General features: G+C 44.8%; 2 protein-coding genes across 3 annotated transcripts; both read right to left on the reverse strand.

The window, feature by feature from the left end:
- Nucleotides 1-5,308: 5,308 nt before the first annotated feature.
- Nucleotides 5,309-19,655, reverse strand: LOC144503648 (uridine phosphorylase 2-like). Its single transcript, XM_078228330.1, has 8 exons — nucleotides 19,529-19,655; nucleotides 19,303-19,394; nucleotides 18,980-19,097; nucleotides 14,645-14,803; nucleotides 12,448-12,562; nucleotides 11,520-11,729; nucleotides 11,105-11,251; nucleotides 5,309-6,922 (listed from the first exon to the last, which is right to left on the reverse strand). Exons 2-8 carry the CDS (start codon nucleotides 19,362-19,364, stop codon nucleotides 6,774-6,776), a joined length of 960 nt encoding a protein of 319 aa, XP_078084456.1. The 5' UTR covers nucleotides 19,365-19,394; nucleotides 19,529-19,655; the 3' UTR covers nucleotides 5,309-6,773.
- A 25,418-nt stretch (nucleotides 19,656-45,073) lies between these two features.
- Nucleotides 45,074-115,806, reverse strand: c14h7orf57 (chromosome 14 C7orf57 homolog). Of its 2 annotated transcripts, XM_078228332.1 has the most exons (9): nucleotides 115,567-115,806; nucleotides 96,056-96,121; nucleotides 87,063-87,245; nucleotides 76,539-76,638; nucleotides 72,650-72,806; nucleotides 70,067-70,203; nucleotides 61,653-61,768; nucleotides 54,051-54,201; nucleotides 45,074-45,207 (listed from the first exon to the last, which is right to left on the reverse strand). In XM_078228332.1, exons 2-9 carry the CDS (start codon nucleotides 96,084-96,086, stop codon nucleotides 45,147-45,149), a joined length of 936 nt encoding a protein of 311 aa, XP_078084458.1. In that variant the 5' UTR covers nucleotides 96,087-96,121; nucleotides 115,567-115,806; the 3' UTR covers nucleotides 45,074-45,146. The 2 variants fall into 2 exon arrangements, with proteins under 2 accessions (XP_078084458.1, XP_078084459.1); XM_078228333.1 differs by lacking the exons at nucleotides 96,056-96,121; nucleotides 115,567-115,806 and adding an exon at nucleotides 87,344-87,588.
- Between the last annotated feature and the right edge of the window lie 8,979 nt (nucleotides 115,807-124,785).

Here is a 124,785-nt window from a genome sequence, read left to right on the forward strand (position 1 = left end):
CCTCCTGCCCCCATTGATCCCTAGGCAGAGTGGCAGTGGGACTCACCCCCGCTGATCACCCCCTAGGCCCAGGCCCTGTGCCCTACATCCCGCCCCCAGTAGGCCTGGCCCCTTGGAAGTGCCAAGGTACCCCTGTGCAAGGGCACCTTGCCCCTTGGGCAGTGCCAGGGGCACAGACTGGCACCGCCAGGGTGCCCATGTCCAGGGTCACCCCCTCGTCACCTGACCCCCTGGGGGGGGCCCTGATTGCCCCCCTTCACTCCAGCGGAGTTGGGCTGCTAGCTCCCGAAAGTAGGTAGTTTGTGTAATCCTCGCTAGAGTGAAACTCTGGCAGGTGGGAAAGGCTAGCGGGCCCAGAGAATTCAGTGCCAGGCCCGCTAATAGCATTTAAATGACATGTAAAATATCATTTAAATGCTAATCCTACCTCCCTGCCGATTTCTGGCACAGAGAAGACCACGCCGGAAATCCGGCACTGGGAGATGCTAGCGGGGCACGAACTCTCACGGGAATCCCGCAAATCGCACCCCGCCCTCCCCCCCCGCGCGATTCCCCCAGCCTGCTGCGCTAAAATATTAGTGCAGCGGGATGGGAGAATCGCCCCCGATGTGTGGGAGTTTAAGACATATCCACACAGAGGAGACCGTATGTGGCATGATGAGTGCAAACAGAAATGGTTCCTCCAACAAAAAGAATGAAGTCTGAAGCTTTTACTCCAGAAGTTGTAACTTGTCAAGTAACTGTGCTACAAATGAGGGAATTTTGTGTCTGTGAAAAAGTGGTGTGAGAATTGAAGAAGATGCCCAAGACCAAATGTGCCATCAGAAGAGGGACAAGTCACTGGCCTGATCTTGAGACAACGGATGAATGAACACCGCTCGACAATCACCAGGCAAGAGTGTTCTCTTCCTGTTGGGGAACACTTCAGCGGTCACGGGCATTCGGCCTCTGATCTTTGGGTAAGCGTTCTCCAAGGCGGCCTTCACGACACATGACAGCGCAGAGTCGCTGAGCAGAAACTGATAGCCAGGTTCCGCACACATGAGGACGGCCTCAACCGGGATCTTGGGTTCATGTCACACTATCTGTAACCCCCACGACTTGCCTGGACTTGCACAATCTCACTAACTGTCCTATCAGGAGACAATACACATCTCTTTAACCTGTGCTTAACGCTCTCTCCACTCACATTGTCTGTACCTTTAAGACTTGATTACCTGTAAAGACTCGCATTCCAATCATTATTTTGTAAATTGAGTTTGTGTCTTTATATGCCCTGTTTATGAACAGAACTCCCACTCACCTGACGAAGGGGCAGCACGTCGAAAGCTAGTGGATTTTGCTACCAAATAAACCTGTTGGACTTTAACCTGGTGTTGTGAGACTTCTTACTGTGTTTACCCCAGTCCAACGCCGGCATCTCCACATCCTGATCTTGAGAATCATGGATTGGAATGGGTCCTTGAAAATTGTCGGAATGATTATATTGTCATCAGAAATGCAATGCCTATATCTGCGCTAAGTGGGCCAAATCAAACCCCGAGTCCAGCAAAGATTTCAGATCAAAGGCTAGTTAGTGTTACAGCTTTATGAACCAAAACAGCTGATATTGTGACATAAGATTGCTTGGAGACTACCAAGAGACCTTGGTACCAAAATAGCCAGTTTCCAGCGATTCATCATCAGACAATGACAAAAACACAAGTAATTGTTAAGTCACACTGACAACATAGATGAAGTAACCATGAATTTCCATTTACCCAACAGCCAAAACTGTGGATTGGAAAGGTTTGAAAACAGTTCTAGTGAAAAAGGCAGGACATGAGAAAACAAAATTCACAGTGGTACTAGTCCGCATGGCTGGCCGAACAAAATTAGAGCTTATGGTAATTTTCAAATGTAAAGCCATGCCGAAATTCATGTTTTCGGCAGCAGTTCTTGTGAATGTCCTTGACAATGTTTGGGTAGATGAGGATGGAGTGAAGGTACGGATCAATAACTAGCTGGAAGCAGCGAATAGCAATTAGGAGTCTTTCTCAGGTTGGAGTGTAGTAGCCAGTGGAGTGCCACAGGGATCGGTGCTGGGCACTTCACAATATGTATTAATGATTTGGAGGAAGGAACTGTGGCCAAACGTGGGAGGGAAGGCAGATTGTAAGGAGGATATAAATAGTTTACAGAGAGATATTGACAGGTTGAGTGGGCAAAAAATTGGCAAATGGAATTCAATGTGGGAAAATGTGAGATTGTTCATTTTGGAAGAAAGAATGAGAAGGCTGATTATTATTTAAATGGAAAGATACTGCAGAAAGCTATAGCATGAAGGGACTTGGGAGCTCAAACCCAGAAAGCTAGCATACCTGTGCAGAAGGTAATAGGCAAGGCAAATTAAGAGCGTTCAAATGGTTATTAGATAAACATATGGATGATATTAGAATAGTGTAGATTAGAGGGGCTTTAGATTGGTTTCATGCAACATCAAGGGCCGAAGGGCCTGTACTGCGCTGTAATGTTCTATGTTCTAAATGGAATACTGGCTTTTATTTCAACAGGGCTGGATTATAAAAGTAAAGAGGTGTTGCTGCAACTGTACAAGGTACTAGTGAGGCCATATTTAGAATACTGTGTACAGCTTTTGTCCCATTATCAAAGAAAAGGTATATTATAATTGGAGGCAGTACAAAGGGGGTATACTAGGATGATCCCAGGTATGGAGGGACTGCCACTTAAAGAAAGATAGGACAAGTTGGGTCTGTACTCCTTGGAGTTCAGAAGAATGAGAGGTGATATGATTAAAACATATAAGATTCTTAGGTGGTTAGACAGGGTAAATGTTGGGAGGATGTTTCCACTTTTGGGAGAGTGTCAGACCAGAGATCATAGTCGCAGAATAAGATGCTAATTTAAGGTGCGTTTGAGAAAGAATTTCTTCTCTCAAAGAGTGGTGAATCTTTGGAATTCTTTACCCCCTGGAGACTGAGTCCTTGAACGTTTTCAAGGCTGAGATCTCTAGGTTTTTAATCAGTAGGGGAATTAGGGGTTATGGAGAGAAGGCAGGAAAGTGGACTTAGTTCACTAAATCTTACCAAAAAATGCAGTGTTGTTTCCAGTGAGACAAATTGGCGTGTTTCCCTCAAGAGAAATGGGGCAGATTTCTCCCCAGATCTTATGACACTCTGCCAAAAATAAATCAAGGGGACATGTTTCACACCGTCATATGGGGGGTGTGGGGCCTAAAAATGCCAGCAAAATCCGCTCCCATCTTTACAGGCCTGTATAAACCTCCCTCCAGCCCATCACGGTGGTCTCAGAGGCTGCCCTCCCCAACCCCAATTGGAGTTGGTCCCTTCTCCTCCTGACCATCGGCCCCTTCTCCCCCCCAATGCCTGCTCCTCCGTCCACTCGTGGCCCCACCTGAGGCTCCTGCTGGGACCCACACCTGGTATAGGTTGGCACTGCCAAGTTGGCAGTACCAGAGTGGCATGGGCATGGTGCCAACCTCTGCCAAGGAACAATGCCAGGCCATTGTCTAGCCATGTCCCTCCTCCTATACTTACTTTCGCACCCCTGAGGGGACCTCCATGACAGGTTTGCAACTGTTGTAAACCATGCCGACATGCTGGCGAGGGGGTGAGTTAATAATATTTAAATACATTCAAATCAATGTAGGGCAGGTTTACACCCATTATGGGCATAAACCTGATGAAGTTGCCAGTGAGGGGTGGGGAAGATCTGAAATCGTGTACTCGATGGTGAGAACTGCAAATTCCGTATCTTGAACCCCCAACTGGCATTTGCACGGACAGTGAATATGAGCTCAGGATCACCCCCAATGAGTGTTAGATCTACCATGATCTTAGTAAATGCTGGAGCAGGCTCAAAGGGCTGAAAGGCCTACTCCTGTTCCTATGTCTTATCATCCTCTTATGATGAGTGGAATCGGTATAAAGGATGCAACTTTTTAGAGTGGAGAATATTCAGATCCCATACAACTGATGAAATCAAGAGGCTTGCGAAGAAATAACATATTGCAATTATACCTGGGGTCTAACATTCATGGATCAACCTTTGGATGCATGGCCGAACAAGTCATTTAAGAATCATATTTGCACTGAATGAAATAAGTAGATGGTTGACATGAAAAATCTTTACAAAGAGTTGAAATATGTACATTGCCCCATTTGTGTGCTTTATGATCCTAGCTGATGTTGCTACTGAAAGGTTAGATCCCAGGGTGGAAAATGGCCTGATTCTAACTTTTGGTTTTTGTTTAGAAACATGGAGGGCAGCTACTAAACAGAGTCACAGGAGTCAGCTGATGAACTGCTAACAAAAAAAATGAAGCATTTATTAAACAAGATTAGCTATTTTACATGTCACCTTCAGTCCAACTCCCTTTATAGATATATACAGATACATAAAGATAACAGAAGTTACAAAATCTATCTTATACTCTAATGTTCACAGTAAGTACACAGTCCATTTAAACCCATGGCTGACCTGTGGTGAGACACACCAAACTCTCTCATCAATTCCCCCCAGATGCTTGCACGCTGTGAGCCAACCAGTCTCACTGAACCCCATCGTTTTCCTGGAGGTTTCCAATCTCAACACACAAAGAACTCACCTTAGAATCTTCTCCCAAATTACACTTTTTCTCTTGATTGCCTTTAAAAAGGATCCCCTCCAGGGTTTTGATCTCTCTTTCCAATATTCCTCTCCCCTAACTCACCACATGCATTCAAGTTCCAATTTTCATGCACTCACTCTCAGATACTCAGTCATGCTATGAGAACACTACAGCTTCACAGGCCTGTGATAAAGATTTACAGACCTGTGGCTGTCTCCTTGGATCGCTAACTTCTCGCAGCCTATTTTGCTTTATGACAGATTTCTGCAGTTTTCTCTCTCTAATTTGGAGCCTTCTCCTCTGCTCCTTACTTTAACTTCTCTGAACAGCACCTGTTTTTGGATCCCTGTTCTTTTTCTTTGACTGGAAGGTCCCTTTCTTCTGTTCCTTTGAGAAATCTGCTTTCTACAATTTTCTCTCCTGGCACCTGGTTCCAACTGAACTAAAACTACGTTCCTGATCTCCATGTGTGTGTGGCTGCCCTATTGCTAGACAACAGCCCAGTCTTTTCTACTTTAACAGTCACGAAACTTCATTAAAAATGCCGGATTGCAAACAAAGCTTCGGACTTACAGGAAACTTTTCAAAAATGAAACCAAAATTCAAGTTCCCCCTTTTTTAACACAAAAATACAGAAATATAAATTAAATTTAAAACTAAAGCTTAAAACTGTCTCTCGTTCCTACCAAGTTTCATTATGAAATCGTGAAATACTATTAGTGCACAAAGTGTCATCAGATTGTTCAGAAAATGTGAAATATCCAATTCTGTGGATGGAGAGGAAGATGATTTGTTGTGGAGGGATGATTCCAAAAGTATAAGTGCCAAATCTACTTTAGAGAGGGTTTATTTCACCAATACCATAGCCAAAGTGACTCAGAATAAATTAGGTGAACTCTTTTCATTGGATGCTGAAGGCAATGGATGGAATTTTTCTGTCCCGCCCGCCACGGGAATCGTAGTGGGCGGGACAGGACCATGCAACGGTCCGTTGACCTCGGGCAGGATTTTCCGATCTTGGGGCGAGCACGGCCGGAAAATCCCACCCAGTGAATTTGATGATTTTAAAATGCTTAATTGTGTTTTAAGGTATATTTGTGCAATTAATTCATTCAATAAACTGTGCCACATTAATATGAATGACTGCTTTTTTCACATTTCTAAATGGTGACTACCCACACCGACTGTTCACATATTAGACTCGGTGTTTAAATTAATCCCTCTTTTTGGAAAGATTTTTGGAGGCTTCAGAAGTCAACTTAATATACCTCAATCGATGGTATGTTTGTGAAATTATGGTCAGGAATATACGCCCAAAGTTTGGGTGCTTGCACGACCCAGAAGTGTGTGTGTGACATCGGACGCACATCCTGTGGCTGTCTCCTTGGATCTCTAACTTCTTGCAGCCTATTTCAATTGGCAGCTGTGCACAAGAGTCCGAATTGTTCCCACCGACAATCAAAAAGGCAATTTTAATGAATTAAACACCAGTTGGCTGGAATTTTACATTACCTATCTGCCTTTATGGTCGGTGGGTAGGCCAATTGGCAAGGTGGCCTTTACGTTTAAGCTGCAACCTTGATCCAGGAATGAAAGGTCAGGGCTCAAATAAAATTAACCAATGTGCCTGGGAACTGAGGTCTGTGCATGATTGTGCTATTTCGACACTTGTGGCATAGTTTTTACGTTGGTATTTATCTTTCACGAGACAGCAGCTCCCTGAGGCAGTGCCACAGCTGGTGTCCACCTGAGGGAGCACATTGGAAGTCCAAGTCCGCACCTCCTTTTTCTCGGTATCTGCCCTCTTCTTGCCCTCCCGTGCAGCCTTTCACAGCACAAGTTTCAATCTGGCTGCTGGTATATTGACCAGACAGTGTGAAATTAGGCTCTGGGGCCAACGGTGGCCGGGAGTGTGTTTCATGCCTGCCTCCAGACCTGAGTATGCACGCACAAAGGGCGAAAAATTCAGGCCCATGTGTGCTGTCCTTGGAATCATATTTCAGATTCTGAAAGAAACATTATAAATTAATGTCAAGTTATCTCCTCAATTGAGTTTATATATTTGGCCAGATTCTTTTGAACCATGAATTTTTTTCTTTCTATGATTACAGTCTGAGACACTCTTGTTTGCACTGATATCATTTCAATTATACTTTAACAACCCAAGCTGTTTTTTTATGAACGTCGACACCAGTTTCTGTGGACGCTTTTGGTACTCGAGCAAAACTTCATGAGGAATTGTGATTTGGTCACCATCAAATCGATTTAATAAAGCCACACAGACAACAGCAGCTGAAAGGGAAAAAAATACATTTAGTAATTGTTTCACATTTAAAAACTTCTCATTTTATGTAATTTACCAAATAATTAGAATTTGAATAACTTAATACCAAAGGGGTGATCGGAGAGGGCTGAGGGACATCAAAGGAGGCCGTTTCGCAGGCTTCCCACTGGGCTTCCCGCCGGCCTCTGCGCATCTCCCAGCCGAAGATTTTCAGAGTAATCAGCTCCGCGCCTGAAAACGGCATGGAGCTGATTTCAATATGGTAAACCGGATTTACATTTCATTAGGGAGCCTGGGACTCAAGTCTCTGGGCCCGCTAGTGTCTCCCTCCGCCATGTTCCCCCCCCCCCCCCCCACTCCTCACCCTGCCAGGAGAGGTTCACTCAGCAGGGGTTTAAAACTGCTCCCCACTAACAGGGAACAGTCAGCCCGACCCTGTTGGAGTGAGGAGAGGCCATTGAGGCCCGCCCAGGAGATCATGAGTAAAAGTGCCAGCCTGGCACTCTGGCACTGCCCAAGGGGCGAACTGGCATTGCCCAAGGTGCACCTTGGCTCTGCCTACCAGGCATTGGACAGCGCCAAGTGGGGGCGGGACCAGAGGGGGTGGAGCCAATTGGGGGCAGGATCTATAAGGATGGTGATTGGTGGGGGTGGAGTGTCCAGCTGCCACTTTGCATTCAGGATTGTGGGCAGAGGGAGGGAGGACTGCGATTGCAGCTGGCTCTCGAGGTTGGGGGGGGGGGGGGAGGGTCAGGGTTGCCGGAGGGTCGGAGCTGCCCGGGGGGGGGAGGTCAGAGCTGGTGGGGGGTGGTTGTTGGGACTGTCGGGGAGAGGTCGGGGTTGCCGGGGGAGGGTGGAATCAGGAGATCGGGGCCTGCCAGGTGGGGGGGGGGGGGGGGGGGGGGGGGGGGCGCAGGGGTTGGGCTGGCCAGCAATGGTGGGTTGTAGGGCTGGCCAGCAATTGGGAGGCCGGCAATGCGGGGCCATTGCACATGCACTGATCTCGGTGCTGACAGATGGGCGCATGTGTAATGGCCCACTCAGCGCTATGCTGCCAGGAATAGGTCCCGCCCCCTGATTTTTAGAGTGAATCCCGCTAGGGCACTATGTGATTTACAGGTGTCAAATTCGTCTGGAAATCACGCAAAAAAAAATCGGTGGGAGCTACTCCTATTTTCACACGAATTGGGGACTTAGAATTTTTTTAGAAGAATCCCGGCCTAATTGTTTTGTATTGCAGATAAATATCCAAATGCTTACAAATGTTTGCTCGTTTGTAGTGGGTGTTATTGAACTATCTGAATTCAAGGTACAGTGAAATTTGAGCACAGCTGCCAACAGCCTTTTGCGTGGCCTGTTTGGCACCGCATGGGCAGGGCCCAGGAGCAGTACAGAGACCATGGCCGCGATTCTCCCATCGCGACCTGCAACTTTTCTGGCAGGTGGAGGTGGGAGATCCGCGTCGCCGGCCTTGTTCCGGGATTTGCAAATGCGACGGGAACGCATCTCCCAGAGACGGCGAACAGTCGCTGGTCAGACCACGCTGGAAACCGGCGGGAAGATAGATAAGTAATTTGAATCTTTTTTTAATATGTTTTAAATGTTGTTTAAATCTAATTATTGGGAACTCTCCAGTCCCGATTGAATCTCCCACCTCGCCAGGAGTACTTCATTCCGGCGAAGTTTACACTAGCTCCCCACGTTCGGGGAACTAGTGAGAGGACCCAACGGAATGAAGGTGGCGCAATTGGGGCCCCCCAGGGGGTCGAGTGGCGGGGAAGATGCTCCCGGGCATGGGCACACCCTGGCAGTGCCAGTCCGTGCTCTCTGGCACTGCCCAAGGGACAAAGTGCCCATGCCCAGGGGGCACCTTGGCACTGCCCAGTGGGCATTGGGCAGTGCCAAGGGGTGGGGCCTACTGTGGGTAGGGCCTAGGGGTGATCGGTGGGGGTGTGGGTCCCACTGCCACTCTGCAGACAGGATCGGTCTGGGATGGAGGGAGGGCAGTGATTGGGGTGGAGTGGTCTGCTGTGGGGGGGGGGGGGGGGGCCTGCCTCCTGTGAGGGGTCTGACCCCGGGGGGGGGGGAGGGGGTCTGATCCTGGAGGGGGTCAGCGGGGAGGAAGGGGGTCTCCTGGGGTGAGGCGGGTAGGGGGATCACCACTGCTGAGGGGGTGGGCTGGACATCGAGGCGCTCCAGGGTGGGGGTGGGTCAGGGCTGGCCTGGGAATTGTTGTGGGGGCCGCAATCGGGCCGTGGGGGGGGGGGGGGGAAGTGTGGGGGGGGGGGGCGTTGTGGGGGGGGGGGGGGGGGGGGGGAGGTTGGAGCTGCATCACTACGGGAAGCTCGGGCTGGCCAGTGATCAAACTGGCTAGCAAACGGGGAGACTGACAGATTGGGACTACTGCGCATTTCAGAACTATCAGACTCTGGCGCAAATAGGGCCCGCCTCTCTGGGTTTTTAATGATATTCACGACTGGGACCTCTGCAGTGATGATGTGGAGATGCCGGCGTTGGACTGGGGTAAACACAGTAAGAGTTTTAACAACACCAGGTTAAAGTCCAACAGGTTTATTTGGTAGCAAATGCCATTAGCTTTCGGAGCGCTGCCCCTTTGTCAGGTGGAGTGGTATCCACTCAAATAGTCTTTGAACGTTCACTCTATCTATCCCCTTCATCATTTTATAAACCTCTATTAAGTCTCCCCTCAGCCTCCTCCGCTCCAGAGAGAACAGCCCTAGCTCCCTCAACCTTTCCTCATAAGACCTACCCTCCAAACCAGGCAGCATCCTGGTAAATCTCCTCTGCACTCTTTCCAGCGCTTCCACATCCTTCTTATAGTGAGGTGACCAGAACTGCACACAATATTCCAAATGTGGTCTCACCAAGGTCCTGTACAGTTGCAGCATAACCCCACGGCTCTTAAACTCCAACCCCCTGTTAATAAAAGCTAACACACTATAGGCCTTCTTCACAGCTCTATCCACTTGAGTGGCAACCTTTAGAGATCTGTGGATATGGATCCCAAGATCTCTCTGTTCCTCCACAGTCTTCAGAACCCTACCTTTGACCCTGTAATCCACATTTAAATTAGTCCTACCAAAATGAATCACCTCACATTTATCAGGGTTAAACTCCATTTGCCATTTTTCAGCCCAGCTTTGCATCCTATCTATGTCTCTTTGCAGCCTACAACAGCCCTCCACCTCATCCACTACTCCACCAATCTTGGTGTCATCAGCAAATTTACTGATCCACCCTTCAGCCCCCTCCTCTAAGTCATTAATAAAAATCACAAAGAGCAGAGGACCAAGCACTGATCCCTGCGGCACTCCAGCTACAAAATTTTAAACATTGCAGACAAAACCACATACAAAGTCCCCACTTTGTCTGTGGGTCATATCTTACTCCGACTTCAAAGGGACACAGAAGAAAAAGGGAGAAAATCCCATGTGAGTGCTAGATTTGATCATTTTTATAATTTTGCATGAAACCTGGTGCCTTAGAGGGCATGAAATAGGTACAAGCTCTCTGAAACAAAATGCAACAGACCATAGAACTGGAGTTCAGTAGGAAACAAATGCAAAGCCAGAACACACAGTCCTCTGATCCCCCTACACCTGCAGTGCCAAAGCTCTCCTTGAGCACAACTTAAAATCTACTTCTTAATATCTACCCTTAGAGGGATAGATGTGATTCTCAAATAAAAGGTTTAGTGACAGTTTATGAAAAGGCGTAACTTAATTTGTCTTTAGCAAAAGACAAGTTGCTTGAAACGTAGGTGTATAACTAAGCTTTCTTTCTGCCTCTTATCCAAGGAATCTGTTCATTTTTTAGTTGCAAGTGTTTGGAACCACACTTCCACTTTGATTAATGGCCGCAATAATAATTTGCACAGGCAAGTTTGTGTCTGACCAATGTGAGAAATTCGATAAGAACAAAAGAATCACATTTTGTCCTTAAATCAGTCAACTTAACACCTTGATTTAATAGCATTTTTGGGAGAATTAATTGATATCCATTGGAGAAGAAAAGAAGAGCCAAAATGTCCAAAAATAATTCAATTTATCAAGGGCTTATAGGGCTTCAGGAATTTAAGTAACCAGGAACTGATTCTTCCAATTTCTCAAGGTAATGAATTAGAATTTGTCAGCTAATCCTGTGCTTGTAAATTTTAAAGCATTGCTTGCCTTTTAGATCACAACTGTGGCACATAGCAGCAAAGACAGTGGACTCCATTTCAATGTTTCTGACTCCAGCTTTATATGCCTTTTTCAAATACTCCAGTTTCTCTTCATTTGAAAATGAGCATAAAGCACCATCCAGACGTCCTTGCCCTGGATCAAAGACAAATATGATTTTGTTAAGTGTTAGGAATTAATTATTGAACATTGAGTGAGCAATGAATTCTTTAAAAATTCAATTAAAGTAATTGTGTTGACCATGGGATCAAGGCTGGATTATAAACTTCCGTGCTGTGCTACGCAATAATGTACTACACTGTTCATGGAGGCTTTAAGAGTTATGCTATACTTTTTAGGAAAAAAACGTTTGCTTGTTTAGTTTAGGTTTGCAGAGTATGTCTTATGATTTTTTTAAAAATACCTTCATAGAAATCGTCAGTGCACATTGTGTTTCCAATGATAGTAGGATAATCAGCAATCTCATTGCCGCAGTTCAATAATGCTTGCGCTAGATCCTTGTCCAGTTCGGTGCTTCGGGTAATTATTTTTCCAAGAACCACTTGTTCAAATTGAGGTTGGAAAAATGAATCTACTGCTGTACCTGTAATCACCACAGTCCCAGGAGCCAAACCTGCAGAACAAGCATCAGTTCAATAATAAAATGCCAATTAAGACATTTGATACAGTGTTTTAACAGAGTAATTTAAAATGTCACACTTTATCACTTTTTCAGGTTAAATTTGCCAGATGAGGCTTGCAGCATGGAACCTCTCTAAATAAGGACACAGCTTTGAGATAGGTTCTGTGGCCCACACTCCAGTCTAGTGAGTCGTCATGCCTAGAGCTTTGTCCTGCAAAATGTACCCATTTCTGTTTTGTAAGGTAACATTCAAAGCTACGTTTGTCTTTTTAAAAGTCTTACATATGTGTGCACTTCGTCTACAGTTTCCACTCAGTGGTCACCATTTTTACGTTGCACTTTTAGTCAATTTTTAATACTGAACTATATGTAAACATTTATATCAAAATTTTACATCCATAGTTGCCTATCATTGTTGATGAACAAGTTGAATAATTCAAAATACTGATTATGGTCCCTAGTCTCTCAATCTGTAGGCACTATGCTTGGATTCATATAGAAATCATCCCAGGTGTCAGAAAGCATTGCTTCCACATCCTTAATAACACCCATCTCGACACTTATCTCACAGTTCCTCCCAGACTAGACCATTCTAATGCTCTGCTTGTGACACCCCATCCTCCTTGCTCAGTAAACTTGAATTTTGCACCTGATTGTAGAGTTAAAAGGAAGGGGAGAGGGCTTGACCAATAAATTCTTTATCACATACCTACACCACCTGATGTCCCCAGGCGTATGATAGTGACATCACAACACTTGGCGTGGTGAAGTAACTTGATGAGTTCATGAAGCATGATTGATATCGATGGCACACCCATTCCATGCTGCAATCAGAAATGAGATTTGAATCAGCATTCTGTTCATTTTGGCCTCACCATCAGTCTGAAGAAGACAGAGGAGCAAAGAAATATGGAGCAAACCACATTTCCTGTCATGATCTTTGGTAATATTACTTTGCCAGCATTTATCATTGAGGTTGCCAGTGTGAACATTTTGTACTGAAATCTCTCCATGTAGGCAATTGTTTGTCACAGTACTGAACCAATCACCTGCTCACAATGTTTTTTGATGAACATTTTACTTTCCAGTTGTCTGTGGCCACTGTAGTTAGCCAGTCCTCTATCCATATGAAAATATCACCCCTACACGACAAGCGTTCAAGTGTTCTTGTAGCGGAGATATGCAGTGGGATTTACTGAGCAACTTGTTGCATGTTTCGTAGTGGCAGGAGACGGCCTGCCATTGGGTGACAGTGGGATCTTCTGGTCCCGTCGTTGCCAGCGGGGTTTCCTGTTGAATGCACCCTTCAATGCCGGGAAACCCACATCATGGGCACACCAGTGGTGGGATGAAAGATCCCACTGATGTTAACAACCAGAAGATTTGAGCCATGATGTCCAGGAGGTCATGACCCCATAGAGTGGCATGGTGGCACAGTGGTTAGCACTGCTGCCTCACGGTTCCAGGGACCCTGATTCAATTCTGGCCTTGGGTGACTGTGCGGAGTTTGCAGGTTTTTCCCATGTCTATGTGGTTTTCCTCCAGATGCTCTGGTTTCCTCCCATAGTCCAAAGATGTGCAGGTTAGGTGGATTGGCCATGTTAAATTGCCTCTTAGTGCCCCAAGATGTGTAGGTTAGATGGATTAGCCATGGGAAAAGTGTGGGGTTATGGGGAAATGGCAAGGGAGAGGGGTTGGACAAGCTATTCTTTCAGAGAGTCGGTGCAGAGTCGATGGGCCAAATGGCCTCTTCTGCACTGTAGGGATTCTATGATGACCCACATGGCCAAGCCAAAGCAGACAGCGTTGGCTTAGTAATGAGTGTATGCTGATAGAATTAGCACACTCCAGGACCTCTGAATTGTTGACCTGTCCTGCCAAGAGATGTGAAGAACTTGTCTGAGACAGCGAAAGTGGAAATTTTTCTCCTGCCTAGCCAATGTGGTCTAGGTCTCACCACTGTAGAGGAATGTGCTGAGTATGCAGTCTTAATAGACATACTGTTTGGTGACATTGCATGGTAAAACAACCCCAATCTTATATTAAAAAATCTTTTGACTTCACCACGAGTAAAGTCATGGGCTTTACAATGACCTATTTTACAAGGGGATTGCTGTACTGGAATAAAGAAGTCATACTACAATTGAATGGGGCTTTTCTGAGACCCTGTATGAAATTTTATATGCAGCTTTGCTATCCATATTTAAGGAAGGATATACTTGCAATGGTAGCAATACAGTGAAGGTGACCAAATTGGTCCCTGGAATCAGGGGTTTGTGCTATGGTGAAAGTAAACTGGCCCTATATTCTCTGGAATTTAGAGGAAAGAGAGGTGATCACATTAAAACATTCAAGGTTCTGAAGGGGCTTGACAGGGTAGGGGGTCAAGGAATCTAAAACATGGGGGCCTGAATTTTCCATGTCCAATTGGGGCAGGCATGTTTGGTTGCACAGCTGGAAAATAAAGCCAGAAGGCCCAAGGCGCATTTCCCAATGGTGTAAATTCAGGACTGGAATTCTATATGCCTGTCATTGCCTCATGGGGTTGAACTCCTCAAGCTTGTCTTCAACAGGTGACCATGACAACAGAGTTGCACCTCACTGGGCTGTGCCTAACTTACCCTGGGCCCAGCTCGAGAAAATGTGGATTTGCTCCATCTCTGGCTTTTATTTTGACACATTCAAATAAGGCCAGCAGTAACTTGGTGAACAGATTGTGGGAATATCCAGCACATGAGGAAACTCGGGAGAAGTTGTTTAAACTTGTAAGTTGGGCAGAGGAGGCTACTACCTGAATTTCCTCACAAACAATGGAAGTGACTAATACTGTTCCAGTAGGGCATGTGCACCCAAATGACAAGGAAATTCAACCACACAATCTCCTCTGTAATACCTTGTATACTTACACTTATGGACAACACAGGACCAGTTTTGTACATGTTGTATCTGTCAGTTCCTGCACAAATATCCAATACGTCACTGCCGCTTCCATTCAGACCAAGTTCCATATGCATGAACTGTGCAAAAGCTTTCATCCGGTTTGCACTGCCTCCCACGCAAACAAACTGAAAAACACAGCGCTAAATTTTAGATTTTAAATTAAGACAGGTATGCAATATTATGTTTTTTAACTCCATTTAAAATTTCCTTAGCAGTTGACATTTAGACTATGCATTATCCAAATATTTTCTCTTTAGATGTGACCAGCTTCCACACGCTTCATGCATCCATTGTTATTCCAACTATACACCTGTCAGATTTACCACGACTGGTTGGCAAGGGTAAAAATTGCAGAATGAGGAAAATCTCCCCTAGTGAATTATGCCTAGCTTCTCACAACGTTCTATATGCATTCATATTCCATTTAAGACCTTAATGAGTTCCTGCAGTAACATCTTGCCCTGTATTTCAGAACTTTTTTAAATGATGCCACGCATTTAGGTGAGGTGCCAGAGGGCTGTCACTGATGTGGAATTGCATGTCAGTATGAATCACATCTTTAAACAGAGGAGTCGAGGGAAAAATTGATTGATTTCCTAATTTCTGTCATGCCTAAGATTTCAGTCTCCCTAATGACAACAAGATGTCTTGGATTGATCCCTGTTCAATGTGATGGCATCTAACTGACTATGGGCTGCATTCTCCAACCTCACCAGCAGCTGGAATTCTCCGGTCCTGCTGCAGTTCGTAGAGAATTGACTGAACACCAAATTCTCCGTTCTCGCTGGCAGTGGCAGCGAGGCGTGAACAGCTGGAGAATTCTGGTCTATGTCATCACAAAGCAGAGGACCAGGCAGGATGTGCAAGCAACAAAAGCTATTTGCAGCATTGACTGCTGGACTGAACACCATCTTATCATTTCAAAACTAAACATTGAGATCTATCCCCCAGATGCCCCCAGGGCATTAAGGTCCAGAAGCATCTCAATGTCTCGAGGCTCCAACAGATAGTCATGAAATCTCTCTCAGAAAATCTCAAGGCTTACCTGTGTAGAATGAAAATAGACATTCACTGAATTGAGGATGTCTTGGTGACTTTCAGGATACAGTGTATGCCACTGTTCTAGAAGCCCTTGGCTCTATCTCTTGTGAACATCAAGATTAATTCAACAAAAGCAGTGAGGTGATCTGAAAAGTACTAGAGGACAAACATTGCCTCCACATGATTTGCCACAATGACATGTTGTCACTATTGTGGTGAAACATGTGGTGATATTTCATTTTAAATAGGCATTTGGAGCTCAGGACCTTAGATGCATGTGCTTACCAGGAAGTGGCTGCACATGTGTAGTTAACGGTTTTTCTTGCCTTCAGGTTGGGAGCCAGCCCTGCTCACATGCAGCAGCAAAGGAAGGAAAAAGATGATAGGGCGTGAAAAGTAGGTTAGATGACCAGAAACTAGTGTCATTGCAGAGAAGGTATCCCAGGGAGAATTTTCATGCTCATTTGGCACTTAGAACTTTTGGTAAGATTGCCCCAAAGGCCACAATTCTCCCAAATTGTGATAAACTGCCTACGTCATTGGGAAACCTGGAGGGTTTCCCATGGTGTTAGCAGCACCTATCAGATATGATTCTCCCACTTTGTGATTTACATTTGGCTGATGACTCTGCATTAGCTGCTGGTTCAGAGCTGGACATGCATCGACTTATACTCCAATCCATGCGGCAGCTTTGGTCCTACTATCAGCATGAAGAAAGCTAAAGTACCAGCCACCTCTAGGAAAGCCCTATCTCAGGCCCAATGTTTCAGTCCAGTCCAAAACCTATCAGCAGCAGTGACTGCCGGTTCCATGGGGTGCCCTGGGTCCTGTCCACGTGCAGTAGCACATCATTGTCTCTGTTGCTGGTTCAGTCCTGATCTGTGGAAACACCATCTCAACATGCTCCATGATTCTGTTGAATCATGCACTGAAAGAGTGAGAACACCACAGTGAGCGCTGAGGGCTCGTAACAGAGCCCTGACCCTCATTGCTCCTTGCACCTGTGACTTCCACCCCAGTGCTTCCCATTACTGTGAATTTCTGCTCCCCCTCACACCACCCCCTCTGACACTACAGTCACATCCCCAACTAGCTTCCTCTATACCCCAGCAGGATGAAGAGTGTTGAGCCTCCATTGTCTCATGGCATCTGACCCATACATTTTCCACCCCATCCCCAGCAAAAAGAAATGTAAGTTTTGATCTTGTGTAGTGCCGAAGTGCAAGAGAGAATGCACTGACGGGGTACCTCAAAAGATGGTGTCAGTCATGGCATTGAATGAGGTGAGTGATGCCAGCTATTAGCAGCATACCTTGCCTGGGGTTCCTCCACAGTGTGAGCTGTGTACTGCTGAGGCTTGACTTGAAATATGCTTCTACATTCTTGGGGCTTTTTGTTCCAAAGGGTTAACTCTTGTCTCCAGACTGTCCAACAAGATCTAATTCTGGCTATTAAACTGGCATGCTTGACTCCTCAAGGAATGGTCAGTTAGTCTGCTCTGGCAGCAACAGTCACCTTGACGTGACACAGCTGAATCCTAAGAGGTATGCAATTAGCTTTTCAACCAATTCCCTAGAGGACAGCCTCCTTCTGCCAGGTCTTTAATGCTGTTCAGTTAAATAGCTTTGCATGAGGGCATATATGCCATTTTTCTGCCCTACCTGACAGTTGGAGTTCTTAGAGAAGTGGATTTAAATTTCCTTTCCAGTAATCCCTCTGGCCTCACAGCATTGAAGCTGTGAGGTTTCACTACATTCACTCTCCCCCAAGTGAGAGAGTCTTTATGCCTCATGAGGTAGGGTAGCTCCCCATCATTGATATCCCCATATTGCCCTTGCAGCCTGGGCTCTCCCAAAGCAGGACTCCAGGACCTCAGTCACCCCCAGTACTGCCCCTCTGTTGTAGCCTCCCCTCACCCAATTTGCAGCTCCCAACTAGGAAGGGCACCCACTCAGCTACTGTTTGAACACTAACCCAGCATGGAGGACTAGGGAAACTATGCCTGATTGCTAGCCAGCAAATTCCCTTGCTTCGATAAGAAGGGAAGGTAAGACCTGTGAGCGACCACCCACACCCTGCAACTGCACCCCCAACCCCCCCACAAACCCCCTTGGGATGGTGACAGTGACCATCACCACCGGCCCCAAGCTGCACTTGTGTGGTCCCCAGCATTGTCCCTTGTGCCCCTTGAGTCTTGGACTGCCCAAGAAATAATGGCTGCCTGAGCGCTCACCTCCGATATTACCCTTGGAGATGAGGTCGTCAGGTTCAAGCTTATGTAGAGCTGTTGTAAATGGCGCTGGCATGACATCACGTCAGCGTCTGCTGAATATTTGATGCGGCCTCAATATCTAGAGTGAGTTCTGGTTGATGAGATGCTAATGCATTCTAATTAGGTTCCCACCCTTCCCCGACATATTCACAACACTCCACCAGCGAGGTTGACCCGAAATTAGAAAACATGATTTCGCTAACAAGGTTTGCATTTGTTCAAACTTTTCACACTTTGAACCTGCACCATCTTTCCCATGCACAGAGTCTAGGCTCAAGATTCCACCCATACATTAACATAAAGTAATCAATGAACCTATTTTGAGCAACCTAAATTGTTATTAATTTAACTAAATAATACCTGAAGGAAGTGAAGTTCTAATATTTCATAATTATGTGTACTTTTTCAGTTCTATTTCAAACATGGAGGAATGCAATAAAGCCTGGTTAAGATGCAGGAGTAATACAGTCATGGAAATCACTGCACTGTTATAGATTCTTGCCAATTGGATATTGGCTATCAATTATCATCTGCTGCTTGTCAGATACACTCAAATAAATTAATTGAACCCTACTTTTATTGTTCAAATTAGACATTCTCTCTTCCACCTTCTTCTGTCGGGAAAAAGATACAAAAGTCTGAGGTCACGTACCAACCAACTGAAGAACAGCTTCTTCCCTGCTGCCATCAGACTTTTGAATGGACCTACCTTGCATTAAGTTGATCTTTCTCTACACCCTAGCTATGACTGTAACACTACATTTTACACTCTCGCATTTCCTTCTCTATGTATGATATGCTTTGTCTGTATAGCGCGCAAGAAACAATATTTTTCACTGTACACTAATATATGTGACAATAATAAGTCAAATCAAATCAAATCAAAATCATTTCCTTCTCCAGCAGAAAAAAGAATGTTAAGGTAAAGATGGCATTTTACGGCTTTCTGCTGTCATTCTATTCTGTTCAACTCCAAATAACTGCCTACCTTTACATCTCCAAACATTTCTTGAAGATTGTGCGTTTTTGTTCCCAGATCAAAATGATACAGAAAGTCTTCAGACATCGAGGCCAAGTGAGGGTTCTTTACTTGTACAATGCCATTTCTGGAATAATTGAAAAGGCTTTTCATTTTAGTTTCCTCAGCAAACAGTTCTCACTGATCAATTCTAGTGTTTCACATTGCACAACCATCACTTCGCTTGTTAGAAAAACACATTTATAATCCCTTTTAGTTCAGCATAAACATCCAATAAAAAGGTTTCCCCTCTGACTATGATGAGTTCTAAGCAAATAACAGGAAGTACTCACTCTTGATAATCTCCCTGTTGGTTTACAATCGCATCTGCATTATTGGTTAAAATTGGCGCCATGCTGATGGCTTTCTATATGTGTTAAATAATCTGCAGAAATTCAAACAAAAGTTTATAAAAGCAGTAGGTTAAAGTAAATCATTTCTAAATAGAAAAAAATTAAATTCAATGTTTATAATCATGCCTAGTTATCAGATAGGAAGATGCGATAGTTGTTTACTTACAGTTAAAAATAAAATGGCAAAGTATCCTGGAAAGTACAAAAAAACTGCTGGAATTTGGATATGATGGTGATTCTTCTTTAGTTCCCAGGTTCAGTTTTCCTACTGTACTCCCTTATAAAGAACATAATGTTCACTATTCCGTTTTATTTGCATTGAACTTTGCTGTGATAAACATTGCGTATTGCAGTATTGTTTTTCGTCCCATTGGTCACTTACAGTACTTGATCTACCCTGGTACATGGCGCCACATCAATGTTAAGGAATTCAAAATAAACACAGCTTTACGGGTCATTGACACAAAAGTTCCTGATGTAACTACAACCAGCTGACGGCGGTTTATTATTTCACAATACCATTAAAATAGGACTGATAGGACTTTGATCCTTCAGTATTTCAGATGCATTAATGGAAAGGGTGATTTTAGGTGGAACCAGATTGTCACACAGAGACATAACTGGGGTAATAAAAACAGAAAATGCTCAAAGAACTCAGCAAGTCTGGCAGCATCTATGGAGAGAAACACAGAGTTAGCGTTTTGCGTCCCTATGACTTCTTCAGACATGAATGGGAGGCTGTCTCAGAGATTACTGCTAAACATTACACTACACTACATTACACTACACATATGAGACTTAAAAGGGAGATAAATAACAAATCTCTGCAAGTTTCAAATAACATCAAACTGGTCAGACCTGCAAAAGGAGGAACAAACTGGTGAAATACAGAAAAGCCTGAATAGTCTGAAAGACGTGCTAGTTAGGTGCATTGACCAGAATAAGTGCTGTAATGTGGCGACTAGGGGAATTTCACAGTAACCTCATTGCACTGTTAACGTAAGCCATACATGTGACTAATAAATAATTTTTTTTTTTAAATTGGGAAACTTGACTGAGAAGTACGTGGCTGGGACCTTTAGTTTGGACAAAGGCATAAGACATGTGATTGGGAGAGAATAATAAACAATGTTAATATAAATTAAGCAGCATTAATCTGCAGGATATGACACAGGAGAAATTGAGTCAGGTTGATAGATTATTCACGTCATCGACGCATTGCACAGCACCAGAAAATAAAGAAAATAGTTGCCCAAATCTTCCAATCAGAATCAGAACTGTCTGACTCAGGTCAGACAGAAAATTACACAATTATCTGAATAAGTTTAAAAGGCTCCGACCAAGTAAACTCCCTCAGTGCAGCGGTCCGCAGACAGCAGCAGAGAAAATCAAAGCAGAAGACACACCCCCTTTGAATGGTACTAGTTCCCAGAAGGCAAGTTTAAATGTCCAATGTTAATGGTAGTGACAGGGTGATGGACAAATGTTCGTGAATAGGTAGGGTTGTAGGATTGGTTGGTTAAATGGGTAGAATGGGTTGGTTAATTGGATAGGTGGATAGGGTGGTAGGTGAGTAAGGTGGTTGAGTGATGTGGGTAAGTGGTAGATGGGAAGGGTGGTATGTGGCGAGGGGGATGAGTGGGTGGGTTGTTAGGTCAGAGGCTAGTCAGGGCGGATTGCTGAGTAGTTGAGTAGTGGGGGGCTAGTCAGGTTGGGTTAGGGGAATAATTGAGTCAGGTCCAGTGGGGGATGAGGACGGAGGTTGGTGTCAGCTGTATGGTTATCCAGGAGTCAGAGTAGGATTTTTCTGTCTAACGTCTCCTGGGTAATTATCCATGAAGCAAGTTGGAAGTGTTCAAAGTCTCTGACCCTATCTCAGAGTCAGACACTATTTCAGAGGGTCCCAGGGAGCAAGGGAATTGCCCATCAAAGCTCAAAATTCCTGGGCATTTTCCACAGAGTTAAAGCATTGGGAATTCTGTGGAGACCTGAGGCACATCTGAACTATACCTCTCATCTCCACAATCCGGAGACTGAAGGACCTGGGCCAGGATCCTGAACTGTAGAGCCAGGAGAATTTTTCTGTTCAGAACATATAAAGTAACGGAAGTTTTGTGGCGCAGTGAGTAGCGTCCCTACCTCTGAGCCAGAAGCTCCTTACCAACAAAGAAGAATGGAGGTAATGTGAGGACAGCATGTTATTGTGGGGGGGGGGGGGGGGGGGCTCATGTGCCACAACTAGGAAGACATCTTTTACTACAGGAATTGCATGATGCACATCCAGGGCAAAGCAGGATGAAAGCACTTGCCTGAAATTATGTTTCGTGGCCAGACATTGATAAAGAAATTGAAAGAATGGTCAGCCACTGTCCTCGTTGTGAAACCCAATAGGCACTCACCAGTGAATGTGCATCCTTGGGAGTAGCTAAGTAGGACAAGACTACATATCGACTTTGCAGGGCTAGTCATAGAACATAGAACATTACAGCGCAGAACAGGCCCTTCGGCCCACGATGTTGCACCGACCAGTTAAAAAAAAAACTGTGACCCTCCAACCTAAACCAATTTCTTTTCGTCCATGAACCTATCTACGGATCTCTTAAACGCCCCCAAACTAGGCGCATTTACAACTGATGCTGGCAGGGCATTCCAATCCCTCACCACCCTCTGGGTAAAGAACCTACCCCTGACATCGGTTCTATAACTACCCCCCCTCAATTTAAAGCCATGCCCCCTCGTGCTGGATTTCTCCATCAGAGGAAAAAGGCTATCACTATCCACCCTATCTAAACCTCTAATCATCTTATATGTTTCAATAAGATCCCCTCTTAGCCGCCGCCTTTCCAGCGAAAACAATCCCAAATCCCTCAGCCTCTCCTCATAGGATCTCCCCTCCATACCAGGCAACATCCTGGTAAACCTCCTCTGCACCCTCTCCAAAGCCTCCACATCCTTCCTGTAATGTGGGGACCAGAACTGCACACAGTACTCCAAGTGCGGCCGCACCAGAGTTGTGTACAGTTGCAACATAACGCTACGACTCCTAAATTCAATCCCCCTACCAATAAACGCCAAGACACCATATGCCTTCTTAACAACCTTATCTACTTGATTCCCAACTTTCAGGGATCTATGCACACATCCACCTAGATCCCTCTGCTCCTCCACACTATTCAAAGTCCTCCCGTTAGCCCTATACTCAACACATCTGTTATTCCTACCAAAGTGAATTACCTCACACTTCTCCGCATTAAACTCCATCCGCCACCTCTCGGCCCAACTTTGCAACCTGTCTAAGTCTTCCTGCAAACTACGACACCCTTCCTCACTGTCTACCACACCACCGACTTTGGTGTCATCAGCAAATTTGCTAATCCACCCAACTATACCCTCATCCAGATCATTAATAAATATTACAAACAGCAGTGGCCCCAAAACAGATCCTTGAGGTACACCACTTGTAACCGCACTCCATGATGAATATTTACTATCAACCACCACCCTCTGTTTCCTATCCGCTAGCCAATTCCTGATCCAATTTCCTAGATCACCCCCAATCCCATACATCTGCATTTTCTGCAGAAGCCTACCATGGTGAACCTTATCAAACGCCTTACTAAAATCCATATATACCACGTCCACTGCCTTGCCCCCATCCACCTCCTTGGTCACTTTCTCAAAAAACTCAATAAGGTTAGTAAGGCACGACCTACCTGCCACAAAACCATGCTGACTATCACCTATCAATTCATTACTCTCCAAATAACTATAAATCCTATCCCTTATAATTTTTTCCAACATCTTGCCGACAACAGAAGTGAGACTCACCGGTCTATAATTCCCGGGGAAGTCTCTGTTCCCCTTCTTAAACAATGGGACAACATTCGCTAACCTCCAATCTTCTGGTACTATACCAGAGGCCAACGACGACCTGAAGATCAGAGCCAGAGGCTCTGCAATCACTTCTCTTGCCTCCCAGAGAATCCTTGGATAAATCCCATCCGGACCAGGGGATTTATCTATTTTCAGACCCTCCAGAATATCCTGCACATCCTCCTTATCAACTGTAATACTGTCTATTCTACTCCCTTGCAACCCAGTGTCCTCCTCAGCTATATTCATGTCCCCTTGCGTGAACACCGAAGAGAAATATTGGTTCAATGCTTCACCAATCTCCTCCGGTTCCACACATAACTTCCCTCTGCCATCTATAACTGGCCCTAAACTTGCCCTAACCAACCTTCTGTTCTTGACATACCTATAGAACGCCTTAGGATTCTCTTTAACCCTATCCGCCAAAGTCTTCTCATGTCCCCTTTTAGCCCTTCTAAGCTCGCTCTTCAACTCCCTCTTAGCCAATCTAAAGCTTTCTAGTGCACTACCCGAGTGCTCACGTCTCATCCGAACATAAGCCTCCTTTTTCTTTTTAACCAACAAAGAAACTTTTTTGGTGCACCACGGTTCCCTAGCCCTACCAATTCCTCCTTGCCTGACAGGGACATACCTATCACAGACTCGCAGTAGCTGCTCCTTGAAAAAACTCCACATGTCGGACGTTCCCAGTCCCTGTAATCTCCTAGTCCAACCTATGTTTCCTAATTCTCTCCTAATAGCCTCATAATTACCCTTCCCCCAGCTAAAACCACTGGCCCGAGGTTCATGCCTATCCCTTTCCATCACTAAGGTGAACGTAACCGAATTGTGGTCACTATCACCAAAATGCACACCAACTTCCAAGTCTAGCACCTGGTCTGGCTCATTTCCCAGCACCAGATCCAATATAGCCTCACCTCTAGTTGGCCTGTCTACATACTGAGTCAAAAAACCTTCCTGCACGCTTTGAACAAAAACTGACCCCTCTAACGAGCTAGAGCTATAACAATTCCAGTCAATATTAGTCAAGTTAAAATCCCCCATAACAATTGCCCTATTACTTTCACTCCTAAGCAGGATTGACTCCGCAATCCTTTCCTCAACCTCTCTAGAACTTTTAGGAGGTCTATAAAAGACTCCCAACAGGGTGACCTCTCCTCTCCTATTTCTAATCTCCGCCCATACTACCTCAACAGATAAGTCCTCATCAAACCTCCTCTCTGACACTGTGATACAATCTCTGACCAATAATCCTCCTCAACTGTAGCCTCCAGCACCGAAAACCTATTATGGAGGGGAACCGCCCCAGGGGATTGTCTTCCCGATTGCTTCTTACCCCTCCTCCTGGCATTGACCCAAGCCTCATTTCTAGGAGTCATGGGACATATGTTTCTCATCTTAGTTGATGTGCATTCTAAATTGTTGGATGTCCAATTGATGACGTCTACAACGGACACAGCCACCATTGACAAATTGTGGCAGATTTTTGCCATCCCCGGCGTTCTAGAGGCCTTAGTGTCAGACAGTGGCACATCATTTACAGCAGAGAAGTTTCAAAATTTTTTCAAATCAAATGGTATTTGCGATGTCAGGGTCAGCACCTTACCAGCCAGCCTCCAGTGGTTTAGTGGAACGAGCTGTACAAACATTAGAATCATCAGTGAAAAACAAGTTGCATTAATCTTTATGTATGGCTAGTTTCTTGTTGTCATTCAATACCAAGTCAAATATGACCACAGGGGTCACGCCAGTTGAGTTATGATTGGAACTGCTTATGGACACGGTTGGATTTGATATTCCCAGATTTGATGGGGAGAGTGGAGGCTTGACATTTCTCCCAGAAAGTAAATCATGACTCGAGAAAAAAAGACAGTTTTCCAAGCTGATGATTTAGTTCTGGCCAGAAACTTTGCAGCAGGACTGACATGGGTGGCTGGAAAAATTGTGGAAAGAACAAGACCAAAGAACAAAGAACAAAGAAAATTACAGCACAGGAACAGGCCCTTCGGCCCTCTAAGCCTGCACCGGCCATGCTGCCCGACTTAACTAAAACCCCCCCACCCTTCCGGGGACCATATCCCTCTATTCCCATCCTATTCATTTATATGTCAAGACGCCCCTAAAAAGTCACTATCGTATCTGCTTCCACTACCTCCCCCAGCAACGAGTTCCAGGCACCCACCACCCTCTGTATAAAAAATCTGCCTCGTACATCTCCTTTGTTGTAGATGCAAGATTGTCATGTCAAAAAGCATGTACACCATTTGAGGAAGCGAGCTGGGACTGATAGAGGGGTTCAACAGATGACCCCTGCAGTAAATTTGGGTTCATCAGTGGTTGAAACAGGAATCCCTGTTTTAAATGTGGAACTGGAGCAACAAGCTGTTTCTGCAGACGAGGAGACAGCAGCTACAGAGGAGAATATCAACCCCGGATTGATCATTTTCCCTTTTGCGCTCAGATTCATCACTTAGAGTATAACACAGATTTGAGATGTTAAGAACATAAGAACATAAGAACTAGGAGCAAGAGTAGACCATCTGGCCTCTCAAGCCTGCTCCGCCATTCAATAAGATCATGGCTGGTCTTTTCATGGACTCAGCTCCACTTACCCGCCCGCTCACCATAACCCTTAATTCCTTTACTGTTCAGAAATCTATCTATCTTTGCCTTAAAAACATTCAATTAGGTAGCCTCAACTGCTTCACTGGCAGATTCTCAACCTTTGGGTGGAGAAGTTCCTCCTCAACTCAGTCCTAAATCTGCTACCTCTTATTTTGAGGTTATGCCCCTTAGTTCTAGTTTCATCCGCCAGTGGAAAAAACCTCCTTGCTTCTATCTTGTCTATTCTCTTCATAATTTTATATGTTTCTATAAGATCTCCCCTCATTCTTTTGAATTCCAATGAATATAGCCCGTCTACTCAGTCTCTCCTCATAAGCCAACCCTCTCAACTCCAGAACCAACCTAGTGAATCTCCTCTGCACCCCCTCCAGCACCAGTAAATCTTTTCTCACGTAAGGAGATCAAAACTGTACACGATACTCCAGGTGTGGCCTCACCAGCACTTTATACAGATGCAGAATAATCTCCCCGTTTTTAAACTCCACACATCTAACAATGAAGACAAAATTCCATTTGCCTTCTTAATTACCTGCTGCATCTGCAAACCAACATTTTGTGATTCATGCACAAGGACACCCAGATCCCTCTGGACAGCAGCATGCTGCAATTTTGCTGTTATTCCTGCCAAAATGGATGACCTCACATTCTAGCAGGGTCTAGAAGTCTCCTGACTGGCTAAACGTCTGATGCATTTTTTCTTGGTTATTAGTGATATCTTGTTGTAAAATTAATGTTTAATGGTGTTCCTTTTGTTTCATTCATAGGTGAACTGAGGAATTTTGGTGGGGGGAGGGGGGGGAGGTGGGAGTGTGGTAGCATGGCCGCTTTAAGGGAGCGAGCCCTAAGGGCCATGTGACTGGGCCAGACCCTATGGAGAGGCAACGCTGGAAGACAAGCCAATCAGATGCAAGGGCTCGCGTCCTGGGTCAGGAAGAAACCTCAGTTGGAACCAGGGAGGGGTGGAAAGTAGACGTGTATCCAGTTCTGTCAGACCCTTTGTGTAAATATGTATCAAATACCGTTGGTAATAAACCCTTTATGACTTGAAGTCAGAACAAGTTGTGAAGTTATTACAGAAATCTAACCCCGATCTTCTCTTCTTCTGGAAGCACTTACAGCAATCACAAGCAGAAAGCCTGATTAGTTTTCTTATTCGTAGTGCAAGGATGATTAAGCTATTTTGTGTCTTTATTACTGACACAGCTGAGACAGATTAACTCAGAGCAGATGAAGAACTGAACCTGAACTCTTCTGTGTGGATATCTTCGAAAGAAACAAAAAGATTAGCAATAATATAACTAACTATTCATTGTCAACAGATGACATTGCTATATTCCTCTAATACTATAATGTGTACTTTGCCAGATGCATGTGAAGCTGAATAAACTCAGAAATATGCCTGAACAATGCATCTGTGACTTTTGCAATGATGCACTAATGTTTAATTTATACAGTTAATGTCACTAGGGGAAAATTGAAGCATCTAAGTTCTGTTGTTATCTTTGCTGCCTCTTACTACCAGAGGTACTTCTTTTAAGTCAGATTCCAGCATCTTTGCCATGGTTTGAGGGAGAAAGCACAACCTTCTTCAGCATTGTCCACAGAAAAAATCCAGGTAGGTCCACTGTGGTCTGTTGATCTTGTGGTACCTGAGGTTAGGTGTTTGTCAACATATTCCTACCACCCTCACGTAGAGTCCTTTCTTCTTCAATGCCATTTTCACCTTTTCAAAGCAAAGTTACTATGGAAACTCCAGAGGAAAATCTATGATTTGACTGGGCAGGGCTCCATTTAATCTCCCAAAATGCTTAGTTACATAATTTCCAAAGAGATGCAGAATTACACATCTGTGTGCCTATCACTTCCTGCCCTCTTGTGCATTGTAGCAAATGAAGAATATTAAAGTTCACAAATTCGAAAGGATCCTTACAAGCTCTGGGTGGAGAAATGGCAGGCGCAATTTAACATAGGGAAATAAAAGGTTGAGAGATTTGGCAGAGGCTGAGTTTAAATTACTTACCTCTCTTTCCGCCGGTTTCCAGTGTGGATCTGATGGCGCCGGAAATCCGGCGCTGGGCGATGCGTCTGTGGCCGGAATGCATGCGTGAATCCCACGCATGTCCGGCCATGAGATTCTACCACCCCACTGCATCAGAAAATGAATGTGGCGAAGTAGGAGAATCCCCCCCAAGATTAGGATCTCACATTCTTCTTTGTAAAACAGCTTAATTGGTGACTTGCATCAACCCATTTTATCTGGGGAAATTTTGCAGTCCAACATTTCCTTTCGTGCAATCCTCAACATTTTCATTGTGGCACTCTTTGTTGAATGAACATTTTACCAAAGAAAATGATTATCCACATAGCATTCAATGGACAAACTAATGTTCCTTTAGAATGATACATAGAAACAATCCCGTATCTATTGTATCCATTAGCACCAGAGTTTCTGCAGCTAGGGCACTTTTAGCCACTTTTTATTTTCCTTGCCACCCAAATCACAAGACAACATTTTCCATTTCACCAAGAAAATGATAACTGAGTTGTGGTCAAATACCCAGATACCCACTCAGAAGATTAGCATGGGAAGCATCACTAAAAGAAGACCAACTTTATGCCATGGATTTTTAATCAGCAGGGAATGTATCCCTGCCGACTTGGACAGCCTGCTGTCATTTTACGCTCTAGTGAGCTTGATTTGCTTAAAGCAGGACTTCTGTCCCTCACTTGGGAGGTAGTCCCATCTTTGGAGAGCAGCCAGCCAATCAGATTGCAATCCCGGTCTGAGGTGAAGTCCAATGTACGCGGGTCAAAGCCCCCCTTTTACATTGTGGCACAAACCACCTTATGTGAGAATTGTATAAACGCATGCTAGGAAAACAATATACAAAGATAACAGTAGCAGATCAGCTTGACCTGTGATTACAGTGATACTATCATATGGTGCAAAACACAGCTGCATCCCATCCAGAGGTTCCCACTGCATGGGTATTGCTAAGTTGGCTGGCGAATATATTAACTCTTTACTTTCTATACACATGTAATTGGTACGATGAGTCTTTATGAGGAGGAAATGGTGAGAATGATGTGATAATGGGCTGGTTTAATTTTGAAATGAAGTATGTCTTAGTGGGAGGGTATGATGGTGCACAAAGATTCCAGTGGAATTCTCAAATGGCTTCACGTACACAGATCAGCTAAAATGTTCCCAGCTGGCCTGTCATGGGCTTTTCAGACAGCCAGATGCATGGCTTGTATGGACCATGGCTACATTTAGTTCCTAATCCTCTTCCTCTTTCTCCTCCGCCTTCTTTTCCATCTTCTCAGATGCTGGGAATTCTGCACCATCCTCTTGCAGATTCAGTCCCCTCTGCAGTGCAATGTTATGAAAGGCCCAGCAGAGCACAGCAATCATCAAAATCCTGATGGATTATATTGTATGGCACCTCCAGACCTGTACACACACTTGAGCCACATCTTGAGCAGCCAGTTAGGTGTTCTATTATTGACCTTGTGATGATATGGCTCCTGTTGGATCTCTCCTCTGGTTCACTGATAAGGATTCCTTACTGGAGTCAGAAGACAGATCTTCAGAATGTTAATTGTGTCTCAGCAGCCAGCCCCCTGTGTTTGACTGGTCTCACCCACGGCAAAGTTCACACAATTGGCAGGCTTGGCAATCAAAACCAGTGGAGGGCACATAGAATCATCAGGCATCAGTAACCTGGGAGGTGCACTTATGGGCAACAGATTGAAATACCCTCGACATGCTCCCAGCAGTTCCCTGGAAGGAGCCAAAGGTGAAGAATCTTGTTGGCCACTGGCAACATGTCCACCTGGTTGACTTGGAAGGAAATCTTTTTCCAGGAGGCTGCAGATATCAGCAACGACCTGCTGAGAAAGACTGAGCCTCTGACATGGTGTTACTCTGTCGCGTTGAAGAGATTGCCAGTAGAGCCTGTGCTGGGGGTGTAACCTCCATTGCGCTGTAGCCCTCTGTCTATCCCCCCTGTCTTGTGGAACGGATGTGAATGTGGAGAAGAAAGCTGCTCTTGGGTTTTCTTGCTGCTGCTCCTGTTGATGTGGCTGCTCTCCTGCTGCTCCCCATCAGACATCTAGAAGTTGTGCCCATGCCGCAGTGAAGACTTGCAGTGAGGAATTTGAGATGAAGGTGAGGTATGCTTTGTTGAAACTGGAAAGTTGCAGAAAGCTTGGGAAACCTGTGAGTTGTCTGTTAAAATCATAAAGCCAGGTTAAATTCACAATCAATGTTTTCTTTATTTATTTTAATTACTTAACTGACAACTCCATGGGGGTTTCTCACTTGCCTGCAAACCAGATTAAACCAGAAGTGGGCAAGGCCATGTCAATCTCCCAACTCAATGCCACCTTTTGGGAACTTAATCCCACCCTATTTGTATCTGAGCTGACCTCCATTCTGCCCTATGTCTCTGTTTATAAAGCACAGATTTATAAGAAAAATTCCATGGAGTATTTTATGTTTACCTAAATGGGCAAATTGGACCTTATTTAACATTCCCTCCGAAAGAGAGTCTCTCCAATCATAGCCCTACCTCAAAATAGAGAGTAAGAAGTCTCACAACACCAGGTTAAAGTCCAACAGGTTGGACTTCTTACTTTGCTTACCCCAGTCCAACGTCGGCATCTCCACATCAAAATAGAGAGGTCAGTTTAGATTATGTGCTCAAAGTACTGCCGTGGGCCTTTGCTGACTTATATGGAAAGGAAAATTAGCCATCATGGCTAGCTGATTTGCAGCTAGCAGTTTTCTGGCCAAATCTGAATTGAAAATTTCCGTACAATCTCTGATTCAAAAGTCGCCATGCCACCTATAGCACAAAGCTGAGATTTTCTTATGTGTGATCTGACTTCTGCTGTAAAGCATCTTTGTAAAAGGTTAACTGTTAACCCTGTAACATACTGCTCCCATTGAAAGCATGCTTTAGTTATAAAAGCCTTATGTAAGTTGATGTCAAACTTTGTTTGACAACTTTCCTGTTAAGTGTCTTGAGAAATTTCATGACATTAAAGGCACTTTGTAAATGCAAATTATTGTTGTAAGTTATAGATTATAAAGGATCTGGTAAATATATATATATATAATTGCAAAACGTGGTGAGCATGAACAAACAGAATTGGGGTAAAGTTTGAACTGTAACAAGCTGTTCATCAGACAATGCAACAACAGCAATTAGGGCCACTATTGGATGGGTCGATCCAATTAATTGGAGTCCCACTGTAGTTTCTGAATATTTAAATGTTCCATACCCATGTTGACTACGTGTTGAGTTCAGAGCTGTCATTAATGGTCTGAATTATTCAGTAAACGCAGCAAGGGGATTGCTGTGTGGTAATTATCCTGTCATGGTTGCCATTAACCTTTCGCAGGAGGGTTAGGTGGTAAAGAAAATTCTGATTGGCATCGGGTTATTCTATTAATAAATGATCCATGTTAAAAATACCAACATTCTTTTTTCTATTGAAGGCGATCTGATTGTGATTAAAAAATATATTGATATAATTGTTCATCTGAAGCATCCCCTAGTTTATGTGCAGTCGCACGTTGCTTGAAAATTGAGTAGAATATTTAAATACATTTAATGCACATTAGCAGTGAAAAATCTAATTAACCTTGAAATACATTTTAATAGCAGTGGAAGCAGCACTTTGTGCCACCTGAAGAATTATGTTGAAGCTAAAGTTAAAAAAAAATTCAGTTTGTCGAGACATATGTCTTTTTGTTTGGTGTTGTTGCCAGATTTGCAAAGGTTTAAATGGTAAGAGGTATGACAAATCATTTGCTAAAATTCCCAATTCTGAAAAGACTGAAGTATATCAACAACCTAACCAAAAGAAAATATATTTTGTTTAACATGTCAAAGGTCCACAGCCAGAATCATAAAATAATTTCTGACATGTAAGCATTTGAACATACATAAATATTATGTATGTGTAGTTGTTCCAATTTGCTACTGATCTCTGAATTTGCTTTATATTGTAAATAGATGAATTAAGGACAGAAACAGTTGCATTATACACCGAAAAAAATGACTTCTATTCCACTGGAATTCTATATTCATTCTATAGCTTTCCAAGGTGCACAACAAGCAATTGACAAGCTCTTGGCTACAGACACCCCATCACCTTTGGCCAATTCCACCTTAAGTGAAGATACTTGGGTAACATACTGGCACGGATAGAAGATTGGCTGGCTGGTACAAAGCAGAGTATGCATAAATCGGTCTTTATTCTGATTGGCATGATGTGACAGGTGGAGTGCTGCCGGGGTCTGTGCTGGGATTTCAAATTACTTAGATGAGAGGAGTGAAGGCATGGTAGCTAAGTTTGCAGATGACACAATGATAGATAGCAAAGTATGTTTTAAATAAGATATTAGGAGTTGCAGACAGATATAGATAGGTTGAGTGAGTGGGGAAAAATCTGGCAGATGGAGCATAATGTGGGAAAATGTGAATTTGTTTCGTTTGGGAAGAAACATCAAAAAGTAGTTGAGTTCACAGCTAGAGGGCAATGTTTTAAAATTAGGAGTCGCCCTGATAGGACAGAGTTGAGCAGATTTTTTTTTCTCTGAGAGCTGTGTGACTTTGGAACTCTCTGCCTCAGAAGACAAAGTGGTGGGGTTATTGAAGATTTTTAAGGCGGAAGAAGATATGTTCTTGCTAGGCAAGGTAATAAAAGGTTATTGGGGGTAGATGGGAATTTGAAACACAACAGATCAGCTATGATGTTATTGAATGGTAGAGCAAGTTCATGAGGGCCGAATGGCCTTCTTCTGCTCCTGCTTTGTATATTTTTCTATTCAAATGCACGAGGGGTGGGATTTTCTGCTCCCGAGACAAAGAGTGGCGGCAGGTGGGAAAAAATGACACATTTCCTGTCGGCAGAATGGGGAGTTTCTGCACCAGATTGTCTGCTTTTCATCTCAGTAAAATACATGATCAGGAATCATGTTGGATTTCATGATGGGCCAGGTCTGCCCTGCCGTGTCCTCATCAGATCATCTTTCTGGGCACCATGTTTAAACTGCACCAGTAAACATCCTTCACTGTCTACAGCCCAGGACTGTTCGAAGAGAGTGATGGCTGCAAAGGAAAGAGGCCTAATGTCCCCAAGTTCAGTGACAATGCACTGGTGCAACATCTGGATGCAGAGGAAGCACACCTTTACTCCAGTGTAGGGAAAATTAGGTCCACCAACCGCACCATTTTGAATTTTGTGTGGCACTGTGTCTTGCAATTGACACAGCATCTTATCAAGCAGGTGAAATAGAAGCAATACTAGCTACTGGCTAAGGCTTGAATCAACAGATCCTCAACCCTGAATCTGTAGCTGTGAACACCATGAATAATATTCTCTTCTGCTAATATATCCAGAATAGGTTTGGCAGTGGGTTTATTGGCTTTTTTAATTAAAGTGAGGTGACAGCTGCTAAACAAGGTGGCTGTGATATGGAGAGAGGATAAGCCTGATACAATGAATTGATTTAATTTTAAAAATCCGACCCAGGGTACATTGTTCAGCTATTGATTGCACTGCTGCTGAGAATGATCATATGGATCTACCTACAAGAATGTGTGTGTGTGTGTGTATAAGAGAGAGAGAGGTCTAATGCGAGTTTGCCAAACCCCCATGATTAAGTTTCATGGTCATATTGTATAAGCCATTGGAATCACAGTCGATCTGCACAAATGAAATTGATCAGAGAATTTCAGCAACCCAGGAACATAACTGAGCTTCAGGGATTCCTAGGGATGATGAACCCAAGTGGACAAGTACCTACTGAATTTAGCAGAGGTCAATGAACTCTTGAGATGGCTTTTAAGACAGGGCCAGCAGTGGTGCTGAAATGTGGACCAGCAAAATGCTTTCAAAAGGATGAAACAACTTGTAATCTCTTCTGAAACTTTGGCACATTAGAACCCAAGCGTACCAACCATAGTAACAACAAAAGTGTCATCTACAGGTCTAGGGGCAGTACTATTTCAAGTCCAAAAAGATGGTAAGCGTGGACAAGTCTACTACGTCTCCAGCACACTAACAGAAACAGAACAATGAGACACCGTGATAAAAAAGGAAGCTTTGGGAGCAATGTGAGTGTGTGAAAAATATTTAGACTATGCCATGGGATTATGTTCAAAATCAAAACAGGACATAAATCATTAGTCACCCTTCTGAACATGAAAGAAATTGTGAAAATGCTGCTCAGAATCCAGTGATTCAGGTTAAGATTGATGAGATACAGCTCCATCACAGAAAATGTGTAAGGAAAATGTCAAACAACAACTTTCATGAATATCATCAGAAGGAACTGAGCAAGAGGATTTACACTTCATTGAGGAGGTAGAAGCATATACGTCCTTAATCACTGAGCACTTACCAGCTACTGCAAGAAAGTTGCAGGAAATAAAGAATCCTAGAAACTGGATGAAGAATGTCTTCAAATCCGAGAATATTATCTGGAAAGATGGCCAGATAATGCTGCCAGTAATCCGACACTACAGCAATATTTTGAACAGCACAAGTACCCTACCGTCATTGATGACATATTGGTCTTCAATGAGAGGTTGGTTACTTTGTGGGCCCTTTAAGAGTTTAATATTCTTCAAAGACTTCACCAAAGACATTGAGGAGTTACAAAATGTCATGTGAGAGCACAGCAATCTGTCTGGTAGTCGGGCATTACTCACTCTATAGTAGAAATGCTTTCTAACAATGGGGAGGCAATGGCCCTGTGGTATTATTGCTAGACTATTAATCCAGAAACTCAGCTAATGTTCTGGGGACCCAGGTTTGAATGCCACCATGGCAGATGGTGGAATTTGAATTCAATAAAAAAGAATCTGGAATTAAGAATCCACTGATGACCATGAAACCATTGTCGATTGTCGAAAAACCCATCTGGTTCACTAATGTCCTTTAGGGAAGGAAATCTGCCATCCTTACCTGGCATGGCCTACAAATGACTCCAGAGTCACAATGTGGTTGACTCTCAACTGCCCTCGGGCAACTAGGGATGGGTAATAAATACTGTAAGAAATTTAACAACACCAGGTTAAAGTCCAACAGGTTTATTTGGTAGCAAAAGCCACAAGCTTTCGGAGCCTTAAGCTCCTTCTTCAGGTGAGTGGGAATTCTGTTCACAAACAGGGCATGTAAAGACACAAACTCAATTTACAGAATAATGGTTGGAATGCGAATACTTACAGCTAATCAAATCTTAAAGGTACAAACAATGTGAGTGGAGAGAGCATTCAGACAGGTTAAAGAGATGTGAATTGTCTTCAGACAGGACAGTCTGTTGGACTTTAACCTGGTGTTGTTAAACTTCTTACTGTGTTTACCCCAGTCCAACGCCGGCATCTCCACATCATAATAAATACTGGCCAGCCAGCGATGCCCATGTCCCACGAATGAATTAAAATTACCTGTGCCATTACCGTCCAGGAACAGAAGGAACCACTGTTATATTGCCTTGTTCTTTTCCACCAAGAGTGTGTGAGCACCTAGGAATGGTTTTATTTGAATTTAAGGGGAAGCCCTTCCTTATTGTTATTACGACTCACAAATGATTGACCTAAAAAGATTGCATAATATCAGGATAGAAACAGACATTCAATCCCCCAAAAACATTTATTCAACAAATGACATTCTGGACATTGCAGTGTTAAGAATTGAGGAAAATCAAGATTAAAAAATAAAGAAATGGGATAAAAGGCGGAACTGATAAGTACAGCTGTCTGAAGGGGTGTTTTGATATGTGAATTAATGTTTACCTAAGTGACTAGGGGAAAACAATGATGTATAAAAGAGGTCACTTCAGTGGTGAGATATGGGAGTAATTTGTTGCTATGTGCTAAAGCCTGGTCCATGGAGTGAGTAACATCCAAGGGAAAAAAATTATATATCCATAGCAAGATAACTGGAAAAGCCAGTAGGGAAACATCTACCATCATAGCCACACCAGCTAGGGAAAACAGGCTCTCCTGAAAAACAAGTTGTCACTTAAAGAATGCTGTTCAAAATCAAAATTCAAACAGTGAAGAATTTCTATGCTGAAACTGAAGATAGCTTGCTCAAACCTGTGGGGTGATAGCTAAATGTTGGATTTAGTTCATATAACATTGGATGTTGTTTGGAAAAAGGGGCATTTCTCAGAATTCAGAAAACATAGGTAGTGGGAAAGGAGGTGAGGTACTGGGTGGGATTTATGGGCTAGGTCGTCCCAAAACTGTAAAATCCCACCTGAGGTCAACGGACCTTTCCATAGATAAGCTGCAGAGCTGGGCTGAGAGGTGGCAAATGGAGTTTAAAGCGGAAAAGTGCAAAGTGATTCACTTTGGAAGGAGTAACAGGAATACAGAGTACTGGGCTAATGGTAAGATACTTGGTAGTGTGGATGAACAGAGAGATCTGGGTGTCCATGTGCATAGATCCCTGAAAGTTGGCACCCAGGTTGATAGGGTGGTTAAGAAGGCGTACGGTGTGTTAGCTTTTATTGGTAGAGGGATTGAGTTTCGGAGCCAGGAGGTCATGTTGCAACTGTACAAAACTCTGGTGCGGCCGCACTTGGAGTATTGCGTACAGTTCTGGTCGCCGCATTATAGGAAGGATGTGGAAGTGTTGGAAAGGGTGCAGAGGAGATTTACCAGGATGTTGCCTGGTATGGTGGGAAAATCGTATGAGGAAAGGCTGAGGGGCTTGAGATTGTTTTCATTAGAGAGAAGGTTAAGAGGTGACTTAATAGAGGCATACAAGATGATCAGAGGATTAGATAGGGTGGATAGTGAGAGCCTTTTTCCTCGGATGGTGATGGCTAACACTAAGGGACATAGCTTTAAATTGAGGGGTGATAGATATAGGACAGATGTTAGAGGTAGGTTCGTTATTCAGAGAGTAGTAAGGGCGTGGAAGGCCCTGCCTGCAGAAGTAGTAGACTCGTCAACATTAAGAGCATTCAAATGGTTATTGGATAAACATATGGATGATATTGGAATAGTGTAGGTTAGATGGGCTTTAGATTGGTTTCACTGGTCGGCGCAACATCGAGGGCCGAAGGGCCTGTACTGCGCTGTAATGTTCTATGTTCTATGTTCTATTGTCCATCCCTCGCTCGTTCCGATTCCTGTGGTGGTGGGGCTGTAGAATTCAGACGACTGTGTATGTATAGTCATTAGTGTAGTTAAGTGTATTGTTGTAATGTATTATGGTCTTCCTTGTCATGTGTTTTTTTAAAGTTAATAAATATTACTCATTATTTGATCACAACAAGACTAGAATTTTCCTTCCTGGTTTGCACATTTTTTCTCACAGTAGACAAATTTAAAATATTTACCATGTGTTCTAAGTTACCCTTCAGGGTTTTTGGATACCCTTGCAGTTAACATCAGCAGGGTGCCCGCAATGGACTGCACCTTGCAAATGAACAAATCTAGAATTTTGCAAACGAATATGTCTTTATTTATGTTACCAATTCACTTCACTGTCCTCAAGCAAATGGAGAGGCCAAAAGAGGGGTTTAGAATAATTTAGGAGTTATTAAAGAAAAACAAGGATCTTAACCTAGCTCTTATGAGTTTTTGGACGTCACCACTATAGAATGGTTTCTCAACATCAGGGTTATTAATGGGTTGGAGATTGAGAACACTGCTTTTATCTGACACAAAATACAATGATGAGCCTCTATACAGTCCTGTGGGTTGGAGAACTCCAAAGATTCATCACTCTCTCAGTGAAGAATTTCCACCTCATCTGTGTTAAATGGTCTACTCTTATTCTGCGACTGCCTCTGTTTCTGAATCCCCAGCCAAGAGATATATCTTTCCTGCAATTGCAGCAATCCTCTTGCAATAAAGGTCAATGTAATATTTACCTTTCTAATTCTTAACAGCACCTGCATTGATCTTTCAGCGACTCATGAATGAGGTCACCGACATCAACATTTCCTAATAACTCACCATTTAAGAAATATACTGCATTCCTGTGACCGCACCCCCCATTCATCCAGCAGTAAGGATACTTCAGTTGCAAGCAATAAAAGAACTAACTTCGCAAAGTAAATCAAAGAAAAAGGTTTAATAAAGAAACTTCATTACACAACACTCAGGCCACACCTGGGCCACACAGCTCCGCACAATCTCCATCTGCTTTCTATTTATACTGGATCAGCTGACTCTCACAGCATGTTACCATTGGTTACATTACAACAGATTCCAATGCTATCATTGGTTACATTATAACACCCCCCACCACCCCTGGTCCAGGGCTCCCTAGGGGGCCCACAGCTGGCACAGGCCCAGCAGTGCCACCCAGATTGTGCCACCCAGGTTGGGGCCAGGGCACTGCCTGGGCATATCCCTCTCCCTTGGAGGCTATACTAGCTCCGCATTTGGCCTCTTGCACATCACCAATTTCCTTTGCTCCACCATTGGCGGAGCCTGGAGTTCTCTACCTAACTCTCCACACCGCTCTCTCCCCTCTTGAGATACACCTCTCTCTGACTAAGGTTTTGATCAGCTTGTTGTGTGGCTGAGTATCAAATTTTATTTGGTAATATTCCCGTGAAGTGCCTTGGGGTAATTTGCTACGGTTAAAAGAACGAAAAAATACAAATTTTTATAAGCAAGTCATAGGAATTTGTCTCCACTATTCCCTTTACATTCAATCCTAAATTTGCATTTGGTTTAGTGCCCCATTCTGATGTCATGCTTTAAGTTGAGGCAGCGACCCAGATCTACATCTTCTATAAAACTTCACATACCTGTAATAAAGCCACTACTCCAAACACCCCATAAAGATTGAGAAGTCACATGTTTCTGCACATTTTTCTGATTAGCATGGGATTAAACTCTTGTGCATAGCCTCTAGGGCTCAAATATGTTTCTTGTGATCCATGACCAGATCTGAACCCTCTAATTAAGCATGTGGTTCTGGTAAAGTACTGTAAAACTTAACATGCTTTTCTTGGAGCTGTTTTCCACTGTTTTGGCTCTAGTGTTGAAGATGACGAACTCCAGTCCAATTGTAAACAATGACTTGTCAAAGCATAAATTCTATTGACAAGGTCAAGGAACTATGGGTTTCATAACACATGCTATAGGTTCATTCTGTCCTTGGGATATGTTGCACAATGTTATTAGCAACAACCAGTTCTCTGCATTTTACAGAATGTCAACGAAGTCGCAGACGTGAAGAGCTATAATAAATTGTGGGCAATGTTTTACTCATTGTGCTTGTGAGTCGTTGGGCAGAATTTTCCTGCACTTCAGGCAACTGGCTGGGAAGCAGGTGGACTGACAAAATGGCGGGGCAACTCATTGAGACAGAACTCAGTGGGTAGAAATTTATGGTCTCACTCATACTGAAACTGTAAAATCCCACCCGAGGTCAATGAACCTTTCCATGGTCCGCCCCTCGCCTGTTCCAATTCCCGTGGCGGGCTGGCCGGTAAAATTCCAGCCAATGCATTCCCAGTGCTGCGGAGGTTTTCTGAAGCAGCTGGGCTGTCGGGTGCAGACTTTGCTTATTGGTGGCAGGCAGGCATTGAGCCTGTCAACAAGCCAATTAATGGGTATTTTCCAGAGGTTTCCAGATGTTTCCAGGGATGCATGTGAAGAAATGAGCTTCAGAACCTCGTCAGCCAAACGTAGGCAGGAGCTGAGAGGCAGATCAGTGCTGGCTGGAGTTTACAGACGTTACAATAAGAAGCGTTGCAGTGCAGGGAGGTTAAGAATGAATGAAGCACAGGATGACAAGCTGAAGGCTGAACAAACTTTCTGAACATATTGAAGGCATAAGAGGAAACTAAAAGGAGAGAAATCTTCAAGAGACGAGCACTGTAAGTTATCATGGGTCCCATGCACTCTGGCTTTGAGATTCCCAGTGAGGTGAATCATGAGAGGGTGAGGGGGGTGCAACTGGGGCGGCACAGTGGCACAGTGGTTAGCACTGCTGCTTCACAGTGCCAGGGACCCGGGTTCGATTCCTGACTTGGGTCACTGTCTGTGCGGAGTCTGCACGTTCTCCCCGTGTCTGCGTGGGTTTCCTCCAGGTGTTCCGGTTTCCTCCCACATTCTGAAAGACGTGCTGGTTAGGTGCATTGACCCGAACAGGCACCGGAGTGTGGCGACTAGGGGAATCTCACAGTAACCTCATTGCAGTGTTAATGTAAGCCTTATTTGTGACTAATAAATAAATTTTACCTTACAGTGAGTGGAGCTCCAACATGCAGAGGGGCTGGGGATTCATGAGGGTGGAAGGGGCGCAGACAACGAGGGCGCACATGGGCACGCAACCAGCCTCGTGTGTGAAGAAGATGCTACCCACCAGAGAGAGTTTACCGATCAAGGCTCTGCTTCCTATCAGAGCAGCAGTGTGACCGTAGACTGTGCCTCTACAGGGAGGCAGTCAGGGAGCTGTACACATTGATGGAGAAGGACCCAAAGGGAAGTGATGGGTGCACATTACGTGTGGGTGAAAAAAACCAACTGTGTTTTTTAACTTGTAAGTCTCAGGATCATTCCAGGAGATGTTGGGAGATTTCACATTCTGTGGCGCATTGCTGCATCAGGCTGGTTATGGCTGCCATATTTGATGATTGGCCAATATATGCAATTTCACACAAATTCAGCCAATCAGGCTAAGACAGTAGGTTTTGGGGCAATTGCTGGTTTCTCCCATGTTTAGGGTGTAATCAACTGCAAAGCTGTACACCTTCAAGGCTCCTACTGACCAGGCAATCATTCTAAATTGCACATCTTTGGAGGAAACCGCAGCACCCAGAGGAAACCCATGCTAACATGAGGAGAATATGCAAACTCCACCCAGACAGTGACTCAAGGCTGGAATCAAAGCCGGGTCCCTGTGCTGTGAGGCAGCAGTGCTAACCATTGTGCCACCATGCCAGATAAGTGCTTGAAGAGAAAGCATTTGTGGGGCTACAGGGGGAGTACAGTGGAGTGGGATGAGCTGAGTTGCTCTTGTGAAGAGCCATCGTGGACATGACGGGCCAAATGGTCTGCTTCAGTGTTGTAACCATTCTATGATTTGATGATTTCTATGTTACTGAACAGCCACTGGATATATAAATTTACACTGGGGCAGAACTGGAGAGATCAGCAGGCCCACTTGCAGGATGCAACACTCTCTGCTAATTCTCAGAGCCTCTCATTTTTGTAATACCTTCCTCATATATGAAAGAGTTTCAAATCGGGGCCATGTCTGCAAATGCTGCTTCGAGACAGTGCCGCCCCTGGCTTCTCGCTCCTGGAGCACTGGCAAATTCTGATCAAAGGCCCCCGACTAGTTCCAATCAGAGTGATGTCACTGAGTGACCGATGATATAACTCAACTGCCCCAGCTATCCTGCTGGTGTTGGGGTTTTCAGGTGAGCTGGAGGAACCCAATCCTGCTACCTTTCACCCTCTTAATGATTACAGGATCTTCTTCCACAAGTTAGGCCCCAGCTGGAGAACTGTGCTGAATTCTGGACACAAATTCTTCAGGAAAGATATCAAGACCACAGTTAGAATAGGAGAAGATTTATTAGAATGGTGTCTGTGGTAAACCACTGTTAACTTATTACCTGTATATGTGACATGCCTGGACACATCCCTGCCGGCCCTATCCGAGACTCCTCTCCCCCTGGTCCAGGTATAAAGGCTCCCCACCCCACTGCCTCAGTCTGGACCAGTTCATCGGCATGGGTGTGTTCCAAGTCTTTTGCTAATAAAAGCCTATTTGTTCTTGCATACAAACTAGTCTTTGCTCGATTGATGGTGCATCAGTGTCATAAATGCAGGACTTCAATTTCCTAGAAGAACTAAAGTAACTGGGGTTCTTTACATGAGAGCCGAGGGGGGTCACAAGGTGATTTAATAGCAGTATTCAAAATTATGAAGCGTTTTTCTGGAATAAAGAAAAGCTGTTTCCACTGGCAGGAGAGCCAGTATGTGGAGATGCTGGCGTTGGACTGGGGTAAACACAGTAAGAAGTCCCACAACACCAGGTTAAAGTCCAACAGGTTTATTTGGTAGCAAACGCCACTAGCTTTCGGAGCTCTGCTCCTTCGTCAGGTGAGTGGGAGATCTGTTCACAAACAGCAAACAGGGCATATAAAGACACAAACTCAATTTACAGAATAGTGATTGGAATGCGAGTCTTTACAGGTAATCAAGTCTTAAAGGTACAGGTAATGTGAGTGGAGAGAGCATTAAGCACAGGTTAAAGAGATGTGTATTGTCTCCAGACAGGACAGTTAGTGAGATTTTGCAAGTCCAGGCAAGTTGTGGGGGTTACAGATAGTGTGACATGAACCCAAGATCCCGGTTTAGGCCGTCCTCATGGGTGCGGAACCTGGCTATCAGTTTCTGCTCAGTGACTCTGCGCTGTCGTGTGTCGTGAAGGCCGCCTTGAAGAATGCTTACCCGAAGATCAGAGGCCGAATGCCCGTGACCAATAACCAATGCCAATAACCAGAGCTGATAGATATCAGACTGTTGGCAAAAGATCCAGGGGCAAGATGAGGATTTCTTTTATACAGTGAGTTGTGATTGGGAATGCAATGGGGAAAATAAGTGAGACGGCTGAGGAAAGGATGGGGGAGTGAGTCTAATTGGACAGCTCGGCTAACGATCTGGCATTGGAACCTAAGCTATAAGATTCTATGATTACATGAATCATCCTCTACAAACAAATATAAGCCTGGAATTACTTAGTGAATGTAGTCCCTTTGATGTTACTGAAATGGTTGCTATGTGGGTCTCTCTTCCAGAATTATGTAAAGTTCTTTCCTTTGAGCGAATACGTCAATTATTGTCCAGGACACCCAGAATGTGCAGAGACACCTGATACAGTATAAATGCAAAGCTTGGTAGAATGGCATCTGACAAGAGTGTACAAAACATGGAGGATGTTTCATTCAAAAAATAAAGAACTCGCAGGTGAGTTTATTTCTTTGTCAGGCAGCATCTCCCACATCCTGCAGGTAAATCTGTGTTAAATGACTTTTCAGCATCATCCCATTTCTGAAATTTGTAAATAGAGACAAAGAAGCTGGACTATTGGCTCTATTTTAAGGGTAAAACATGTTTTGGTAATGTCAGGCATTATTTTACCAGACCTACAATCAAATCTTGAACTAATTTCAAGATCCCTCCATGTCACTAGAGATTTGCAGTAAAAAAAACCTCATATTCTTGCCGCATTCGAGTGTTTGAATTGATAAATCAAGGATGATCTATGGTAAACTCAGTCCTGAGCAAACTCTGAAAAAACAAAGGAGCCCTTCAGTCTGGAATAAACACCTAAAACCCACTTACACTGATGCACACTCCTGGCATGGCACCTCTCTCACTGACAGGAAATTGCAGACGTGCTCCGCATTATTTTTCATCCACTCATTTTTAAGGAGAGTAAATTGTGTGAAGGATGCGATTGATCTGCAGACGTGTACAACCAGATGGAGTGGCGCTCTGTACGCATTTATCAAATCAACTCTTTGCTCAGGACTGAGTTTACGATAGATCATCCTTGATTTATCAATTCAAACAATCTAATGCGGCAAGAATATGAGGTTTTTTTTACTGCAAATCTCTAGTGACATGGAGAGATCTTGAAATTAGTTCAAGATTTGATTGTAGGTCTGGTAAAATAATGCCTGACATTACCAAAACATGTTTTACCCTTAAAATAGAGCCAATAGTCCAGCTTCTTTGTCTCTATTTACAAATTTCAGAAATGGGATGATGCTGAAAAGTCATTTAACACAGATTTACCTGCAAGCATGAGCACATTCCTCTGATTTCCTTTCTGAAGAAAAGGTTGTCCATTCCTTCGGTTGCTTACATCTATTTGGCTCAAAGAACAAGAGTGTGCACTGCCAGAGTAACAGGATAGAGCTTTGTTACCTGACTTCAGAAAGTTGTCAATTTTAGTCACATTGTTGTGAAGGATAAGCAGATATCTCCCTACAGTAAATAAATCCAACTCTCAGTTACTGATCTACACTCACGAGCCCCCCCCCAGCAGCAACTCAGGAGTAGTGGACTGCTTGTTATTTTCCTTTCTGGCTACAGGAGGTGCATGGCTGGGGAAACTGCAAAGGGGAAAAGCAGGGGAACAGAAATTATCAAAATATTTACTTTTCTACAGGCTTGCACCACAGAAAGCATTAAACTCACTGCCTTGATCTCAGATTCTCTCTTAATTTCACCGGGAATCTTGCTCCTTTCCCCCCACTGCTGAATACAAACGCCATCAGTGGGGTGGAGTCCATGGCCCGCTTCCCACCTGCCCACCTAGTTACAGCTGATTTCCAGAAATAACCACCCCAAGTTCTTGGAATTTAGGACAGAGCTTAGTTCTCTACAGGACACTTGCCTTTCCCTCCATATATACCTCAATGCAGTTATCTACGTAGGCTTCAATTGCAGCAAAGGCCCAGAAAACGACAAGTCTCGAGATCATCTGGATTTTCTGTGATTACGACATCACTGTGATTTTATAGCCAGGATTTGGCGGGCTCCCTCAGTGCTAGAAATCTTGTCCCAGTGGGAGGGAGGGGAAGGGGGGGGGGGTGGGGAGAGGAGGCGGGGGGGAAAGGGGGGGTAAGGGGGGGTTCCGTTTCCGTGGGGGGATCCTTTCTTGTAATTTATTTTTTTCAGATGGGGGCATCCTTTCAGAAGGTGCCCTAACCTGCTAGGGTCTGGGTTGCTGGGTGAACCCACCGTGCCAGCATGATGTGGGTCCAGCTTCTGCCAATTTTTTTTCCAAAGTGCTTGAAAATCTGGCAGGAAAAGCCAGCAAGGCAGCTGTCCTCCACTTAAGCCCTCTGCTTATCCTGCCTAAGGTTTTCTTGTCTGCCATTTAAGGCCAGTCAAATTCGAGATGGAGTCCATATTTCATCTTGACACATCATTTATTTTGTCTTGCACTACTGGAATCAAATTCAACATTTATACAATTTGAAAAGAAAAGTGTAAACCACATTTTCACTTTTTAATTAAACATTAAACATTGTATTCGCATGAAATAATGTAAGTTCGGTTCAAAAAAATTGCAGGCGATCTAAACTGTAACAGTATTTTTTGTGTGAAAGAATAGCATTTTATTTGTTCGTTCATGTTCATGTATTATTCATTTACTCAAATATCAATTTGATGACAAATATAAAAATTTCAGCACCGCATTAACAATCAGTATTTTTACATTAAACTATTTATTATCTTCCCCCAGCGTCTGCCACCATTTCAGGCAAGAGCAATTTCAGACTGCAGACGGTTCTCCACGCTCCGAGGAATATCTGCTGGCCTAGGATACAAGAACAACACTGTATTAAACCGGACATCAACAAGTAATGGTTTGCTACCGATGAATACTTTTGGAAACCTAACTTTACATGTACATATGAATTAGAAGCAGTAATACGCCATCAGCCGCTCAAGCCTGTTCTGTCATTCAATAAGATCATGGCTCAACCTCACATTCCTGCCTACCCCCGATAACCTTTCATCCCCTTGTTAATCAAGAATCTACCTCGCTCTGCCTTAAAAATGCTCAAAGAGTCTGCTTCCACTGCCTTTTGAGGAAAATAGTTCCAGAGACTCAAGACCCTCTGAGAGAACAAAGAAAAATACAGCACAGGGACAGGCCCTTTGGCCTACCAAGTCTGTGCCGACATAGATGCCTCTCTAATCTAATATTTTCTTGCCTGTAAGTGGTCCATATCCCTCTATTCCCTGCTTATTCGTGTATCTGTCCAGATGCCCCTTGAATGTTGTTAGAGAATCTGCTTCCACCACCTCTTCCGGCAGCACGTTCCAGGCATTCACCATCATCTGTGTGAAAAACTTGCCCCATATATCTTTTAAATTTTCCCTGTCTCACTTTCAACCTATACCCCCGAGTAATTGAGACTTCAACCCTGGGAAAAGGACTCTGACTATCCACTCTATCCAAGCCTGTCATAATCTTGTAAACCTCTATCAGGTATCCCCTCATCCTCCGTGCTCCAATGAAAACAATCCAAGTTTGTTCAACCTTTCTTCATAGTCCATATCCTCCAAGTCAGGTAACTTCTTGGTAAATCTCTTCTGCACCATTTCCAATGCATCAACATCCTTCCGGTTGTGTGGCGACCAGAATTGTACACAATACTCCAAATGCGGCCTAACCAAAGTCTTATACAGCTGCAACATGATTTTCCAAATCCTACACTCAATGCCCTGACTGATGAAGGCCAGCATGCCATACACCTTCTTGAACACCTTGTCCACCTGAGTTGCCACCTTCAAGGAACTGTAGATCTGTATGCCTAGATCCCTCTGTATGTTAACATTTCTAAGGGCTCTACCATTTACTGTATACTTTCCTTCTGCAGCTGACCATCCAAATCGCATCACCTCACATTTGTCCGGGTTAAATTCCATCTGCCATCTTTTAGCCCAGGTTTCCAGCCGATTTATATCCTGCTGTATCCTCTGACAATCCTCCTCATTATCCGCTACTCTCCCATTTTAGTATCATTTGCAAATTTACTAATCAGACCACCTACATTTTCCTCCATATCATTTATATATATTTCAAACAACAGAGGCCCCAGCACTGATCCTTGTTGAACACCGCTTGTCACAGACCTCCAGTTAGAAAAGTACCCTTCCACTGCTGCTCTCTGCTTCCTATGCCCAAGGCAGTTTTGTATCCATCTTACCAGCTCACCTCAGATCCCATATGACTTCACCTTCTGTATCAACCTGCCATGAGGAACCTAATTGAAGGCTTTACTAAAGTCCATGTATACAACATCCACTGCCCTGCCATGGTCAATTTTTTTTGTCACTTCCTCAAAGAACTCAATCAAGTTTGTGAGACACCGACTTCTCCTTCACAAAACCATGCTGCCTATTGCTAATAAGCCTATTCTCTTCCAAGTGTGAGTACATCCTGTCCCTAGGAATCTTCTCCAATACTTTCCCACCACTGATGTAAGGCTCACAGACCTGTAATTTCTCAGATTGTCTTTTCTGCTCTTCTTAAACAGAGAAACAATGTTGGCTACTCTCCAATCCTCTGGTACCTCACCCATGGCTAAAAAGGATACAAAGATTGTGGCCAAGGCCTCAGCAATTTCTTCCCTCGCCTCTCTCAGTATCCTGGGATAGATCCTATCTGGCCCTGGGGATTTGTCTACCTTAATGCTTTTCAAAATCTCCAATACCTCCCCCCTTTTTATCTCAACATGTCCTAGTATGTCAACATCCTCCTTTCTACACTCACCATCCACCACGTCCTTCTCCTTTGTGGATAATGATGCAAAGTACTCAAGGTGATTGATGATTCAGTCTGGGACCATTTTGGGAATAGTGATCACAATTCTATAAGTTTCAAGATACTTGTAGAAAAGGATAAAAGCAGTCCCAGAGTGAAAGTACTAAACTGGAGGAAGGCTAACTACGACAGTATTAGGCAGTAGCTAGGGAATGTAGACTGGGGACGGCTGTTTGAGGCTAAATCCACGTCCGATATGCGGGAGTCTTTTAAAAGTCAGTTGTTAACAATTCAGGACAAGTATGGATCTCATCCACTTCATCTGCTTCCACACATTAATTCCCTCCACTGTCCTTGAGTGGACCTACCTTTCCTTAGCTACCCTCTTCCTCCTTATATATGCATAAAAAGCCTTTGGGATTCTTCTTAATCCTGCCTGCCAAGGACATTTCATGGCCCCTTTTTGCCCTTCGAAGTCCCTGTTTAAGCTCTTACCTGCTATCGTTGTATTCCTCAAGAGCCTTATCCATTTTCAATTTCCTGAAATTTATGTATGCCTCCTTTTTCTTTTTCACTAAGTTCGTAATCTCTCTTGTCATCCAGGGTTCCCAAAAGTGCCATCTTTATCCTTCATATTGTTGTATGTCATATCTCCTGTTCCTGAGTTCTACCCATATGGCCTCACTGCATGATCCCACCAAGGTGTCCCCCCTCTGTATAGCTGTGATATTCTCCCTAATCAGTAAAGCAACATTCCCACCTCTTTTGTCACCCTCTTTATCTCGTCTGAAGCATTTAAATCCTGGAATGCTAATGTGCCAGTCCTGCCCTTCTTTCATCCAGTAATTGCCACAACATCATAATTCCATGTAGTTATCCAAGCTTTAAGTTCATCCACCTTACCAGTCATACTCCTTGCATTAAAGCAAACACACCTCAGACCATCTATTCTGTCATGTTTTGTACACTCTCCCTATTTCTCTTAGCTTTACTGGACACATTCACTGAATTCTTCACAGTCTCTGTACTCTCTGTAAGAAGTCTCATAACACCAGGTTAAAGTCCAGCAGATCTATTTGGAATCACCAGCTTTTGGAGTGCTGCTCCTTCATCAGGTGAGTCTGTACTCTCATCTGTTCTCTCTGAATTACTGCTGTGGATCCCACCTCCCTGCTTCTTAGTTTAAAACCACTTGAACTGCACGATCAGATCTCTCCGCTAGGATGTTAGTGCCCTTCCAGTTAAGATGCAACCCATCCTTTTTGTACAGGTCCCATCTGCCGTGGAAGAGATCCCAGTTGTCTAAAAATCAGAAGCCCTCCCTCCTGCACCAACTCTCAAGCCACTTATTAAGTTGCACTATCTTCTTATTTCTTGCCTCACTACCAGGTAGCACAGGGAGTATTCCTAAGAATACAACCCTGGAGGTCCCTACATTTCAGCTGCCTTCCGAATTCCCTGAACTCATTTTGCAGGACCACATTTTCCTTCCAACCTATGTTGTTAGTTCCAACATGGACCATGACTACTGGCTGTTCACCCTCCATCTTCAGAATGCCCTGTGCCTGCTGAGAGACATCCTTGACCCTGGCACCAAGGAGGCAACAAACCATCTTAGAATCTCGATTGCGGTCACAGAAGTGCCTGACTGTACCCCTTACTAAGGAATCCCTGAGAGAATGAATTTTTCCTCACCTCCATCTTAATTGAGCGCTCCCTTATTTTTAGATAGTGACCCCTAGTTCTAGATTCTCCAACAAGAGGAAACATCCTCTCCACGTCCGCCTTGTCAATACCCCTCAAGATCTTAAAAGCTTCGATCGATTCACCCCTTACTCTTCCAAACTCTAGTGGATACTAATCTAATTTCTCCAACCTTCCCTCATAAGACAACCTGCCCATTCCTGGAATTGGTCTAGTTCTCACACACTTATTAGACCCAGGATTAACCCTGCCCAGAGAGAATAGGGTGGATGGGTAGCTAAAACATTGGTTGCCCACTTACAGGACTTGGCTGACAAGCTTCTGTGGGCTGCCATTTTAACCACATACTTTCCAGAGTTAGTAGACGCACTTATTTAAATTGGACTCCTCTGATACAATTCTGATAGCCTTCTGCGCCCCTATTTCTTGCCTCACTACCACATAGCACAGGGAGTATTCCTGAGAATACAATCCTGGAGATCCCTACATTTCAGCTGCCTGCGACCAGTTTAACAAAAAAATCACGTAAATCCTAGTGCTGAGGTTTCCTGTAAAACCCAGCTGGATTGGGGTTTCAGAATCGCTGAAGCATTATATCGAGGGCACTCACCTGCAGATATTTGGATCACAGGAGTATATATGTGAACAAGACTAAAATAAAGAATAGGCTTAATGGGCAGAATTCCCAGGACACCCTAGAAATTCCCATAGACATACCCCTTGATATGTGACAGCGGGCAACATTTATCGCCATTCAAACAAATCCCAAACCAGAAAAGAGTACATTTATTCCAGAGGAACTGGATTCCATTGCACTTTGCAATACCCCTGCCAGAGATTTCCTATCTATCTTGGCAGCTGGAATATCCTGGACAGTCCAAAGGTTCCTGGATATTTTCAGGGTAATTACAGGATAAGGGTAGAGCTAGTTTCACTGAGAGAATGTTCCTGTAATTTTATGCCAGTGCTTGAACAAAATGTAACTAAGCATGAGTTCCTTTGACGATCTGCACCATTTCTGAGATAGATCAGCTGACTTACTTAGCTCTGCTCACCTCATGCAAAAGAACAGCGCCCGTGAATTTTCTGGATTTACATGAATTATGCACTTCTGTAGGTCTCAGATTTCTGGAGTTTGGAAGCAATTTTCTCTGCGATTTAAACAAAACTTTTTACCGAGACCTGCACTGAACTTAAGCAAACTGCTGTCAGTTACAGAGTGCCTGAAATTATCTGGATACCAGCCACTCCCCATGAAACATAGAATTATATGGCATAGAAGGAGGCCATTTGGCCCATCATGTCTGTACCAGTTCTTTGGAAGTGCAATCCATTTAGCCCTACTAATCTGGTCTTTCCCCAGATCCCTGCAAATCTTTTGCTTTCAAGTATCTGTCCAAATCGCTTCTGAAAATTATTACTGAATCTATTCTCACAATAGTTAGGCAATGAATTCCAGATCATAACAACTTTCAGTGCAAGGAAGTTCTCCTCTTCTCACCTCTGGTTCTTCAGGCAGTGTCCAGAAAGTTCTGCCTCCTACCTTCGAACCAATTGCCATTGACCAAAATCTACAGCGATACATTCTGGCCTATAGTGAACTCAATGGAATGAAAATCAAACAGGTTCTATAAATTGCATGCACTCCACCTCGACACAACTCCATCCAGGTGGTGAAGTCAAAAAACTACCCCACTGTATATTACATACAAGTGTGAATAATGTTCTTTCTCTGTAGTCCCGTCATTAACAAGCTAAAGGAGTAGATCTATATCTACTCTCACAGGTGTTGGGTATTTTGGGACACAACATAATAAAGTGATTCCAATATTTTAGAAGGTAAAATTACAGTTTTGGTCCCTTCACATGGAGGTTTTACTGTTTCCACTTTATAACATAATGAAGCCTCTGGTCTTGTAAAGAAAGAGAAATGGATCTCTTTAAATTAATGGAGTGCCTCTAATTTCATTAAGATAAAAGCTGTCTGTAGAAGAAAGATATTCTCTACAGTATCAAACAGTACCCTTCTAAATACACCATTATAACTAAAAAAAAACTGGTCTTTGATCAAATCAAATCAGTCTACAAATGAAAATTTATACTGTTCGCTTACTGGAATTATTTGAATGGAATAGCAGCGAATGTGCAAAAGATGGCTAGCTGACATTGTATAGTATGCATTCAAGCCACATGAGTGTCAAGCAATGACCATCTTAAAGAGGGAGAATCTGGACATTCGCCTTTGACATTCAACAACATTCCCATCACTGAATCCCCACCATTCTGGGGAGGGTCGGCACTGATCATAAACTTAACTGGATCAGTCATATAAACAATGTGGTTACAAGTGTAGATCAGAGTTTGGGAATTCTGTGGGAATAATCCCCTCCTGACTCCTCAAAGCCCATCTACAAAGCACAAGTCAGGAATGTGATGATATAATCTCTATTTTCCTCATCCAGCCACACTCAAGAAGCTCAACACTATCGAGGACAAAGCAGCCTGCTTGACTGGCATCTCATTTAACACCTTAGATATTCACTCTCTCCACCACTGTGGAACACCTCCAAGATCCACTGCAGTAACTACCCAAGGCTCTTTTGATAACATGTTTCCAAACTGACGACCTTTACCACCTAGAAGGTCAAGGGCAGCAGCTGTATGGGAACACCACCACCTTCAGATACCCTTGCAAACCACATACCATCTTGATTTGGAACTACATTGTCAATCCTTCACTGTCACTGGTGGGGCCCAAAATCCTGTAGCACCAATGGCAGGTGTTGTGGTACTTGGGTGAGGTGTTACAGTCTGGTGACGCTGTAAATGAGCGGTGGACTCAAAACCACCCTGGCAGTTGCTTAACTGTCACTGTTCTGTTATCCTGCCTTTGAACTGTCACCATGCTTTTCTTCCATTTTCAATCGGGTGGAGCTGAGGGATGAAGATCACACAAAAATGGAGCATTGTGGGACATGACGCAGACCAGGCTAGGAACATGTGTCAGTTTGAAATGAACCATACACTCAGTCTCTTTGCAGAAGTTTGCTTTCAGGGGCTGGAAGTTCTTGCGAGTTTTTCTGACAGTTTTAGGGGTGAGCTAAAAAAATTTTTTTTTCCCCGCATTTTTGTGTCAGTTACCTCAGAAATTGAGCTTGTTTTCAGGGTAGGGGATGGGGATGCTGAGAGAAATGAAAGATAGATGATGATTTTTCCAAAAATAATTTGAAGCAGTTCGATTGTTTTTCTTCACCATTTGCAGCCTAAAACATTTGCATATGACCAAGTTACAGTTTGAATTCCAATTATTGAATTTGCATAAAAGATAATTAGATAGAAGAAATGCAAATTGAGGTTAAGTTTTAAATGTGGAGCAGAAATTAGTTAAAGACTGTGTTACATCTGAGGTGAGGTGACAATCTGAAGTCAATATCTAAAGGCTGTATAAATGAATCTTCCATTTTGTTGCTTTCAGTGCAATTAATAGACCAATGTGAACATGTTTCGTCATCTTCCACTCAACGTAAGGTATGGAATAAAGGCCAGGATGTTTAGGATGGCGGGGTTTCCCTTCCTGGCCACTCAACGTACAGGCAGCCCAGGTCTGATGAAAACCTTTTTGAGTGGCAGCATTTAAGTGGAATGTTTCTCATAGGGCAGCAGGAAGTTTCTGAAACTTACTGTAGAAAGATTTCTATATTCTCAACATAGAAAGAAAGAATGTGCATCTTGAAGATGGTACACACTGCTGCCACTTTGGTGGGGGGATAAATAGAATGTAACAGTTCCAAAGCTGGGAGACTGGTGACTGACCCTTTGCTGTGATCCACCACCTTCAATCATGCATGGCACGCTACTTTAAAATGCCTTTATCACCTCAGGATGTCCCAAAACTTTACAGCAAATGACGTACTTTTGAAACGTAGTCAATTCTGATGGAGGAAAGATGGCAGCCAATTTGCACACACCCCCCCCCCCAAACAGTAATGTGTTAATGACCAAATAATCTGTTTTTCTGAAGCTGACTGAGAGATAAATATTGGTCAAAACACTGGGGATACCTCCCCTGCTCACCCTTGTAATAGGATCATGGTTCTTTTATGTCCACCTGGGAGAGGAGAGAGCCCATGTTTAATATCTGATGTGAAAGACAACACCTTCACTTGTCTGGCACAAGAATTGAACTGTATTTGGGTGGACGAATTTCCCCGAGGCTTCTCCAGATGCACCACTGTAACTTAGGCAAAATCCTAATAGAAGCCTTACTCATTTGTTGAAATTCTATGCATTCATTTTTTTGAAGTGCAAATTTCTTGGCTTTTAATTAAAAATGACAAAATAAGGAGGCATCAAACAGCGGCAATAGCAAAAAAAACTCTGGCACCCTCCTGCAGAATTCTTCATCTTCAGATTGGGGGTGAGATTGGCACAGATCTGAGATTTGATCCCCTCTCCACTCATTGGGCATGGAGGCCAAAAAGGGGAAAAGAAAATAGGTAAACGCACAAATGGAATGAAATACCTCTTGTTAATTGCAGTTAAAAATTAGGAGAGAGTTCAACCCCCCCCCCCCCCCAAGATCCATGCATCTAGAGCTACCTTTCCCAAAAAGGGAAAAAGGACTCGAGTAGCATAACAAAGTCATTTTGGGTACAATCGACAAACTGATATGCTTCCAAAGTAAGAAACAATGGGAGAAAACCGGCTGAGATTAGCACCTGCCCACAAGCATGTCAAAAAACAAGATCCCCATAGATTTTCCCATAAAATACTGTGCATTGATAAACTGTAAATAGTATTAGAGCTAACAAAAGTTGGTTGGTTTTGTTGAGGAAGTACGATTATTTTGTAATAAGATTTCCAACACTGACAAAATACTACGATACAAACTAGCATCAAGACACACCTGTGTATACATGATGCTGTCCCACCAGCATGAGGGAGAAACCAAACAAAGGACAGGTTTTCCTCCACAGGAAGGTTAAAATTGGCAGGTTAGTCACCACAGGCTAATTTCATGTCATGAATGACAGAGGCGATTGGAAAATGGTACATACTGTGCAGACCTAAACTAAAAATAACATATACTGTTAACCCTCAACACCATATAAAGACTGTAGGTTTGCAAGGAAGGGAAGTAGTTTGTCACTCTAAAGATTTTTAGGTACGAATCTGCAGCTTGCCTGTGTTCTCCAAAGATTTTGAAGAAAGAATCATTTTCTGCAGTCGCTTTATTTTTTCCATTTCCTCGGATGCCCGTCATTCTCTTTCCTCTATATATGGGTTGATTCTCCTCAGGCAAAATCTCATCTTTCACAGCAACTGGATGTTTTTCTAAAGAAACCAGATTTGGTGATTAGGGAGAAACATGGCAAACTGTGCATTTTACAATGATATCTATTAAACTTAAATACCGCCAGGAATCCTTGACTGGGATTTTCTGGTGCTGCAATAATCGTGGGCAGGTTGGGAAAACTTGGAGCGCGGCGACTTTTGGCCGCTCTCCAAGTTTTCCCAACCTGCCCGTGACGACACTCACCGCTGGTGGGACCAGAAAATCCCACCCCTTATGTTTTCATCCTTTTAAATTTAGAGAAGGGAATAATTTGATTTTAAAATTGGAACATTTCTATTTCTGATACAAGGCAGACAGAGTGTGACAATTGAGCCAATTTTCCAATTATACCTTTTCTGACTCTGGTATGTCCCATTAAGGCACACTCCAGAGTGAGCATTTTGCTGGAAGCTTGTTCTGTTGTGGAGGATGTAAGGTTTGCAATCTTTACAGGGACAGTAAGAGACATTTTAAGGGGAGTTTCTTGTTGTTCTTTTTACTGTCAAAGAGCACCACAGAATCATAGAATCCTACAGTGCAGAAGAAGGCCATTTGGCCCATCGAGTCTGTACTGACCACAACCCCACTCAGGCCCTATCCCCATAACTCCATGTATTTCCTAGCTGGTTCCCCTGACACTAAGGGGCAATTTAGCATGGCCAATCCACCTAACCCGCACATCTTTCAGACTGTGGGAGGAAACCCACGCAGACACAGGGAGAACATGTAGACTCCGCGCAGACAGTGACCCAAGCCGGGAATTGAACCCAGGTCCCTGGCGCGGTGAGGCAGCAGTGGCACCACTGTGCCCCCCTGTAAAACCATGTTTTACAGATGAAACTTTGGAACTTGTGTATTAGGTAATGTATAGATGCAAAATTCATCTACTTGGGTCTGCTGGCCCCTTGAATATGCTGCAAGACCTGTTCTGTCAATTGGGAAGTTGCTAAATATATTTCACATCATTGTGGTTTTAGTAGTGACAATTGAATATCTTAAAAAGCGAAAACATTTTTATAAATGTTCTAACACCTGCAATTGTAAATAATGGGCCCGATTTTACCATCGCATTGCGCCCGTTTTCGGGCACAAAAACTTGGTAAAGTTGGTCGTGAGGCAAGTAGCGCAATCTGCGCCCGCCTCCACACCGGTTCCCCCTTTACCAAGGCCCGAAAATGGCTGCGACGGCCAATTAAATGCATTTGCATGCATTTAAATTGACTTAATGGGCTGCACGCCCAAGTTTATTGGCACTTCCCCCTTTATCACCTTGTTCGCCCATCCAGAATTGGCACAAAACAGACATGCTCCACAAAAGTCCAATTTGGGCGCTCCAGTTAGTGAGGAGGTAGGTGCCTAACGTACGACAGCTCTCTACTTGAAATCGGTGGGGGATGGGGGGGTCCAGCTCTCTACTTGAGATCAGTGTGGGGGGGGAGGGGGTGTCAGCTGCCACTCAAAGAACAAAGAACAATACAGCACAGGAAAAGGTCCTTCGGCCCTCCAAGCCTGCCCGCTCATGTGCCCAACTAGACCATTCGTTTGTATCCCTCTATTCCCAATCTGTTCATGTGGCTATCTAGATAAGTCTTAAACGATCCCAGCGTGTCCGCCTCAATCACCCTGCTTGGCAGTGCATTCCAGGCCTCCACCACCCTCTGTGTAAAATACATCCCCCTGACATCTGTGTTGAACCATGCCCCCCTCACCTTGAACCCGTGACCCCTTGTGTTCGTCATCTCCGACCTGGGAAAAAGCTTTCCACTGTTCACCCTATCTATGCCCTTCATAATTTTATACACCTCGATTAGGTCACCCCTCATCCTCCGTCTTTCCAGGGAGAACAACCCCAGTTTACCCAATCTCTCTTCATAGCTAAGACCCTCCATACCAGGCAACATCCTGGTAAACCTTTTCTGTACTCTCTCCAAAGCCTCCACATCCTTCTGGTAGTGTGGCGACCAGAACTGGACGCAGTATTCCAAATGTGGCCTAATCAACGTTCTATACAGCTGCAACATCATATGCCAACTTTTATATTCGATGCCCTGTCCAATAAAGGCAAGCATGCCATATGCCTTCTTGACCACCCTCTCGACCTGTGCTGCCACCTTTAAGGATCTGTGGACTTGTACACCCAGGTCCATCTGTGTGTCCATATTCCTGATGGTTCTGCCATTTATTGTACAGCTCCCCCTTACATTAGATCTGCCGAAATGCATCACTTTGCATTTATCTGGATTAAACTCCATCTGCCATTTCTCCGCCCAATGTTCTAGCCTATCTATATCCTGCTGTATTCTCTGACAATGTTCATCACTATCCACAACTCCAGCAATCTTTGTGTCATCCGCAAACTTACTGATCACACCAGCTACATCTTCCTCCAAATCATTTATATATATCACAAACAGCAGAGGTCCCAGTACGGAGCCCTGCGGAACACAACTAGTCACAGACCTCCAACCGGAAAAAGACCCCTCCACTGTTACCCTCTGTCTTCTATGGCTAAGCCAGTTCTCCACCCATCTAGCAAGCTCACCTTTTATCCTGTGATATTTAACCTTTTGCACCAGCCTGCCATGAGGGACCTTGTCAAATGCTTTACTAAAATCTATGTAGACGACATCCACGGCCCTTCCCTTGTCAATTGCTTTTGTCACCTCCTCAAAAAACTCAACCAAATTTGTGAGGCATGACCTCCCTTGTACAAAACCATGCTGTCTATCGCTAATGAGATTATTCAGTTCTAAATGCGCATATATCCTAGCTCTAAGAATCTTCTCCAACAGTTTCCCTACCACGGACGTCAGGCACACCGGCCTATAATTACCCGGGTTATCCTTGCTACCCTTCTTAAATAACTGGACCACATTTGCTATCCTCCAATCCTCTGGGACCTCACCTGTGTCCAGTGAAGAGACAAAGATTTCTGTTAGAGGCCCAGCAATTTCATCTCTTGCCTCCCTGAGGAGTCTAGGATAGATGCCATCTGGCCCTGGGGATTTGTCTGTCTTAATGTTTCCTAAAAAACCTAACACTTACTCCCTTGTAATTGAGATTTTTTCTAACGGGTCAACACATCTCTCTGAGACACTACCAATCAACGTATCCCTCTTCTTTGTGAATACTGATGCAAAGTATTCGTTTAGGATCTCTCCTACTTCCTTTGGTTCTAAGCATAATTCCCCTCCTTTGTCCCTGAGAGGTCCGATTCTTTCCCTAACAACCCTCTTGTTCCTAACGTATGTATAAAATGCCTTAGGATTCTCCTTAATCCTGTCTGCCAAGGACATTTCGTGACCCCTTTTTGCCCTTCTAACTCCCTGTTTGAGTTCTCTTCTACTTTCTCTGTATTCCTCCAGTGCTCCATCTGTTTTTAGCTGCCTGGACCTCATGTATGCCTCTTTTTTCTTTTTGATTAGACCCACAATTTCACTGGTTATCCATGGCTCCCGAATCCTACCTTTCCTATCCTTCCTCTTTACAGGCAGTCCTGCCTGTCCTGCAGTCCTATCAACTGCTCCTTAAAAGACTCCCACATGCCAGATGTGGATTTACCCTCGAACAGCCTCTCCCAATCAACAGCCACCAAATCCTGCCTAATCCGGCTGTAGTTAGCCTTCCCCCAATTCAGCACCTTACCCATAGGACAACACTCATCTTTTTCCATTACTATCCTAAAGTTTACACAATTGTGGTCACTATTTGCCACATGTTCCCCGACTGAAACTTTGATGACCTGACCGGGCTCATTCCCCAGTACTAGGTCCAGTATAGCCCCGCTCTCTAGTTGGACTGTCAACATATTGTTCCAAAGAACCTTCCTATATGCATTTTATAAATTCTTCCCCATCCAGGCCCCCAGCCCTAAGCGATTTCCAGTCTATACAAGGGAAATTAAAGTCTCCCACTACAACAAGCCTATTTTTTCTGCACCTGTCCAGAATCTCCTTACATATCTGTTCCTCAACTTCCCGTGGGCTGCTGGGAGGCCTATAGTATACCCCCAGCATAGTGACTGCGCCCTTCCTGTTTCTGAGCTCCACCCACAGCGACTCGTTACCTGACCCTTCCAAATTGTCCACCCTCTCTACCGCTGTAATATGCTCCCTAACCAGCATTGCTACTCCCCCACCTCTCCTAGCCCCTTCTCTGTCTCGCCTAAAACACCTTATATCCCGGAATATTCAGCTGCTAGTCCTGTCCTTCTTTTAACCAAGTCTCCGTCACTGCAACCACATCCAAGTTCCGCGCAAGCATTAAGGCTCTAAACTCGTCTGTCTTGCCCGTGACGCTCCTTGCATTGAAGCAGATGAACTCCAGACCTCCAGGCCCACTGAGGTCATCCTCCTCCAGAATGCTCTTCCTCTTAGATAGCCTTGTCTTGGCCCCAACCTCGTCCCCAGCCTCTATGCTTATTGACCTATTGTTGTGATCCCCTCCCCCCTGCCACATTAGTTTAAACCCACCCGAACCGCACTAGCAAAACTCCCAGCTAGGATAGTCGTGCCCCTCCAGTTTAGGTGTAACCCGTCCTTCTTGTACAGGTGCCATCCTCTCTTGAAGACTTCCCAGTGATCCACAAATTTGAAACCCTCCCTCCTGCACCAGTCCTTTAGCCACGCGTTCAGCTGTACAATCTCCCTGTTCCTAGCCTCACTAGCACGTGGCACTGGGAGTAGTCCAGAGATTGCTACCCTCGAGGCCCTGCTTTTTAGCCTACTACCCAACTCCTTGAATTGCTCTCGCAGGACCTCCCTGCTCTTTCTGCCTACGTCATTTGCACCAATGTGGACAATGATGTCTGTCTGGTTACCCGCCCCTTTTAGGATGCTTCCTACCCGCTCAGAGACATCCAGGACCCCAGCACCAAGGAGGCAGACTACCATCCTGGAATCTCGTTCGCGCCCACAGAACCACCTGTCTGTGCCTCTAACTATTGCATCCCCCACTTCTATTGCTCTCCTAGTCCCCCTCTTTCCCTTCTGAGCCACAGAGCCCAATTCCGTGCCAGTGACCTGGTCACTGTGGCTTACCCCTGGAGGGTCATCCCCCCCCCCCACAGTATCCAAAACGGTATACTTATTTTGGAGGGGGACAACCACGGGGGATCCCATCACTGACTGCTCTCTCCCCTCCTCTCTCCTGTCTGTCACCCATCCCTTACTGTTAAGGTGGACAACCACCGGGGTACTCTCTGGTACGTGACCTTTACCCTTCCTAACTGTGACGCACGTTTCTTCCTCTCGTGGCCCTGGTGTATCGACCTGCCTATAACTTCTCTTTATTAACTTCTCATTTTCCCTGACTAGACTAAGGTCATCGAGCCACAGCTCCAGTTCCCTAACGCGGTCTCTCAGGAGCTGCAGTTCGACGCACCTGGTGCAGATATGGACTTCCGGGAGGCTAGGCGACTCCATGAACTCCCACATCCGACACCGACAGCAACAAACTGGCCTCCCACTCATAATTACCCCTTTCTGCCTGAGAGTTTACCCACTGTGCCTGAGATCAGTGGAGGAAAGGGGGGGTCCACTACCACTCTGCCTGAGACAGTGGAGGGGAAGGGGGAGAAGGGTTTGCGATCGCTCTGGGTGGTGGTTGGGGGGGGGGGGGTTGTAAGGGGGTCAGTAATGTTGGGGGGATGGGGCAATGTCTGTGGGGGCCGGGAGAAGGCATTATCCGGCCCAGGAGCGATGTGGCAGGGAGCAACATTCTATGATTTTTTGTCTGTGCATGCGCAGTTGGAGGCGCTGATGGAAGCTGCAGGGTTTTGGGCGCGGTAAGCCCCACCCACAGGCTTCTGTAGTGCAATTCGGAATCGCTGATATTTCTGCAGGCAGAGTACGTAAGGAGATGCCTGAGAACGGGTCTAAAAGTCGGATCCAAAACACTCCCAGTTTCAAGTCCACCCAGCACTTAGAATCAAAATGGTAAAATAGAGCCCATTATGTCAGTTTCCATTATTTTTTAACAGTTTAGGATGTTCTTAAACACTTATTGTAAAAAGTGTTTTTCATCCTCAGAACCTTGAAGTTGTATTTCTGACTGATACTCGTCATTAGTGCAAGAAAATAGAGAGTGATTTGCCAGAAGTTGTGCCTAAATTATAGGTGCAACATGAAAGAAAAACAGCTGGAGTCCATTAGGACAGGTCTGCACTCCAATTGCATTGGGCACAAACTTATGTTTATAAAATGCTGAATTTCCTAGTACCAGGAGGAGGTGTACACAGTTAAATTACTCCAGCCACAGATAAGGGCAGCTACCCCATAACAATTCAGTGATTCTTGCTTTTTTTCTGGTGATTAGTGACTGGCATCTCCATTTGTTTCTACAGGATAGATGTATCACTTGGAATCCGTCTATCCTTTGGTTATTTGGAAGTGAGCGAGCAGGATGACAGACTGTGGTGGGACATTGCTCAGCCAGGATTCTAAGGAGGGCCCACCTTATGGATCCCAAGACATTGCCATGAAGACCTATGGTATCATCCTTTTTTTCTCATGGTACCATTCTTCTGGCCTTAGGCACCCAAGCTCGATATTACAGGGTGGCAATGCATGATATACAGTAGCATTAAGGTCATCAAATATTACACTATTGGTTTTATTGCCTAAAGGCTTTTGGAGTGCTGAATTACAGTCCATATGCAGCAAGACGTGGACAACATTCAGGTTTGTGCTGATAAGTAGCAAGTAACATTCGTGCTACACAAGTTCCAGACGGTGACCATCTCCAACAAGAGAAAATCTAACCATCTCCTTTTGACATTCAATGGTGTTACAGCGCTGAATCCCCTGGGGTTACCATTGACCAGGAACTGAACTGGACCAACCATATAAATACCATGGCTACAAGAGCAGGTCAGAGGTGGGAATTCCGCAGCAAGTAACTCACCTCCTGACTCCCTAAAGTCCGTCCACCATCTACAAGGCACAAGTCAGATCGAATACTCTCCACTTGCCTGAATAAGTGCAACTCCAACACTCAAGAAGTTTGAAGCCATCAAAGACAAAGCAGCCCATTTGATTGGTACTCTATCAACCACTTTAAAATTTCAATTCCCTTACCACCAACGCACAGTGTACCATCTACAAGATGCACTGCAGCAACTCATCAAGGCTCCTTCAACAGCACCTTCCAAACCTCTACCTCTACCACCTAGAAGAACAAGGGCAACAAACACATGGGAACAACCCAAACTGAAAGACTGCCCCCAAGTCACACACCATCCTGACTTCGAACTATATCACTATTCCTTCCTGGGACAAAGTCTTGGAACTCCCTTTCTAACAGCATTGTGGATGTGCCTACACCACATGAACTGAGCTGTCAACAAGGTGTCTCACCTCCACCTTCTCAACAATTTGGGATGGGAAATAAATGCTGCCCTTGCCAGAAAAGTCCACATCCTGTGAACTAATAAGGAAAAATAGTACAGTACCAATACTTTGCTCTTTGCTGTTCTTTACATCCTTACGTTCCGAAAACCAATCATCCGCATAGCCAAAACTAAGCAACTTCTGCATGCTGACTGGTGGTTCCTTTCTGCGTGAATATCTGTAATTTAGCAAAATCAAATAAAGTATATTACAATCCAAAAGATTTGACTAGCCAGGGCACAGCTTACAAACTGTAGTTAATGGGAAACTAATTCACATACATCTCAGACGATATTTTGGAAGCATCGTTTCTTAAATAAAATCATGTAACAAAGTAATAGATATTTCAATCTATTTGACAGTATTACACGAAAGTTTGATCATATTGCTACATAACATCATGTTGGATTTAAATGGAAACCATCAATCTGTCAGCTGATGACACCAGTCTGATCCACACCAGCAACCCAGCCAACTGAGGAATCATAGAATCCCTACAGTGCAGAAGAAAGGAGGCAATCTGGCCCATCAAGTCTGAACCGACTGTCCGAAACAGCATCTTGTACAGCACCACCACTGCGCCATCGTGCCCCCACCCTCCCCCTCCCAACCCCGGCGCAAACATATTGTTTTAGAAATTACTAAAATTCTAGAAACTGGATATTGATACTTATTGGCAGACAGAGAATGTTTAACCTGGACCGCACTCAAGTTCTGGGTTAGTAATATCTAATCATTTTTTTTCTGTGAATCAACTATTCATTAAATCACAGGAGATCAGCTATATTCTATTGGAAGTGGCTCATTTTCAAATCACAAATCATTCCATAGGCTTCCCTCAGGCACCCCGGCCCCAACAGTACATTTTCCCATTTGTGTGCATGGATATGGAAGACGGGCTATGGATCATGGATCAGAGACGTGGTCAATATCGTGGACGGACTTCCTCCAGGTGCTGACCTCTCACCATAATTGCGCAGTTCAGGAAAATAACTGTCGAGTTTGTGGATCTAGGAATAAATAGCTCCACCTTACCAGTTCAGACTCCAACAATCTTCTTTCCTTTTTATATTGGTACACATATGGTCATTACAGTTGGTCACATTGTTCGTGCATCAATATCCACACCCCTCAGCATAACCGAGTATAGCGCTTTCATACTGAGCCAGCCGACTGTGGTTTCAAGACCTATTTTGCAACTTAGCCTCATAGTCTGGGTGAATGGAAATTCAGTAAATATTACAGGAGCCCTGAACTGTTGGAGGTGCAGCCTCTCGATGAACCATTAAACTGAACTCCCGACCGACTAGTAAAGGGGACACAAAAGATCTGACTGCATTATTTGAAGAACAGTAAGGGAGTTGTTTGTGGACTAGTCCACATTTATCATGATTCAACTCATTTTATGTTTTCAGATGCCTGCACAGATATCATGCTGGGTTTGTCTGCATAACAATGACTACTCTTCAAAAGAATTTCATTAGCCACAGCAGATGGTGGAATTTGAATTCAATAAAAAAATCTGGAATTAAAAGTCTAAATGATGACCGTGAAACCATTGTCGATTGTTGGAAAAAACCCATCTGGTTCACTAATGCCCTTTAGGGGAGGAAATGTGACGTCCTTACCTAGTTTGGTCTACATGTGACTCCAGAGCCACAGCAATATGGTTGACTCTCAACTGCCCCCTGAAATAGCTGAGCAAGCCACTCAGTTCAAGGGCAACTAGGGATGGGCAACAAATGCTGGCCTTGCCAGCGACGCTCATGTCCCACAAATGAATAAAAGAACTTTGGAAGGTCCTGAAGAGATAAAGAATGAACTTGCATGACATCATGGTTTAAAGAATTAAGTTACGGGGACAGATTGCATAAATCATATTTGTATTCTTTTGAATTTAAAAGGTTAAGAGGTGAACTAATCTATTGCTTTAAACATCTTCATGGATGTGAGAAGGTGGTAAAGAGATTTTTTTTCTGGGGTGTGTGGTGAACCATAGATGGTTACCACTACGGGTACTGAACCATAGATGGTTAGCACTATGGGTACTTGTACATATGTTACTGTTGTCACTGTTGGGGTTAGGGTTGGGGTGTTCTACCTGTTGGTATTGTTCTGTGGTACATTCCGGTTGGCTCCGCCTACCTGTAGGAGTATAAAGGTCACTGCACTTCCTAGTGACCCTTTAGTCTGGGATTGTATTGTTAAGCAGTATGCTCCATTCTTGTTACTAATAAAAGCCTTTATTTCCCGGGTACGATCCAGCCTCCCGAGTTATTTAATCGCGCATCAGGGTGGTGAGGGGTACAAGGTGGAATGGAGGAATGAAAGCAGAAAACACCTCTTGGAAGATATTGGAGTGTAAATTTGAAATTCGCTTCTCCGGAAGGCTGTGTGTACTGGGTCATTTGAAATTTTCAGGTCTGAGGTTGATAGATTTTTGTTAGGTAATGATATAAAGGAAGATGGAATAAATATTGGTAAATTGAAATAGACATGATCTAATTGAATGGAGGAACAGGCTTAAGGGGCTTAATGATTGAATCCTCTTCCCATTTTCCTATACACCGTCTTCCACATTCTCAGGATGTCCCACAGAGCTACACAGTCATTGAAGCACTTTCGAAGTGTAGCCACCATTGTAATGTAGGGAAACATGCCAGTAAATCTGTGCATAGCAGCATTTTACATCAGCATTGAGGTAAATGGCCACCAAATCCTTTTTAATGATGTTGGTTCAGGGATAATGGTGGGCAGGACATCTCCCCTGCTCTTCATCCAATGGTACCGTGGAATCTTTTATTTCTACCTGAGATGGCAGACTTGATTTAACTTCTCATTGGAAAAATGGTACTTCTGACAGTAAAGCACTCCTTCAGTATTGCACTGGATGTTAGCCTAGAGTATATGCCCAAGTAACTGGAGTGTGACTTGGACTAATGACCATCTGATGCAGAGATGCGAACACTTGCCAAGTTCTTTCTTTTCTTGTTTTTCACATTATACCGCATCCTGTCTACGGACACCTGCTCACATTGCTTTGTTTCTATCATTGACAAATACTGCACCAGCTGTGCACTGTGCTACTGGACCCTGGGGAATTAAAATAACTCTGCGTAGCTGCTTATACAAACACATTTCTCCTCCATACACCTTTCTGTTTTGTTTCTTATGATTGCTTTTTAGTTGAAGCACAATCAAAGATTGGCTTTATAGTTCCACACTTTACCGTAAAAATATACTAATAAACAAAGCCTGTCCTTATGGAATGAAGAAAGAACAGTGGGCCCAAACTTATCAAAACAGGATTTGTTATCCAGATGCACATGTATTGCTATTTTCAGATCTTGCAGCTAACAGCAATTTCAGTGAACAGAGGGTGGATTAATAGGCAGGCTGTAAAAATTGAGAAATTGATAGACATTGACACATGCCAAGAATTACGCAGAGCTCTTCCTTAACAAAAATATTTGTTCAACACAGCTCCATGGATACAGTGTTCTACTAATAAAAGGTACCTGCTCGGGCATGAACTATTAATACAAATAAAAATGGTTATGCAATCAGCCAGAGAACCATACTGTTCTCCTGTTTATGTCACAACATCCTCTTGACGGAAAAATTGAGCCAGCTGCATATAAAAATACAAGTACTGAAAGTCCATGGGGCCACGCTGCCACTGTAAGTGCTTAGGAGTGTCCGCCTGTGTCCTCTATTCCTAACTGCACCAAAATACCCAGTGACTGTGTCACTAAGGGTGCGTCATTGACATTTACTAGATGTGAGGTCTGGAAATGCTGCCTGAGAAGCTGCCAGTGCCCACGCACCAACCTTCATGCAGCTTGCTCCTGTGTTGTTACTGGACGATAGCCTTCATCACAAAAATGACCTCACTTGGTGTTTCTCATCCAGCAGACCCACCAACTTAACGATGCAGTGCTGTCTAGATATCTCTGCAGTGGCATTGTGAACAATTAATCAACGTTTCGGTTGCTGCTGCAAATTACCCTTTAGGGTTGCAACATTTAAGAACTGCTGCCTTGCTTGATTTTCTGCTGCCGAGACATGCGTATTACAGGTCAAACTCTCTATCCAGCTTTCTCATGTGCCAGCAGCTACTTAAATTAGGGGGAAAATTTGGGCCACCTGCATGCAGAGCTGACTATATCATGTGCTAACTCAATCCATTTTTGGTAGAAAGATCAGTCGTGAAAAGAAAATACTGCAGAAAAACATTGTGGGGGGGCATTTTCTCATTCCGCCTGCCACGGGAATCAGAGCAGGAGGGGGGCGGACTGTGCAAATGTCCATTGACCTTGGGCAGGATTTTCCCATTTTGGGGCGAGCGTGGCTGGAAAATCCCATCCATCCGGCGGAATTTCCCCAAAAATGGCAGAATGTCAGGTGTCAGGGTTTGAATGAAAACCAACGTTGCCCATCCTTAATTTCCCCTGAGAAGGTGTTGCGCTGCCTTTTTGAATCGCTGCAGTCCATGGGGCAGCACGGTGGCACAGTGGTTAGCACTGCTGCCTCACAGTGCCAGGGACCCGGGTTCGATTCCCAGCTTGGGTGACTGCGTGGAATTTGCAAATTCTCCCAGTGTCTGCATGGGTTTCCTCCGAGTGCTCCAGTTTCCTCCCACAGTCCAAAAGTGTGCGGCTTAGGTTGATTGGCCATGCTAAATTGCACCTTAGTGTTAGGGGGATGTCAGGGAGATTCGTAGGGTAAATATGTGGGTTACGGGGAAAGGGCCTGGCTGGGATTGTTGTCGGTGCAGGCTCATGGGCTGAATGGCCTCCTTCTGCACTGTAAGTATTCTATGATTCTATGTGGTGTAGGTAGACCCACAGTGTTGTCTGGGAGGAGGTTTCAGCATTCTGACCCAGCAAGAGTAACGGAACGGCAATGTAGGTCCAAGTCAGGATAGTGTGTGGTTTGGCGGGAGGAGCTTGCTTGTGGTGGTGCTCCCATGCATTTGTTTTCCTTGTCCATCAAGGTTATAGGGGCTGTGGCTTTGAAAGATGCTGTTGAAGGGGCCTTGGTGAGTTGTTGCAGTGCATCTTGCAGATTGTACACACGGTTGTGACTGCTCGATAGGGTGAATGCTTAAGATGATGGACGGGGTGAAAATCAAGCAGACTGCTTTGTCCTGGATTGTGTTGAGCGTCTTGAGTGTTGTTGGAGTTGCAAACATCCAGACAAGTGGAAAGTATTCCATCACACTCTTGATTTGTGCCTTAACTCAGTGCATTTCAAATGATATTTACAAAAGCTTTGATTGAGTAGAAATTACTTTGGGATGAATGTTAAACATGCTCATATGCAAATTCTCTGTCAGCTATGCTAATCAAGGTGTTATAAATAAACTTCTGTTAGAACTAAGACAGGGATGTCTTAAGAATGTGTTGAACATTATTTGTTAATGTCAATTTCTGCAATATATCTTTTTCTTTGAAACACCGAATTGAAACATGCAGAGTTTCAAACATTTGTTTTGGAAAAAAAATTACCTGCACTCTAAAATGTTTGCAAGTTGTCAGTATACTTTAGGACACTTGCATGAGCTCTTCGTATATCAGAATGAACCACGCCTAAGAAACAAAGCTTCATATTCAAAAATTCCTTCAGGACATGACACTTTTGTTTCCTTTGCCTTTAAGGTTCACCCCACTTTTCTCCCAAAAGCATGGTATTAGAAACTCCTGTGCCTTTACAGTGTGAGTAGGTAAGACTATAACTGAACAATGGGATACTTTTAAGGAACAGAGAGTTTGGGCATAATCAAAGTATATTCCTATGAAGGGGAAAGGCACTATTCATGGCTCCCAGATACTGAACCGGTCCATGTCCATATGCGGCAAGACCGGGACAATATTCAGGCCTGGTGTGATAAATGGTTATTAACATTTGCACCATACAGGTGCCAGGCATTGACCACCTCCAGCAAGAGAGAATCTAGCCATTTCCTATTGACACTCAATGGCATCACCATTATTGAATCCGCCACTATCAACAGCCTAGGGGTTACCATTGATCAGGAACTGAACAAATATTATGGCTATAAGAGTGGATCAGATGCCGGGAATCCTGCAGTGAGTAACTCACCTCCTGACTCCCCAAAGTCTGTCTTTCATCTACAAGGCTCAAGTCAGGAGTCTGATTGAATATTCTCCACATGCCTGGATGAATGCAGCTCCAAAAATACACAGAAGCTGGATACGATACAGGACAAAGCTACTTGCTTAATTGGCACCTCATCCACCATCTTAAACATTCACTTCCTCTACCAGCAGCGCACAGTGGCAGCAGTGTGCAACATTTACAAGATGTACTGCAGTAAGTCAACAAGGATCCTTTGACAGCACCTTCCAAACCCATGACTACTATCATTTCGAAGGAGAAAACATCATTTGCATGGGACCACCACCACCTGCAAGTTCCCCTCCAAGCCACATATCATCCTGTCACTTGGTTTAAATCCTGGAACTCCCTTTCTAACAGCACTGTGGGTGTACCTGCACCATGTAGCCTGCAGTGATTCAAGAAGGTGAGTTACCACCTTCTCAAGAGCAATTAGAGAAGGGCAATAAATGATGGCCTAGCCAGTGACACCCACATCCCAGGAAATATTTTTTAAAGTCTAGATCTCCCTGGATGACAAAAGAGATAAAGATTGAGATGAAGAAGAAAAAGTGTACCTGTGCGTTGGGAGAATTATATCTTCAGGAACTGTATTTTTTTTTAATTTGAAAGGCATCGTGTTATTCAGACACTTGGATTTTTTAAAAAACAAGTCATAAGTTCACCATTACACTGGGAATAGGCATTCCTTTTCCAAGAAATCACCTGACCAGCATGGTATTCGAGGAGCAGAGCTCTTTGTTTATTTGAACAGTAATTACTTTAGTGGCTGGGAAAAAAAACTGTTTTCAAGGCAAAGCCCCTGGTGATAACATGATGAAGATGAACTTTCGGCTTTCAATTTGTTGTTTGAACTCAGTTGGGAAATAACCAAAGAAGGAGGAAAGCTGCCTGACTAGTGCTGCCCTTGGTTTGCCTGAAAAAGTGTGGTTATCTGTATCCAGCTAGGAATCCTTATCTCCTAGTGGAACTTGCTTGCATTTGGAAACTCGAGAGGCTGAAACAAGAAGGCCTGAGCCAGCTCTATTCTCCTCCACAGTGTAACTACATGGGTGAAAATCTTCAGACATCTACTGGGACTAACGGTTCCTCTTGACACAAAAGAGCACCAGATCGAAAACCTCAGAACCCTGCGAAATTTATCCTTTTATAAAGTTTTTCTTCAATTTCCCATCTCTGCAGAGACTCTACTTGTTTTTCTTCTGTTTGTTTGTATGCGAGTGTGCTGGGTATTTTAAAAGGAATAGATCATTCTATTTCCAGGTTACAATTCTGTGTTAGCCAGTTCTTGCAACCTGTTTTGAAAATAAGTTTTGTTTTATAATAAATCAATCATTCTGAGTTTATTCAAAGAAGCTTGATGAAAGTCTCTTTTATTCTGGATCAAACAATAGTGAAGGTAAATAACTGGCCATTTTGGTGAGTGAATTAAACATTTAAACTCATGTTGCGACCTATGGAGCAGTGGGGCAAGATCAACTGTGCACTCCTCCCATCCCAGCTGTAACACTGTGACAGATGTCAGGCATATAATACAACTGAAAACCAGGCTGAACATACAAGCTTCTGGGGCGAATCGAAAAAGCAAATAGGAGAAGCAAAGAGAGAGAGTAAGAGAAGAGACTGGCAGCGAACCTAAAAGGGAATTCAAAAGTGTCCTGTAGGCGCATAGATAGTAAAAAGATGGCATAGGAGGAGTGGGGTCAATTTGGAAATGAAATGTATTGTCTGAGAGTGTGGAGGAAACAGATTCAATCGTGGCTTTCAAAAGGGAATTGGATAATTATCTGATGAGAAAAGATTTACAGGGCTATGGGGAAAAGATGGGGGTGTAGGACTAGCTGAGTTATTCTTCCAGAGCTGGCATGGACACAGTGTGACAAATGGCCTCCTTCTGAGCTGGTAGCGTTCTATGATTCTATGAGCATGGTCTATTTTCCAGACTTCTGATAATACAATACTAACCTTCTCTGAAGAAGCCGGGGGATGAGGGGCTCACGGAACCTCGCCCTCCCTGTCATGTCATGTCCAATCGCTCTGTTAGCAAATTACTCATAGAGTTGGGCATGGCAGGAGCAATTCTGTGTTCCAGAGCTCCACAGTTATAGATCCTAGTTTAAAAATTGTGTCCTTTTCTGTTTGGAATGTCAAAAATGCAACACTGTGAGAAGTCTGCCTATGTGGCTGCTGTTCCAGAGGAAGGCTGAGATTAAACATTGCCGACTGTTCACTATTATTATCCGGTGATTTTTGATTCCATAATCGGTAATATCTATAGGTAGTTCATATTTTGTAATGGATACCTTAATCCTCTGTTAGAATCTGTATCACTTACCTTGCTGCATTAGCTGGTGTGCCAGGCTGCATTGTCCACTGGTTTGGTTCAGTACTTGACGTCACAGCCTCCATCTGAAGCCGAGATGGAATGTTTGTGTCCAGCTCTCGCCTACCACCAATTTCCGGAGTCCCTGACTGAACACATTACATCAAGGGAAAAAGTAAATGAAAAATCTCAAAACGTTCCTTATTTCTGCAAATATTAAAAACAGCTAATCATAATAAACATTGTGAATTTCTAGTTTTAATCTTTTTCTCTGTTCTTAATCTTTCTTCCTGATGATTATTCTCACTGGAAAGGATGGGCGGGTGACCTTGCTCCCAAACCTCTGGTGATACCAATCAACTGCAATGGCCTCAAATGGCCGGCTCTCTGGTTTTCATTCTCTCCCTCTCTAGTGGCTTGGCAACTGAGTTTAAACTGCCCACACATTCTCCCATCAAACAGAAACAACTTCCTTAAAATTCAAAGTTACCTTTGTCATCCCTGTTTTTTGGAACAGGATTTACATTTCAGTTGAATTATCTAAAAAGTGCATTTTGGTTTGGCACAAAAGTGTTGATAGCACGAGAAGTAACTGCCTGGAAAAGATTATTGAGCTGTTGCTCATGACACCCGCAGCTGAAATAATAAAAGTCTTTGAAGCATCCTAAGTTAATGACTGTGTTTCTGCTGATTGCATGAGACTATAAGGCTCATCAACTCCTTCAAGACAATTTCCAGATAGAGCAAATACCAACTCACTGTTTACCAAAATACATTACTGGAGAGCTAAGCATTTTAACACTGACTGCACGAACCTTTCCTTTCAGCTCTCTCAAATGAAAAGTTGTAAGTCTTCTAGTTAGTTGAAATATACCATAAATTCAAGTTCCACATTCCTACATGGGGCCAAGAACATGAGGCCATCATTTTACTCAAGTAAAATCAACCATATGTTCAGACAGTGAGCACTTCTATTGGTTTAATGGAGAACAATGCGCCATAACTTCATCGGAGTGGAACCCAGTGTTGGATTGCCTTTCCGTACCCAATTACCTGATCAAAATGTCTTCTGCACCTGCCATGCCCCACTCGATGGGTAATTTGCGGCCATGCTATCAGAGAGATTGGACATGACATGCCAGGGAGGGCAAGGTTGCATCATACGTGCTTCATCACAGCGGGTTAGTATTGTGTTGTCAGAAGCCTAGCAAGTAGACTTTGCTCGTAGAATCATAGAATGACGTTCCTGACTCAGGCTGGACAAGATTCAGGCAGCACAACTATCACTAAAGCCCAACATCAAAGTCTAAGTTGGAGTGAAGGAGACCACGGCCCCTTTTTTTTACTTTCCGGCTGCTGGAAAGCAGGTACGTTTAAAGACCAATTGAAACTAATAGGCCAGGGAGAAAGTAAGTCTCTAAGGTAAGTAGATAAGGCTTGGGGGGGGTGGGGTATCGGAGGTCAGGGGGGGTGTGGGTGGTTGGACATAAGGGGGTAAGGTGGGGGTTGAGCACTGATGGGAGGGATTGGGTGGTCGAACATAGGTGGGGGAGTTATTATTTCAGGTTGGGGTTGAGTTGGTTGGTAGGGGTTGGGTTGGCAGGTGGGGGCTTCAGATTGGGGCAGGTGGGGATCAGGCTGTGTGGGGGAGTCCAGCTGGATTTTGGGGTTGAGTTGCGGGAGGCCCAGCGGATGGAGGGGGGGGGGGGGGGCGGGGGGGTTGAAGTCGGGATTAGAGTTAGGCCCACGGGTTGGGGGGGTGAGATGCAGAGTTGCCAGACATTTGGGGGGAGATGGGAAATACTGTAGGGGTGTGCTTAGTTAGTGGTCGGTGGAGGAGTCCCCTAGGCGGTCTGTGGGGAGTCTCATGCGGTGATTGGTCAGAGTGTTCAACATAGTTATGAAGAAGTTAGAAGGGATTTTATTTCTCCTAATTTTTTCTACGTAATTATTTGCACAATCCTGGCAGAACCATCCGAAGTTAGTGATTTAAAGCACTTTTTCGGATGGTTCACAGCACAGCAGAATTGCCATGGGGCAATTAGCACTTCTGGACAATTGCCGTACAAATGCAGACCTGGAAACATCCGAGAGGGATTCCACAGCGCATCCTTGGTGTAATCCCCAAATTCCAGTGCTGCGGAGCTGGGATGTTATGGCCTAATATTCTTTTTGATCTCAGATTGCGAAAGGAAGGTGCAAATCATTTTTTGCCTCTGTATTGGCGAGGAATGTGGTGGAGACAGATTCAATCATAATTTCAAAAGGGAATTGTACGTTTACTGGAAGAGAAAGGGTTTGGAGGGCTATGGGGAGAAGACAGGGATGTTGGATGGGCTGAGTTGCTCTTGCAGAGAGCTGGCATGTTTTAGTGATAGTTGAGAGATGAGTGTTGATCAGGGCATCAGAAGAAGTCTCCTGCTCTTCCATCATTTAAAAATATAAGTACTGAATTGGCTTTACAAACAAAACCATATCCAAAGTGCCCACAAATCAAAGCTGCCCAAATACATTGTGTGTTATTGATAGGTATTATGAATTTCTCCTTTATAATGGAGTAGCTTTAAGCTTGGTACATACGATCTGTAACAGTACCTTACTGTTTCTTGAGTAACCATGATTTTCTTCATTTTCACAAAAATGTGTGTCAGTTGTTTCAATGGGAGTAGATGAAGGTTTATAATTTCCACTCTCTGACATGTCTGGTATTGTGCCATTAGGCAAGTAATCTGGAAGCTTCACTTGCATTGTCCTATAAGAAGGAGAATTTGATGATTACCATTTTGCCTTACTCCAATATCAGCAGGCGCATTTAGAGGATTAGCCCTGACATTTGATACTGCGGATGGCACAAGAGTTGAAATTAAAAACTTAGCTCCCATCTCCAACTGGTGAGGGAGTGACATGATCACAAATACCAAATGATGCCCACACAACATCCTCAGAAATATTCCATGGGTGATCCTTCGGCAGAAGATGAAAGAGGATGCATATTGGAGTACAGATTGTTTAATGGAAGAAGGACCAATAAGCAATGCAGTTTGAAATAGACTAGAATGAGTACCATGATTAGGCACTTTAAACATGCTGGAATCTTGGATGGGCAATGATAAACTCCAATTGGTTTTATTGTGGGGGGTGGGTGGGAAGAGGTGTGGAAGCATGATAGCATACGGATTATGTTGCTAAACTAGTCTTCTAGCAGCCTGGACTACTGATCCTGAAGTTTGAGTTTGAATCCCACCATAGCAGTTGGCAATTCTAAAAGTGCAGTTAATTAAATAAATCTGGAATTAAAAGCTACTTTTAACAATGGCAACAAGCAGCCACTGGATTATCATTAAAGTCTATCTGGTTTCCTTCATATTATTCAGGAAGGAACTCTGCCAACCATACCTGATCTAGCCTATATGTGACTCCAAATCCATAGCAATGTTGTTGATTCTTAACTGCCACAGGGCAGATTGGGAAAATTATTAATAAAGCATATGCAATCCTGGGCTTTATAAATAGAGGCACAGAGCACAAAAGCAAGAAAGGTATGATGAACTTTCATAAAACACTGGTTTGTTCTCAATGGGAATATTGGGCAGCATTTTATGGCCTCGCTCGTCCCGTCACCATAAAATCCCACCCGAGGTCAACGGATATTCCCATGCTCCACCCCTCACTTGCTCCGGTGCCTGTGGCAGGCGGGCTGATAAAATTCCGGCCATTGCATCCAATTCTAGGCATTGCACTTACAGAAGGATGTGAAGGTTTCAGACAGCGCAGGAAAGGTTTACAGGAATGGTTCCAGCGATGAGAGACTTCAATGAAATGGATAGTTAAAGAAGCTGGGTTATATTCTCTGGAGAAGCGAAGGTTGAGAGGAGATATGACGGAGGCACTCGGAATCATCAGGGGTCTGGACAGAGTAGATTGAAAGAAACCATTCCCACTGGCTGAAGAGTCGAGAACCAGAGGGCTCCAATTTAAAGTGATTGGCAAAAGAAGCAATGGAGACATGAGGAAAATTTTTTACGCAGTCAGTTTTTCAGATTTGGAATGCGCTACCTACGAGCGGGTGAAAATAAATATAACTTGGACTTTCAAATGGGGATTAGATAAGCACCCAAAGAGAAAAGATGTGCAGGGACACAAGGAAAGAGCATGGAGACTAGCTGAGTTTCTCTTGCAAAAAGCCAGCATGGTTTGGATGGGCCAAATGGCCTTCGTCTGTGTTGTAACTATTCTATGATACCATGTGACAGACTATGGGCGTGATTCTCCAGTCATTCACGCCAGTGGGATTCTCCGGTCCTGCTGCAGTGAACGGAGATTTGGCTGAGCGCCAAATTCTCCATCCTCGCTGGCAGTGGCGGCAAGACGTGAATGGCTGGAGAATTCCAGTCTTTGTCCATCCAGAATTGGCTTGTTCGGCAATCAAAAGAAGTTCAACAGATGATCTCCTCTGACCTCACCAAAGTTCTGAAATTGCATTCCCATCGTCTCTCGCAGTTGGAAGGATCCAAACACAAAAACACGGATGATTGGGAGAGTTTTAGAAACCAGCAAAGGGTAATCAAAAAGTTGATGGCAAAGAAAAACAACAGAATGAAAGTAAACTAGCCAGGAATATAAAAACAGCATGTAACAGCTTTTGCAAGTACATATAAAGGAGAGCAGCTCAATTGTTTCCTTTGAAGCAAAGACAGAAGAAATCATTATGGGAATGAGGAAATGACAGAGATGTTCATAGAATCCCTACAGTGCAGAAGGAGGCCGTTTGGCCCATCGAGTCTGCACCAACCACAATCCCACCCGGGCCCTATTCCCGTAACCCCACATATTTACCCTGCTAATCCCCTGACACGAGGGTCAATTTAGCATGGCCAATCCACCTAACCCGCACATCTTTGGGCTGTGGGAGGAAACCGGTGCACCCGGAGGAAACCCACGCAGACACGGGGAGAATGTGCAAACTCCACACAGACAGTGACCTGAGGCTGGAATTGAACCCGGGTCCATGGCGCTGTGACTCGGGAATGTTGACGAGGGAATCGAGAGAACTGGGGCACAGTCCCAACTCCCTGTCTCTGCCTTGAGCCCTGATTATTGATTCCTCCTCCTACTATCCCATTGGTCTCTCTCTCTTTCGCTCTCCAGCCAGAGTCACTGACTTCCCCGCTAATGGTAAAGGCACAAGAGTTTCCGTGTTCGCTTCAGCAGTTAACATTGCAGTAGTGGCTCATGTTGCTGTTGGATATTATGAAGCAGGACCCTGTCAGATTCAGGCCAATCTCCTTGTCGCCTGCCTTTCCTGAAATATGAGGAGTGCTGGAAAAGGCATTTAATTTGTGAAGATGGCAGCTCCCATGTCCCTGTCGCTGCTAAGCTTCACAATAGAAGACAGCAGGATTTATGTAAGATATCAGTGGCTGAGTCACCCAGCCAATTTTTTGTGTTCTGCTTCCAATGGGCAGGTGGTGTTAAAATTGTCCTTAAGTCTATCTTTGCTTCCGGCAACCACCACAATCAATTTTGTCAGACCTCTTGTCATCATTCCTTCTTCCTGCAGCTTTAACCTAATATACAAGATACAACGATCTAAACCCCTTGCTCCTTGTGTTCAGAATTTGGGAGGTGGAGTGCAAATCAATGAGATACAATCATCACTGCTCACTCAGTGAAGGAGCACAGATGGTGCATTAAATCCTCAGAAAAACTGGGCAAAAATGGATCTGAACTAAGCTGCCTGCCACATATGTAACTCGTATAAGGGGATGAGAACCTTTAGGCGATAAATTATTTTTCAATTTCAGAAAGCTGTGTTTTCATCCTTCATACTGTCTGTCTCAGCAGCTCTGAGCAGTTTGGCAACAAATGTCAACTTGCCTTGGAATGCAGACTGTGAGAATCCACAGAAAGCATAAGCCAGATCCTAATACACTTACAGCTTTTCAGAGGATAGAATAAAGAGCACAGCCATCTATCTCCGCCACTCATGGGAGATACCATTAAATATTGTTCATAGAATCCCTGCAGTGCAGAAGCAGGCTATTCAGCCTATTGAGTCTGCACTGACTCTCCGAAAGAGCATCTAACCCAGGCCTTATCCCTGTAACCCCACATATTTACTCCACTAGTCCTCCTAAAGTACACATCTTGGGACACTAAGGGAGAATTTGGCATGGCAAATCAACCTAACCTGCACATCTTTGGACTGTGGGAGAAAACCGGAGAACATGTAAACTCCACACAGACAGTCACCCGAGGCCGGAATTGAACTCGTGCCCTTGGCACTGTGAGGTAGCAGTGCTAACCACTGTGCCACTGTGCCGCCCTTTGTGCCACTGAGCTGCCCTTACTGGGTTGGTCTTCTGCACAGTGGAAGCAGTTAGATCCGTTTATCCTAAAACTACTACTTTCATCACTATTCATCTTTACAGGATTACAACACTGCTTTTGCTGCCCTGTGCAGATGGGATTTGTAGGTACTTACTGATGGTTTTCTTGGAGTAAAGGTTCAGGAGTCAACCACTCAGGTTTCTTGGAGGGAGTACATGTTGACTTGGGTGACAACCCACCAAAAGTTAGCAGATCTTAGCAAAACAAAGAAAAATGCATTTAACCCATCTCTAGACATTTCCCTGTACTGTTGCTGCTAAATTATCAATAATAATATCTTATAAAAGTAGTGCACAAAGTTCTCTAACCTTTGGCAGGGTTAGCAGTGGATTAGGAATACCACAGCCAATGTGAATTTGAAGTTGATTTACTCAAATGTCCTCGTTCCAAAGCAGGGTTGGATTTAACTGGCAATGCTGTTGCTGTAAGAAGTCTCACAACACCAGGTTAAAGTTGGACATCTCCACATCAATGCTGTCACTGCCAGATTTACTGAGCCTGGGGAGGGAGGAAGTTTCAGTTCTGCTTGCAGCATTTCAAAGGCTGTGTGGGAGCAGAGACTGTGGCGAGGCCTGAATGTGATGAGGTACTTGGGAATTTGGTGCAGGTGGGAAATTTTCCTCAAGGTCTCAGTTAGAATAGCAGTCAGGCTCTGACTTACAATTTGAAAACTCAAATGCTCCCTCCTTCCATCACCGACGCACAGTGGAAGCAGTGTGTACCATTTACAAGATATGCTGCAGCAACTCACCAAGGCTCCTTCGACAGTGCCTTCCAAACCCGCGACCTCTACCACCTAGAAAGATAAGTGCAGCGGATGCATGGGAATAGCACCACTTGCAAGATCCCCTCTAAGCCACACACCTGGTGGGATATTCCCCTCAGTGCTCTAAGTGCGGAGGCGGGCCGGAAAATCAGCCTTTATCCCGCCAGCCAGGCGGGTTTTTATGCTGTATTGTGCACTATCTGTCATATTGATAATGTGCCCACAGGTAACATACTGGATCGTGGGAGGGCAGCCTCTTTTTCTTCACCCTGCCCTGCCCTCACCGGTACATCACTCCAGATGCCATAGTTAAAGAGCAGCTGTGCAGCAATCTCACTTCATACAGCAAAGGACTGCTCTACACAACCCCACAAACCCTGAGGTGATCTCCCTTGGGTCACCTACTGACTCCATGGTGGACCGCCAGAATGTCCTCTATCCCTGTGATGCCTGCAGGAGGTCCACCCACATCATGTTAGGTCCAAGCAGCTAAAAACGGAGGGAGCTCTGGAGGAGTACAATGAAAGTAGGAAAGTACTCAAACGGGGAATTAGAAGAGCAAAAAGGGGTCACGAAATGTTCTTGGCAGACAGGATTAAGGAGAATCCCAAGGCATTTTATTCATACGTTAGGAACAAAAGGGTTGTTAGGGAAAAAATCGGACCTCTCAGGGACAAAAGTGGGGACTTATGCTTGGAGCCCAAAGAAGTAGGGGAGATCCTAAATGAATACTTTGCGTCGGTATTCACAAAGGAGAGGGATGTGTTGACTGGGAGTGTCTCTGAGGGGAGTGTTGAACCGTTGGAGAAAATCTCCATTGCAAAGGAGGAAGTGTTAGGTTTGTTAGAGAATATAAAGACTGACAAATCCCCAGGGCCTGATGGAATCTATCCAAGGCTGCTCAGGGAGACGAGAGGTGAAATCGTTGGGCCTCTGACGCAAATCTTTGTCTCGTCACTGGACGCAGGTGAGGTCCCAGAGGATTGGAGGATAGCCAATGTGGTCCCGTTATTTAAGAAGGGTAGGAAGGATAACCCGGGTAATTATAGGCCGGTGAGCTTGACGTCCGTGGTGGGGAAGTTGTTGGAGAAGATTCTTAGAGATAGGATGTATGCGCATTTAGAAAGGAATAAACTCATTAACGATAGCCAGCATGGTTTTGTGAGAGGGAGGTCATGCCTCACTAACCTGGTGGTGTTTTTTGAAGAAGTGACCAAAATGGTTGACGAAGGAAGGGCCGTGGATGTTGTCTATATGGACTTTAGTAAAGCATTTGACAAAGTCCCTCATGGTAGGCTAGTGAAAAAGGTTGGATCTCATGGGATAAAGGGGGAGGTGGCTAGATGGGTGGAGAACTGGCTTGGTCATAGAAGACAGAGGGTGGTAGTGGAAGGGTCTTTTTCCGGCTGGAGGCCTGTGACTAGTGGTGTACCGCAGGGCTCTGTATTGGGACCTCTGCTGTTTGTGATTTATATAAATGATCTGGAAGAAGGAGTAACTGGGGTGATCAGTAAGTTTGCGGACGACACAAAACTGGCAGGACTTGCAGATAGTGAGGAACATTGTCAGAGGCTACAGAAGGATATAGATAGGCTGGAAATTTGGGCAAGGAAATGGCAGATGGAGTTCAATCCTGATAAATGCGAAGTGATGCATTTTGGTGGGAATAGTGTAGGGAGGAGCTACACGATAAATGGAAGAACCATAAAGGGTGTAGAGACGCAGAGGGACCTGGGTGTGCAAGTCCACAGATCTTTGAAGGTGACGTCACAGGTGGAGAAGGTGGTGAAGAAGGCATATGGCATGCTTGCCTTTATAGGACGGGGCATAGAGTATAAGAGTTGGGGTCTGATGTTGCAGATGTATAGAACGTTGGTTCGGCCGCATTTGGAATACTGCGTCCAGTTCTGGTCGCCACACTACCAGAAGGACGTGGAGGCTTTGGAGAGAGTACAGAGGAGGTTTACCAGGATGTTGCCTGGTATGGAGGGGCTTGGTTATGAGGAGAGATTGGGGAAACTGGGGTTGTTCTCCTTGGAAAGACGGAGGATGAGGGGAGACTTAATAGAGGTGTATAAAATTATGAAAGGCATAGATAGGGTGAACGGTGGGAAGCTTTTCCCCGGGTCGGTGGTGACGTTCACGAGGGGTCATAGGTTCAAGGTGAAGGGGGGGAGGTTTAACACAGATATCAGAAGGACATATTTTACACAGAGGGTCGTGGGGGCCTGGAATGTGTTGCCGGGCAAGGTGGTGGAGGTGGACACACTGGAAACGTTTAAGACTTATCTAGACAGCTATATGAACGGAGTGGGAATGGAGGGATACAAAAGAGTGGTCTAGTTTGGACCAAGGAGCGGCGCGGGCTAATTGTTCCTTGTTTCTCGTTTCAAGGCTTCATTCTATGATCATCTTGCTGGTGCCAGTACAGAGCGAGACTGCGGATAGTTGGGAACCTGTCTCGGGGGCAGGGAATTCATATGGTGTTCGTGGAAGTGGAAATGACTAGGGTTGGGAAGCATTTTCCGATCAGGGCCAGTGTGATCTCCTGGACTCGTTTCGATCGCCTCAGGGGGTCGGAGAGGAATTTCCCAGATTTTTTTTTCCCCATATTGGCCCTGGGGTTTTCACTCTGGGTTTTCGCCTCTCCCTGGAGATCACATGGTCTGGAATGGGGGGGTGGGGGTGAGTTAATAGGTTGTGATGAACAAAGCATCGTAGCTGTGAGGGACAGCTCGGTGGATAGGATATTGGTATGTAGATAGGCTGGAAAATTGGGCGGGGATCCTGGATTCAGGATTCAATCCTGGACCGGGGAGCGGCGCGGGCTTGGAGGGCTGAAGGGCCTGTTCCTGTGCTGTATTGTTCTTTGTTCTTTGTATCACCACTCTAGCTTGGCAGGGTGTGGCAGAGGTGATCAGTTCCAACGCTCCGCAGAAAAGGTCGGCCATCTAGTGCGGAAACAGGATGAATCACCTCAACCATTCCGCCAGAGTAAGTCAACCTGTTTATCACTCTCAAATCACACACTCACAAACCCACCAGCCATTCACAGGATAACACTCCACAAGGATCTCACGCGTTGCCAGCTGAAGGGACATTACCACTCACTCTCACACACCTTCACAACTCTATCAGTGCTCATATCCTGTGCAACCCATGTCCTCATCCTGTCTATGGGTCAATTCAGTGCCGGCACAAGGCAGGCATCCTTATCATCTGCCTTGGCATTTGTCCTGCTCACATTCTCTCCATGTGTCTTCATGTAAGATAAGCTGGCACGCAATCGGAGGGAGGGATCCCAGGCTGGGGGTGGAATGCCTTACAGAATTTGTGAATAGAGCCATTGAATTGGCAGGAGAGGATGTGGACCATTCGTGTGGCGACGGAGAGGTTGCCCAAGTGAGTATCCTGCACCAGCTCGTTCCTCAGAGCCAATTGAGCATTTATCGAGTTGTATGCCATGCACTAATCATCTCTATTTGCTTCCATAGGCACCTTGGCCAAGCACACGATGCCCTCAGCCCTCATCTCAAGCCTGGACAACACCTCAGATAAGGAAGCTAAGGACAGCACTATTCAGATCTTTGAAGTCACAGTGTTGACCCATACCTTCCGCTAGCATAGGGACACACACCTCAGTGGGACTCAGTTCTAGAGCAACCTCAGGGTCGTGATCTGGTAAGCACAGTACACAATGCAGTCCACTGCAGGTGGGGACAGGGATATCCGAGTTTGCCACCATTGTGCTGAGTCCAAGTCAGACGATGAGCCTCTGGACTCAGCCCTATATCAGTTCCTGGAGCTGCAGCGACAATTAGGGGAACATCAGGAAGGGATGTCAGCTGCATTTCTCAGATTGAAGGTAGGAATGCACCTTCTCGAGCAGATTGGTGGCCTCCATGGAGACTTTGATCCAGGACACCGGTCCTGCATTGCTGCAGAAGCAGTGCCCCCTTATTGTAGCCCTTGGTGGTATCCATCAGTGGCTATGTGAGAGGGGGGTGGGGCACCGAGATCTCCGTCCAGCTACCCCTTCTCCTCAGGAGTCAGCTGGGGCACTTGAGCAACTCTTGGGAGGTGGATTAGGAGCTGGACACCGCTGGGCCATTAAACCTAGATGGCTCTAGCAGTGTCCAGCTGATCTCAATCCCCTCTTCCTGTGACCCCATCAGGATCACTCCACAGGCTGAGGTGGGTACAGCTGCCCCACAGCAGAAGACCTAAAGCAGGCCAGGAACCTCCAGGTCTCGGTCTTCCACAGGACGCCCGCTAAAGGAATCACACACAACAGGGTGTAGCAGTCAGCACGCTGACTCCACCTCCGCTGTGGATGTCGGGGAAGCACCAAGATGTAGCAACGGGTCAAGAAGACAAAACAATATTAGAATCACATCAGTGGCATAGTGTTTAACGCATGTACATAGTTTCCACAATGTACATAGACTGCCACACATTTCACATTCCCTCTTGTATATAACTTCTCTTTATGATCAGCTGTACTGTTGTCAGTCATGTGTTGACACCGTTATCCATCCCCCAAATATCGCAGGTGTCGCTGTCATGTGCGTCAGGTCAACGTTGTATGTTTCCAACCGACCACACTCTGTGCCCGCTGTCAGCTCATTTCCAACATCAGTTATGCCTCATCCATGAAGTGAAGTGTGCTGACGGAAAGGAGCTTGTTATCTCGCTTTACTGGCTTATGTCATGTTAGATATTGGCTGTGTAAGATTCAGGCTGAGGTGTTCAGCCATCTTCTCAGATTTATTGAAAGGTGAAGATTTGATGTTCAAGCGAAGATGTTGGAGCGTATCGAGAAGGTTTACATATACTGGAGCTTTATGATCTCTCTATCATTCAGCAGGGTTTTCACTCACATAGTCAAAAATCACAGCGTGCCCTCTGTCTGTCTCAAGCAACATCCTCGAGTGTACACCTGATAAACTCATCAATAAATGTGCCCAGCTTCCCAGCACAATGTGCCACGGCTCTGCCCCTCACAGCTGTATCATGGAGCTTGATGCTGCAACTATGAGCTTCTCGCACCTTGTATTTGTCTGCATAGTGCTCACAAGGCTCTCGTCACAATGTGGGGGAGCAACTCCGTGCCACACATTGTGCATAGTGTCCTTCACCAAGGTCAGTGGTCTTAATGATCGGGTGCCACTGCGCAGAGCATCCCAATCTCTCAGTGAACTGAGAGACCTCCGCCCACCCCCCCCCCCTCCCCACGGACATCGGACTCCTCCTCATCATTGGCAGCATGTTCTCCTCCCAGGCTAACATGGGTTGTCAGCATCGGGGCATCAGGATCCTCCAGATGAGTCCCCTGGTGGACTCCCTACGACCCCTCCTCCCCCGCACGCCCCCATCCCTTGCATAGCCCTCCGCTTGGGGTGGCATTTTAGTGTCAGGTATTCTAGGTCTGGGGAGCAGAAAGTTGCCAGTGTTGCTACATCTAGGCACCATGAGGTGTTGATTAGGAAGCAGACCCCACCTCCCCTAGCCTTGCCTGAGGCCGCTGTGTGGTCCATTCGATGGATTGAGAAGCCCTCTGGTTGTAGGGCACTGTCTGGTGAAGCAGGAGTGAGTCACGTCTCCGTGAAACAGAGTACATAGCAGTCCCTCAGTTCTCTTTGGAAAGTGAGTCTGGCTCTAAGTTCGTCTCACTTGTTTTCCAGAGATTGGACATTTGCAAGCAGTAAGCTGGGGAGGGGGGCCTTGGGACCGTGTTACTTCACTCTCACCTGCAGGCCTGCACGTTTTCCATGCTTCCTGGAGTGCCGCCCCTCCTACCTTCCTCGGGGGTTCACCTCCATCATCCTGATGGCAGTTTACATTCCACCCCAGGCAGACGTGAGGATCGCGCTGGACGAAATATACACCACTACAAATATCCTTGAGGTGAAACATCCCTAAGCCTTGTTCATCATGGCCGGGGACTTCAATCAAGCCAAGCTCAAGAGCGTACTGCCAAGTTGCCACCAACATGTTTCCTGTTCCACCAGAGGCCCAAACATCCTAGAACACTGCTACACAAATATCAAACATGCCTACCGCTCTATTGCCCGCCCACACTTTGGCAAATCAGACCACAAGGCTGTGCTCCTGCTCCCGGCTTACAAGCAAAAACTGAAGCGGGAGAATCCATCAAAGAAAGTTGTGCAATGTTGGTCTGAAGAATCGGATGATCTCCTATGGGGCTGCTTGGAGTCAGTGGACTGATCAGGATTTAAAAACTCTGCGACCAGCCTGAATGAGTACACCACTACAGTAACTGATTTCATTAGTAAGTGTGTAGAAGACTGTGTGCCAAAGAAGCAAATCCGTGTGTTCTTCAACCGGAAACCATGGATGAACAAGGATATCCACTGCTTGCTGAAGTCCAGGTCTGAGGAGTTCAGGTCAGGCGACACTGACCAATACAAGACGATAAGGAGATCCATCAAAGATGCCAAAAGACAGTACCGGACCAAGCTAGAGTCCCAGGCTAGCCACACTGACCCCCGCCGACCATAGCAAGGTCTGCAAGACATAACAGGCTACAAGATGAAGGCATGTGAAATCGCCGGCTCCAATGCACCTGATGAGCTCAATGCATTCTACGCCCGCTTTGAACAAGAGGTCAGCGAGAGCATGCCCTCCACCCTGGAAGCCCTGGATGAACCTGTATCTGGGGTCACCATTGCAGATGTCAGAGCAGCTTTTTCGAAGGTGAACCCATGGAAAGTGACTGGTCTGGATGGGGTACCCGGACGTGCACTCAGATCCTGCGCGGATCAGCTGGTGGGGGTATTCACAGACATCTTCAACCTCTCTTTACAACAATCTGAGGTCCCTATCTGTTTCAGCAAGACGACCATCATCCCGGTACCTAAGAAAAACCAAGCAGCGTGCTTTAATGGCACTATTAAGGCACGCTATCGGCTGGTGGCTCTGACATCCATCATTATGAAATGCTTCGAAAGGCTGGTCATGGCACGAATCAATTCCAGCCTCCCAGACTACCTGGATCCACTACAGTTTGCCTACCACCGCAACAGGCCCACAGCAGACACCATTTCCCTGGCCCTGCACTCAACCCTGGAACACTTAGATAACAAGGACACCTATGTCAGACTCCTATTTATTGACTACAGCTCAGCCTTCAACACTATTATTCCCATAAAACTCATCTCCAAACTCCGTGGCCTGGGCCTTGGCACCTCCCTCTGTGACTGGATCCTGAACTTCCTAACTCACAGGCCACAATCAGTAAGATAGGCAACAACACCTCCTCACGATCATCCTCAACACCAGTGTTCCACAAGGCTGTGTTCTCAGACCTCTATTATACTCCTTATACATCTATGACTGTGTGACCAAATTCCCCTCCGATCTGATTTTCAGTTTTGCTGACGACACCACTGTAGTGGGTTGGATCTCAAACAATGACGAGACAGAGTACAGGAATGAAATGGAGAATCTGGTGAACTGGTGCGGCAACAATAATCTCTCGCTCAATGTCAACAAAATGAAGGAGATTGTCATCGACTTCAGGAATCATAAAGGAGAACATGCCCCTGTCTACATCAATGGGGACGAAGTAGGAAGGGTTAAGAGCTTCAAGTTTTTAGATGTCCAGATCACCAACAGCCTGTCCTAGTCCCCCCATGCCGACACTCGAGTTAAGAAAGCCCATCAACGCCTCTACTTTCTCAGAAGTCTAAGGAAATTTGGCATGTCAGCTACGACTCTCACCAGCTTTTACAGATGCACCATAGAAAGCATTCTTTCTGGCTGTATCACAGCTTGGTATGGCTCCTACTCTGCCCAAGACTGCAAGGACACAAAAGGCCGTGAATGTAGCCCAATCCATCACACAAACCAGCCTCCCATCCATTGACTCTGTCTACATTTCCCACTGCCTCAGCAAAGCAGCCAGCATAACTAAGGACCCCACGCACCCAAGACATTCTCTCTTCCACCTTCTTCCGTTGGAAAAAACATACAAAAGTCTGAGGTCACGTACCAACCGACTCAAGGACAGCTGCTTCCCTGCTGCTGTCAGACTTTTCAATGGACTTACCTTGCGCTAAGTTGATCTTTCTCTACACCCTAGCTATGACTGTAACACTACATTCTGCACTCTCTCATTTCCCTCTCTATGAATGGTATGCTTTGTCTGTATAGCGTGTAAGAAACAATATTTTTCACTGTATGTTGATACATGTGACAATAATAAATCAAATCAAAATCAAATCAAAAGCTTGCAGCATCCCCCCTCTCTTGCAGAGTTCCCACCTGCATAAGCCCCCCCCCCGTCATAGCCCTACCCCCACAGGCCACATACCTTGGCACTGCCCGTGGCACACTTATGGTGCCCAACTGGGCATTTCCAGGGTGCCACATTAAAGTTTGTTTAAAGTTTAATTATTTATTTATTAGTGTCACAAGTAGGCTTACATTAACAAAACTGCAATGAAGTTACTGTGAAAATCCCCTGGTTGCCACACTCTGGCACCTGTTCGGGTACACTGAGGGAGAATTTAGCATGGCCAATCCACCCAATCAGCACATCTTTTGGACTGTGGGAGGAAACCGGACCACCCGGAGGAAACCCACACATACACGGGGAGAATGTGCAGACTCCATACAGACTGTGACCCAAGCCAGGAATTGAATCTGGGTCCCTGGTGCTGTGAGGCAGCAGTGCTAACCACTGTGCCACTGTGTTGCCCCAGGTGGACAATGCCAGGGTGTCAGGCGGACAGTGCCAGACTGGCACTACCCAATGGGCACTGTCTGGCCATGTCCCCAACCACTTAGGGGCTTCAAAGGCCTCTGATTCCCCTGGTGTGGCTGTGGCACCTAATTTCCCCTGTAATCCTTGGTTTTCTGGTCAATCATTTAGGACTGAGATGAGGTGAAATGTCTTTGCTTAAAGGGTTGTGAATCTTTGGAATACTCTACCCCTGACGTTTCTGGATGATTGATTATTGACTATATTTAAGGTTGGGGTAGACAACTGTTCATTTTCGCAGGGAGTCAAGGGACATGGAGAATGGTGGGAGAGTGGAGTTGAGGTGGAAGATTCACCATGATTGTATGTGATGGCAGAGCAGGCTCGAGGGGATGTATTGTCAACACCTGCTCATATATTTTCTGTTGTGTTCTCTTGGATAGATGTTGGGTTGGGGGAGGTACAGGGGAAGGTTGTTGGATGAAAACAGGGAAGTGTGGGTTTGTGTCTTATCAAGGTACGTGCAGAGGTTTTTGACAGCAAGGAGTAGTGGGAGGAAATCGAGCAGATGGGAAGTGATTGCTGCCTCACAGCGCCAGGGATGTGAGTTTAATTCCTGCCTTGGGTGACTGTGTGGAGTTTTCACGTTCTCTCTGTGTCTGTGGGTTTCCGCCGGGTGCTCTGGTTTCCTCCCACAGTCCAAAGATGTATAGGTAAGGTGGATTTGCCATGCTAAATTGCCCCTCAATGTCTAAAAATGCATAGGTTAGGTGAATTAGCATGAAAATTGCGCAGGGTTACAGGGATAGGGTGGAGTGATGGACCTGGGTGGAATGCTCTTTCAAAGTGTTAGTACAGACTCGATGGGCTGAAGGATGTTTTTCTGCACTGTGGGGATTGTATGGTTTTATGGAAAGCGCACAGCAGCTAGTCATATCCAATGTTATTTAGCTGCTGGCTGTACAGTCCCATCCTGTGTTCCTTTGACATACTGTGAGGATGAAGGTTCATCCTGCTCTCTTCAACATCATCACTTGCAGTTTTTGGAAGCAGCAAGCCTTGTGTTATTGAGAATACCATTGAGCCATTGTGAGAGCAATGTATGTTTTTAGCTACCATGGACTTACCTGGAACACCCCCTCGCTTTGCCAACTTCACATAGTCAGAATCAGAATCAAAAACAACATTACGTCGTCCTCGGCATCTTTCCTCTCCAGTCGTCATGTAGCCAAGACCAGGAATCAGTGAGGTTTCCCGTTGCTTATTGTTCGAATTTCCTTCTTTCAACTGTAAGGCAACTTTAAATTGCTCTGTAACAAAAAGTAAAGTGTATTTTAAAGGCTTCAAAAAATTACATTCATGCTGTTAATATCTCTACATCTAGGTTTGTTGATCAATAATAACAAACCTTAAATCCCTTGAATATCAGATCGGATGTAACAAGCCCCCAACTTGCCTGCAGGCATTTAGGCTTGGACTTTCTGCCTTAACGGAATTCCAGTTCAACTTCGGTGGCTTGAGAGATCTGCCCACCCAAAGGTCCAGCCCTGCTTCTGGCCAGTTTGCTGGTGTCGTGGTCATTTAAATAATGGTCTGCATTAGAAAATATGTTATGGGAAAGGAAGGGAAATCATTGATGTTGGTGTGCACCACTACATATCGGAGCTGCTAGCTCCTGGCAGTGTATATTTATTTTTCAAATGTTGATTTTGGTTACGGGGCATGGTGCCCAGTTTTACAGCCCTCTCTGCCTGCTCCCAGGGGCTGTAAAATCCCGGCCCATGTCATGGAGAATGCAATGGGAAAAACATGTCGGGGAAATGCGATGCAGTCTTCCTGCTTTGCTCTTCCATATCTTGAATCTTCCACCAAATGTAGGCATAGAATATTCTAGCCTAAATTTAGACCAGCATATTCAAAGGCTACAAGAACATGCTACCTTATGTATCATCAATTAATCTCCCAATATGAGCTGGGGAGTAATTCTGTGCTAGTCCTGTAAAGATTAAATTGCCCCAACTATGTGCCACAGGAATATGGATGCTAAGAGAGCATAGAGTTCATAGTTCCTAGGGTTGCTGGGATATTAATTGCCACCATCCCTGGAACATGCACAGTGCTTGCTTTCTACACATTATTTCTCCTTAGAAAGGTAAAAGTAAAGTTTATATGATGATACAGTAGGTTCTATTGAGTAGAAGCTAAATTATATACTTATTGTAGTGTGACTTGGTGAAGCCAGCTACAAACATCCTGCACAAGATGCTTCTGTCGTGTTGAAAGCAGAATGTAGTTAGCACATATTTAGAATATTTTTACCTGTTAACTGGGTTGGCAGCGGATTAGACATTAGCCTTGTAGCACCGAACTCAGATTTTGACAGGCTGATGAAATGTAACTCCCACCTACCCCTGTTGAAAGCAAAAGCCTTGTGCAATACAAGTAGTCTTTAGCACATTATTATAATACTTTATCTTTAGGTTTCAACCCACTTCCTAATGGATAAGAATCAACAGCACAAAGTTGTCTTCACTTTATTTGCATTCATTTAAAAGTAGAAGGCATTCTGGATCCATAGAATAAGTGGCAACAGAACATGGCACAATATTAAACCTTTGCTACTTAGGGTGCAGAAGCATGTGTTATGTCGCAGGAACTGTAATCCAGACAGCTGGATTAATGATCTGGAGGGCAAGAGTTTAAATCCCACCATGCTGTTGGAGAATTTAAATGGGTTAAAATTCTGGAACCAGTGAGTCCAAAAGTACCAGATTGTTATAAAAACCCACCTGCTTTACTAATGCTCTTTAGGGGAGAAAATGTTTGCATAATCGTGTGCAGAAGTGTGCTTGGTGCATTTTTCTTCTTTTTATCCATAGACAGGCCCTGAGGGGGAGGGTGGGAAAACAAAGCTGGTAGATCATGTTAGGATGACTGTCGAAAATGTAGATCTCAAGTCACTAAGTCTGGGCCTGCACCCCTGGCCTAGACTTTGGTATGTAAAGTTTGCAGATGACATGAAACTTGGAAGTATTGTAAACTGTGAAGAGGACAGGGTAGAGCTTCAATAGGATATAGACAAGTTGGTGGAATATAGGCAGATGAAGTTCAATGCAAAGAAGTGTGACGTGGTGTATTTTGGTAGGAAGAACAAACAGACAATATAAAGGGATACAATTCTTAAGGGGGTGCAGGAGCAGAGGGACCTGGGTGTATATGTGCAAAGATCATTGAAGGTAGCAGGACAGCTGAAGAGAGCAGTTAAAGCATAGTATCCTGGGCATTATTAATAGGGGCGCAGAGTACAAGAGTAAGGAGACTATGCTGAACAATTACAAGATATCAGTTAGACCTCAGCTAGAATATTGTGTACAGTTCTGGGCGCCACACTACAGGAAGGATATGAATGCATAGGAGAGAGTGCAGAAGAGGTTTACAAGAATGGTTGCAAGGGTGAGAAACTTCAGTTATGGGGTAGGGGATTTTCACAGTAACTTTATTGCAGTGTTAATGTAAGCCTACTTGTGGCACTAATAAATAAGCTAAAAAAAAGATTGGAGAGGTTGGGACTGTTCTCCTGGGAGAGAAGAAAGCTAAGAGGAGATTTGATGGCGATGTTCAAAATCATAAGGGGATTGGACAGAGTAAATGGGGAGCAACTGTTCTCATTTGTAAAAGGGTCGAGAGCGAGAGGGCAGAGATCCAAAGTGATTTGCAAAAGAATCAAACGTGATGTGAAATAATAGTTTTTCACAAAGCGAGTGGTTTGAGTCTGGAATACACTGCCTGGAAGTGTGATGGAGGCAGGTTCAATCAAGTCATTCAAGAGGGCATTAGATGACTAGATGATCAAAACAATACACAGGGGTACAGGGAAAAGGCAGGGGAATGCCACAAAGTCATGATGCTCGCTTGGAGAGCTGGTGCAGACACGATGGGCCGAATGACCCCCTTCTGTGCTGTCTCAATTCTGTGATTCTTTGATGGGGTTATAATGCTGAAATAGATCTGAATACCGATTACATTACTGAGTCTCAGCATAAACAAAATGCATCTAATCACTATACGACAGCAAGGCTGAGAAGAATTATTATGAGCAATCTAGTCAAAGAACATTGCTAAATATAGATTTTTGTTCCGAACTTATTGCAGAATCTGCAATGTTTCTAAATCGATTGGACATGGGTGGATTACTTAGTACTCATAGGGATGAGAGTTTGGTTTTAGAGGCTAGAAAATTCCAGTGCTCATGAAATTCTGAAGCTCTGTTCTTAATCCTACTGACTAATGAATAAGCCTCTCCAAATGGCCAGTGAACAATGATGCATTCTCTCACATAAAATGCACTCACTGTCATTTTTACATGCCTGGGATTGGGCACAGAACCATCCTTCTGGACCAATCTAGGCACAAACAATAGAAAATGCACACACTGTCAGCAGATACCAAAGAATGGACACACTGTCCATTATATTAACAGAGACTACTCAACATAGACACTTCCCAGTGTCACTTCCCAGTGAACTACCTTTGTGGTTCCAACCTGCAACCTACCATGACTTCAGAATGGAACATAGGAAATTGGAGAAGATGAGTAATAGCACTCCACAGTCTCCACCGTTCATTAAGATCACAATTGATTTTTTGTCTCAACTCCACTTTCCTGCATTACTCTCATATAGAACAAAGAACAAAGAACAATACAGCACAGGAACAGGCCCTTCGGCCCTCCAAGCCCACGCCGCTCCCCGGTCCAGGATTGAATCCTGAATCCAGGATCCCTGCCCAATTTTCCAGCCTATCTACATACCAATATCCTATCCACCGAGCTGTCCCTCACAGCTACGATGCTTTGTCCATTACAACCTATTAACTCACCCCCACCCCCCCATTCCAGACCATGTGATCTCCAGGGAGAGGCGAAAACCCAGAGTGAAAAACCCCAGGGCCAATATGGGGAAAAAAATCTGGGAAATTCCTCTCCGACCCCCTGAGGCGATCGAAACGAGTCCAGGAGATCACAATGGCCCTGATCGGAAAATGCTTCCCAACCCTAGTCATTTCCACTTCCACGAACACCATATGAATTCCCTGCCCCCGAGACAGGTTCCCAACTATCCGCAGTCTCGCTCTGTACTGGCACCAGCAAGATGATCATAGAATGAAGCCTTGAAACGAGAAACAAGGAACAATTAGCCCGCGCCGCTCCCTGGTCCAAACTAGACCACTCTTTTGTATCCCTCCATTCCCACTCCGTTCATGTGGCTGTCTAGATAAGTCTTTAAACGTTCCCAGTGTGTCCGCCTCCACCACCTTGCCCGGCAACACATTCCAGGCCCCCACGACCCTCTGTGTGAAATATGTCCTTCTGATATCTGTGTTAAACCTCCCCCCCTTCACCTTGAACCTATGACCCCTCGTGAACGTCACCACCGACCCGGGGAAAAGCTTTCCACCGTTCACCCTATCTATGCCTTTCATAATTTTATACACCTCTATTAAGTCTCCACTCATCCTCCGTCTTTCCAAGGAGAACAACCCCAGTTTCCCCAATCTCTCCTCATAACCAAGCCCCTCCATACCAGGCAACATCCTGGTAAACCTCCTCTGTACTCTCTCCAAAGCCTCCACGTCCTTCTGGTAGTGTGGCGACCAGAACTGGACGCAGTATTCCAAATGCGGCCGAACCAACGTTCTATACATCTGCAACATCAGACCCCAACTCTTATACTCTATGCCCCGTCCTATAAAGGCAAGCATGCCATATGCCTTCTTCACCACCTTCTCCACCTGTGACGTCACCTTCAAAGATCTGTGGACTTGCACACCCAGGTCCCTCTGCGTCTCTACACCCTTTATGGTTCTTCCATTTATCGTGTAGCTCCTCCCTACATTATTCCCACCAAAATGCATCACTTCGCATTTATCAGGATTGAACTCCATCTGCCATTTCCTTGCCCAAATTTCCAGCCTGTCTATATCCTTCTGTAGCCTCTGACAATGTTCCTCACTATCTGCAAGTCCTGCCAGTTTTGTGTCGTCCGCAAACTTACTGATCACCCCAGTTACTCCTTCTTCCAGATCGTTTATATAAATCACAAACAGCAGAGGTCCCATCTCTTGCTTCTTTTCGGGCTGGATTATTTACTGCCCCGCTGATGGGTTTGAAGGTAGCGAGACATGGAAAATCCAGCAGGTGGCATTCCTGCCACCTCCCTACCCACCCCTGACCTTTCAGGCAGCCTGTCCACTCTTGGGCCTCTGGAGGCCCTTAAGTAGCCAATTAGTGGCCGCTTATGAGCCACATCCTGCCGTCGTGGGTTTTTCACCCGTGGCTGGGATAGCCACACAGGAAGCCCGGCAGTGTTAGCTGCAGGCACTGGTGTCATGCAAGGGAGAAGACTTCATTTGTGGGCCCCCAGATTGGAGGCACCTCTATCCCTGAAGGTCATTCCCCTTTTACCCTCAGCCCTGGCCTCTTGAACCCACTCTCCTCTCCCCCATTGCCGAGACTCCTGACCCAGGACTAACTTCTCTGTGGTGGGACTGTCTGTAGTCCCAGTAGTGGCCAGCACTCCCACTGGTGCTGCTGGGACTACAAAGCTGCCGGCCACCTGATTGGCTGCCAGCTCTCTAAGGTTGGGTAAGGGATGCAAGTCTCACCTTAAACATAAAGCAATTAACACTGCTCCCAGCGCTAAATCCCTGCAGGACAGCTGTCAGAATCCTGGGTGGTTTTTTCCCCAAGATCTTTTAGCTGTGGGTGGGAAGTGATGGTATTGGGACTGTGGCATCCCAGAAAATCCACTAAGTGTCCAAAAGACAGTAAACATAAGGAAATGAATGATTAAATATTGAAGTACAAAAGCAGCAATTAATATTTTATAACTTGCTTTTGCACATTAAGTTTAAAATAATCCTCAGTTTTCACCTTCCCGAAAGGCAATGACAGTTAGCTGGTAGATGCTGTCTGTAACTCATGAAGAGCTATTTAACATTATCATTGTGCTAGGAGGTTCATTAATCATGGGGGACACAACCGTATCCTCATTCAACTCCCTCAGGTTTCAGTATAATTCGACATGTGATCTCCCCATTATCATCCCCGCATCTAATATCAGCTAGGTTGGCACAAATCATGGATCAAACCCATAACTCTCTTGGTTTACACCATTCACTTTCACACAAGGTTATGGCCTGAATCTCAGTTTACGCCAGGATTGCATCAGCAGATGCCTTCCAGTTCTGACTCCAGAGGAGTTTGCAATTGTTCCTGTGATCTTCTGACAAGATTGCTGGACAAGATTAGTGGCCACTAATCACAGAATCAAGAATCCTACAATGCAAAAGAGGCCCTTTGGCCCGTCGAGTCTGTAGCGACGCATGAGAGGTCCTGACCTGCCCAGCTAATCGTACTTGCCAGCACTTGGCCCATAGCCTTGAATATTAAGGCATGCCAAGTACTCATCCAAGTACTTTCAAAGGATGTGAGTGAGGCATCCCACCACCAGCACCCTCCCAGGCAATGCATTCCAGACTGTCACCACCCTTTTTCCTCAGATCCCCCCCTAAACCTCTCACTCCTCACTTTTAACTTGTGTCCCCTCGTAACTGACCCTTCAACTAAAGAGAACAGCTCCTCCCTATCCACTCTGTCCATGTCCCTCATAATCTTGAGCACTTCAATCAGATCGCCCCTCAGTCTTCTCCGCTCCAGTGAAAACAACCCAAGCCTATCCAACCTCTCTTCATAACTTAAATGTTCCATCCCAAGCAACAATCCTGGTGAATCTCCTCTCCCCTTCCAGTGTGATCACATCCTTCCAGGATGTGGAACCTTCCAGGACTGCACACAGTACTCCAGCTGTGGCCTCACCAAAGTTCTATACAACTCCATCATGACCTCTCTACTTTTGTAATCTATACCCTGATTGATAAAGGCGAGTGTGCTGTATACCTTTTTCACCACCCTATTGACCAACCTTTCCATCTTCAGAGATCTATGAACAAACATGCCAAGGTCCCTTTGTTCTTCAGAATTTCCCAGTGTCAGACCTTTCATAGTGTCAAATGTCAAATTACTCCTTCCAAAGTGTATCACCTCACACTTTTCAGGGTTAAATTCCACCTGCCACTTATCCGCCCATTTGACCATCTTGTCTATATCTTCCTGTAACCCAAGACACTCAACCTCACTGTCAACCACCCAGCCAATCTTTGTGTCATCGGTAAACTTACTGATCCTACCCCCCACATAGTCATCAATGTAATTTATATAAAGGACAAACAATAGGGAGCCCAGCATGGACCCCTGTGGTACGCCATTGGACACTGGCTTCCAGTCACTGAAGCAGCCATGTGTCTTCACCCTCTGTCGCCTGGCCCACTGCTAAGCCAATTATGAATCCACCTGGTCAGATCAACCTGTGTCCCATGCGCATGTAATTTCCTCCCTTATGTTTTACCATTGGAGGAAGTCCATTCCTTTTAAATTTGGGTGAGTTCAGGCTGAGAACTTGTGGAAGATGGATGTTTTTTTGAAGGGGGAATGATTTGCTCTGACCACAATTTGCAGTGGAATTATAGACAAGATCCTTCTAAACATATTTGTAATTTGTTGCAAAAGGCAAAATAGAGGAAACCTCCAAAACGGTTGACATTTTCCACAAACTAACAATTGATGGAAAATTCAAAACTATTTATTGTTAAAATCACTGGCCCATAATTTCCAGCCCTTCTCACGGTCGTTGGGTTATGCTGGAGTGTGCCTTTGAGCCACTCACAACCAAATCATACGGCACGGTGGCACAGTGGTTAGCACTGCTGCCTCACAGTGCTAGGGACCTGGGTTCAATTCCCGCCTTGGATGACTCTGTGTGGAGTTTTCATATTCTCCTCGTATCTGCGTGGGTTTCCTCCGGGTGCTCCAGTTTCTTCCCACAGTGCAAAGACGTGCAGCTTAGCTGGATTGGCCATGGTAAAAAAATTGTCTCATAGCGTCCCAAGATTTGTACATTAGATGAATTAGCCATGCTAAATGTGTGGGGTTACGGAGATAGGAATGTGGCGAGGTCCTGGGAAAGATACTATGTCAGAGAGTCTGTGCAGACTTGGTGGGCTAAATGACCTCCTTCTGCACTGTAAGGATTCTATGACAGGGTCATTTAAATAGTCGGGGAAAGGATGTTCTGCATTAATTCAACTTCAACAGAGACATTCGCTCTATCTAAATTGATGAGTGTGACGAGTGCGGTTGGGGAAGAAGCCTTCGGGGGTTGAAGAGAAATAGCACGTAGCTTTCAAAATTTTTTCCAGAAGGGCATTTGAAGTCAGATGGTGGTGATTGATCCTTCCTCAGTTTAATTCCCTGCGTAGCCTAGGATCTATCTCCCAGAAACACCCTCAGATTTGTCAATGCACCAAAGGAGGATGGGCAGAATATGGGAACAAGATGCAGAAGCTGGAAACCCACCAGATCCAGGGAGTGCTGCAGGTTGGGTCCTCTCTGCATTGAGTGATAGGAATATGCAAATAGAAAGACTGGATGCCAAGAAAGAATAAAACCATCAAAATTGAAAACAATGGTGAATAATTTAAGCAACTTATATCAATATTCTTCAGATATTAAACTTAAGAAACTCTTTTTGGGGATGGTTTTCTCGGTACAAAAAAAAGCATAAAGGTAGAACCTCCGTCCAGCTCAATGTTTCTGTGTGTTTCTGCCTTTGTTGTTGAAATGGTATGGGGCTGAAAGATACTGCACGTACTGTAATCCTTTTGCTGGAACAGTGTCATTTGTATTGAAAGCACGATGACATTCTTTCAACACTGCTGGAGGTTTTGTTTATTATTGAATTCCCTCTGCTAGTATTAATCCATCATCATATAATGAACATATAAATGAACATATAAATGAAGCTTAATAGGCAAAATATGATAATTAGAACATACTTTGGTAATGATGGCATTAATAATGGTTTACAAAAATATAAATAGTGTTTCTTAACATGTGTCAGGATATGTTACAGATTTACTCACTCCAGCAGTAATTTATTTCACAACAAATTGTTTGCAACATTGAAATATATACACGACCTAATAAAATTTCAAAACTTCCTACCAGATTGGTCAAAGATTTTACTGTCAGCCATTATTCTCCTTCAGTTGATGATTGGTTACCCTGGAACTGTGCAAAATAAATCTTTGTTTAATATTTGCACAATACCTGTGGATTGTTTATATTTTAAACTGTAAATCGTTCAATGAATCCCTGCACAAGTTACATGTTCCATTAAAGTAGTCGGGAAGGTTGTGCTAGGTGGCCTGAATAATTAAAGAATTGCATTCAGTATTCAGCTGGGAAGCAAAGCTCAAACCAGTCCTAAGACTGCATTATCCTCTGCATTTATATCGTGTTTCAGTTTTCTTGCTTTTCTCTCTCTCTCACACATAGACACATAAATCACTCGCTTCTCACAAAGGTAGGTTCATCTTTGTCAACAGTTCAATAGCTGCGTGAGTCAAATGGAAATTTAAAATGAAGAAAAAAGACCAATATAAAACACAAGTAAGAAAAAGACAAAATCCACTGCTGCGTCAAAAATGAAACTCAGGCAAGATTGAATGAAACCATAGAAAAATAAAATAGAAGGTTTGAAAAATCTCTTTGGAGGGAGGTGGGAAAGGGGCGGCACAGTAGCACAGTGGTTAGCACTGCTGCTTCACAGCTCCAGGGACCTGGGTTCGATTCCCGGCTTGGGTCACTGTCTGTGTGGAGTTTGCACATTCTCCTCGTGTCTGCGTGGGTTTCCTCCGGGTACTCTGGTTTCCTCCCACAGTCCAAAGATGTGTGGGTTAGGTTGATTGGCCATGCTAAAGAAAAAATTGCCCTTAGTGTCCTGAGATGCGTAGGTTGGAGGGATTAGTGGGTAAATATGTAGGGATATGGGGGTAGGGCCTGGGTGGGATTGTGGTCGGTGCAGACTCGATGGGCCGAATGGCCTCTTTCTGTACTGTAGGGTTTCTAAGAAATAACCATTGTAAACTATAGGATACAGATTTGAGACCAAAAACAAACTTAATTTATAATGAAAAATTAAAAGAAAATAACTGAAGGGAAGGTGACAGAAACAAATATCTTGTCCTCTGTATCTTTGTCTTTACCAGGGAAGAAGATATTACCTACACTAGGGTGAAACAGGTGGTAATTCAGACAAAAGAAGAATTTACAGTTGATAAGGAAGAGGTATTGTACAGGCAATCTGTACTTAAAATTGGTAATGCGCCAGCACCAGATAAGATACATCCAAGGTTACTGAGGGAAGTGAGAGTGGAAATTGTGGGAGCCATCATTTTTCAGGCTTCATTTGACTTGTGGTGATGTCAGAGAATGTTTAACTTTGGTGGTTGGGAAACTTCTAGGAGCAATAATTTGGACAGAATTAATAGTTACATGGGCAAATGTCTGTTAATTAAGGAAAGCCAGTATGGATTCCTTAAGGGAAAATCATGTTCAACGAACTTGCTGGTGTTTTTTGAAGAGGTAACAGAAAGGGTTGTTGAGGGCAATGCTGTCCATGTGATGTATATGGACTTTCAAAAAGCATTTAATACAGTGTCACACAATAGACTTATAAGCAAAGTTACAGCTCATGGAATAAAAGGTATAGTAGTAACATGGATACAAAATTGGCTGAGCGACAGGAAACAGAAAGCAGTGGTTAAAGGATATTTTTCAAGCTGGAGGAAGGTTAGTAGTAAAGTTCCCCAAGGATCTGTGTTGGGACCCTGGCTTTCCCTGATATATATTAATGACCTAGACCTTGGTGTACAAAATACAGTTTCAAAATTTGCAGTTGATATAAAACTCGAAGGCATTGTAAACTGTGAAGAGGATAGTGGAGAACTTTAAAAGGACAAGACAGGTTGGTGGATTGGACAGATGAAGTTCAACGTGAAGAAATGTATGGTGATTCATTTTGATAGGAAGAACAGGAGAGACAATATCAAATAAAGGTACAACTCAAAGGGGTTGCAGGAGTAGAGAGACCTGGGTGTATGTGTGCATTAGTTAGTAAAGGTGACAGAACAGGTTGAGAAAGTGGTTAATAAAGCATACAGTATCCTAGACTTTATTGATAGAGCACATGAACAAGTAGGTTATGTTGAACTTGTATAAGACATTAATTTGACTGCAGCTGGAGTATAATGTCCAGTTCTGGGTGCAGCACTTTAGGAAGTGTGTGAGGGCATTGGAGAGAGTGAAGATTCATGGGAATGGTTCCATAGATGAGGAACTTCAGTTATGAAGATAGATCGGAGAAGTTAGGACTGTTTTCTTTGGAGAAACAAAGGTAGAGAGGAGATTTGATAAAGGTATTCAAAATCATGATGGTTCTGGACTAAGTAGTTAGGGAGAAATTGTTCCCAATTGTGAAGGGATCAAGAACAAGAGGATACAGATTAAAAGTCATTGGCAAAAGAAGCAATAGTGATATGAATAAAAAGGTTTTCACAACTGAGTCATTAAGGTCCTTAGAGAGTGTGCTGGAGGGAGGTTCAATCAGGCATTCAAAAGGGAATTAAGCTGTTAATTGAAGAGGGACAATGTGCAGTTATGGGGCAAAGGCAGGAGAATAGCACTAAGTGAAATGTTCTTTTGGACAGCAGGTGTAGACACAATGGGTGAATGGCCTCCATCTCCACTGCAACAATTTTGTGTCCCTTCTCTCCTTTACTGCCTGAATCCGGAGTGTGTTCTGATGTCACAGGAACAGCAACAGGAGTTGAAGTATTAGTATGAGGACTGAGATCAAGCAAAGGCTAGAATAATGAAATGCCTTCCTTCAGAGATTTGTTAGAACGTAAAGCAGCATTGCTGGTGGGGCTGGGAGAAGCATTGCGATCTGTGGTGACAATGGGAAACAATGTGATTATTCAGTAAGTGGAGGTGGAGTAACTGACATCCACTCTCGGACTGGACTAAAGACCTTCTTCAGTTTGCCTTTCCCACCATTTAGTAATTCAATGGTTACATTATTGAAGTAGTAAGTCAAAGGACAGGACTAATGATCCTAAGGCACAAATTCAAATCCCACGAGGGCTGTTAGGGAATTTTGATTTAATTAATCTGGAATAAAAAGATGATATTAGTGATGAAGACCATGAAACAACTGGATTCTTCTAAAAATCCACAACTTCATGAATGTCCTTCAGAGAAGGAAATCTGCCATCTTATCTGTTCTGGTGTGATAGTGACTTCAGGCACACAGCAACATGGATGACTCTTAACTGCCCCCCTGAAATGGCCAACAAAGCCATTCAGTTACACTCAAGGATATAGCTCGCCATCACCCACTCAAGGTCAAGTGGAGATGTTCAATAAATGTTGACCTTGTCAGTTATGCCCACACCCCATTAATGAATACATATAACATGTTGTAAGATTTGTCAAAGCATTGAACAATAAGAATTTAAATGGTTTTTAGACAGTGCACTCATAAATCAACCTGAGATCATTTAAACTTGCTCTCCATATCTTTTCCCATTCTCAATGCTAAGGGCAGGTTCCATTGGCAGCTTTTTATTCCTATCATCAGAAACTTAAACTGAAATGTTTAGTATTTTGTATACAGTATGCCAATGGACAAACAAGTTTGCATCTATTGTAAACTTACTCTGTACAGTACTGTGGATTCTAGTATGCATTACATTACTTAACAAAGGTATTAGCCACATCACTTTCCATAACAGATCTATTGGACGGATTTGTTCACAAATAAAGTTATGTACAGAAACATGTAAGTTATTGAACAGTTCAATACAGAACAAGGAGTCTGCAAACAGTTTACAACATTTTAATTAAACAAATCTTTTAGGCTGGACATTTAAAGTTTGCCTGACAGAATTTGAGAGAGTGTACTTCTCAGGAAGAAAGTAAACAATCTCAGCCTGAACAAAAAGAAATACAACAGACTTTGTACAAATGATGAATGTGCAAATGACAGAATTCACCTCTACAGTGGAACAAAATGAATGACTTGGCTGACATTAGGAATATGCTGACTATTCACACTCAATCTATCTGAAGAATGGGCATTGTTGTTGACAGTCAGCGTAACAATATCACTCAGATTGTAAACTAGATACACAAAGGCATTTAGATTACCCTATGCGGCATCTATTGAACCCAGGTATACACTGGTAATTTTAACTATGAAATTATGGTTTCAATCCATAATAGATATTTGACATGTTATATTCAAATCTTGTTCAAAGCGTCTTTATTTATTTCAATTGATTCATTTCAAATCAAAAACAAGCATCTTCTTCCTACAGCATGCGTCCTAATCAATTTGATACCATGTTGTTACTTTGCTCACTTGGAAGGGATTCTGTGTCAATAACCCCAAAATATCACCTATATTGAATTTGAGTGATATTGTTACACTGACTGTCAACAATGCCCATTCTTCAGATGGATTGAGTGTAAATAGTCAGCATATTCTTCATGTCAGCTGTGCCATTCATTTTGTTCCATTGTAGAGGTGAATTCTGTCATTTGCACTTTCATCGTTTGTACAGAGTCTGTTGTATTTCTTTTCATTCAGGATAAGATATATCTTTTCAAAGCTGATATTTTTACAACCAAGTAAAAAAAGAAGAGAAACAATGGACAGAATTTATTTTTGAGAGCATTGTGATCATTATTGGCAAATGAGATTTCTAGAAAGCAATAATAAGCAGTGGCATGGTCATGCAAATAATATCGGCCCCAAGATAATGTGGAAAGCCAAGCTCGTCTTTGTGCTAGTCAATAAACTCAGAGACTTGAAACAAGATTTGCCACCTTGAGGTGCTCCCATTTATTTGGAGAGTGGGTAACATGGTGGCTGACTCATTGTAAATGAACGCTGAGTATGGGCTCAAAGCATGAAAACGCCTGCCAGGTGACAGAAAGTGTGGTGGACCTCAGTTGTGCCTTTGTCCTATATGGACCACCGTTGTGTGTTTGTCATACCTGGACACATCCCCTCCCGGTTTGGTTCCTCCCCTCGGCACCTAGTATAAAGGTGGCTGTCTCCTCCCCCTTTGTTCAGTCCAGGTTGGTTATTTGTTGGGATGTGCTCCTGATTCTGTTGTGAATAAAAGCCTACACTTGTATTGGCATATCGGTAGTCTTTCGCCTTATTGATAGCGCATCAGAAAGCACGTGGAGTTGCAGAATATATGACCCTTTACCATGCATGTAACTGCAGCTCCAGTGACTGATTTAGGATCAAGTCTGAGTATGGGCAGCATGGTGGCTCAGTGGTTAGCACTGCTGCCTCACCGCGCCAGGGACCTGGGTTCGATTCCCGGCTTGGGTCACTGTCTGTGTGGAGTTTGCACGTTCTCCCCGTGTCTGCGTGGGTTTCCTCCGGGTGCTCCGGTTTCCTCCTACGGTCTGAAAGACGTGCTGGCTAGGTGTGTTGACCCGAACAGGGGCCGGAGTGTGACGACGAGAGAAATTTCACAGTAACTTCATTGCAATGTTAATGTAAGCCTTATTTGTGACTAATAAATAAACTTTACTTTTACTTTGACTCAGAATTGTGGTCTCATTTGTCTTCCAAACACTGGTGATCTCTGAGGTCCCTACCTCTGCCTGTTGTGGACCAGATTGTGTGCTGTGCTCACCAGACTGTGACCCCGAGGCTGCTCTAGAGCTAGGCCCCACCGAGGGGTATGTCACTGCTGCTGGAGGGTGTGGGTGAGCACTGCAACAGGCCTTCTATTCTGCTTTGTTCTCGTTCACCATCTGAGGTGTCATCGGGGCTGGAGCTGAGGGCTTAGCTTGCGGATGCCCTCGGGCACTTGGTAGAGGTGACAATGGAAAAAAGAGAAGATAATTAGTCCATGGCAGGCGATTCTCATAGTTTTGTTTTCTGAGAGCTGCAGATGCCGGCGTTGGACTGGGGTGGGCACAGTAAGAAGTCTCACAACATCAGGTTAAAATCCAACAGCACTGCTCCTTCATCAGGTGAGTCACATGAAGGAACAGCGCTCCGAAAGCTCGTGATTCCAAATAAACCTGTTGGACTTTAACCTGGTGTTGTGGGACTTCTTGTTTTCTGAGGGATGAGTTGGTGAAGGATTCTCATTTGGGCGTGTACCACTCACTCAGCATCATCGCTGGCGCTGTTCACATCCTCTCCGACCGGCTCAATGGCTCGATTCTCATCGGGAATGAGGACCTTGATTTTGACCACTCCACCGCTAGTCTGAGACTTCTTCCTTTGATTGTGTGCAAGCTTGTCCTGTATAAAGACAGATGGTGAATGAGAGCAGGACACTTGCCGTGGCAGATGATAAGGAAGTCTGCCATGTGTGGGTGGCGAGGACGCAAATTGCAGAGGATTTGAGACCAGATGGAGATGTGAAAGTGTGTGAGAGAGAGTGAGTGATGATGTCCCTTGAGCTGGCAGTGTGCAAGATGCCAGAGAATGTCTGATGGATTGGTGAGTGTGTGAGTTAGGTGATGAAATGATTGACTTACTCTTGTTACATGGATGAGATGATTCATCCTCTTTCTGCACTTGGTGCATAACTTCCTCAGTCCAACATTCGCACTGACCACCATTGCCACCACCTCTCAAGGCAGATTGATGAGGTTGGTGGACCTTCTCCAGTCATCACGGGGAAAGAGGTCATCACAAAGGGCCTTGACCGCGCCCAGCAGGCATTCCAGGGAAGTGGCACTGAATTTGGGTGCAACTGCCTTTCTTTTAGGGCCATCTCTCTTATTTGTATCAATCCTGAGCTAGAAAGATTAAGAAAGTGGTGCACGGTGCCGGTTAAATCTGGCGCTTGGAGTGAGGAACCGGCGGGGTGGGCAAATCATTGGCCACCCACTTGTAAATCCAGCATGTTCCTGTGTGTGCATAATTAATGAGGTGGGAAGTGGGAGAGATGGCATAAAAACTGCCATTGCGCTGCTAGGCAAAATGTTGATTTTCACACCTGCCCCCGCACTTAGTGCAATCAGGGGAAATTTCCAGCCAACATTTAATCATTGATAGTTCAGATTGCGGCCATGCTGCATTTTTATGAGGTTGCCGCCATCTACTGGATGAAATTCTTTAATGCAATGTTACTGTCAATAGAGAGAGAGAAAATCAATCCCCTGGAGACCCAACTGAACTTCTCTGACTGCTGTTCCTGAAAATGATAGAAAAGGTGATAGAAACAAGCTTTAAGGTCAGTGGTCCAAGCATCCACTTTACATGCACTGACTGATGGGGAGACTTCACTTTCAATATGATGGGTGCAGATATCACTGGTGCCACCACTGCATGCAGAGCTACACTATATCAAATACTTGTCCAGAATTTCTACTGAAGATGGCAAATGATTTTGCCATGACCTCTGCTGTATATCTCAGTTCTCCAAAATGGTTCTCAGTACATCTAGATAAGTACAATACGGGGGCTTGGGCACCCCTTTGCTCTGCATCTCCATCCTCCTCCTCTGATGAACAGTCTCATTCCTCATCTTCTTCTAGGTCTCTGGGGGACCATGTTATGGAGCGTACAGCAGATTGCCATAATGTGTGAAATCACTGCAGGAGAGTGCTGCAAGGAGCCACCCTAACGGACTAGGCAGCAGAACTGTAGAGCAGCATATCGAGACGCATGGTGGCACAGTGGTTAGTACTGCTGTCTCATAGCACCAGGGACCCTGGTTCAATTCCAGCCTTGGGTGACTGTATGGAGTTTGCACGTTTTCCCTGTGTCTATGTGGGTTTCCTCTCGGTTCTCCGGTTTCCTCCCACAGTCCAAAGATGTGCAGGTTAGGTGCATTGGACACACTAAATTGCCCCTTAGTGTCCCACGATATGTGTAGGTTAGAGGGATTAGCAGGGTAAATACATGGGGTTATGGGGATAAGTCAGGGGCTGGGCCTGGGTAAGATGCTCTGTTGGAGAGTTGGTGCAGACTCGATGGGCCGAATGGGCTCCTTCTGCGCTATTGGGATTCTATTCTATGATGCACTTTCAGAAGCCAATGGTGCTCTTGTGAGCAGATGGCTTCAGTTGCAGTGCCTCTGTTGCTGTGTCCTTTGTTTGTGTAAAGGATGAACATCTACCTCTTCAGAAGATTACCCTTGTCCCCAAGAATTCATCCACAAAGTTTGTGTGGTGCCACGAAGAGCTGCAGCACCCTGGATTGGTGGAGGATGAAGATGTCACGGCAGCTGCCAGAATAGCAAGCGCACACATGCAAGAAGCAACGCAATTGGACCTAAGGGAATAGAAGCTTTGCTGGTGATGAATCTCACTGGCCACTCACATGGCACCTTGATGGCTACATGGGTGTAATGGATGCGTGGAGGGAAAATCCCATTGCCCTTTGTACCTGTGAGACCCCATTGTTTAAAGTTTTTTAATGTTTATTTATTAGAGTCGCAAGTAGGGTTATGTTAACACTGCAATGAAGTTACTGTGAAAGTCCCCCAGTTGCCACACTCTGGCGCCTGTCCGGGTACACTGAGGGAGAATTTAGCATGAGCAATGCAACTAACCAGCACATCTTTCAGACTGCGGGAGGAAACCGGAGCGCCCGGAGGAAACCCACGCAGACACGGGGAGAACGTGTAGACTCCACATAGATAGTGACCCATGCCGGGATTCGAACCTGGGTCCCTGGCGCCGTGAGGCAGCAGTGCTAACCACTGTGCCACCATCTCAATATGTATGTCCTTCCCTGCTTTTGTAAAGAGAGTATCAGTGATGTGGTGTGCTGCCACTTGAAAGATGCCACCAAGGTTCACAGCTGATCCCTGGAAGGAGTCAAAATGTAAGCCTTATATCAGAGGATCAGATCATATGGCCTAATGATACAGTTCTTGGAAGGTTATTGATTATCCCATTGCAGCTGCATTCTTTGTGTTGTTATAGGTATTTATCACCAGCTGCACTGGAGTCATTCCAACCAAGTGCACTTTCCAATGGCGACCATGTAATGACTGTCAGATCTGGGTTACAGTTTAATTAATATTTGAGGACTATAGCCTTTCCTGCCTGCAGTGTTATCTCTCAACCACATTTGATTTGATTTTGATTTTATTATTATCACATGTATTAACATACAGTGAAAAGTATTGTTTCTTGCACGGTATACAGACAAAACATACCGTACACAGAGAAGGAAATGAGAGAGTGCAGAATGTAGTGTTACAGTCATAGCTAGGGTGTAAAGAAAAATCAACTTAATGCAAGGTAAGTCCATTCACAAGTCTGACAGCAGCAGGGAAGAAGCTGTTCTTGAGTCGGCTGGTACGTAACCTCAGACATTTGTATCTTTTTCCCAAAGGAAGAAGGTGGAAGAGAGAATGTCCGGGGTGCGTGGGGTCCTTAATTATGCTGGCTGCTTGGCTGAGGTAGCGGGAAGTGTAAACAATGTTAATGGATGGGAGGCTGGTTTGCGTGATGGATTGGGCTACATTCACGATCTTTTGTAGTTCCTTGCGGTCTTGGGCAGAGCAGGAGCCATACCAAGCTGTGATACAACCAGAAAGAATGCTTTCTATTGTGCATCTGTAAAAGTTTCTGAGAGTCATAGCTGAGCATTACTTTTTTGCTAGTCACCACACTCCACATGCATGATGCATGTCTACTAGGCAACAATGAGTTTGTGATGTTATAGGTGTGTGCCGACCTCATGGTGCTGGCTTGCTACACGTGTGGATGTTAGTTTGCACCTGAAGGTCTGGCGAGTGTGGCTTGACTGAGTCCCTGTGTTAGATCTCAGGAGGACAATCGACATGGATCGCTCAACGTTACAGTGCAACCAACGTGTTAGGCTTCCTCGTACATATTGCACTCTGGTAGACTGAAGATGTGGAGGACTGAAACGGAATGGGAATGATGCTCCTGGGTTCTCTTCAGTATTTACAAGGGTATAAAGTTATCATTAAATGCTGTGTCAATAGTGACTGTGCCACATCTCTATCAGTGTCAGGACAATGCTGGCCATTAACTTGGAGGCTTCTAGTGAAGGGGGTTGATGAGTGCTGGTCAATGATCAGATGATGGTCCTGCTGAAGCATTCTCTGTGCTGACAGAGGTATCTTAACTCACGGGTTCACTTCCAGGCTATAGAGTGACAGATCACAGAATCCTGAAGGGAGATATCATCCTGGGGCTCAGTCTCCAGATGTGGCCTCACCATTAATCTTGCACAAGAGATGGAGCGATGCTGCTGTCCAGATTTAGATCCATCCTCAGATGGGATGAAGTTGATTGATGAATAACCTTCTTGAGCCACCTTGCTAAGCTCCAGCCATACTGCCATGAGTGCATTGAGATGTACAGCAGCATTTCTGCCTTGTAAAGACGGCCGTAGCCCCTGAAATGTTGGCATTATGGTTGAAAGGACAGCACTATGTTTAGTTGCTTCAGGTTGAGAGCGGTGGAGTGTTTATTCCATTACAGATTGGCCATATGCTCCCTTGAGTGCTTCACCTTCCAAGGAAGAGGACATTGTTACACATGAATGTGATGTGTTCATTCTGAGAAGGATGACCTTCATTGAGATGCTCCCAATTCCCATTAGAAAGGTTTTCATGTATTGATGGAACAGGAGAAATGTGCTCAGATCACCCAGTCTTAATGTTATTTGCCCTGGAACCTTTGTCAGTAAGATGGTCTCACAGCCACGTCCTCTGCATTGTGCCCATGGCTTCTTTTTGTGGAGCATCAGTATCCTTGTTCTCTTCAAATTCATCCCATTCCATGCCCTCCTCCACATCTCCATGTGACAACTGATCCCCACATTGCAGCGTTAGGCTTTGTAGGGGAGAGCAAACCACTATAATGCGGCGCATTAAAGAGTGGAATCTATTTCAATTGAAAAATCCTAATGACTGCTGCCAGAGAACTCTGAAGGTCACAAGTGTGCGGGCGCTGGTGCAACCTGTACTCTTGGGAAGCCGGAGCTCATTGTGAATCCCCCACCTCTGGTAGCTTGGCCTGCTTCATCCATGATGAACTGCATGTAATTGTGAGCTTTATTGAAAAGGGCATTGGCCATTTCCCTTATCCATTTATGAGTGGATGTTTGTGATATTCTGCAGAGGTCCCCAGTGGAGCTCTAACCAGGTTATGCTGGAGAAGAAAATACACCTGCCACCACCCCTCTCCCCCAGCCGAAGTCTTTAAAACGATATCTGAAGCGAGAAGAGTTTTGGCCATTTTTTAATTGATACGTCTGTGAGAGAATTGCTAATAGGAAAGAAGTCAACGTTAGGTTTTAAAAACCTAAACATGCAAGAACAAGTCAAACTCATGTCAGATTGTGTTTGATTTATTCCTGTAGCAAATTATGGCCCTGTCCCTCTTCTCACTGCCCCATTCAAATTTACTTATTGGCTACTGTAGTGCTAAGGTTCTGACTATTGCCACGTAAAAATAATAAGGCTTCTCCAACTGCTTATGTTGTGCTGGACAGGCCAGGATGGTGCTACTATGTGCTACTTTATTTAGATGATCTCAGCAGCCTAATAATCAGAGTGTTCCAGTTGACCTTGTATCCGTGGCCAGTTAGAGGAAAATTAAAAATTCAGCCCCAGACCTATTTCTGTACATCAGCCAATGCCCTTTGCTAGAAAGAGTGAACATTGGATGTGGACAGGATTAAGCTCAGGTGTAATACCTCGCTTGACTGAATAACCTGTCAGCAATCACAGTCTGTGCTGATATAAAAAGAATAAATCACTTGCCGCAGTGGAACTGCGAATCATTATGATTCACCACAGTGAATGGTGAAGGTGAGAGATAATCAGAATAAGCAAAAAGCAGCTACATACTTTCGTTGTGTTATGGTGCAATTAACACCAATAACTGGTGTTTTTGCCACACACAAAGCCAGAGTTACAGGAAACATATTACAATTAAATGTTTTGCATTAGCACAACTGCTACCTTCAAAGGGATTTTGACCTTCTAGAAACATTGCTGTGTTGTTCAAGGAGGAAAAAATGAGTGTCATTCCAATTTAATCTTATCTTCCCCATGTGATTCTATAATGTCATAGTGTTATACTAAAGTTTATGAACATTATTATGTCATGAGTTTGTAAAGGAATATAAAAGACCTATTTGTTAACCTGGCCAAATTAATTTGTTAACAATTCATTCCCAGGACGTGATTGTCACTGGCAAGGCTGGTATTTATTGCTCGTTCTTAGCAGACCTGAGAGTGCGGCATTAGATGCTCTTCCTGAACTGCAGCAGTTCCTGTGGTACTCTTTGCAATTCAAAGCAGCTGAGTGACTTCCTAGGCCAGCAGAGAGGCAGCCACACTGATGAGGGACCTAAGCCACTTCATGGCCAAACTCTTTAAGGACGGTAGATTTCATTCCCTAAAGGACCTTATATGAACAACCTATATTTATATAAAGTCTTTGATGGAATAAAATGTTCCAAGATGCTTCACAGGAGCATTATAAAGCAAAATATGATACTGAGTCACAGAAGGAGATATTAGATAAAATGACTAAAGGCTTGATCAAAGAGGTTAAGCAGTGTCTTAAATGAAAAAAGCAAGATAGAGAGGCAGAGAGGTGTAAGGTGTGAATTCCAGAGCTTGCGACCTGGGCAACTGAAGTCATCATGGTCATTAATGGTGGAGCAACTGAAAGCAGGAATGCTCAAGAGACCAAATTCAATGAGCATAGATATCTCAGAGAGTTCTGGGGTTGGAGGAGATCATAAAGATATGGGGCAGAGAATGATTTTAAGTGTCCAGCTAGCGTGAAAATGGGTGAGTTACTGATCCGTTTTTTGGGCACGTTTTCACACCCAATCTTATGTACTTGGTCATTGAAAAAATGGTGTAGACTGTTTCTAGCTGGGCTTAATTCGCCAGCCAGTCTGTAGAGGAAGCTACTGCACATGTGCAGACCTCTGATGCTGGACATGCATATTTTCAGCAGCAAGGGTCTGACAGAGAGAGAGAGAGTTGTCAGGCCCCTACTGCTGCAGGCAGCCTCAACCAGCCACCACCCCCTCCCTCACAATCACAGGGGCCTGCGACTGATTGCGAGCCACACAACGCATGGCCATCTATCCCCCACCGCTCCCCGATCTGACCCCACTGCAGAGTGGTAGCAGGCCCCCTCCCTCCCTGATCTGACCCCATTGCAGAATACGCAGCGCCCCTCCCACCCCCCCCCCCCCCCACCCCAGTCCAATCACAGGCAGAATGGCAGCGGGCCACCCCTTCATGTTCTGCCCCATTCAGGCCCCACCCCATGGCACTGTTCAGTGGGCAGTGTCAAGGTGCCTGCTGGGCATTGCCCAGGTGCTAGGCTGGCAGTGTCACTGTCCAAGGGGCACCCCCCGGCCTCTCCAGGGGGCCTCAATGGCCTCCAATGCCATGGCTATCAGTTTCTGCTCAGCGACTCTGTGCTGTCATGTGTTGTGAAGGCCGCCTTGGAGAACGCTTACCCAAAGATCAGAGGCTGAATGCCCGTGACCGCCGGAGTGCTCCCCCACAGGAAGAGAACAGTCTTGCCTGGTGATTGTCGAGCGGTGTTCATTCATCCGTTGTCGTAGCATCTGCATGTTTTCCCCAATGTACCATGCCTCGGGACATCCTTTCCTGCAGCGTATCAGATGCCCTCACCTGAAGAAGGGGCTCGGGGCTCCGAAAGCTTGTGTGGCTTTTGCTACCAAATAAACCTGTTGGACTTTAACCTGGTGTTGTTAAACTTCTTACTGTGCGTATCAGGTAGACAACGTTGGCCGAGTTGCAAGAGTAGGTACCGTGTATCTGGTAGATGGTGTTCTCACGTGAGATGATGGCACCGTGTCGATGGTCCGGCATGTCTTGCAGAGGTTGCTGTGGCAGGGTTGTGTGGTGTTGTGGTCACTGTTCTCCTGAAGGCTGGGTAGTTTGCTGCGGACAATGGTCTGTTTGAGGTTGTGCGGTTGTTTGAAGGCAAGAAGAGGGGGTGTGGGGATGGCCTTGGCGAGATGTTCGTCTTCATCAATGACATGTTGTAGGCTCCGGAGGAGATGCCATAGCTTCTCCGCTCCGGGGAAGTACTGGACGACGAAGGGTACTCTGTCCACTGTGTCCCATGTTTGTCTTCTGAGGAGGTCGGTTTTTCACTCTGGCGCGTCGCAACTGTCGATTGATGAGTCGAGTGCCATATCCTGTTCTTATGAGGGCATCTTTCAGCGTCTGGAGGTGTCTGTTGTGATTCTCCTCATCCGAGCAGATCCTGTGTATTCGGAGGGCTTGTCCGTAGGGGATGGCTTCTTTTACGTGTTTAGGGTGGAAGCTGGAGAAGTGGAGCATCGTGAGGTTATCCGTGGGCTTGTGGTACAGCGAGGTGCTGAGGTGACCGTCCTTAATGGAGATGTGTGTGCCCAAGAATGCAACCGATTCCGGAGAGTAGTCCATGGTGAGTCTGATGGTGGGATGGAACTTGTTGATGTCATCATATAGTTGTTTCAGTGATTGTTCGTCATGACTCCAAAGGAAGAAAACGTCATCGATGTATCTAGTGTATAGCATCGGTTGAAGGTCCTGTGCGGTGAAGAAGTCTTGTTCGAACCTGTGCATGAACATGGAGGTTATATCAGCGATCACGGGCATTCAGCCTCTGATCTTTGGGTAAGCGTTCTCCAAGGCGGCCTTCACGACACACGACAGCGCAGAGTCGCTGAGCAGAAACTGATAGCCAAGTTCCGCACACATGAGGACGGCCTAAACCAGGATGTTAGGTTTATGTCACACTATCAGTAACCCCCACAGCTTGCCTCCTGGACTTGCAGAATCTCACTGGCTGTCCTGTCTGGAGACAATACACATCTCTTTAACCTGTGCTTAATGCTCCCTCCACTCACATTGTCTGTATCTTTCAGACCTGGTTGGTTGTAGAGATTCACATTCTAATCAGTATTCTGTAACTTGATTTTGTGTCTCTGTATGCCCTGTTTGAGAGCAGATTTCCACTCCATCTGACGAAGGAGCAGCGCTCAGAAAGCTAATGGCATTTGCTACCAAATAAACCTGTTGGACTTTAACCTGGTGTTGTTAAAACTCTTACTGTGTCAAATATGATACCAAGGTTGTAAACAGATGGACTTAACCTCATACCATTGCCTGAGAGAGAGATGGAGACAGTAGTTAGGGGATGAAGTTTAGAACTGGGACTAAAAACAATGGCTATAGTTTTCCCAATATTTAATTGGAGAAAATTTTTGCTCATCTAGTATTGGATGTTGCATAAGCAGTCAGATAAGTTAGTGACAGTGAAGGAGTCGAGAGAGATGGTGGTGAAGTGGAGCTGGCTGCTATCAGCATACATTTGGAAATTAAACTAACACTGTGCTTTCAGATGATGACACCAAGGGATAACATGTAAACAGCAAGACTTTGGGACAGAGGAGTTAAAACAGGGAAACTTAGGGAGAGAGAGGTTAAAACAGCGAGATTTTGGGAGAGAGGTTAAAACAGCGAGATTTTGGGAGAGAGGTTAAAACAGCGAGATTTTGGGACAGAGATTCAGTAATCTACCAGGAGCCAGTCAGAACCCACGTTCAGAAACAGACATTGAGGTGTGACGTTACAGGGAAGCAGCTAAGTGATTGGCTGGTGAGTATTTTGTATTTATCTGATATAAACTGGGGAATTTCAGTCAGAGTAGTGGAACATTAATTGAAATAATAAGAATGCATACACATGCAGGATTAGAGACATTAATTAATGCCCATCCATAATTGTCTTTGAAAGGGCATTTTAAGAGTCAACCACTGTGCTGTGGGTCTGGAGTCACATGCTGGCCAGACCGGGTTCCGACAGCAGATTACCTTTCCTAAAGGACATGATTAGTAAATTAAAATGCCATAAAAATGGCAGAGCAGGTGATGTGTTACAAATTGTGGGAACTGGGTGGATGTTAATGTGATCAAAGGCAAACATGCCTGCAGTAAGTGTCATAAAAGTGTTCACAGCGTGAGGAACTTCAGCTCAGAATTAATGGGCAGGAGTCAGAGCTTCAGACACTGCGCTGCATCAGCGAGGGAGAAAGATACTTGGATACTAGAGTGGGTTTTAAACTAAATGGGGAGTAAGGGATCAAGTGGGGGAAAATGTGATAAAGTAAAGGGGAGGACAAGGCAAGAGAGTAGGGTGGCAATACGGGTAATTATAATCAGTGTATGACAGGAAGGGACAAAGTGCACCTTAAAAGTGCACCATCAGATAAGGCCAGAGCCTTGTTGGAACTGCACTCATCCACTCATATATAAATGATAGCCATGCCTACAAGATGAAAAGGTCTGGGACCTGAATATTCACCCGGTACATGATATTTCAAAAAGACAGGAAGCCAGGAAAAAGTTGTGGGGTAACTCTGTTTATTAAAGATGACATTAGCACAATAGTGAAAGAAACCTTAAGTTCTAAAAATCAAGATATAGCATCAGAGTTAAGAAATATCAAAGTCTCTTGTCATCATAGTTTATAGATCCCCTAACAGTAACTACACTGTAGTACAGGGTATACAAGAAGAAATATGGGACCTTGTGAGAAAGGTACGGTGATAATGATGGGTGATTTTAATCTACATTGAGATTGGACAAATCAGAGATGCAGTGGAAGACAATTAAGGAGATCTTTCATAACACTCAGAAAAGATGCATTCCAGTGAGAAAAACTCTGAGAAGGATGCAACATTTTTGGTTAACTAAGGAAATGAAAGATAGTATCAAATTGAGAGAAAAGGCATAGAATTCTGTGAAGATTAGTGGCAGGCCTGAAGATTAGACAGAATATAAGGACCAACAAAGAATGACTAAAAAATAATGAGGGAGAAATTAGAGTGTGAGAGAAAGAAAGCTCGAAATATAAAGAGATAGTAAGAGAAATCACAAACATTGGATGGTTCCGACTGTTTTACCAGAATAGTTACCCAGGAAAAGTTCCAAGAATTCAAATTTAAGTCCTGGATAACTATACTACTGGCTCCCACATGACTCCCCCCTGCCCCACAAGACTCCCCTAACCACTTGAACTCTCCTGACCTTCAACCCCGCTAACCACCCAACCACAACTCTGACCACCCCACTGACTATCCAGCTTCCACCCACCCACTACGAGTGATCTCCCAGTAGCCACCCAATCCTCATTCCCCACAGACCCTCACATCCCCACCCCCTGACCAACTGATCCTCCACCTTCCACCCCTCAATCCTAGCCACTTACCTTACAAACCTACCTTTTCCCTGGCTTCTGAAGATGGACCTTTAAACTTGCCTGCTTAACAGCAGCTAGCGCCATAAAAAAAGGGGGGGCTTCCTTACCTGTGACTCTCCAGCCCTCAACACAAGGCCTCAGGAATGTTTTTGGATTTCCAAAAGGCGTTTGATAAGGTGCCTCACAAAAGGTTGCTGAAGAAGATTGGGTCACACGGAGTTGGGGGTAGGGTGTTAGCGTGGACTGGGGATTGGCTATCCGACAGGAAGCAGAGAGTCGGAATAAATGGGTGCTTTTCTGGTTGGCGGATGGTAACTAGTGGCGTGCTGCAGGGATCGGTACTGGGGCCTCAACTATTTACCATTTATATAGACGATCTGGAGGAGGGGACTGAGTGTAGGGTAACAAAGTTTGCAGACGACACAAAGATAAGTGGAAAAGTGAATCGTGTGGAGGGCATAGAAGGTCTGCAGAGAGATTTGGACAGGCTGAGTGAGTGGGTGAGGATCTGGCAGATGGAGTATAACGTTAACAAATGCGAGGTTATTCACTTTGGAAGAAATAATAGCAAATTGGATTATTATCTAAATGGAAAGAAATTACAACATGCTGCTGTGCAGAGGGACCTGGGGGTCCTTGTGCATGAGACGCAAAAACCCAGTCTGCAGGTGCAACAGGTGATCAAGAAGGCAAATGGGAGGTTGGCTTATATCGCAAGGGGGATAGAATATAAAAGCAGAGATGTCTTGCTGCATCTGTACAGGGCATTGGTGAGGCCGCAGCTGGAATACTGTGTGCAGTATTGATCCCCTTATTTGCGGAAGGATATATTGGCCTTGGAAGGAGTGCAGAGAAGGTTCACCAGGTTGATACCAGAGATGAGGGGTGTTGATTATGAGGAGAGTCTGAGCAGATTGGGTTTGTACTCGTTGGAATTTAGAAGGCTGAGGGGGGATCTTATAGAGACCTATAAGATAATGAAGGGGCTGGATAGGGTAGAAGTGGAGAGATTCTTTCCACTTAGAAAGGAAACTAGAACTAGAGGGCACAGCCTCAAAATAAAGGGGGGTCAGTTTAGGACAGAGTTGAGGAGGAACTTCTTCTCTCAGAGGGTGGTGAATCTCTGGAATTCTCTGCCCACTGAAGTGGTGGAGGCTACCTCGTTGAATATGTTTAAATCACGGATAGATGGATTCCTGATCGGTAAGGGAATTAGGGGTTATAGGGATCAGGCGGGTAAGTGGAACTGATCCACTTCAGATCAGCCATGATCTTACTGAATGGCGGGGCAGGCTCGAGGGGCTAGATGGCCTACTCCTGCTCCTATTTCTTATGTTCTTATGTTCTAATGCGCTGCACTAATATTTCTCACCCAGTCTGAGTCGGAAGGTCGTGTGAGAAAACAAAGGCTGGATATTAATGTAAGAAAATAGAAACAGAGGGGCAATCCCACTCTGATTTCCACTGCTCGGAAGCTCAGAGTCAATAATGTATCAGTGGCGGGGTGCATTCTCTAGGTGAGAGGTTAAACTGGAGCCCTGCCTGCTTGTGCTGGTAAGAGACCCCCATGGCACTGAGTCAACATTTATCTCTTAATCATTATCACCAAAATGCAATTGATCTCATTGTTATTGGTGGGATGTTGTCTGCAAATTGGCTGCTGCTTTTGTCTACATTATAAATGAATGTATGTCAAAAATGACTCATTGGCTTTAAGTGTCCTGTGTACAGACATGAGTTTTTTGTTAATATACAAGGTTTTTCTCTCTTTAAATTCATAATTGAGGCCCTATCTCCTTTTTATCATGATTCATTTTCTCCCTTCCCTCTTCTCCTCCCCGAAGGCACTTCCTGTCTCCTTTATAGACTTAGGTAAACATCTCTGCTATTTGATCCAAGCCACCGTCATCTGCGAGTGTCAACAGGCTGTTCGACAATGGGAACCTCACAGCCCAGCCTAATCCTGCGAGCACATGCACACTCGCAGCAGAAATCGATGGGCAATTAGACCCAGGGAGATTTCCCCCACCCTCGCCCAGTGCTGTTCCTGGTATCAATCGAACACAAAATTTAGATCCAACATGGGACATTTCGGGTCCCTTCCGCCTTCAACTGCGGAAAATCGCAAGCAACGATTAACTGCGTAAGGAGGTGAGCAGAAACACCGCCCCCCACCCCCAGCAACCAAATTGTAATCATTTCCCCGAGTCACTGCCCAACTGCCCATGGCTGGAGCCTGTCCTCTGCAAGGGGGGCAGCGAGGGGCTCCAGCCGGGGGAAGCGAGGGACTCCAGCCGGGGGCTTGAGCGGGTCCAGCCGGGGAAACCAGGGGCTCCAGCCGGGGCAGCCGTGGGGTTCAGCCGGGGCTGCGAGGGGCTCCATTACCTGCAGTGGCCGGGATTGTTGGTTCTGTGCCTGGATCTGGAGGGCGGCCGTCGTTAGAAACCACTTTCACCGAATGTTTTCAGTCGCAACTGCCGGGATGTCACCATAGCAACGCCAAGCCGTGACCCTGGCAACCAGAATGTTACAATCCAGCTTCCTCTTCTGCCGGTCACATGATCGGCCCTGGCCAGTGGAAACAGCAACAATCCCACTGTAACTGGCTTCTCCCCACTCACAGAGGCAGTTCCAGAGATTGCAGCAGCATGGTGCAGAGTTAATGTTTGGTGGTAGTGCTGATGATAGCGGGGCAAGATAATAGTGAATTTAAAGATGCAGACAGGAAAGTTAAATTTATTTTGTGTTGGGGGTTCCAAGTCAGTGGGGATATGGGAGTGATAGATGAGGGCGGCATGGTTGCACAGTCTTTAGCACTGCTGTCTCACAGCGTCAGGGACCTGGGTTCAATTCCAGCCTCAGGTGACAGCCCATGTGGAGTTTGTACATTTTCCTCGTGTCTGCATGGGTTTCCTCCGGGTGCTCCGGTTTCCTCCCACACTTCAAAGCTGTGTGGGTTAGGTGGATTGGCCATATTAAATTGCCCCTCAGTGTCCAAAGATGTGTAAGTTAGAAGCATTAATGGGGTAAATACGTGAGGTCATCATACATGGGCAGGGGTGGGCCTTGGTAGGATGTTCTGTTGGAGAATTGGTCCAGACTCAATGGGCCGAATGGCCTCCTTCTGCACTGTAGGGATTCTATGATGAGCAGGGTTTAGAGGACATGAGCGGTATAACGTAAATGTTGGACAAGTAGGAGTTTATGGAAGAAAGGAAATCAGCAAAGTGGGCGTCTGAAGAGTTGGGTCCAGAGGTGATGAAAGTATGGATAAAGGTTTCTGTACGTGAAGGACAAAAGTGAACAATGTTATGGAGATGGAATGTGGTCTGTGCGGTCGAAGGGTACTTTGTCAAACCAATCCTTTACTCTATCCATCACAAAGACTACTTAGTTACTCATCCACAACTTTGCTCCAGCCCTTCCTTGTATTACTCGCAGGCTACAACTTCCTATCCTCATCTGATTCCCCCCACCCACTGCCTGACTTTTCCTTACCTGGCCTTGGAAAAATATTTCCCTTCCAAGTTTTTTACAACTACTACTTTTAAATGCCAACCAGCCTCCTTGAGCTTTTTCATTAAATTCTGCAGTAATTCTGTAGGCATCAATTTTACAACCACTCAAACTCAACTTAGAGACCCCCTGGATCAGTCTCCCAAAAAATAAGGAAAAAGCAGCATCTCTTATGGAACACAGTCAAAGGAACATCCGTTAAAATATAGAAGTCACGCTGCAACTAAGTATTCAAATCTGCAAAAAGAAAATCTAGAAAATGAATTCATGCAGTCCATTCACAAAATATTACTAAGAAATGGAAAAAACAATGGGTGAGATTCTCCGGTTTCCCAGCCACGTGTTTCCCGCCAGCGGGAGGTGGTGCATTGTTTGCTAGCGGCAGGATTCTCTGGTCCCACCACTGCCAATGGGAATTCCCATTGACGTCACCCCAAGCTGGCAGCAAACCTCTGGGCGGGAGTGCACTGCCAGCGGGACCAGAGAATCCCGCCGGGGTGAACGGCCAGAGAATTCGAGCCAATGTGGCTGTGTGTGCTGGTGAAATGTAACTTGACTGGACTGCATTGTAAGGTTCAAACTTTATGGTGGTGCATAAGAGCACAAAACACATGGAGCAATAACCAAATAAACAATGCAGAAACTAAAAAAAAGTAAAAGTGCAAAAGTGTTAAACTTTAGCCATATGTATGTTTAATAAAAACATACATATGGACAGATGAATTAGGAGCAGGAGTAGGTCACTCAGCCCTCAAGCCTGCTCTGCCATTCAAATAGATCATGGCTGATCTGATTGTAATCTCAACTCCACATTCCTGCCTACCTCAGATAACCTTTCACTCCCTTGTTAATCAAGAATCTAGCTAGCTCTGTCTTAAAAATATTCAAAGACTCTGCTTTCATTGTCTTTTGAGAAAAATAATTCGAAAGACTCACGGAGTCTTAAATAAGTGACTGTGTTAAATAAGTGAATAAATTACTGTGTTTACCCCAGTCCAACGCCGGCATCTCCACATCTTAAATAAGTGACACCTTATTTTTAAACAATGCCCCTTAGTTCTAGTTCTCCCACAAGAGGATGCATCCTCTCCACATCTACCCTGTCAAAGCCCCTCGGGATCTTACTTTTGATCAAGTTCACCTCTTACTCTTTAAACTGTACTGGGTACAAGCCTAATCTTTCCAACTGTTCCTCATAAGACAACCTACCATTCCTGGTATCAGTTTAGTAAATCGTCTCTGAACTGCTAAGCATTTTCATCTTTCTGTGTGGCACAGTGGGACTGGGTAGCACGGTGGCACAGTGGTTAGCACCGCTGCCTCACAATGCCGGGGACCCGGGTTCGATTTCCATCTTGGGTCACTGTGCGGAGTCTGCACGTTTTCCCTGTGTCTGCATGGGTTTTCTCCGGGTGCTCCAGTTTCCTCCCACAGTCTGAAAGATGTGCTGGTTCGGTGCATTGGCTCTGCTAAATTCTCCCTCAGTGTACCCGAACAGGCGTCGGAATATGGCGACTAGGGATTTTCATAGTAACTTCATTGCAGTATTAATGTAAGCCTACTTGTGACACTAATAAATAAACTTTAAAACTTACCTGCATCAAATTCTTTCTGTGTCTGCCTCACCCAATTTTCAGACTCGGGCCAGGCAAGATTCAGGCAGCGTAGTCCCCCGAAGCCCAGCGTTGACGTCTAAGAGAGTTGGAGTTGTGATGTTATTGACCAGGGCAGGGCAGTGGATGTTGTACACATGGACTTTAGTAAAGCCTTCGATAACGTTCCTCATGGCAGGCTGATACAGAAGGTGAAGTCATGTGGGATCCGAGATGAGCTGGTAAGATTGATACAAAACTGGCTTGGGCATCAGGCGAATGAGGCTGCGGGAGTTCTTCCACAAACCCCAAGAGGCCAACAGCGAACACAATGAGACAGCCAATGAACTGGAACAGCCGACAGAGAGATCTGCAGTGCAGAAACCAAAGAGGAAAGAGTCGAATTGGACTCCTCTGGAAGGCTGCTGCCCTCGACTTGACCTGTATGCCCAAGCCATCAGGAGGTGCGTCAACAACAGATTCATCAGCCGCACTCACAAGACAGCCCCGAACATCACCCAAGCACAACGCAATGCCATCCGCGCTCTCAAGACCAACCGCAACATTGTCATCAAACCAGCAGACAAAGGAGGGGCCATCGTCATACTGAACAGAACGGATTACTGCAAAGAAGTGTACCGACAGCTGAACAACGGGAAACACTACAGACAGTTCCCCGCGGATCCGACAAAAGAACACACCCGTCAACTCAACAGACTGATTAAGACCTTTGATCTGGACCTTCAGAGCACCCTCCGTGCTCTCATCCCACGTACTCCCCGCGTTGGAGATCTCTATTGCCTCCTGAAGATACACAAGGCAAACACACCCGGCCGTCCCATCGTATCGGGCAATGGGACCCTGTGCAAGAACCTCTCCGGCTACGTCAAGGGCATCCTGAAACCCATTGTACAAAGAACCCCCAGCTTTTGTCGTGACACTACAGACTTCCTACAGAAACTCAGCACACATGGACCAGTTGAACCAGGAACACTCCTCGTCAGAATGGATGTCTCGGCAGTCTACACCAGCATCCCGCACGATGATGGCATTGCTGCAACTGCCTCAGTACTCAACGCCGACAACTACCAGTTTCCAGATGCAATTTTACAAGTCATCCGCCTCATCCTGAACCACAATGTCTTCACCTTCAACAACCAGTTCTTCATCCAGACACACAGAACAGCCATGGGGACCAAATTCGCACCTCAATATGCCAACATTTTCGTGCACAGGTTCGAACAAGGCTTCTTCACCGCACAGGACCTTCAACCGATGCTATACACTAGATACATCGATGACATTTTCTTCCTTTGGAGTCATGGTGAACAATCACTGAAACAACTATATGATGACATCAACAAGTTCCATCCCACCATCAGACTCACCATGGACTACTCTCCGGAATCGGTTGCATTCTTGGACACACGCATCTCCATCAAGGATAGTCACCTCAGCACTTCACTGTACCGCAAGCCCACGGATAACCTCACGATGCTCCACTTCTCCAGCTTCCACCCTAAACACGTTAAAGAAGCCATCCCCTACGGACAAGCCCTCCATATACACAGGATCTGCTCAGATGAGGAGGATCGCAACAGACACCTCCAGACGCTGAAAGATGCCCTCATAAGACCAGGATATGGCGCTCGACTCATCGATCGACAGTTCCGACGCGCCACAACGAAAAACCGCACCGACCTCCTCAGAAGACAAACACGGGACACGGTGGACAGAGTACCCTTCGTCGTCCAGTACTTCCCCGGAGCAGAGAAGCTATGACATCTTCTCCGGAGCCTTCAACATGTCATTGATGAAGACGAACATCACGCCAAGGCCATCCCCACACCCCCACTTCTTGCCTTCAAACAACCGCACAACCTCAAACAGACCATTGTCCGCAGCAAACTACCCAGCCTTCAGGAGAACAGTGACCACGACACCACACAACCCTGCCACAGCAACCTCTGCAAGACGTGCCGGATCATCGACACTGATGCCATCATCTCACGTGAGAACACCATCCACCAGGTACACGGTACATACTCTTGCAACTCGGCCAACGTTGTCTACCTGCTACGCTGCAGGAAAGGATGTCCCGGGGCATGGTACATTGGGGAGACCATGCAGATGCTACTACAACGGATGAATGTACACCACTTGACAATCACCAGGCAAAAGTGTTCTCTTCCTGTTGGGGAACACTTCAGCGGTCACGAGCATTTGGCCTCTGATCTTCGGGTAAGCGTTCTCCAAGGCGGCCTTCACGACACACGACAGCGCAGAGTTGCTGAGCAGAGACTGATAGCCAAGTTCCGCACACATGAGGACGGCCTCAACCGGGATATTGGGTTCATGTCACACTATCTGTAACCCCCACGACTTGCCCGGACTTGCAAAATCTCACTAACTATCCTGTCTGGAGACAAAACACATCTCTTTAACCTGTGCTTAACGCTCTCTCCACTCACATTGTCTGTACCTTTAAGACTTGATTACCTGTAAAGACTCGCATTCCAATCATTATTTTGTAAATTAATTTTGTGTCTTTATATGCTCTGTTTGTGAACAGAACTCCCACTCACCTGACTAAGGGACAGCACGCTGAAAGCTAGTGGCTTTTGCTACCAAATAAACCTGTTGGACTTTAACCTGGTGTTGTTAGACTTCTTACTGTGTTTACCCCAGTCCAATGCCGGCATCTCCATATCTTGGGCATAGAAAGCAGAAAGTAGCAGTGGAAAGGTACTTTTCTAACTGGAGATCTGTAACAAGCGGTGTTCCACAAGGATCAGTGTTGGTGCCGCTGTTATTTGTAATATATATAAATGATTTGGAAGAAAATGTAGCTGGTCTGATTAGTAAATTTGCAGATGACCCTAAAATTGGGGGAGTAGCGAATAGTAAGGAGGATTGTCAGAGGATACAGCAGGATATAAATCGGTTGGAGACCTGGGCCGAAAGATGGTAGATGGAATTTTACCCGGACAAATGTGAGGTGATGAGATTTGGAAGGTCTACTGCAGAAGGAAAGTATACAGGAAATGGTAGAGCCCTTAGAAATATTGTGAGGGGAAGATTGATTGAGAAGTCAAAGTCAGGTGGTTCTTCCCCAGGAAAAGAACCTAAAGATTCATTTCAGTTTTAGTTTAGAAGGGAGTGGACATCAGACTGAAAGCAGTGTTTCTCTCTCTCCCTGATATTGGAAATTCTACTGGTTAGCTGAAAGCAAGGCTTCTTACCTTCCTGGAGTGGAAAATCTGCTGTTGGTGGTTGGCTTACCTTGAGTCTCTCTAACCCTGGTGTTCTGGACTGTTCTGACTTCAAGCTGTTCTGGGTGTATCCAGAGGGCTGCTCGAAGTTACAAGGCTGAGAAGTCAGGGTTTCAATTCTACAACCAAAGAACTCAGTTCCAGTATCACGTGAGCATTAGTCTTTGCTGTATTAAACCTGTGGTAAAGGTTTTGTTTATGGGATTTGTTTCATTGGAATGGCATTTAGCTGTTAAGGCTTATACAATATTATGATTTTTTTTCTTGTTTGTAATTGGTAAAAGTTATTGCTAATTTTCTTTCTACACATGTATACTTAACTGTAATACTTAAATAAACTTTGTTTGATAAAAGCTCCTTCGTGCATCATTTGAATCATACCTGAAGTGAAATAACTTGTGCTCACCCTAACCAAATTCAAAGTGCAAAACTTATGATCCAGGCGGATTTCATAGAACACGTTGAAGTTTCTGAGCTGAATTCTAACAGAATGAAAGAGAACATTGCCTCTTTTTGACTGCACGAGCTGCTTTAAATCAGGGGTTTAAATGACAAAGAGAAGGTAAGAGTCTAAGGTGATCAGTTGGTATTGGGGTTGGGGATGTTTGATATGAGGGGGTGGGTGAGGGTCAGGCATTGTGGGTTAGGAAGAGAGGGAGAGCACCATGTGGGTGGGGGTGGGGGGGGGGAATGCAGTTAGGGAATGGGGGGAATCCCATGGGGCACATTAGAGGGGGGGATGCCTGGGTTGTGGTTAGTCAGGGGGTGGGGGATGTTGGGGGTGTTCCGTGCAGCAATCAGTCTGGGTGTTCAGTCTCAAATATTCTGAACTCTTTTTCCAATCTCCAATCATGAATGAATCATAATTTCTTTAAGTTAAACATTGGGAAGACCCCAAAACCATTGTCTTCAACTCTCACCTTAAACCCCTTCCAACCATTATGTCAAGCTGAACCAAACAACTCACAACTTCTGCATCCTATTCAAACAGGCTGAACTTTTGCCATTATATCCTTTTCATCAAGAAGGCTGCTTACATCCAGCTTGGTAACATTGCCATCCTCTCCTCTGAACTCAGTCATATCTTTGGCACCTCCAGAATTGTCTACTCCAGTACTCTCTTGACCAGAGACCTATTTCCACTCTCTATAAACTCCAAATCATCCAAAATTCTGCTGCCTATCCTTCATTCCACGATGAGTACTGTACATCCAATATTCCTGACCCACAAACCCATGTAGACTTGCAATCTTCCAATTTAAAGTTTTATCCTTTAATTTAAATTCTTTTATGCTGCCTCCCACCACCATGTAACCTCCCACAGTCATACATACACCACATCAAGGCCCCTATAGGAGGTGAAAGGAATGAATTTGTGCTGAATCTAGATAAAATGGGGTGCCAAGTTGGCAAAATGTGTATTGGCGGTGTTGATTCAATATGAGTTTGTCACCTGTTTCAGTAGCGTACTGATTTTCACATTCGCTTAACACGCGGGAGGTTCCCGGTTCGTAACCAGGAAAGAGCATTCAACATGAGTGGCAGTTATATGCCAAATGACAGTGCAATATCTAATGCTGTCACCTGGTCTCTGGGTCACCCCAATCTCTCTATCTGTGCTGTCACTCTGCCAATCTCCAGGGCTTCCTTCTCCATCGCAGTCAGTGTAGCCATGGCTGCAATTCTCCCCCAAGTTCCCTGCCTCTCCCTGGAGTTGTGGGCTTCTGCCCTTGCAATGAGAAAAGGCAGAGAGTTATGAGCATGAAAAGTTACAGTGAGGAATGGAAATGAGAGGACAATAAGTTGCGGGTTTGGGAGTCAGTTTACCTCAGTTGGCTGCCAGCTGTTTCGTGATGCGGAGCGATGCCAACAGCGCAGGTTCAATTCCCGTACCGACTGAGGTTATCCTTCTCAACTTTGCCCATCGCCTGAAGTGTGGTGATGATCCTCAGGTTAATTCACCACTAGTTAGCTCTTCACCCTCAAAGGGGAAGTGAGAGAATGACGGATGCCAGCTGAGTGTTGCAGGACAATCACCTTGCCATGAAGGTCATTAAACCTTTTCCTGCACTGAACGCAGGTCCTGGGCACTATGCTTCAGAGACTGTCAGCCTTTGTGACTTGAAACTATGCCTGCTTTAATGAAATTGGCTGCATTCCTTGTCCATCCGCAGGGACGATGACTTCTCTTCGTGCCCTCGCTGCATGAATTATGCAGTGAGGAGAAGGCTTTCCATGTCTTCCACCCATACAGCAGGTCTTTGCTCCCTCACACTGGGTTGTTTTCTGCTGCTGTTGTGAGACCTGATGTGGAGATGCCGGCGTTGGACTGGGGTAAACGCAGTAAGAAGTTTAACAACACCAGGTTAAAGTCCAACAGGTTTATTTGGTAGCAAAAGCCACACAAGCTTTCGGAGCTCTAGGCCCCTTCTTCAGGTGAGTGGGAATTCTGTTCACAAACAGGGCATATAAAGACACAGACTCAATTTACATGAATAATGGTTGGGCGGCACGGTAGCACAGTGGTTAGCACTGCTGCTTCACAGCTCCAGGGTCCCAGGTTCGATTCCCGGCTCGGGTCACTGTCTGTGTGGAGTTTGCACATTCTCCTCGTGTCTGCGTGGGTTTCCTCCGGGTGCTCCGGTTTCCTCCCACAGTCCAAAGATGTGCGGGTTAGGTTGATTGGCCAGGTTAAAAATTGCCCCTTAGAGTCCTGGGATGCGTAGGTTAGAGGGATTAGCGGGTAAATATGTGGGGGTAGGGCCTGGGTGGGATTGTGGTCGGTGCAGACTCGATGGGCCGAATGGCCTCCTTCTGCACTGTAGGGTTTCTATGATTTCTATGAATGCGAATACTTACAACTAATCAAGTCTTTAAGAAACAAAACAATGTGAGTGGAGAGAGCATCAAGACAGGCTAAAAAGATGTGTATTGTCTCCAGACAAGACAGCCAGTGAAACTCTGCAGGTCCACGCAACTGTGGGAGTTACAAATAGTGTGACATGAACCCAATATCCCGGTTGAGGCCGCCCTTGTGTGTGCGGAACTTGGCTATCAGTTTCTGCTCAGCGACTCTGCGCTGTCGTGTGTCGCGAAGGCCGCCTTGGAGAACGCTTACCCGAATATCAGAGGCCGAATGCCCGTGACCGCTGAAGTGCTCCCCAACAGAGGTCTTGCCTGGTGATTGTCGAGCGGTGTTCATTCATCCGTTGTCGCAGCGTCTG

This window comes from Mustelus asterias, chromosome 14 (assembly GCF_964213995.1).
Source record: "Mustelus asterias chromosome 14, sMusAst1.hap1.1, whole genome shotgun sequence".
In the NCBI taxonomy this organism is placed as follows: domain Eukaryota; kingdom Metazoa; phylum Chordata; class Chondrichthyes; order Carcharhiniformes; family Triakidae; genus Mustelus; species Mustelus asterias.

Excerpts from the sequence above, each read along its gene's own strand:
- LOC144503648 (XM_078228330.1), bottom strand. The coding sequence starts at position 19,364 with ATGGCGCCAATTTTAACCAATAATGCAGATGCGATTGTAAACCAACAG. Across the intron at positions 19,098-19,302 it reads CAACAGGGAGATTATCAAGA|AAATGGCATTGTACAAGTAA; the intron begins GTGAGTACTTCC and ends CAATTATTCCAG. Across the intron at positions 6,923-11,104 it reads CCACAGTTGTGATCTAAAAG|CTGCTGTTGTCTGTGTGGCT; the intron begins GCAAGCAATGCT and ends TTTCCCTTTCAG.
- c14h7orf57 (XM_078228332.1), bottom strand. The coding sequence starts at position 96,086 with ATGGCTGACAGTAAAATCTTTGACCAATCTG. Across the intron at positions 76,639-87,062 it reads AAAGCGAGGGGGTGTTCCAG|ATCTGCTAACTTTTGGTGGG; the intron begins GTAAGTCCATGG and ends TGTTTTGCTAAG. Across the intron at positions 61,769-70,066 it reads ACACCAGCTAATGCAGCAAG|ATATTCACGCAGAAAGGAAC; the intron begins GTAAGTGATACA and ends GCTAAATTACAG.